Raw genomic sequence first — 144,179 nt, 5'->3', positions numbered from 1 at the left:
CTTCACCACCGCGCGGTCACCACGCCGTGTACGCGCGCCTCGGCATTAGGTCGAACACCTTCCGGGTGTGACCTGGCCGGCGCCGAGGCGGAGGGAGCGCAGCAGCTTCTGGACGGCGACGGCAACCTTCTCAGCGACGACGACCTTCTCGGCGATGCAGTGGAGCGCGCAGGCGAGGGGAACAACAAGGGGAGAGGGACGTCGATGACGGTGCCATGGTGGCGTGGAGGACATACCTGCGCCGGCGCGGAGAGAGGAGAGGCCGGCCTGGTGCTGCGTGCGGACAACGGCGACGGCGTGGTGCGGCGTGGCGCTGACGAGGGACGACGGCGACGGCGTGGACGACGGCGACGACGAGCACGCGGTACTCGGCGACGGCGACGGCGTGGTCTGCGCGCGTGTGAAGAATTTGGGGATTTGGGGGAAGTTGCCCGCGCGGCTAAGTGAAATGGAGGGGAACACCCTTTAGTACCGGTTGGTACCTTTCGTACCGGTTGGTGGTACCAACCGGTACTAAACGGTTTTTTTTGTTTTCTTTTTTCTTTTACTGTTTTCTTTTCTTTTGCTGTTTTTTTTTCTTTTACTGTTTTCTTCTTTCTTTTCTGTTTCTTTTTTCTTTTATTTTGTGTTTCTTTTCTTTTCTTTTCATTTTCTATTTCTTTTCATTTTCTATTTCTTTTCTTTTCATTTTCTATTTCTTTTCATTTTCTATTTCTTTTCTTTTCATTTTCGTTTCCCTTTCTTTTGTGTTTCTTTTCTTTTATATTTATTTTGTTTTATGTTTCTTCTTTCTTTTCTTTTCTATTTTTTTTCTTTTCTTTTGTGTTTCTTTTCTTTTCTTTTTATTTTCTATTTCTTTTCTTTTCTATTTGTTTTCTATTTCTTTTTCTTTTTTCGTTTGTTTTCTTTTCTATTTGTTTTCTATATCCTTTTTTATATTTCTTTTCTATATATTTTCTAATTCTTTTCTATATATTATCTATTTCTATTCTTTACTCCTGCCACGACGCCGTCCGCGCGGGAAACTTTCCCGCCACGTACGACGGAAAAAAGGCGGGAAAGAAAGGGCGGGAATAAAATTTTATTGCGAGTGAACTCGAATTAAAAGTACATAGCTTAACTGAAAATTAAAGATACATGGCCAAATTCTACTGTTGGAGTCATTCAGTCATACTCGTGCCTAGCCCTGTAGTAGTCGCCACTGTAGTCGTCGTAGTCGCCGTCATCATCGTCGGCGCATCGGGGTCGCGGTACTCGAACGTCGGCGGGTGAGCACGCGTGGGCTGGGACTGAGGGTAGCGCAGGCGGGGGCCACGGTAGGCCATGACGCCCTGGAGAGTCCGGCCGCGCCACCACAGCCGACGGCTGGCCTCGTTGAAGTTCGGAGGAGGCGGGCCGCCCTCCTCGTGCCTGGCAAGCGCCCTCTCACGCCGATTGATGAAGAAGCTTTCCCAAGTCGGGCTGTAGTCGGGATGCCACTGGGGATTCCTCCGCTGCTCTGGCGTGAGCTCGAAGTAGTAGTGGTTCGTGATAGCCATCTCGCGCGCCACACCTAGAGGGACTGGAGGGACCGGTACGCCTCCGACGCTTAGCAACCAGCCGGTCGGGACGCGGTAGCCCGGTGGGCAGGGGTAGTTCGAGGCGCAAAGCGCCTCCGCCTCCCGGGGGGTTAGAGATGCGATGGAAGCCATGTGAGAGAATGATGAGGTTTGCAGATATGAGTCTAGATGTGATATGTAAATGGTGGCCAAGCCTACATATATATAGTGAAAAAATGGCGGGAAGACAGAGGCGGGAACCGGTGGAAAGCGCGGGAAGAAAATAGGCGGGAAGACAGAGGCAAACCTTTAGTACCGGTTGGTGGGTGCAACCGGTACTAAAGCTGTCGGCAGGATAAGGACGCCCTGCTCGATGAGATAAAGTATGTAGCGCACGACGCCCTGGCGGTGGGATAAGGACGCGTGGGTAACCTTTAGTACCGGTTGGTGGGTGCAACCGGTACTAAAGCTGTCGGCTGGATAAGGACGCGTGGGTAACCTTTAGTACCGGTTGGGAAATCTCCCGTGGCGGAACTTGTCGAAGATGCCCTTGGTGCACACGCCCTATGGCATCTTCGGAAGTTCCGCCTCGGAAATTTTTTCCTGCAAGCCCGTGGAAGACTCCATCTCCTCTAACAATGTTGGGGAAAGGGTTGGGAAATCTCCCGTGGCGGAACTTCTCGAATATGCCCTTGGTGCACATGCCCTATATATGGCATATTCGGAAGTTCCGCCTCGGAAAAATTTCCCTGCAAGCCCGTGACTTAACTAGTAAAACAAGCCAGCCATCTCCATTGTTAATATCTTACATACAGTAACATCATTACACAAAAGTGATTTCCATATTGAGATACACAAGTTATGATCCCTATATGTAGCTAGCTAGTCTTCTAAGTTTTCTTCGCCCGTTTCCCTTTCTTCTTACTGCGACGCAACCATGGACAATCTTCATTGTTTAAGATGATGCTTGGGTCAATTTTTACCTTGAAGGGTGGAATATCGTCAAACTTATTATAATCTTCTGACATGTCTGTCTTGTCCTCTACTCCCACGATGTTTCTTTTTCCTGAAAGAACTATGTGCCGCTTTGGCTCATCGTATGATGTGTCCTCTTGCCTTTCTTTTCTTTTTTCGGTTTGCTAGACATATCCTTCACATAAAAAACCTGAGCCACTTCACTGGCTAGGACGAATGGTTCGGTGTCGTACCCTAGATTCTTGAAATCCACTGTAGTCATTCCGTCTTTGCGGGTCTACATACCCCATCTTTCAGGTTGAACCATTTGCACCGGAACAAAGGGACCTTGAAATTAGGTCCATAGTCAAGTTCCCATATCTCCTCTATGTACCCATAATATGTGACCTTGTTCCCATTGCCATCTTCTGCATCAAAGCGGACACCACTGTTTTGGTTGGTGCTCTTTTTGTCTTGGGCGAAAGTGTAAAATGTGTTCTCATTAATCTCGTACCCTTGAAAAGTCGATATAGTAGAAGATGGTTGCTTGGCCAACAAGTACAGCTGCTCGTCATCGGTGACATTCATGAGACGTGTTTGCAACCAACCGCCGAAAGTCTTCATGTGTTCTCCATCAATCCAATCTTCACGTTGCTCCGGGTATTTAGAGCGTAAGATCTCCTTGTGTTCCTCTTTGTACGGAGCCACCAAGATGGAATTATGTAGAACTGTGTAGTGTGCTTGAGTGAAAGAATGTCCGTCCATACACGTTGCTGATTTCTTTCCTAGCGTGCCTTTTCCACGCAGTCTCCCCTCATAGCGCGATTCAGGAACACCGATCGGCTTAAGGTCAGGAATAAAGTCAACACAAAACTCAATGACCTCCTCTGTTCCATAGCCCTTGGAGATGCTTCCTTACGGCCTAGCACGGTTATGAACGTACTTCTTTAAGACTCCCATGAATCTCTCAAAGGGGAACATGTTGTGTAGAAATACGGGACCGAGAACGCCAATCTCTTCGACCAGGTGAACTAGGAGATGTGTCATAATATTGAAGAAGGATGGTGGGAACACCAACTCGAAGCTGACTAGACATTGGACCACATCCTTCTGTAAATTTTGTAGAGTAAGTGGATTTATCACCTTCTGAGAAATTGCATTGAGGAACGCACATAGCTTCACAATGGGTACTCGAACATTTTCCGGCAGAAGCCCCCTCAATGCAACCGGAAGTAATTGTGTCATAATCACGTGGCAGTCATGAGACTTTAGGTTTTGAAACTTTTTCTCCGACATGTTTATTATTCCCTTTATATTCGACGAGAAGCCGAGACGGGACCTTGATGCTACTCGGGACTTCAAAAAGATCTCCTTCTCCTCTTTGGTAAGAGCGTAGGCTGGCGGGACCTTGATACTTCTGCGGATTCAGGTTGTTTCCTTCGTGGATACTTTGCTGGTCCTACCGTGCATCCGGTGTATCTTTTGTCTTCCCATACACGCCCAAGAAGTTTAGCAGGTTCACGCAAAGATTTTTCGTCACGTGCATCACGTCGATTGCAGAGTGAACCTCTAAGAATTTCCCGAGGGTAGCTCCCAAAATATCGACTTCTTCTTCCACATGGGTACGTGTCCGTCAACATCATGCGGAACAGATTGTCCGCCGGGACCCTTTCCAAAGATCACTTTTAAATCCTTGACCATATCATATATAACTTCCCCAGTAGGGCGGGTAGGCTTCGTTCGGTTATCTTCCTCTACTCCGTAATGCTTTCCTGTCTTTCTTTGGTGATGTTGTTTTGGAAGAAATCGACGATGCCCCAGGTACACATTCTTGGTTCACTTTTATTTACTGTCAGTCTCACCTAAACCGTGTGTGCATGCATTGTATCCCTTGTTTGACTGCCTTACTGAAATGTTACCAAGAGCAGGCCAATCATTGATGGTTACAAATAACAACGCTCGTAGGTTAAATTCCTTTTGTTCGTGCTCATCCCACACGGTACACCTTCGTCACGCCACAACTCTAAAAGTTCTTCAACCAATGGCCTCGGGTACACATCAATGTCGTTGCCGGGTTGCTTCGGGCCCTGGATGAGCAACGGCATCATAATGAACTTCCGCTTCATGCACAACCAAGGAGGAAGGTTATAGATACATAGAGTCACCGGCCGAGTGCTATGTTGGAGCTCTGCTCCCGAAAGGATTAAAGCCATACGTACTTAGACCAAATCTTAAGTTCCTTGTGTCATCTGAAAATGACTTGAACTCTCTGTCGATTTTTCTCCACTGCGACCCGTCAGCGGGGTGTCTCAGCATCACATCTTTCTTACGGTCCTCTTTGTGCCATCGCAACAACTTGGCATGCTCTTTGTTCTGGAACAAACATTTCAACCGTGGTATTATAGGAGCATACCACATCACCTTCGCAGGAACCCTCTTCCTGGGGGTGGACTCACCCTCAACATCGCCAGGGTCATCTCGCCGGATCTTATACCTCAATGCACTACATACCGGGCATGCATTCAAATTCTCGTACTCCCCGCGGTAGAGGATGCAGTCATTGATGCATGCATGTATCTTCTGCACCTCTAATCCTAGAGGGCAGATAACCTTCTTTGCTTCGTACGTGCTAGAGGGCAACACGTTCTCCCCTGGAAGCATCTTCTTTATTATTTTCAGCAACTTTTCAAATCCCTTGTCAGAAGTACCATTCTCTGCCTTCCACTGCAGCAATTCCAGCGTGGTACCCAGCTTTTTCTGACCATTTTCGCAATTTGGGTACAACAGTTTGTTGTGATCCTCTAACATTTTCTCCAACTTCAACCTCTCCTTTTCATTTCCGCAGTTCATCTTCGCATCAAGAATGGCCCGACCCAAATCGTCATCCGGGTCATCAAAAATCGGCTCATCGAAAATGGGCTCTTCTTCAGCTTCGTCTTCCTCCATTCTACTACCACCGTCTTCAGTGAATAAGGGATAGTTGTCACTATCCTCTTCTTCTTCGTTGTCTTCCAATATAACCCCTCTTTCTCCGTGCTTGGTCCAACAATTATAGCTGGGCATGAAACCGTTCTCCAGCAGGTGGACGTGAAGGGTCTTCGAGGTAGAGTAATCCTTCATATTCTTACAGGAACTACATGGACAATACATGAAACCATTCGACCGCATGTTTGCCTCAGCCACGTTGAGAAAATAATGCATGCCAGTAATGAACTCGGGATGGCACCGGTCACCGTACATCCATTGTCGACTCATCTGCATTTTATATGTATATAAAAAATCATTAAATACACAACATCATGGATATATGAGTGACCAACTTAATTAATATTCAAGTTCATCACATAAAACTAATTGTTTTTTATAAAAAAGAAGAGGGGCTCACCGAGGTGGTACCGTGCCGGCTAGGGGACGACGCTGGCGATCGACAGCGGTAAGGACGGGGATGATATTAATTAAAACCTACAAAACATACCATAATTTCAGCTCAAATTGCATATAAAAAAATAAAATCACTAACTTAGGCATTTCATCGAACACCTTGCTTGCACTACAAAAATAGTACGAGTTAAAACTACCAAAGAACTGAGCTAAATTAGGAACGCCGGAAGGAAGGATGATATTGCTAACCCTTGGATAGATGTATGCCGTTAATCTTGTTAAAATGGTGGAGAAAAATGAAGATTATTGGAGTGTGAGAGGTGCAAAATATTTGGAAATGTGAGAGGAGGAGAAGGAGGAATGAGATATGCAGGGGGTCGGGCGTGCGGCTGCGTACTGATATAGGGCACAGACCCTTTAGTACCGGTTCCTTACACGAACCGGTACTAAAGGTGCAACCCTGGCCCCACCACCGCCTGGAAACTGGGCTCAAACCCTTTAATACCGGTTCGTGTTACGAACCGGTATTAAAGGTCCATAACGAACCGGTATTGATGTCCAATGCACGGAACCGGTATTAATGCCGCCTTTAGTACCGGTTCGTAGATGGATGAGAGGTTTTCTACTAGTGGGCCACTTCACTCGACAACCGACTCATCTCTTTAGGAGCACATAGTATATCTGCTCTCCGAAAAACTCACCTGCTCGGCGAGGTGAAATCAGCAGCTAGCTTCAGGAGCCTTCGGTGCAATCCTGATGACCTCACTGACAACCTTTCCTCTATTGACTCGTGCATCTCCGGACGGTCGAATGCCGGATCTTTTTTTTTTTTGAACAAGGGTCATCGGGTGAGAACACCCGACACAAGCTGCTATTAATAATCTGGAGAAAAATTACAGATAAGTCCAAGAAAATTACAAAGAGGACCCTAAAGGAAACTAAGAAACGCAATCCAGTCCTCCAGCATCCTCCTCCAGATCAAGCTCCGGCCAGCAGACTGCAACTTTGCCGCCGGGGAACTAGCCACTTGGCGACGTAGCACAGGAAGAACCATTAGTGGAGCAAAGCAGCATCGGAGCGACAGCCCTACTGCCATTTGGTCCGACGCGCGAAGAACACATCGGAGAGGAGCTCCTGAACGAAACCGCCGCCGGCAACAATTGGCTCCCGCTACTCAACCACCACCACGGGGCTTGTTACAGCGAGAACAAGAGCCGTCGGCGAGGAGAATAGCATCAGCAGCAAAAGGGGGAAGAACAACTGCAAAGCATCTCCGGCCCCCTCACCTCCACGGCCGGCGAACCAAGAAGTTTACCTCCTTGCACGCCTCCCCCGCCACCATGGCCGGCCAAGGAAGCAAGGAGACAACCTTCTCCCCTGCTGAAGACTCCTAGGCGCTTTATCGAAGGGCAACGCCGCCAACAAGCTCCAGTCCAAGATCCTCCATGGATCTGGAGGGAGGATGTCGGCGACCAGCCGCCTGATGACGCGCCACATCACCAGGCCGGCAAACTGCCCCTGCCACCTCCAGATCAAGCTCTTGCCGGCATCTTCAATCAATCCCCCTCGCCACCAAGGCCGGCCAGGAGCAGGAGAAGAGGCGGCAAGAGGAGCTTGATGGAGACGACGAAGGCCTTATTACGGAGACTCGTCGAGGTGGAGGCGCCCTGATCTCCGACCGCCGGAGCAGCAAGAAGCACCACCAGCCACGGCTCGCACTGGATCTGGCCGAGAAACCAGGCTGCAGCTCCAAAACCTAACCGGCAAACTGCCGGGAACTACGCCTATCCTAGGCTAACTACTCCGGCGCCTCACCTCCGCCACCTCCGGCCGGCATCGCCGCCGGAGGGGCTCGGGATCGGGCCGGTCTTCTCAGAATCGCCTACGTTTACTGTAGCAGAGGGGGAGAGGAAGAGGGGGATAACCCTACCGCCAATCAACCTGACTTGTCCTCGCCCTCCACCATGGCCAAAGCTAGCCCTATGGCCGCCCTCCACAAGGTATACATACATAGCATACTTTTAATCATACTAGCAAAAAAGCCCGTGCGTTGCAACGGAAAAAAGTTCGAGAACCTCGATATCCTTTCTTAGTGAGAAACTCAAATTTATCAATAAACATTACCAAACTATTGCATCGATCCATAAAATAAGCACTGTTAATAAAAGAGCCTACATGAAAGTCAATTATGAATTAGTTCATTTAAGGATGGAACTCAAAACATATAACTTTGTTTAACGCAAAACACTTCATGGAAGATTGAATTGTTGTTTAAACAGTGCACAATGAAATGAAAACAACCGACAAAATATCACTTGAGCATCAGTTTATTACCAGGACCGCTCTTATATTCTGTTATGAGCTGAAGTGCTCGACTTTGTTTGCTGGCATGTGACCTTTTTGTTAGTATTCTTCGGGTTTGATCAAATACAATAACAGGATCAGTCTTGTTGCTTCTTGTGCGAACGCCTAGCTTCTTGCTCTGCATCTTCTGTGCCAGTGCACCCGGCTGCCGTGGCCTGAATGTTCAAAGGATTGGAGTTGCTGATAATCAGAGGAGAAAAAAGCTGTTGTTGTAACCTGAATGTTCAAAGGACAAGTGACAAAAATAACATAGACGCAACCGCTTGCCGCACAGAGCATAGACCACGGGCCCCACGGGCAAGGTCCGCCAGGACGTCTCACCCACTGTGCTAGTGCACCCGGCTGGCCAAGAAATACCTCAAAGAACTCGCACTTGCCTGCAGTGACGGAAGTGGAGTGTTGAAGTTTCCATTGGAGTTCTGGAGGACAAACCTCACGTCACAGCCTCATAGGTGCTCTTAGAAAGCTGCAGCCAAGCTTAGATCAAGCATAAACATTTGGTTAGTAGCAGCAACACCTAGCTTGCTATGCTCAATGAATTGATCGACTTGATTCATGCTATGTGATATGGATTGATCAATTACCAGAGAGGGCGTAGGGAATTTCCTTTTCTAGCTCGGTGCAGCCAACAAGATGTATACAGAAAGAGCTGCAATTTACGGACATGCACTGGGCCTGAAGTATACTGTGCGTGGACTGCACACGCGCATCTGGTGCGCGGTTCTTCATCTTGTCTTTCAGGAGGAGGTCGTCGAGTCCCGGTCTGGCGTACCTCCCGCCGCCGCAGGGGTCCGGTGCAGTTAAATCTGATTTTAAATCCATACATTTTAGTTCTTGAGTCACCTTTTGCATATGCTTCAGACGAAGCTCTTGTAGTAAGCTCCCGCCGCCAGGGACTACATGGTGGCTGCGCATGTTCGTTTTTGATCTTTGAATCAAAACCGGCTGCCCTCGTATGATAGAGTGCTAGCTAGATCGCTATAACTTAATGGGCCCAGGTTATTGATTCGGCCGATGCATCTCCCCTCTGGAGTCCCAATCTAGCGATCTCTATACATCATGGCAGACGGCTTCGCTTTTCAGTATGTTCGTCTTCACGAATCCGGCGTCGCAATGTCCAAGACTACCAGGCCAGTCCGTACCGCTAATCGAGCTTCACAATGGGGCGTAGTAGAGTAGATGGTGGCTAGGTCGTACTCAAATCCGGCGAACCAAATCGGCAAGCCAAAAATTCATCGCCGCATACTCCCATGGCGCAGAGGTGCTAGGAGGGTGCCAGCGTCGCCAAGCCCTGCACGCGTCCAGATCGGCGGAGTCACGTTGGAACCCTAGATGATCAACATATATATAGCTCTATAGTACGTTTATTTTCCATGAGGGACAGGGGACGGCAGACGAAAACGTGGTACCGACGAAACGGAACCGAGGCTCGCACTCGCTCGATGGCTGGACTCTGCGAGAGTTACGGATGACGAGAGTCCGCGTGGAGGCCCAGGACGCGGCGTTCCGAGGCCCACTTCGCACGACAGATTCTGAGCGGTCGCGAAACGTTATTTTGATGGCATTGGTGCATAATATGTGATTTAGTGGGAGAGTAAAACGGTACAAAAAATTGTTGGACGAAAATTTTGGCAGAAACCTTAGCTCCTTTATTATTAGGTATAGATTTATTATCCGGATCTGTGCAGTTAGCAATACTGGGTCGATGAGTTTGCTCTAATATATTAATACGTAATATCGATTTATTTGGTAGATATACTTTACTTTGTATGGACTGATTGGCTGTATATGTACCGAAACTATATTTTTCCAGAAAATGAAGGTCATATTTATATGTGCTATGTATTGTGTACTTGTGATCTGATCAGATCTGTGTAATGTATTAGAATCTATACCTAATAATAAAGGAGCTAAGGTTTCTGCCAAAATTTTCGTTCAACTTTTTTTAGACGATTTTACCCTCCCACCAAAATACATATAACATACAATGCCACCGGAAAGTTGAAAAAACGGTTCGATTCTTTGGTCGATCGGTATTCACGAGCATGTGCTTCCTCCGTTGCCCCGGCCTGCTCGCCTGGGCCAGGTAGGAGCACCCCTGGTAAGTAGAGGTAGAGTTTTCTATTATGGGCCGCGGACTTCATAAAATGTTGAATCATTGAAAAATTCTATGCTAATCACGTGCGGCCCGTTCTGAAGCTAGGACAACTATAGCTGAGTAACAGTTTTTACGTATACCTGCAATAGTCCCACCTCGATCTCTTATACGGATTTTCAGTGGTTTATATGCGTAGTGTCTAGGATTGTCAACAAGCTGAGTTGGAAAGCAATAAACAGCAGCACCATTTGGTCTAAGATCAGAAAGGATAAAGAAGGGGGATTTGCGCGCTGGCAATCTGGGGGATTGGAGGACTAATTTGGGAAAGCAACGCTGGCAATCTGATGGATTGGAGGACTAATTTGGGAAAGCAAACAAATACAGAACAGAGATGTTCGGGGAGATCAAGATCTAGGGATCGAACTTGGTAATGCACGACGGCCACCTTGGGTGTGCTCTCTGGAAGCGGAAGTTTGCGAGAGGAAGGATGGATTTGGGCGCGAAGCTCATCCAGTCTCGTGAGTGGCGGCGCGAGAGGAGGAAATGGAGCCGACGCCCCGTTGGCCATCGCGTGCGTAGGGCGATCTAGGCAACACGCTCCAACGCCGACGCCCTCCTTCGTCCGGAGGATGCGAATGCAGGATACCCGCTCGACGGAGAGGTACTCGACGACGCGCAGGTGCTGTAGCCGGCTCGGTATCCCCTGCTTCTTCAACTGGCATTGGAGGGGACGGAAGGCCAATCGATGCCACACACGGCCAGAATTGGTGTTGTTTGGGGAAAATGAGGCCAGCTTGGTGGGGATTTGTATCCCTGTTTCACGGCTCTGAGGTGTTGGGAAGAAGAAAAATTCCAGCCGATTCGTAGACTTGGGCCAGATTAGGCCGGTCTGGCTCGGAGTAGAGTAGGGCCATTTTTTTTCTTCCATTGTTTTGTACAAAGATAAATGGAATAAACAAACCGGTTTGAGGAAACAAGAAAAGGATAACTGTTTTAATTTTTTTTGCAAAAATTTGTGACAGATTGAAAAAGTTTTACAACATATCCAAAACAATATTATTAATTTATTTTTATCAATTAAGATATGAAAAAAGGGAAGATGGATTTATAAAACTCAGTAAAAGAAAATAGGGTCTGAAAATTTTAATATGGATTAGCAAAAACAGGTAAAAAAACATGCAATGTAATGATGGGATGATGTCATAATGATGTAAAAAATCACAACCAAGCCTAATTAGGGTATAAACCGAATTGTTATAGCAATATACTTATTAATGATTGTTCAAAATAATTAAGAAGCACAAAGTAAATGTATGATACATTCACACATTATAATTGCACCCAATATCATCTAACCCGGTGCTACCCACGAGGCATATTGTGATATAAAATTAATGTGACTTGTACAAATGTTTTTTACTAAATTTTAGAACCATTAGAAAAATATCATGTGTACTAACTGTAAATTTGTTTGAATTCATATATTTATAAAATTTAAGAATGAGGCACACCATCATTACCATCTTGCGCCATTACAAGTGGATGCATGGACCGGCTTGGAATGTTATTAGCTATGATTATGTAAATACGAGAAAATGTGATGGTGACAAAGAGAAGAAGTGTTAACACTGATGGTTCTTTTGTAGTGTTTGATCATTTGTTTCTTCCGATGCAACGCACAGGCTCTTTTGCTAGTAATTTACTTACGTTGTAGAAGTTGATTGGCTAGACCATTTGGTAGAAGTTGATCCATGGTTACATATATTGACATAACAGGGATACTATTTTGGAGACACTGTGTAAGCTAGGTCTGGTTGCCAAGAGCGAAGGCCTTCGAAACCTTCCTTTCCCTCTGATCCAAATTGCTTGTCGCAAATTCAATGAACCTAGACAGATTTCAAGCAACATTTTTGCCAAATCTGCGACCGATAATCTGGATCAAAGACAGCATAAATCTTCGTCCTTGATTTGTACAAAAACGTCTTGCTTGTCTTCTTCTAAGCGTGGCTGAGGATCTAGTTCTTGCAGTTGCATTTTTAGGTAAGTACACTAATCATTGACCTACATTGATTTGTTTCTAGATTTTCGTGTTTATATCTTCTCACGTTGATGATATTTGTGCAGTATTTTCTTGATGGTCAGGAATTATTCTTCACTAACAATGATTCCATATGAAGGAACTATGCATTCAAATGTAATTGATATCATACTATTATGTGTTTCTGGTAGAGATGGGCATATATCTGCTGGTATTATGGTTCTGCGGGTAAAAAAGTATGGAATATAAGCAATCAACATACTACTATTTTAAACAAAAACGTTTATGAAATATAAGTTGAACACAGACGGCAAAACAACACCCATAGTTTGCGATCAGCACGGTTTTCGGGACTAAGACGTGTGCGGAATGAGACCCCTTTGCGCACGGTGAAATAAACTGTGTGCGTTGTTGTGCGTGTTGTAGAGGCTCATCACCCACCCTTGCATAGTGACAGGGGTAAATCATGTGTGCCAGACCAATCTAGCCATGTGTGAAGGCATGCTGTGTACTAGTGTATAAGGAGTCGCGAGCTCTAACTTTATTCATAGTCAAAGTTAAGGTCCCTATAAAAATACGGATTTTTATGTGGTTCCTGAGTAACAAAGTACTATTAACTAAAGATAATTTGGTTAAACGGAATTGAAATGGATGTATGAAGTGTGTTTTTTGTGGAGAACAGGAAACCGTCGAACATCTTTTCATTAAATGTCCATTAGCTAAACTTCTTTGGCGTACGGTTAATTTCACGTTTGATCTTCCACCTCCAACCAATATTACAAATATGTTTGGAAATTGGTTAAATGAGATAGATAGACAATCTAAAACTTTCATCCGTGTTGGGATTTCGGCTTTATGTTGGTCTATTTGGAGGGCACGAAATGATCTTATCTTTAACAAAAAATAATCTTTTCACTACTTGCAGGTTATTCATATGATGGCTCCCTGGGTTCAGCTATGGGCTCTCCTATCGCCGAAGGGACTACGGGATGCCATGGTTTCTGGATGTACATGGCTCCAGACGGTCGCTCAGGATATCTTGTGCCAGGCTGGTTGGCGGCATACTAGGAGGCTACAATGATTTGTAGTTTTTTGATGTTCTTTTGGTTTCGCTGGTTGATTTTTGTATCAACTGTAGGCGATGATTGAGATGCGAATTATGTAAGACTTTTAAATACTGTTTTAATAAAAGGCCGTGTGCATCATCATGATGCAGAAGCCGGGGTTAAACACCCCATTTCGAAAAAAAAGTCAATTTATAGCAAAATCAGAAAAATTCTCCAGCAAAGGTCTGAACGACCCTTATTATTTTGAGTTCCTCAAACCACCACCTTCGAATAGGCACCCCAAAACATATGTTAACCCTAATTTTTCTCGACACACGCGGGATATAAAACCCACAACGAAAACTAGTGGGCCACTCGACCCACGCGGCCGGCCTACACCGCCTCCGTAGTCTGCATCTTCTGCCTCCCCCTCATCTTCACCGACTCTCGCATGCTCAATCCACTCTCCTCTCTAAATCCCTAACTCTAAGCCACTCCACCTCCATATATTGCAATTTTGTCGACTCACCTGTCAGGGGGAAGACCCCGGGTAGGGAAAAAGACTGAGAACAGCTGGCTCAAGGCCGGCTGGCCCGTGGCAACGGCCGGCTGAGGAGCAGCCGGCTGGAGCCGTGGCCGGCTGCCTTGGGAGCCGGCTGGTTCAAAGTCTACGTTGGTCTGGCCATGGCTGTCTGTGCTATGGCTGGGCCGGCTTCTATTTTGCCATATCCGGCTTGGTTTGTCTCTCCCCTGACCGGCTCGAAGCTAGTGAGCCTTGCAGGAGAAGGAACTGGAAAGGTGATCCGGCTGCTAAAGTCCACGATGATCTCATCCTCCGTAAAGTAAGGGGCACTATAGAGCAACAGTGCCTCCGCCGGACAAGCCATCATGGCTCGCGCCGCGCCGTACGGCTACAGGCCATCGATGGCGATAGAGATGCTTCCTCTCCATACCGCTGACTTCGGCAGGAGACAAGACGGGCCTCAACGCCTCAACGGCTCCTGACATCAGCACCTCGGGAAGGAGCGGGAAGCCGGAGCCGGCGCAGCCGGCCACTAGGTCATAGGGACTTCTTTGTATATTGCCAGCGTCTATATAAGCCGTGCTACCCCTCTCGTGCAGGGGGATGATACGTCTCCAACGTATCTATAATTTCTGATGTTCCATGCTTGTTTTATGACAATACCTACATGTTTTGTTTACACTTTATGATGATTTTATGCGTTTTCCGGAACTAACCTATTGATGAGATGCCGAAGTGTCAGTTCCTGTTTTCTGCTGTTTTTGGTTTCAGAAATCCCAGTAAGGAAATATTCTCGGAATTGGACGAAATCAACGCCCAAGATCTTAAAATCCCACGAAGCTTCCAGAACACCCGAGAGCCACCAGAGGAGGGCCCTGTGGGCCCCAGATGATAGGCTGGCGCGGCCAGGGGGTGGGCCGCGCCCCCCTACTGTGTCGTCGCCTCGTCGACCTTCCGACTCCGCCTCTTCGCCTATATAAATGTCCCTGACCTAAAACATCGATACGAAAAAGCCACAGCACGAGAAACCTTCCAGAGCCGCCGCCATCGCGAAGCCAAGATCTGGGGGACAGGAGTCTCTGTTCCGGCACGCTGCCGGGACGGGGAAGTGCCCCCGGAAGGCTTCTCCATCGACACCGCTGCCATCTCCACCGCCATCTTCATCAACGCTGCTGTCTCCCATGAGGAGGGAGTAGTTCTCCATCGAGGCTAAGGGGCTGTACCGGTAGCTATGTGGTTAATCTCTCTCCTATGTACTTCAATACAATGATCTCATGAGCTGCCTTACATGATTGAGATTCATATGAGTTTTGTATCACTATTAATCTATGTGCTACTCTAGTGATGTTATTAAAGTACTCTACTCCTCCTGCACGGTGTAATGGTGACAGTGTGTGCATCGTGTAGTACTTGGCGTAGGTTATGATTGTAATCTCTTGTAGATTATGAAGTTAATTATTGCTATGATAGTATTGATGTGATCTATGCCACTTCATAGTGTGATGGTGATAGTGTGCATGCTATGTTAGTACTTGGTGTAATTGCAATGATCTATCATGCACTCTAAGGTTATTTAAATATGAATATCGAATATTGTGGAGCTTGTTAACTCCGGCATTGAGGGTTCGTGTAATCCTACACAATTAGTGGTGTTCATCATCCAACAAGAGAGTGTAGAGTATAGCATTTATTTATTCTGTTATGTGATCAATGTTGAGAGTGTCCACTGATGTCTACGCCCCCCTCCTTTTCTTGTAGACAGTGTTGGGCCTCCAAGAGCAGAGGTTTGTAGAACAGCAGCAAGTTTTCCCTTAAGTGGATCACCCAAGGTTTATCGAACTCAGGGAGGAAGAGGTCAAAGATATCCCTCTCATGCAACCCTGCAACCACAAAGCAAGAAGTCTCTTGTGTCCCCAACACACCTAATAGGTGCACTAGTTCGGCGAAGAGATAGTGAAATACAGGTGGTATAAATAAGTTGTAGCAACGGCACCAGAAAAGTGCTTTGCCCAGGACGGTAAACAAGCAGTAGTAACGACGGTAATGTGATGAAAACGATAAACAAGCAGCGATAGCAGTATTTAGGAACAAGGCCTAGGGATTAGACTTTCACTAGTGGACACTCTCAACTTTGATCACATAACAGAATAGATAAATGCATACTCTACACTCTCTTGTTGGATGATGAACATCATTGCGTAGGATTACACAAACCCTCAATGCCGGAGTTAACAAGCTCCACAATTCAATGTTCATATTTAAATAACCTTAGAGTGCATGAAAGATCAACACGACTAAACCAAGTACTAACGTAGCATGCACACTGTCACCTTCACGCTACGAAAGGAGGCATAGATCACATCAATACCATCATAGCAATAGTTAACTTCATAATCTACAAGAGATCATAATCATAGCCTACGCCAAGTACTAACACGGATGCACACACTGTCACCATTACACCGTGCAGGAGGAATAAACTACTTTAATAACATAACTAGAGTAGCATGCAGATATATTGTGATACAAAACACATTGCAATCATAAAGAGATATAAATAAGCACTTCACTATGTCATTCATAACAGTGAATAAGTATTCTGTGAAATATAGCCTAAGAGACCCACACGGTGCACACACTGTCACCTTTACACACGTGGGACAAGGAGTCTCCGGAGATCACATAAGTAAAATTCACTTGACTAGCATAACGACATCTAGATTACAAGCATCATCATATGAATCTCAATCATGTAAAGCAGCTCATGAGATTATTGTATTGAAGTACATAGGAGAGAGATGAACCACATAGCTACCGGTACAGCCCCGAGCCTCGATGGAGAACTACTCCCTCCTCATGGGAGACAGCAGCGTTGATGGAGATGGCGGTGGTGTCGATGGAGGAGCCTTCCGGGGGCACTTCCCCGTCCCGGCGGCGTGCCGGAACAGAGACTCATGTCCCCCAGATCTTGGCTTCGCGGTGGCGGCGGCTCTGGAAGGTTTCTCGTACCGTGGCTTTTCCGTATCGAGGTTTTAGCTCGAGGGGGCTTAAATAGGCGAAGAGGCGGCGTCAGGAGGTCAACGAGGCGACGACACCATAGGGCCGCGCGGCCAGGGGGTGGGCCGCGCCGGCCTATCATCTGGGGCCCCTGTGGCCCCCCTCTGGCGGCTCTCGGGTGTTCTGGATGCTTCCGGGGATTCTAAGATCTTTGGCGTTGATTTCGTCCGATTCCGAGAATATTTCCTTACTAGGATTTCTGAAACCAAAAACAGCAGAAAACAGCAACTGGCCCTTCGGCATCTCGTCAATAGGTTAGTTCCAGAAAATGCACAAATATGACATAAAGTGTGCATAAAACATGTAGAAATCATCAATAATGTGGCATGGAACATAAGAAATTATCGATACGTCGGAGACGTATCAGCATCCCCAAGCTTAGTTTCTGCTCGTCCCGAGCAGGTAAACGATAACAAAGATAATTTCTGGAGTGACATGCCATCATAACCTTGATCATACTATTGTAAGCATATGTAATGAATGCAGCGATCAAAACAATGGTAATGACATGAGTAAACAAATGAATCATATAGCAAAGACTTTTCATGAATAGTACTTCAAGACAAGCATCAATAAGTCTTGCATAAGAGTTAACTCATAAAGCAATAATTCAAAGGAAAGGCATTGAAGCAACACAAAGGAAGATTAAGTTTCAGCGGTTGCTTTCAACTTATAACATGTATATCTCATGGATATTGTCAATGTAAAGTAATATAATAAGTGCAATATGCAAGTATGTAGGAATCAATGCACAGTTCACACAAGTGTTTGCTTCTTGAGATGGAGAGAAATAGGTGAACTGACTCAACATAAAAAGTAAAAGAAAGGTCCTTCAAAGAGGAAAGCATCGATTGCTATATTTGTGCTAGAGCTTTGGTTTTGAAAACAAGAAACAATTTTGTCAACGGTAGTAATAAAGCATATGTGTTATGTAAATTATATCTTACAAGTTGCAAGCCTCATGCATAGTATACTAATAGTGCCCGCACCTTGTCCTAATTAGCTTGGATTACCGGGATTATCACAATGCACATGTTTTAACCAAGTGTCACAAAGGGGTACCTCTATGCCGCCTGTACAAAGGTCTAAGGAGAAAGCTCGCATTGGATTTCTCGCTATTGATTATTCTCAACTTAGACATCCATACCGGGACAACATAGACAACAGATAATGGACTCCTCTTTTATGCATAAGCATGTAGCAACAATTAATTTTCTCATATGAGATTGAGGATATATGTCCAAAACTGAAACTTCCACCATGGATCATGGCTTTAGTTAGCGGCCCAATGTTCTTCTCTAACAATATGCATGCTCTAATCATAAGGTGGTAAATCTCCATTACTTCAGACAAGACGAACATGCATAGCAACTCACATGATATTCAACAAAGAGTAGTTGATGGCGTCCCCAGGAACATGGTTATCGCACAACGAGCAACTTAATAAGAGATAAAGTGCATAAGTACATATTCAATACCATAATAGTTTTTAGGCTATTTGTCCCATGAGCTATATATTGTAAAGGTAGAGAATAGAAATTTAAAGGTAGCACTCAAGCAATTTACTTTGGAATGGCGGAGAAATACCATGTAGTAGGTAGGTATGGTGGACACAAATGGCATAGTGGTTGGCTCAAGTATTTTGGATGCATGAGAAGTATTCCCTCTCGATACAAGGTTTAGGCTAGCAAGGCTGTTTGAAACAAACACAAGGATGAAGCGGTGCAGCAAAACTCACATAAAAGACATATTGAAAACATTATAAAACTCTACACCGTCTTCCTTGTTGTTCAAACTCAATACTAGAAATTATCTAGACCTTAGAGAGACCAAATATGCAAACCAAATTTTAGCATGCTCTATGTATTTCTTCATTAATGGGTGCAAAGTATATGATGCAAGAGCTTAAACATGAGCACAACAATTGCCAAGTATCACATTATCCAAGACATTTTAGCAATTACTACATGTATCATTTTCCAATTCCAACCATATAATAATTTAACGAAGAAGAAACTTCGCCATGAATATTAAAAGCTAAGAACACATGTGTTCATACGAACCAGCGGAGCGTGTCTCTCTCCCACACAAGCATTTATTCAAACAAAAAACAAAAACAAAAACAAACAGACGCTCCAAGTAAAGTACATAAGATGTGACCGAATAAAAATATAGTTTCAAGAGAAGGAACCTGATAATTTGTTGATGAAGAAGGGGATGCCCAAGGCATCCCCAAGCTTAGACGCTTGAGTCTTCTTGATATATGCAGGGGTGAACCACCGGGGCATCCCCAAGCTTAGATTTTTCACTCTTCTTGATCGTAGTATATCATCCTCCTCTCTTGACCCTTGAAAACTTCCTCCACACCAAACTCGAAACAAACTCATTAGAGGGTTAGTGCATAATCAAAAACTCACATGTTCAGAGGTGACACAATCATTCTTAACACTTCTGGACATTGCTCAAAGCTACTGGAAGTCAATGGAACAAAGAAACCCATCCCACATAGCAAAAGAAGCAATGCGAAATAAAAGGCATAATCTGTCAAAACAGAACAGTCTGTAAAGACGAATTTTATTGAGGCACCAGACTTGCTCAAATGAAAATACTCAAATTGAATTAAAGTTGCGTACATATCTGAGGATCACTCACGTAAATTGGCATAATTTTCGGAGTTACTTACAGAGAATTTGGCCCAGATTCGTGACAGCAAAGAAATCTGTTTCTGCGCAGTAATCCAAATCTAGTATGAACCTTACTATCAACGACTTTACTTGGCACAACAAAACACAAAACTAAGATAAGAAGAGGTTGCTACAGTAGTAAACAACTTCCAAGACTCAAATATAAAACAAAGTACTGTAGCAAAATAACACATGGGTTATCTCCCAAGAAGTTCTTTCTTTATAGCCATTAAGATGGGCTCAGCAGTTTTGATGATGCACTCGCAAGAAATAGTATTTGAAGCAAAAGAGAGCTTCAAGAGGCAAATTCAAAACACATTTAAGCCTAACATGCTTCCTATGCAGAGGAATCTTGTAAATAAACAAGTTCATGAAGAGCAAAGTAACAAGCATAGGAAGATAGAACAAGTGTAGCTTCAAAAATTACAGCACATAGAGAGGCATTTTAGTAACATGAAAATTTATACAACCATATTTTCCTCTCTCATAATAACTTTCAGTAGTATCATGAGCAAACTCAACAATATAACTATCACATAAAGCATTCTTATCATGAGTCTCATGCATAAAATTATTACTCTCCACATAAGCATAATCAATTTTATTAGTTGTAGTGGGAGCAAATTCAGCAAAGTAGCTATCATCAAATATAGGAGGCATATTGTAATCATAATCAAATTTATCCTCCATAACAGGTGGAACCAAAAGACTACTATCATTATAATCATCATAAATAGGAGGTAAAGTATCATCAAAGTAAATTTTCTCCTCAATGCTTGGGGGACTAAAAAGATCATGCTCATCAAAGCCAGCTTCCCCAAGCTTAGAATTTTCCATAGCATTAGCAACAATAGTGTTCAAAGCATTCATATTAATAACATTCCCATTAGCATGCATATAAAGTTCCATGGGTTTTTTAATTCTCTCTTCAAACACATCATGTCCTAATTCAAGATAAAGTTCATAAAGATCTCTCATATTTTTGTTGTTTTCCATTATGCCTTACTAGTGTAAACAAGAAACAAAAAGTTGCAATTGCAGGATCTAAAGGAAATAGCTTCGAGCACAAACACAATGGCGCCGAGAAAAATCTTTACACGGAACCGGAGTATGAGTGCCTTTTACCTTTTCTCCCCGGCAACGGCGCCAGAAAATAGCTTGATGTCTACGCCCCCCTCCTTTTCCTGTAGACAGTGTTGGGCCTCCAAGAGCAGAGGTTTGTAGAACAGCAGCAAGTTTTCCCTTAAGTGGATCACCCAAGGTTTATCGAACTCAGGGAGGAAGAGGTCAAAGATATCCCTCTCATGCAACCCTGCAACCACAAAGCAAGAAGTCTCTTGTGTCCCCAACACACCTAATAGGTGCACTAGTTCGGCGAAGAGATAGTGAAATACAGGTGGTATAAATAAGTTGTAGCAACGGCACCAGAAAAGTGCTTTGCCCAGGACGGTAAACAAGCAGTAGTAACGCAGCAGTAGTAACGCAGTAAAACAGTAAACAAGCAGCGATAGCAGTATTTAGGAACAAGGCCTAGGGATTAGACTTTCACTAGTGGACACTCTCAACTTTGATCACATAACAGAATAGATAAATGCATACTCTACACTCTCTTGTTGGATGATGAACATCATTGCGTAGGATTACACGAACCCTCAATGCCGTAGTTAACAAGCTCCACAATTCAATGTTCATATTTAAATAACCTTAGAGTGCATGAAAGATCAACACGACTAAACCAAGTACTAACGTAGCATGCACACTGTCACCTTCACGCTACGAAAGGAGGCATAGATCACATCAATACCATCATAGCAATAGTTAACTTCATAATCTACAAGAGATCATAATCATAGCCTACGCCAAGTACTAACACGGATGCACACACTGTCACCATTACACCGTGCAGGAGGAATAAACTACTTTAATAACATCACTAGAGTAGCATGCAGATATATTGTGATACAAAACACATTGCAATCATAAAGAGATATAAATAAGCACTTCACTATGCCATTCATAACAGTGAATAAGTATTCTGTGAAATATAGCCTAAGAGACCCACACGGTGCACATACTGTCACCTTTACACACGTGGGACAAGGAGTCTCCAGAGATCACATAAGTAAAATTCACTTGACTAGCACAACGACATCTAGATTACAAGCATCATCATATGAATCTCAATCATGTAAAGCAGCTCATGAGATTATTGTATTGAAGTACATAGGAGAGAGATGAACCACATAGCTACCGGTACAGCCCCGAGCCTCGATGGAGAACTACTCCCTCCTCATGGGAGACAGCAGCGTTGATGGAGATGGTGGTGGTGTCGATGGAGGAGCCTTCCGGGGGCACTTCCCCGTCCCGGCGGCGTGCCGGAACAGAGACTCCTGTCCCCCAGATCTTGGCTTCGCGATGGCGGCGGCTCTGGAAGGTTTCTCGTACCGTGGCTTTTCCGTATCGAGGTTTTAGGTCGAGGGGCTTAAATAGGCGAAGAGGCGGCGTCAGGAGGTCAACGAGGCGACGACACCATAGGGCCACGCGGCCAGGGGGTGGGCCACGTCGGCCTATCATCTGGGGCCCCTGTGGCCCCCCTCTGGCGGCTCTCGGGTGTTCTGGATGCTTCCGGGGATTCTAAGATCTTTGGCGTTGATTTCGTCCGATTCCGAGAATATTTCCTTACTAGGATTTCTGAAACCAAAAACAGCAGAAAACAGCAACTGGCCCTTCGGCATCTCGTCAATAGGTTAGTTCCAGAAAATGCACAAATATGACATAAAGTGTGCATAAAACATGTAGAAATCATCAATAATGTGGCATGGAACATAAGAAATTATTGATACGTCGGAGACGTATCATCCACTAGTGAAAGTATGATCCCTAGGCCTTGTTCCTAAATACTGCAATCATCGCTGCTTGTTTACTGTTTTACTGCATCTGTACTGCCTGCAATATTACCACCATCAACCACACGCCAGTTGTAGCATCAAGTTATTTTCTGGTGCCGTTACTGCTGCTCATATATTCATACCACCTGTATTTCACTATCTCTTCGCCGAACTAGTGCACCTATACATCTGACAAGTGTATTAGGTGTGTTGGGGACACAAGAGACTTCTTGCTTTGTGGTTGCAGGGTTTCTTGAGAGGGATATCTTTGACCTCTTCCTCCCTGAGTTCGATAAACCTTGGGTGATCCACTTAAGGGAAACTTGCTGCTGTTCTACAAACCTCTGCTCTTGGAGGCCCAACACTGTCTACAAGAATAGAAGCACCCGTAGACATCAGGGGACGATCGATCCATTAGCCATTCTAGTCTTAGCGCTACTCTGGGAGAGAGACCTTCGTCTACCTTAGCCTCCCCGAGCAGCCGGATACAGCTCAAGGAGCACCATTGTACTGTGATATTGCTTATACACTCATAACAGGAGTAGAGGTGTTACCTCCATAGGAGGGCCTCGAACCTGGGTACGTCGCCGTGTCGCTCGCGCCCATACCCGCATCCGGATACCGCCGTAGAACATACTAGGAACCACTCTCATTAGCCACCCTATGGCATATGCCGTGACGATACCACGACATTTGGCGCCCACCGTGGGGCCTTCAGCGTCTGCGGCCGCTGTCTTCATCCGGACGGGCGTCACCATCACCACCGGCGAGCGAGTCGCTTCAGGCTTGATCTGGAGATTCGGCTCCCTCGACTGCATCAGCGACAACGTTGGCTGCTTCGCCGACAGGCCCTTCCCTGCCGGCGGCAGCATCATCGCCTTCGGCGGCCACGACGTCTACATCGCCACCGTCGCACTGCCGCGCTACCCGCGGCAGGTGCTGCGCTGCGCAAGCCCTCCTCCTGGAGCCGGCGCCAGCGACAACTTCACCAACCCCTGCGTCGTGCAGGAGGTCATGACCACTGCGGAGGAGAACGTGGACAAAGCCACGCGAATCCGCGGCCCCGCCTTGGAGCGCACAGGCGCAGGCGGCGCATCCGGCTCGGGCCCAAAGGAGCCCCAGCCACCATCCCGGCTGGATGAAGTCCGGTCAAAGTTGAGCTCCCCGCTCATAGCAAGCACCGACCCCACCACCATCGAGGCGGATCTGGAGGCGCACCGCCAGCTCCTCCTCAGGCAGGCTGAAGAGTTGGCCGCTGCCAAGCGCCAGCTGGAAATCACCCGGCGCGAGTACGACCGCGCCCACGGCTTCACGCCAGGAGGCAACAACCCAAGCCGAGCTGGCCAGATTCGCCGGAGGGGAGGCGGCTTAGCCGCCGAGATCGACCGCGATGGCACGGAAGCGCCGGCTCCTTCCACGGAGCTGCCATTCTACAACACCCCCAACAAGAACATGCGCGCGGCCGAAGCCGCCGCAGAAGAGTTGAGCTGCCTCGAAGGCAAAGAGCTACACCGCTAGACGAGGCGGGTGGCTGAGCTGTGCCACGCCGCCGCCGTGCAGGCGAAGAACCCTAGGTAAGCCAACGCTCCCAGAGCTTCTCACGCTCATGGTGCCGCAGGCAACGACAGGGACGGCCCCAGGGACACGGCCGAGTCCTCCTCAGCAGCACCAAGCTGGCGCCAGGACTCCCGGCCCACCCACGCAAGTTCCAGCCGGACAAGCCGGCTGGGAAGCGGCAACAGCGGCCACAGCCGGCCTCCACCAAGCCGGAACCAGGATCAAGACTCCGGGCAGCCGGCGCAGAGATGTCTGTACCGGCCGGCTCCAGAGGCAAGCGGCGCTCGCCAGCTGATGTCTACGCCCCCTCCTTTTCCTGTAGACAGTGTTGGGCCTCCAAGAGCAGAGGTTTGTAGAACAGCAGCAAGTTTCCCTTAAGTGGATCACCCAAGGTTTATCGAACTCAGGGAGGAAGAGGTCAAAGATATCCCTCTCATGCAACCCTGCAACCACAAAGCAAGAAGTCTCTTGTGTCCCCAACACACCTAATAGGTGCACTAGTTCGGCGAAGAGATAGTGAAATACAGGTGGTATAAATAAGTAGTAGCAACGGCACCAGAAAAGTGCTTTGCCCAGGACAGTAAACAAGCAGTAGTAACGCAGCAGTAGTAACGCAGTAAAACAGTAAACAAGCAGCGATAGCAGTATTTAGGAACAAGGCCTAGGCATCATACTTTCACTAGTGGACACTCTCAACATTGATCACATAACAGAATAGATAAATGCATACTCTACACTCTCTTGTTGGATGATGAACACCACTAATTGCGTAGGATTACACGAACCCTCAATGCCGGAGTTAACAAGCTCCACAATATTCGATATTCATATTTAAATAACCTTAGAGTGCATGAAAGATCAACACGACTAAACCAAGTACTAACATAGCATGCACACTGTCACCTTCACGCTACGAAAGGAGGCATAGATCAAATCAATACCATCATAGCAATAGTTAACTTCATAATCTACAAGAGATCACAATCATAGCCTACGCCAAGTACTAACACGGATGCACACACTGTCACCATTACACCGTGCAGGAGGAATAAACTACTTTAATAACATCACTAGAGTAGCACATAGATAAATTCTGATACAAAACACATTGCAATCATAAAGAGATATAAATAAGCACTTCACTATGCCATTCATAACAGTGATTAAGTATTCTGTGAAATATAGCCTAAGAGACCCACACGGTGCACACACTGTCACCTTTACACACGTGGGACAAGGAGTCTCCGGAGATCACATAAGTAAAATTCACTTGACTAGCATAACGACATCTAGATTACAAGCATCATCATATGGATCTCAATCATGTAAGGCAGCTCATGAGAACATTGTATTGAAGTACATAGAGAGAGAGAGATGAACCACGTAGCTACCGGTACAGCCCCGAGCCTCGATGGAGAACTACTCCCTCCTCATGGGAGACAGCAGCGTTGATGAAGATGGCGGTGAAGATGGCAGCGGTGTCGATGGAGAAGCCTTTCGGGGGCACTTCCCCGTCCCGGCGGCGTGCCGGAACAGAGACTCCTGTCCCCCAGATCTTGGCTTCGCGATGGCGGCGGCTCTGGATGGTTTCTCGTACCGTGGCTTTTTGTATCGAGGTTTTAGGTCGAGGGGCTTTATATAGGCGAAGAGGCGGCGTCAGAAGGTCAATAGGGCGACGACACTATAGGGGGGCGCGGGCCCCCCTTGGCAGCGCCGGCCTAGGGTTTGGTGGGCCTGTGCCCCTCCTCTGGCGGTTCTCGGGTGTTCTGGATGCTTCCGGGGATTCTAAGATCTTCGGCGTTGATTTCGTCCGATTCCGAGAATATTTCCTTACTAGGATTTCTGAAACCAAAAACAGCAGAAAACAGCAACTGGCCCTTCGGCATCTCGTCAATAGGTTAGTTCCGGAAAACGCATAAATATGACATAAAATGTGCATATAACATGTAGAAATCATCAATAATGTGGCATGGAACATAAGAAATTATCGATACGTCGGAGACGTATCAGCATCCCCAAGCTTAGTTTCTGCTCGTCCCGAGCAGGTAAACGATAAACAAAGATAATTTCTGGAGTGACATGCCATCATAACCTTGATCATACTATTGTAAGCATATGTAATGAATGCAGCGATCAAAGCAATGGTAAATGACATGAGTAAACAAATGAATCATATAGCAAAGACTTTTCATGAATAGTATTTCAAGTAAAGCATCAATAAGTCTTGCATAAGAATTAACTCATAAAGCAATAATTCATAGTAGAGGTATTGAAGCAACACAAAGGAAGATTAAGTTTCAGCGGTTGCTTTCAACTTGTAACATGTATATCCCATGGATATTGTCAACATAGAGTAATATAACAAGTGCAATATGCAAGTATGTAGGAATCAATGCACAGTTCACACAAGTGTTTGCTTCTTAAGATGGAGAGAAATAGGTGAACTGACTCAACAATAAAAGTAAAAGAATGGCCCTTCAAAGAGGAAAGCATCGATTGCTATATTTGTGCTAGAGCTTTGGTTTTGAAAACATAAAGAGATCATAAAAGTAAAATTTTGAGAGGTGTTTGTTGTTGTCAACGAATGGTAGTGGGCACTCTAACCCCCTTGCCAGACAAACCTTCAAAGAGCGGCTCCCATTTTATTTTATTTTTGTGTGGCACTCCTTCCAACCTTTCTTTCACAAACCATGGCTAACCGAATCCTTCGGGTGCCTGCCAACAATCTCATACCATGAAGGAGTGCCTTTTTATTTTAGTTTTATTATGATGACACTCCTCCCCACCTTTGCTTTCTCAAGCCATGGCTAACCGAATCCTTCGGGTGCCGTCCAATCAATCACATACCATGGAGGAGTGTCTATTTTTATTAATTAATTTGGGACTGGGAATCCCATTGCCAGCTCTTTTTGCAAAATTATTGGATAAGCGGATGAAGCCACTAGTCCATTGGTGAAAGTTGCCCAACAAGATTGAAAGATAAACACCACATACTTCCTCATGAGCTATAAAACATTGACACAAATCAGAGGTAATAAATTTTGAATTGTTTAAAGGTAGCACTCAAGCAATTTACTTTGGAATGGCGGAGAAATACACTGTAGTAGGTAGGTATGGTGGACACAAATGGCATAGTGGTTGGCTCAAGGATTTTGGATGCATGAGAAGTATTCCCTCTCGATACAAGGTTTAGGCTAGCAAGGTTATTTGAAACAAACACAAGGATGAACCGGTGCAGCAAAACTCACATAAAAGACATATTGTAAACATTATAAGACTCTACACCGTCTTCCTTGTTGTTCAACCCAATACTAGAAATTATCTAGACTTTAGAGAGACCAAATATGCAAACCAAATTTTAGCAAGCTCTATGTACTTCTTCATTAATAGGTGCAAAGTATATGATGCAAGAGCTTAATCATGAGCACAACAATTGCCAAGTATTAAATTATTCAAGACATCATACCAATTACTACATGTAGCATTTTCTGTTTCCAGCCATATAACAATTAACGAAGCAGTTTCAACCTTCGCCATGAAAATTAAAAGCTAAGAACACATGTGTTCATATGAACGAGCGGAGCGTGTCTCTCTCCCACACAAGCATTTATTCAAACAAAAACAAAAACAAAAACATACAGACGCTCCAAGTAAAGTACATAAGATGTGACCGAATAAAAATATAGTTTCAAGAGAAGGAACCTGATAATTTATCGATGAAGAAGGGGATGCCTTGGGCATCCCCAAGCTTAGATGCTTGAGTCTTCTTGAAATATGCAGGGATGAACCACGGGGGCATCCCCAAGCTTAGAGCTTTCACTCTCCTTGATCATAGTATATCATCCTCCTCTCTTGACCCTTGAAAACTTCCTCCACACCAAACTCGAAACAAACTCATTAGAGGGTTAGTGCATAATCAAAAATTCACATGTTCAGAGGTGACACAATCATTCTTAACACTTCTGGACATTGCTCAAAGCTACTGGAAGTCAATGGAACAAAGAAATCCATCCCACATAGCAAAAGAGGCAATGCGAAATAAAAGGCAGAATCTGTCAAAACAGAACAGTCCGTAAAGACGAATTTTATTGGGGCACCAGACTTGCTGAAATGAAAATGCTCAAATTGAATGAAAGTTGCGTACATATCTGGCGATCACTCACGTAAATTGGCATAATTTTCTGAGTTACCTAAAGAGAATTTTTCCCAGATTCGTGACAGCAAAGAAATCTGTTTCTGCGCAGTAATCCAAATCTAGTATCAACCTTGCTATCAACGACTTTACTTGGCACAACAAAACACAAAACTAAGATAAGGAGAGGTTGCTACAGTAGTAAACAACTTCCAAGACACAAATATAAATCAAAGTACTGTAGCAAAATAACACATGGGTTATCTCCCAAGAAATTCTTTCTTTATAGCCATTAAGATGGGCTCAGCAGTTTTGATGATGCACTCGCAAGAAATAGTCTTTGAAGCAAAAGAGAGCTTCAAGAGGCAAATTCAAAACAAGTTTAAGTCTAACATGCTTCCTATGCATAGGAATCTTGTAAATAAACAAGTTATGTAGGCATAATGCAACAAGCATAGGAAAACTAGACAAGCTCAACTTCAAAATTTTAAGCATATAGAGAGGTGTTTTAGTAACATGACAATTTCTACAACCATATTTTCCTCTCTCATAATAACTTTCAGTAGCAACATGAGCAAACTCAACAATATAACTATCACATAAAGCATTCTTATCATGAGTCTCATGCATAAAATTATTACTCTCCACATAAGCATAATCAATTTTATTAGTTGTAGTGGGAGCAAATTCAACAAATTAGCTATCATTATTATTCTCATCATCAAATATAGGAGGCATATTGTATTCATAATCAAATTTATCCTCCATAACAGGTGGCAACAAAAGACTACTATCATTATAATCATCATAAATAGGAGGCAAAGTATCATCAAAGTAAATTTCCTCCTCAATGCTTGCGGGACTAAAAAGATCATGCTCATCAAAACCAGCTTCCCCAAGCTTAGAATTTTCCATAGCATTAGCAACAATAGTGTTCAAAGCATTCATATTAATAACATTTCCATTAGCATGCATATAAAGTTCCATGGGTTTTTTAATTCTCTCTTCAAACACATCATGTCCTAATTCATGATAAAGTTCATAAAGATCTCTCATATTTTTGTTGTTTTCCATTATGCCTAACTAGTGTAAACAAGAAACAAAAAGATGCAATTGCAGGATCTAAAGGAAATAGCTTTGAGCACAAACACAATGGCGCCAGAAAAGTACTGTTACCTGGAACCGGAGTATGAGTGCCTTTTACCTTTCCTCCCCGGAAACGGCGCCAGAAAAGTACTTGATGTCTATGCCCCCTCCTTTTCCTGTAGACAGTGTTGGGCCTCCAAGAGCAGAGGTTTGTAGAACAGCAGCAAGTTTCCCTTAAGTGGATCACCCAAGGTTTATCGAACTCAGGGAGGAAGAGGTCAAAGATATCCCTCTCATGCAACCCTGCAACCAGAAAGCAAGAAGTCTCTTGTGTCCCCAACACACCTAATAGGTGCACTAGTTCGGCGAAGAGATAGTGAAATACAGGTGGTATAAATAAGTAGTAGCAACGGCACCAGAAAAGTGCCTTGCCCAGGACAGTAAACAAGCAGTAGTAACGCAGCAGTAGTAACGCAGTAAAACAGTAAACAAGCAGCGATAGCAGTATTTAGGAACAAGGCCTAGGGATCATACTTTCACTAGTGGACACTCTCAACATTGATCACATAACAGAATAGATAAATGCATACTCTACACTCTCTTGTTGGATGATGAACACCACTAATTGCGTAGGATTACACGAACCCTCAATGCCGGAGTTAACAAGCTCCACAATATTCGATGTTCATATTTAAATAACCTTAGAGTGCATGAAACATCAACACGACTAAACCAAGTACTAACATAGCATGCACACTGTCACCTTCACGCTACGAAAGGAGGCATAGATCACATCAATACCATCATAGCAATAGTTAACTTCATAATCTACAAGAGATCACAATCATAGCCTACGCCAAGTACTAACACGGATGCACACACTGTCACCATTACACCGTGCAGGAGGAATAAACTACTTTAATAACATCACTAGAGTAGCACATAGATAAATTGTGATACAAAACACATTGCAATCATAAAGAGATATAAATAAGCACTTCACTATGCCATTCATAACAGTGAATAAGTATTCTGTGAAATATAGCCTAAGAGACCCACACGGTGCACACACTGTCACCTTTACACACGTGGGACAAGGAGTCTCCGGAGATCACATAAGTAAAATTCACTTGACTAGCATAACGACATCTAGATTACAAGCATCATCATATGGATCTCAATCATGTAAGGCAGCTCATGAGAACATTGTATTGAAGTACATAGAGAGAGAGAGATGAACCACATAGCTACCGGTACAGCCCCGAGCCTCGATGGAGAACTACTCCCTCCTCATGGGAGACAGCAGCGTTGATGAAGATGGCGGTGAAGATGGCAGCGGTGTCGATGGAGAAGCCTTCCGGGGGCACTTCCCCGTCCCGGCGGCGTGCCGGAACAGAGACTCCTGTCCCCCAGATCTTGGCTTCGCGATGGCGGCGGCTCTGGATGGTTTCTCGTACCGTGGCTTTTTCGTATCAAGGTTTTAGGTCGAGGGGCTTTATATAGGCGAAGAGGCGGCGTCAGAAGGTCAACAGGGCGATGACACTATAGGGGGCGCGGGCCCCCCCTTGGCCGCGCCGGCCTAGGGTTTGGTGGGCCTGTGCCCCTCCTCTGGCGGTTCTCGGGTGTTCTGGATGCTTCCGGGGATTCTAAGATCTTCGGCGTTGACTTCGTCCGATTCCGAGAATATTTCCTTACTAGGATTTCTGAAACCAAAAACAGCAGAAAACAGCAACTGGCCCTTCGGCATCTCGTCAATAGGTTAGTTCCGGAAAACGCATAAATATGACATAAAATGTGCATATAACATGTAGAAATCATCAATAATGTGGCATGGAACATAAGAAATTATCGATACGTCGGAGACGTATCACCAGCCGGCACGCTCCCGGCTGGGCCCGCGCGTCGAGCCGGTTGACGCCCAAGACCGCCTCGACCGGCTTGTGGAATCCCGCATCGCGGAAGAAGAGGGGCCAGCCGGCCCAAAGTGCTTCGGGCCCCGGATCTTAGGTGAGCTGACACGCGTACAGCACGCGACCGTTGGGAACCCCAAGTGGAAGGTGTGATGCGTACAGCAGTAAGTTTCCCTCAGTTAGAAACCAATGTTTATCGAACCAGTAGGAGTCAAGAAGCACGTTGAAGGTTGATGGCGGCGAGATGTAGTGCGGCGCAACACCAGGGATTCCAGCGCCAACGTGGAACCTGCACAACACAAACCAAGTACTTTGCCCCAACGAAACAGTGAGGTTGTCAATCTCACCGGCTTGCTGTAACAAAGGATTAGATGTATAGTGTGGATGATGATTGTTTGCAGAAAATAGTAGAACAATTGCAGTAGATTGTATTTCAGTTGTAAAGAATGGACCGGGGTCCACAGTTCACTAGTGGTGTCTCTCCCATAAGACAAATAGCATGTTGGGTGAACAAATTACAGTTGGGCAATTGACAAATAGAGAGGGCATGACCATGCACATACATGATATGATGAGTATTGTGAGATTTAATTGGGCATTACGACAAAGTACATAGACCGCTATCCAGCATGCATCTATGCCTAAAAAGTCCACCTTCAGGTTATCATCCGAACCCCTTCCAGTATTAAGTTGAAAACAACAGACAATTGCATTAAGTATGGTGTATAACGTAATCAATAACTACATCCTCGGACATAGCATCAATGTTTTATCCCTAGTGGCAACAGTACATCCATAACCTTAGAGGTTTCTGTCACTCCCCCAGATTCAAGGAGACATGAACCCACTATCGAGCATAAATACTCCCTCTTGGAGTTAAGAGTAAAAACTTGGCCAGAGCCTCTACTAATAACGGAGAGCATGCAAGATCATAAACAACACATAGGTAATAGATTGATAATCAACATAACATAGTATTCTCTATCCATCGGATCCCAACAAACACAACATATAACATTACAGATAGATGATCTTGATCATGTTCGGCAGCTCACAAGATCCGACAATGAAGCATAATGAGGAGAAGACAACCATCTAGCTACTGCTATGGACCCATAGTCCAGGGGTGAACTACTCACTCATCACTCCGGAGGCGACCATGGTGGTGTAGAGTCCTCCGGGAGATGAATCCCCTCTCCGGCAGGGTGCCGGAGGCGATCTCCTGAATCCCCCGAGATGGGATTGGCGGCGGCGGCGTCTCTGGAAGGTTTTCCGTATCGTGGCTCTCGGTACTGGGGGTTTCGCGACGAAGGCTATTTGTAGGCGGAAGGGCAGGTCAAGGGGCGTCACGAGGGGCCCAGGAGACAGGCCGGCGCGGCCAAGGACTGGGCCGCGCCGCCCTACCTCCTGGCCACCTCGTGGCCCCACTTCTTTGACTCTTCGGTCTTCTGGAAGCTTCGTGTGAAAATAGGCCCCTGGGCGTTGATTTTGTCCAATTCCGAGAATATTTCCTTACTAGGATTTCTGAAACCAAAAACAGTAGAAAACAAAGAATCGGCTCTTCGGCATCTTGTTAATAGGTTAGTTCCAGAAAATGCATAAATATGACATAAAGTATGCATAAAACATGTAGATATCATCAATAATGTGGCATGGAACATAAGAAATTATCGATACGTCGAAGACGTATCTGCATCCCCAAGCTTAGTTTCTGCTCGTCCCGAGCAGGTAAACGATAACAAAGATAATTTCTGGAGTGACATGCCATCACAACCTTGATCATACTATTGTAAGCATATGTAATGAATGCAGCGATCAAAACAATGTAAATGACATGAGTAAACAACTAAACCATATAGCAAAGACTTTTCATGAATAGTACTTCAAGACAAGCATCAATAAGTCTTGCATAAGAGTTAACTCATAAAGCAATAATTCAAAGTAGAGGTATTGAAGCAACACAAAGGAAGATGAAGTTTCAGTGGTTGCTTTCAACTTATAACATATATATCTCATGGATATTGTCAATGGAAAGTAATATAACAAGTGCAATATGCAAGTATGTAGGAATCAATGCACAGTTCACACAAGTGTTTGCTTCTTGAGGTGGAGAGAAATAGGTGAACTGACTCAACAATAAAAGTAGAAGAATGATCCTTCAAAGAGGAAAGCATTGATTGCTATATTTGTGCTAGAGCTTTGATTTTGAAAACATATAGAGATCATAAAAGTAAAATTTTGAGAGGTGTTTGTTGTTGTCAACGAATGGTAGTGGGCACTCTAACCCCCTTGCCAGACAAACCTTCAAAGAGCGGCTCCCATTTTATTTTTATTTTTGTGTGGCACTCCTTCCAACCTTTCTTTCACAAACCATGGCTAACCGAATCCTTCGGGTGCCTGCCAACAATCTCATACCATGAAGGAGTGCCTTTTTATTTTAGTTTTATTATGATGACACTCCTCCCCACCTTTTCTTTCTCAAGCCATGGCTAACCGAATCCTTCGGGTGCCGTCCAACAATCACATACCATGGAGGAGTGTCTATTTTTATTAATTAATTTGGGACTGGGAATCCCATTGCCAGCTCTTTTTGCAAAATTATTGGATAAGCGGATGAAGCCACTAGTCCATTGGTGAAACTTGCCCAACAAGATTGAAAGATAAACACCACATACTTCCTCATGAGCTATAAAACATTGACACAAATCAGAGGTAATAAATTTTGAATTGTTTAAAGGTAGCACTCAAGCAATTTACTTTGGAATGGCGGAGAAATACCATGTAGTAGGTAGGTATGGTGGACACAAATGGCATAGTGGTTGGCTCAAGTATTTTGGATGCATGAGAAGTATTCCCTCTCGATACAAGGTTTAGGCTAGCAAGACTATTTGAAACAAACACAAGGATGAAGCGGTGCAGCAAAACTCACATAAAAGACATATTGTAAACATTATAAGACTCTACACCGTCTTCCTTGTTGTTCAAACTCAATACTAGAAATTATCTAGACTTTAGAGAGACCAAATATGCAAACCAAATTTTTAGCAAGCTCTATGTATTTCTTCATTAATGGGTGCAAAGTATATGATGCAAGAGCTTAATCATGAGCACAACAATTGCCAAGTATCACATTATCCAAGACATTTTAGCAATTACTACATGTATCATTTTCCAATTCCAACCATATAACAATTTAACGAAGAAGAAACTTCGCCATGAATACTATGAGTAAAGCCTAAGGACATATTTGTCCATATGCAACAGCGGAGCGTGTCTCTCTCCCACACAATGAATGCTAGGATCCATTTTATTCAAACAAAACAAAAACAAAAACAAACCGACGCTCCAAGCAAAGCACATAAGATGTGATGGAATAAAAATATAGTTTCAGGGGAGGAACCTGATAATGTTGTCGATGAAGAAGGGGATGCCTTGGGCATCCCCAAGCTTATACGCTTGAGTCTTCTTGATATATGCAGGGGTGAACCACCGGGGCATCCCCAAGCTTAGAGCTTTCACTCTCCTTGATCATGTTGTATCATCTCCCTCTCTTGATCCCTGAAAACTTCCTCCACACCAAACTCAAAACAACTCATTAGAGGGTTAGTGCACAATCAAAATATACATGTTCAGAGGTGACATAATCATTCTTAACACTTCTGGACATTGCACAAAGCTACTGAAAGTCAATGGAATCGAAATATCCATCGAACATAGCAAAATAGGCAATGCGAAATAAAAGGGAGAATCTGTCAAAACAGAACAGTTCGTAATGACGAATTTTATTGAGGCACCAAACTTGCTCAAATGAAAATGCTCAAATTGAATGAAATTTGCGCACATATCTGAGGATCACTCACGTAAATTGGCATAATTTTCTGAGTTACCTACAGAGAATTTTGCCCAGATTCGTTACAGCAAAGAAATCTGTTTCTGCGCAGTAATCCAAATCTAGTATGAACCTTACTATCAACGACTTTACTTGGCACAACAAAGCACAAAACTAAGATAAGGAGAGGTTGCTACAGTAGTAAACAACTTCCAAGACACAAATATAAAATAAAGATACTGTAGTAAAAACATGGGTTGTCTCCCATAAGCGCTTTTCTTTAACACCTTTCAGCTAGGCGCAGAAAGTGTATATCAAGTATTATCAAGAGACGAAGTGTCAACATCATAATTTGTTCTAATAATAGAATCAAAAGGTAACTTCATTCTCTTTCTAGGGAAGTGTTTCATACCTTTCTTGAGAGGAAATTGATATTTAATATTACCTTCCTTCATATCAATGATAGCACCAACAGTTCGAAGAAAAGGTCTTCCCAATATGATGGGACAAGATGCATTGCATTCAATATCCAAGACAACAAAATCAACGGGGACAAGGTTATTGTTAACGGTAATGCGAACATTATCAACCTTCCCCAAAGGTTTCTTTGTAGAATGATCAGCAAGATTAACATCCAAATAACAATTTTTCAATGGTGGCAAGTCAAGCATATTATAGATTTTCTTAGGCATAACAGAAATACTTGCACCAAGATCACATAAAGCATTACAATCAAAGTCGTTGACCTTCATCTTAATGATGGGCTCCCAACCATCCTCGAGCTTCCTAGAAATAGAAGCTTCGCGTTCTAATTTCTCTTCTCTAGCTTTTATGAGAGCATTTGTAATATGTTTCGTGAAAGCCAAATTTATAGCACTAGCATTAGGACTCTTAGCAAGTTTTTGTAAGAACTTTATAACTTCAGAGATGTGGCAATCATCAAAATTTAAACCATTATAATCTAAAGCAATGGGATCATCATCCCCAATGTTGGAAAAAATTTCAGCAGATCACAAGCAGTTTCAGCAGTTTTAGCAGTTTCGGGTAGTTTTTCGCGCTTTGCATTTGAAGTGGAAACATTGCCAACACCAATTCTTTTACCATTATTAGTAGGAGGTGCAGCAAAATGTGTAGCATTAGCATTGCTAGTGGTGGTAATAGTCCAAACTTTAGCTATACTATCTTCTTTTTCATTTTCTTCTCTTTCCCACCTAGCACGCAATTCGGCCATCAATCTTATATTCTCATTAATTCTAACTTGGATGGCATTTGCTGTAGTGACAATTTTATGATTATGATTCTCATTAGGCATAACTTTCGATTTCAAAAGATCAACATCAGCAGCAAGACTATCGACTTTACAAGCAAGTATATCAATTTTCCCAAGCTTTTCTTCAACAGATTTATTAAAAGCAGTTTGTGTACTAATAAATTCTTTAAGCATGGCTTCAAGTCCAGGGGGTGAATTCCTATTGTTGTTGTAAGAATTCCCATAAAAATTACCATAGCTGTTGCCATTATTATAAGGATATGGCCTATAGTTGTTACTAGAATTGTTCCGGTAAGCATTGCTGTTGAAATTATTATTTTTAATGAAGTTTACATCAACATGTTCTTCTTGGGCAACCAATGAAGCTAACGGAACATTATTAGGATCAATATTTGTCCTATCATTCACAAGCATAGACATAATAGCATCAATCTTATCACTCAAGGAAGAGGTTTCTTCGACAGAATTTACCTTCTTACCTTGTGGAGCTCTTTCCGTGTGCCATTCAGAGTAATTAATCATCATATTATCAAGTAGCTTTGTTGCTTCACCAAGAGTGATGGACATAAAGGTACCTCCAGCAGCTGAATCCAATAGGTTCCGTGAAGAAAAATTCAGTCCTGCATAAAAGGTTTGGATGATCATCCAAGTAGTCAGTCCATGGGTTGGGCAATTTTTAACCAAAGATTTCATTCTTTCCCATGCTTATGCAACATGCTCAGTATCCAATTGTTTAAAATTCATTATGCTACTCCTTAAAGATATAATTTTAGCAGGGGGATAATATCTACCAATAAAAGCATCCTTGCATTTAGTCCATGAATCAATACTATTCTTAGGCAGAGATAGCAACCAATCTTTAGCTCTTCCTCTTAATGAGAAAGGGAACAATTTTAATTTTATTATGTCACCATCTACATCTTTATACTTTCGCATTTCACAAAGTTCAACAAAATTATTGAGATGGGCAGCAGCATCATCAGAACTAACACCAGAAAATTGCTCTCGCATAACAAGATTTAGTAAAGCAGGTTTAATTTTAAAGAATTCTGCTGTAGTAGCAGGTGGAGCAGTAGGTGTGCATAAGAAATCATTATTATTTGTGGTTGTGAAGTCACACAACTTAGTATTTTCAGGAGTACCCATTTTAGAAACAGTAAATAAAGCAAACTAGATAAAGTAAATGCAAGTAACTAATTTTTTTGGGTTTTTGATATAGAGTGCAAACAAGATAGCAAATAAAATAAAACTAGCAACTAATTTTTTTGTATTTTGATTTAGTGCAGCGAACAAAATAGTAAATAAAATAAAGCAAGACAAAAACAAAGTAAAGAGATTGCGATGTGGAGACTCCCCTTGCCGCGTGTCTTGATCTCCCCGGCAACGGCGCCAGAAATTTAGCTTGACACGCGTACAGCACGCGACCGTTGGGAACCCCAAGTGGAAGGTGTGATGCGTACAGCAGTAAGTTTCCCTCAGTTAGAAACCAAGGTTTATCGAACCAGTAGGAGTCAAGAAGCACGTTGAAGGTTGATGGCGGCGAGATATAGTGCGGCGCAACACCAGGAATTCCGGCGCCAACGTGGAACCTGCACAACACAAACCAAGTACTTTGCCCCAACGAAACAGTGAGGTTGTCAATCTCACCGGCTTGCTGTAACAAAGGATTAGATGTATAGTGTGGATGATGATTGTTTGCAGAAAACAGTAGAACAATTGCAGTAGATTGTATTTCAGATGTAAAGAATGGACCGGGGTCCACAGTTCACTAGTGGTGTCTCTCCCATAAGATAAATAGCATGTTGGGTGAACAAATTACAGTTGGGCAATTGACAAATAGAGAGGGCATGACCATGCACATACATGATATGATGAGTATTGTGAGATTTAATTGGGCATTACGACAAAGTACATAGACTGCTATCCAGCATGCATCTATGCCTAAAAAGTCCACCTTCAGGTTATCATCCGAACCCCTTCCAGTATTAAGTTGAAAACAACAGACAATTGCATTAAGTATGGTGCGTAATGTAATCAATAACTACATCCTCGGACATAGCATCAATGTTTTATCCCTAGTGGCAACAGTACATCCATAACCTTAGAGGTTTCTGTCACTCCCCCAGATTCACGGAGACATGAACCCACTATCGAGCATAAATACTCCCTCTTGGAGTTAAGAGTAAAAACTTGGCCAGAGCCTCTACTAATAACGGAGAGCATGCAAGATCATAAACAACACATAGGTAATAGATTGATAATCAACATAACATAGTATTCTCTATCCATCGGATCCCAACAAACACAACATATAGCATTACAGATAGATGATCTTGATCATGTTCGGCAGCTCACAAGATCCGACAATGAAGCATAATGAGGAGAACACAACCATCTAGCTAATGCTATGGACCCATAGTCCAGGGGTGAACTACTCACTCATCACTCCGGAGGCGACCATGGCGGTGTAGAGTCCTCCGGGAGATGAATCCCCTCTCCGGCAGGGTGCCGGAGGTGATCTCCTGAATCCCCCGAGATGGGATTGGCGGCGGCGGCGTCTCTGGAAGGTTTTCCGTATCGTGGCTCTCGGTACTGGGGGTTTCGCGACGAAGGCTATTTGTAGGCGGAAGGGCAGGTCAAGGGGCGTCACGAGGGGCCCAGGAGACAGGCCGGCGCGGCCAAGGGCTGGGCCACGCCGCCCTACCTCCTGGCCACCTCGTGGCCCCACTTCGTTGACTCTTCGGTCTTCTGGAAGCTTCGTGTGAAAATAGGCCCCTGGGCGTTGATTTCGTCCAATTCCGAGAATATTTCCTTACTAGGATTTCTGAAACCAAAAACAGTAGAAAACATCAACTGGCTCTTCGGCATCTTGTTAATAGGTTAGTTCCAGAAAATGCATAAATATGACATAAAGTATGTATAAAACATGTAGATATCATCAATAATGTGGCATGGAACATAAGAAATTATCGATACGTCGGAGACGTATCATGAGCCCATGATCGACGGCTTCGTGCTCCCCCGTGACACCCCCAAGTATGACGGCACCGCCAAACCGGAGGACTAGCTGCTGTACTTCTCCACCGTAGTCGGCATCGCCAGGGGCAACAAGCGCTAGGCGGTACGCTACTCCCCCTGATGCTGGTCGGCTCCGCCCGCATCTGGCTCAACAACCTGCCAGCCGACAGCATAAACGGCTGGCTGGACTTTGAGGAGGCCTTCGTCAGCAACTTCACCGGCACCTACCACCGGCCGGGTCGCCCCCAGCAGCTGGAAATGTGCAAGCAGGGTCCGGACAAGACGAATCGCGCGTACCTGACGCGCTGGTGCGAGATGCGCAACTCCTGCGAGGGTGTCCACGAGATCCAAGCCATCAGCTTCTTCATGGGCGGCTGCCGGCCCAACACTATGTTGTGGCACAAGCTACGCCGCAACGAGCCCAAGACCATGGCCTCCATCCTGGCCATCGCGGACAAGTATGCGCTGGCTGAGGAAGCCGGCAAGGCTCCGGCTGAAGCTTCGCCTGCTCCGTCCAGGCGGGACAACCACATGGCGGCCGAGAGCAAGCCGGCCGAGGGCGCCTATCATGGCAGCCGGCGGGACAACTACCGCGGCAAGCGGCACAGCGACCAGCTGGACCGCCGGTACGGTTCCGCCCATGTGGCAGCCGTGTCGGACCATACGGCGGCTGGCGGAAGCCGGCGCCAGAAGCAGGACCGGCCCTGGAAGCCGAATTTCACCTTTGAGCAAATGCTTGACGTGCCGTGCAAGTACCACAGCGGCAAGAACTCCTCCAACCACACCACCCGCGAGTGCCACTTCATGAAGCGGCTGACAAGCGGCAAACCGCTGCCCCCTCCACCCCCGCCTCCACCATCCGGCGGGCCGGGTGGCCAAGCCGGCGCAGAAAACGCCAACCTCGAGCACCATGAGGCTAACCAAGTGCAGCATGTCCGGTACCTGGCCGAGGATGCCACCTACATCATCTTCACCTCCGAGCCCGAGGACAAAACGAGCCAGCAGAACCGTTCCCTCGAGGTCAACGCGGTCATACCGCCGGTCCCCTAGTACCTAAACTGGTCAGAGCAGGCCATCACTAGGTCATAGGGACTTCTTTGTATATTGCCAGCGTCTATATAAGTTATGCTACCCCTCTCGTGCAAGGGGACGATCGATCATTTAGCCATTCTAGTCTTAGCGCTACTCTGGGAGAGACCTTCGTCTACCTTAGCCTCCCCGAGCAACCGGATACAACTCAAGGAGCACCATTGTACTGTGATATTGCTTATACACTCATAGCAGGAGTAGAGGTGTTACCTCCACAGGAGAGCCTCGAACCTAGGTACGTCGCCGTGTCGCTCGCGCCCATACCCGCATCCGGATACCGCCGTAGAACATACTAGGAACCACTCTCATTAGCCACCCTATGGCATATGCCGTGACGATACCACGACATCACCGCTCTCCGTCGTTGTCCCCATGTGGCCGCCGCTTTCGTTTTCTACCAGCGAGGATAGCGAGCCCCTCAACGGGGACTAAAACACAACCTCCGAGCATGACAATGTATAATTCATAAGGTTTCTACAATTTTATATATTTTTTCCAAATTATGCATATTCGATTTTATATAGGCACTATCTTTTAGGAATTTACGTGTGAATGTGGTATTCGGGGTTGGAAGATGACTATAAACATTGTGAGTCGAAAAATGGTTATTTTGAAAGATCTGAACTCAAAGATTGATGAGAAGAACCAGGTCGAAGAGAAGCTAGATCTAGCTCATGAGGCAACCCGAAAAATAGAGGAAGCGATGGATAAGATAAAAATAGAGATAAAGAAGATAAGAAGAGAATTGAAGAAGGATATATGAAAACAGAGTTTCATTTGGCAGATACTATCCATAATCACAAGATCAAGGTGGGTACAACTAGCTACACTGAAGGTGAAGAAGTTTAAAAGATATTCTCTCCAGAAAAGAATTTGCCTACCATATGATGTCGGTGCTATTGTTATTCTCATCTCACTACTAACGACAATATTAATATTATTTAGGTATATAAAGTTATTTCAATGTTGTATGGTTGTAGCCAACAAAAAAAATTATGGAGCAAATTTTTGTGAAGCTGATGGAGAAGACCATCCAGTGTCGTCGGTCTTCTCCATCGCTTCCACTGCAAAATTCAGTATCTCTCCACTCCCAAAGGAGTCAAAATAAAGGGGATCACCTGGACATCAAATCAATATCATCATTTTCTTACAAGTGCATGTGCATTTAAACTCAAATTTGAAGATACAATTTCGACAAAACAAAATTGTTACTAAACCTAGAGGTTGCGATGGCAGTCGTTTTATTTAGCTGATGCCTGTCGGTTCTACTTGACTGCTACACAGTAGATTAGAGGGACATGAATGGACCGGAATAGTAGTCTACAATTTCACTGCGCAGAGGCCTGCTGATACTCATCATGACAGGCTACGAAGGCCGCCTCAAATTTAGGCTACAATTTTGGAAACAATGAATTTCATCAACACTTAGCCATGTATTTATCTACAATACATGCTTTTTTGTATAATAACAAACAAAAATTATAGAAAACAAATAAAATCGTCAAGATATTTTTTAAAAACAAATTACATCTGAATGGGTTGTTTATAATGATATATATATATATATATATATATATATATATAGAGAGAGAGAGAGAGAGAGAGAGAGATTGTGATTCATCAACTGGTGAAGCCGAGTTACAAAATTGCACCCCAAGAAAGAAACCTAGCTACACCGAGCCGAGCCAAGCCAACAAAGAGAAACCAGTTACGTTGTTCAGCGGGAGGTGCTATACACCGATCGGGTCGGTGCCGATGGGGTGCTGCAAACCCCCCGACCCGGCAGTTCTGTAGTGGGCCGTGGCCCACCAGGTAAGTTCGTTTTTTTCTTCTTATTCTCCTTTTCTTTTCTGTTTACTTATTTTTATTATTTAAAAAGCAGAAATATTTTAAATCCGTTTACTTTAAAATCTTAAAGTTTTAATTTTTATTACTTTTTATAAAAAATATTTGTTTTCAAAAAATAAAAATTAGAAGTTTTTTCAAAATTTAAACAATTTTCAAATTTGAACATTTTTTGAGATTGAACATTTTTTAAATTTTAAATTTTCTTTAGTATTTGAACATTTTTCGAATATAAACATATTTTAAATTTAAACATTTTTGATATAAACATTTTTCAAATACGAATAATATTTTAACTTTGAACATTTTTTAGATTTTAACATTTTTTAGTTTGAACATTTTTTAGTTTAAATAATTTTAAAGTTTTCAAAATTGAACATTTTTTTAAATTTGCACGTTTTACGAATTTGAGAAAAAAGAAAAAAGGAAATATGAAAAAAACAGGAAAAAGAAATAAAAAAGAAAAGAGAAAGAATAAATTGAAAACGGAAAAAATACCGAAATGGGCCGGGCCCTATATACCCGATCAGGGGTGTGTGACATGCCGTACATTTTGATGAAAAAGAAAAAAGAGTCGTCTTGCACTGCTTCCGCCCCTGTCTCTGGAAGCATCCACGGTCGTCCAAAGCAATCTCGCCCCTGCTTCCCCACCGACACTACTCTGGAAGCTTCTCTCAATCCTCCGTCACCGTCGCCCGATCTAGCCCCCACAGGAATGCTCTAGAACACCATATCCTCGTGCACGACAATCTCTGCTCACCTATAAAATGCCAACGATCCAAACCCCGCCTCGCTCTGCCTGCAAACAACCTGCATAACGCACAGAAACACATACTGCAATCGCGCGCGCATCGATCGTTTGATCTTTCCACCTACACACCATTTGATTTTGCCTTTGGCACCCACGATCCAATGGCCGGCGTGGAGGAGACGATGAGGGCGGTCGAGGAGGAGGTGGACGAGACCATGAACGAGCCGGACGACGGTGAGCCCATGGATGACCTCGACGGCGATGACGAGGATGAGGCCGACTCCCCGGCGGCAATGAAGGTCGGGGAGGAGAAGGAGATCGGGACGCAGGGGCTCAAGAAGAAGCTCCTCAAGGAGGGCGAGGGCTGGGAACGGCCCGAGACCGGCGACGAGGTCGAAGGTACTGATTAGTGATTATACCCGCTGCATCTGATCTCTTTTTTCTCTGACGCAACAACAACAAAAATTCATCTGATCTCTTTCTCCGTCTCACTGAACAAACAAATCATCGAAACGGAAATAATAACCTGAATGTCCTACGCAGTGCACTACACGGGCACCCTCCTCGACGGCACGAAGTTCGACTCGAGCCGCGACCGCGGGACGCCGTTCAAGTTCAAGCTCGGCCAGGGGCAGGTCATCAAGGGATGGGATCAGGGCATCAAGACCATGAAGAAGGGCGAGAACGCCGTCCTCACCATCCCGCCCGACCTCGCCTACGGCCAGGCCGGCTCCCCGCCCAAGATCCCACCAAACGCCACGCTCCAGTTCGACGTCGAGCTCCTGTCGTGGGCCAGCGTCAAGGACATCTGCAAGGACGGCGGCATCTTCAAGAAGGTCCTGGTCGAGGGCCAGAAGTGGGAGAACCCCAAGGATCTCGACGAAGTTCTCGGTACGTGTCAGGCAGATGTTTGTGATTCTGGTTTCTAACATGGCAATCTCCCTGACTCCCGTTCGAATTTTGCTGCCAAATTTTACCAAAATTTCAGTTTCCTCTATCTAATCTGGCCTAAACTGAAATGTCTCACCGTAACTGAACCCACACGAGACCTTTCACACCATTCTTTAGTTGAACTGTAATTCAACTTGTTTAATTCCACGAAATAGTCAACTAACATGCGTCTCATCTGCTGCTCTGCCTTGTTTATTCAGTCAAGTACGAGGCGAGGCTTGAGGATGGAACGGTCGTGTCCAAATCCGATGCTGTTGAATTCGCTGTGAAAGATGGTTAGTCCCTAAGTTTACTGATCCTTTGCAATTGCATTGGAGGATTTTTCTCTGAAGTGCCTGTTCTCTGTCTGATGCACGTTTTTTCTTGACTATTTCAGGTTACTTCTGCCCGGCACTTTCCAAGGCTGTGAAGACTATGAAGAAGGGCGAGAAAGTCGTCCTCACTGTCAAGCCACAATGTGAGTGCCTGTTCCACATTCTCGAGTACGTTTGGGCACACAGTAAAAATTTAGCACTGGAGTCATTATGTATTTGATTGTGTGATGACGAACAGACGGCTTTGGCGAGCAAGGAAGACCAGCTTCTGAAGTCGAAGGCGCAGTGCCCCCAAATGCTACCCTGCACATAGATCTTGAGCTGGTGTCTTGGAAGACGGTGACGCTGATTGGCGACAATAAGAGGATCTTGAAGAAGGTGCTCAAGGACGGCGAAGGTTACGAGCGTCCCAACGATGGGGCAGTTGTCAGAGGTGTGTGAAAAATCGCTAAAATACTTGAGGTGCCTTGTGAGAAGTTAAAGTGTGTGAGAAAAGTTTACTGATCGCGTAGTACATCTCAATTGGCAGTGAGGCTGGTCGGCAAGTTGGAGGACGGCACTGTGTTCATCAAGAAGGGACATGAAGACGGTGAACCGTTTGAGTTCAAGACAGATGAGGAGCAGGTCATTGATGGCCTGGACAAAACAGTGATCACCATGAAGAAAGGAGAGGTCGCATTGGTGAAAATACCACCTGAACTTGCGTTTGGATCCACTGAAACGAAGGGTGAGCTCGCTGTGGTTCCTCCCAATTCAACCGTCTTCTATGAAGTGGAGCTGGTCTCATTTGAGAAGGTAACCGTGGTGGCTATCTAATTTCTTGTTTACCTGTCTGTCTATCTCAGCCTCTGCTATTGATCAGGTATTCATATACGTTCTTCTCTTTTTCTCAGGAGAAAGAATCTTGGGATTTGAAGAGCAACCCTGAGAAGATTGAAGCAGCTGCGAAGAAGAAAGAGGAAGGGAATGTATGGTTTAAAATGGGCAAGTATGCCAAGGCCTCCAAGAGATATGAGAAGGTAGGCAGCAGGCTTTTAACTGAAAGTCAGTGCATTTTGTCCAACATCCTGTTATTGGTGAATATATTATGGATTGATTTTCTGACATAGATTTTGTTTTCTTGTTCTTCTGAATAGGCTGCCAAGTACATTGAGTATGATAGCTCTTACAGCGAGGATGAGAAGAAGCAATCTAAAGCACTCAAGATCAGCATTAACTTGAACGATGCTGCGTGCAAGCTCAAACTGAAAGACTACAAAGAAGCAGTGAAACTCTGCACAAAGGTAACTATATTGCTCGGATATGGCATGTTGTGACGTTTCCATGGGTGGAATTACAGAGATCTAACCATGAGCCCTGAACAGGTTTTGGAACTGGAGAGCACAAACGTGAAGGCCTTATACAGAAGGGCGCAGGCGTACACCGCACTCGTTGATCTTGAACTGGCAGAGTTAGATATCAAGAAGGCACTGGAAATCGACCCAGACAACAGGTAGAGGCGCCTTCCATCTCCACTGTAGCTACCAAATTCCTTCAGCTGTCAGTAATATTATGTCGTCCAGAATGGTTACTGATTCCTGATGTTTTTTCCTTACCCCAGGGAGGTGAAGGTTGCGTACAAGGCCTTGAAGGATCGGATGAGGGAGTACAATAAGAGGGACGCAAAGTTCTACGGCAACATGTTCGCGAAATGGAGGAAGGTGGAAGATGCAGATAAGCTTCCCGCGAAGCAGGATGCACAGCCGATGGCAATTGACAGCACCGCTTGAGAGATCTCCCACCGTGAAGAGGCTACCTAGCATCATTGATTCGTAGCCTGTATGAGTGATATGGTAGTACAGCATTGTGTTCTGTCCTTCGTATTTGTTGCCATAGCTTTTGGCATGCAAGCTTCAGATGTTAGGTCGTTTGCTGCTGTCATTTAACGTTTCACCTATACAGCTTGTTTGCCAACCAAAAGGGAAGGGGAGTTGGAGAGTAGAGAGGATTGAATCGTTACATTGAGTGGTAGACATGAGATATGTTGCATTGCATTTTCAATCTTATGCTCCATACAGTTGTTTTTACGGGAAGGTCAGTCCGTCAGTTATAACCGAAATCCCTATAATTTAGAGGACAAAACTACGGACAAAAATAGATGATAATAAATTTAGTTCTTCAAACGGTGGCCGCCGTCAGATTGGAACCCAAACTCTTAATAAACAACTAAAATATCTCAAATAAGTTTGATCCAAAAGCATAACATAGCATCTTCCTCGGTCTCTTCTTCCACGACCTCTAAGGCGCCGACCTCTACTTCCTTTGTGTAGGCGTCGCCGTAACTATCACCGTCGCCCTTGAGTGTATGTAGAATTTAATTGGGACATGAATAAGAGCATATCTAACAGAGCCCGTAAAATCCTGCCAGAATCGGAACTTTTCCGGCGGATTTACGGGTTCGGGCCGAAACTGGCGCAGAACAGCACCCGAAAAAGTGGGCCGGTCCGAATTGGAAGTTCAGGGGCCCGAACAAATCGCCGCACGGCCCTATTAAAAGGGTTCGCCGAGGGGAGTTCGGGTCGCAAACCCTACTCCCCTCCGCCGTCTTATCTTCCTCCGCCGCCGCCAGTCTCCCGCTCCGACGAGCAATCCACGCGCAACCAGCCACCGCACCTCCAACCTTCGCCGCACGATGCCCTCCGGTGGAGGTGCTGGCAGCCCAGCTGCCGGATTGGGCGGCGGGGAGTCGCCGCCGCGTACGCCCGTATTCCGCACCGAGGAGCGGCGGAAATGGGTCCGCTCGGAGGGCGCGCGCAAGCGCAGCGCCCGCCGGTGGACCAACAGGGGGCTCACGCCCCCGGGGAAGCTCGCCAAGTACGCGCTAGGAGGCGAGGGGTCCTCCACCGGCGGTTCGCGACGCCTCCGTTGGTCTGAGTCGGAGGAGGAGGAGGAGGAGGAGGAGGAGGAAGAAGAGGAGGAGGAGGCGGAGCTGGCTGTCGTCGCGCATACGGCGGCGACGGTCGTGTCCGCCGAGGACTACGTCCACGACGACGAGGAGGAAGACGCGGTTGTCGCTCAGGTGGCGGCCGTGTCCGCCGCGGAGGCCCGTCGACGCTGGCGCCTCGATGAGGCCGACGCCGTCCGGCAGGTCCAGGAATACGAGGCGGCGCGCCGTGAAGAACGCGCCCGCCGCTTCCAGCAGGAGATCGTCGACCTCGATGACGACTAGGAGCTCCAAGCGTTCGCCGCCTCGCCTTCCACCGCCACCACCGCTGACGTCGCCGTCTGGCCGCTTTTTGGGCAAAATTAGATCGCCTGTTGCGGATATTAGTAAATTTAGGTTATTAGTTTGAATTATGTACTGTTTGGTGCTCAATCGGAGCAACAACTATCGTCTATTTGTGTTCATCGATGAATTCTCCCGCGAGATTTCTGATTACATGTTTTTAGTTCGTGTTTTACGGTTTCTGTTCTGCGCTACTGCCAAAAACGGACAAACTCTCGTTTTCGGGAGACTGAATCCTTCCTTTTCGGTTTGCGTTTTTTCGGGCTCTGCTAGAGATCAGGGTGGGCATTCGGTTTTAACCGAAATTTCGGTTCGATTTTTGCGGTTTGTGAACAAATTCGGTTTTCAAAAATGGTAACCGAAATTGTCATGAAAATTTAGGAAACCGAAGATTCGGTTAACCGATAAATTTGGTTCGGTTTTCGGTTAAAACCGAATGAACCTACTCACTTGAACAAATAGTAGGCATCACCGAAGAAAGCAAATAGTGATTGACATATCAACGCAAAAAGCATCAACTGCGCAAGAAATCGACAAATGAGCACCAATCGTGGAGGGATGCTATTTGGTAGGCTGCGTCACTCGTGGTACATGTACATCACTCGTGAGCGATTAAAAGGGGTAGCTAAGACTTCAAGCGATATGTTCTATTATGCAGGCTTCAAGCTATATTCAGAAAAAGCTAGTACATCAAAGACCGAAGTCATACATTGAATGAACAATTTTTGGAACATCAAACCGAATTGGGCTTCTATGGAATGATTGGTTTATGCACAAATTGATGGTAGGTTACTCAATTCGGTCAATTCGGTCTTGTTCGGTTGGTGGGGCTAAAAACCAAATTCTACCAAATTTAATTCGGTTAGTATAAATGAAAACCGAAAAAATAGTGGTTAATGGAAAAAACCGACATTTCGGTTAGTTCGGTTTCGGCTTCAGTTCGGTTTTCGGTTTCACGGTTTTTATGCCCACCCTGAGCTAGAGATGCTCTAACCCAAATCTAAGGCGTGAGTGGCCACTCGGGGACGAGTTGCGCCGGCTGCCACGGAAGAGGGAGAAGGTGTGGTCATTGCGGACGCCGACGGCGCCTTGGCCTTGTGTGTAGGTATTGATAGTCGATGTTGTCACGACCTTCTTCTCCGCCACCGAATGTGAGTGGCCTTGCATCACCACCGTCGGCTTCCATGACCGCGGACGCTCAATACTGGGGCAAGGGGTGGCTTGCCCACGGTTGAGGACTTTGCGGTCGAGGACTTGCCGATGGATTTGGTGGTTGCTACCGCCTCCCGCACCGCACTTGTATTGCCCAAACGCTTCTGTGGCACTGGAGGCGTTGCAGGAGTCAAATCGACCGGTGACACGTCGACCGGAAAACTCCGTGTCGTCCTAAAAACTCCGGCGTGCATGCGAGAACGAGATCCGATTCTCCAAAGATCAAGAACTTTGGGTGGTTGAAGGAGGAGATCAAGTGATTGTAGTTGCTCAGCTAGGAGAGGTGTTATTGAGCAAATCGAGCAGCTTGAGCTTGAAGAAGAGGAGTATTTATACACCTCCAGGAAATCGAGCCGTTGAAGAAACTTGGGGCCGGATTATCCGCCCTGGCCGGATTATCCGGGTTCCAGTCAATAATCTTCCCTTCTCGGTGCTAGAGTGGCGGTCGGGCCGGATCGTAATGAAGCAGAAGAAGGAGGTGATATGGAGCCTTGCGATGGAGATGATGGCATGTGGTGTAGGTTCTTAGAAGCCGGTGATGTTGTGCAGAGCACGCAGTTGGGAACCCCCAAGAGGAAGGTATGATGAGCACAGCAGCAGTTTTCCCTCAGTAAGAAACCAAGATTTATTCGACCAGTAAAAGAAAGAAATCACTTCTGAAGATGTTGCTAGCTGACTTTGGTAGAGCACACTACCTGTGTCAGCAACAACGTGGAACCTGCACACAATACAGTCAAAATACTTTGCCCCAACTTACAGTGAGGTTATCAGTCTCACAGGTTTTGGTGAAAACAATGGATTAGACGTATAGTGTGGGAAGAGATGTTTGTTTGCAACGAATAAAGAGAACAATACCTGCAGTAGATGAATTTATCAGTGTAAAATAAAAGAACCAGGGTTCACAGTTCACTAGAGGTGTCTCTCCATAAAGATAAATAACATGCTGAGTAAAAAAATTACAGTTGGACAATTGACACAATAAAGACGATATATGACAAGATGATTACTATGAGATTCATTTGGGCATTACAACAAGATTCATAGACCGTAATTTAACTGCATCTATGACTAATAATCCACCTTCAGGTTAGCATCCGCACCCCTTTCATTATTAAGTTGCAAGCAATAGATTATTTCTTTAAGTAAAGTGTTTAAAGTAAACAATTGAACTATCCTTGGATAAAATATTGTTGTTTTCTTTCTAGTAGCAACAACACATCTACAACCTTAGAGGTTATTATCACTCTCCCAGATTACTAGAGGCATGAACCCACTATCGAGCATAAATACTCTCTCTTGGAGTCACAAGCATATACTTGGCCAGAGCATCTACTAGCAATGAAGAGCATGCAATTTCACAAATAACATATAAACAAATATATAATCAACTCAACCATAGTATTAAATATTCATCGGATCACGGCAAACACAGCATGTAGCATTACATAAAGATGATCTTAATCATGATAGGTAGCTCGCAAGATCTAAACATGAAGCATAATGAGGAGACACTACTAGGAAAAGGCCTAGCGGTAAGATGGGTGTTAGTGGCGCACCAGGAGGGCAGTGCGCCACTACTACTTAGCAGTGGCGCACCGGAAAGTGGTGGGCCACTATTAAAAATGTAGTAGTGGCGCACCTCTCCTGTGGTGCGCCACCACTAAGTTTGACCATGGGTTTGACCCAGCCTTATACATAGCAATGGCACACCGTGCAGAGGTGCGCCACAACTATTTTTGTAGCAGTGGCGCACCTCTACATGGTGCGCCATTGCTATGTAAAGGGGATGATGGACATGTTTGGGTATCACTTAGTGCCCAAATATTTCCACACCCCCCGTGGATCGCCTTTTCGAGTTTGGAAAAAAATAAAAGAAATAGATAAAAAATTCAAAAAATAAAATCCTTTGAAATTCCCATGTATTATGTAATCTAGCTTTCATAAAAATTTGAAAAAATATATTTTAATATATTATGCAAAATGGCGTCATCTTTCGGTAAAACGGGTTTTCTGGTTGCATACGACCTCCGATGAAAAACTTTTTTATATCAAAATCGATCTACGCGAAATTTCCTATTCGAATTCAACGGCAAGCCGTTTGGAGAAAAAATGGATTCGTCAAATTCAAAACAGAAACAGGAATTTTTCCAGGTTTTAGATTTTGGGCAAAAAATAGAAAAAAATAGCGGTGGCGCACCCATGCCTTGGTGCGCCACTGCTAAGCTTCCCGCCCACGAGATACAAAATGGGATTCAAAATGGGAGGAGCCGGCCACTTACCCCCTCCTCCCTCCTCCTCCACACATTCTCCTGCTCTCATTCTCCTCTCCTCCTCCTGCTCTCCTCTCCTCTCCTCCTTTCACTCCGGCGACCTCCTCCTCTCCTCTCCTCCTTTCGCTCCGGCGACCTCCTCCACTATGTCGAACTCCGTTGACCTTACTTTCCAGCGAGCTCCTCCACTATGGTGACCTCCGGTGACCTTACTCTCCGACGACCCTACGACAACCCTCCGACGACCCTCCGGCGACCCTCTAGCCTCCATTACCTCTGGCCTTCGTCCTCTTGTTCATCCTCTCCAACATCCTCCATCTCCTCACCTCTCTTCACCTCTCCTCACCTCTCCTACCTCTCTCATCCATCCTTACCGGCGGCTAGGCTAAGAAAAATGAGAATGAACATTGCACAAATAATTCTAGCAACAAGAACGAGAAAAACTAACGAGCCAAAAAAATTCGAAACAAAATGTGCCAGATCCAGATCCAGATCCAGATCTAAAAATTTCAAATTTTAGTAGTGGCGCACCTTGTTTCTGTCCAGTGGCGCACCTCAGACGTTTAGGAGTGGCGCACCATGAAGCTAGTAGTGGCGCACTACCTGGTGCGCCACTGCTAAGCCAAATAGCAATGGCGCACCACTAGTGCGCCACTGCTAATTGTTAGCAGTGGCGTGATAACAGTGGCGCACCACTAGTGCGCCACTGATGGCAAAAACAGGTGCGCCACTGATTGCCTGTTTTCTAGAAGTGACAAGGCAACCATCTAGCCAAGGATGGAGCTAGGGGTGCCAGCTAGGGCTATGGCCCCCCTATGCTGCAAAATTTTCTGAAAGAGCCCCTAAAATATTGCCCCTGCAGCCCCCTCCAAGCAATCTTATGTTCTATTGGCCCCCTCTAAATATTTTTCCTGGCTCCTTCCCTGCATCTAGCTACTGCTATGAACCCATAGTACAGAGATGAACTACTCACGCATCACTTCAGAGGCGGGCAAGGTGATGAAGAGGTCTCCGGTGATGATCTCCCTTTCCGGCAGGGTGTCGGGAAGAGCTTCAGAACCCTCCCGAGCTAGGGTCAACGATGGCGGCGGCGATGGAACTTTTCATTTATGGAGGCTCGGGTATTTAGGTTTTTCCCGATCAGATGAATTTATAAGCGGAAGGACGAGGTCGATGGACGCCCGAGGGGCCCACACCACCCCAAGGCGCGAACAGGGGTGGCCTGCGCCTAGGCATGGTGTGGTTGTGTAATATCTCAGGTTTAGAGGCTACAAAATGAGAGAACACCAAAGTGTGCATTGCATTCATGCATAGAAAATCCAGGAAATTTTCGCGCTTTCAAATAAAAATTACCACAGTAACTGAAGTTTCACTTGACTTGCTGGAAATGAAGTAGATCATCAAGTCAAGTGCTATAAACTTCACTGTGATCTTTGCTAAAACCCTGTTTTGGGTAGAGATGATTTGATCTATGGGCTAGATCAAATAGAATTAGTTTTACAACAAACCACACCTTAAGTAAGGTTCAACTACAAGATCTTATAAGGGATCTCAACATGACATTCCTTACAACAACACATGAATAATTATTCAACTATAAATTAAAAGAACACAATTAATTGAGAAACTATTCTTTACTTATCTGTTCCATGTCTTTTACTAAATAGATATTCCTACCATGAGTCACATGGTATATCTTTTCAACTACAATACTATAATCCAAGCCAAGGACATTCATATTCATTCTTTATCAATTCTTGACTATTCCATCTTGGTCATTCAAACTATTTTCATTAAACCTTAGAAAAAGGAGAAAACCATTCATATGCTTATATTATCAATTGGGTAGAACCTAGTTTAATATTCAGCCCTATCTATGTGAGGTAAACCATTGATATTAATTAATGCTAGAAGAGGTACAATTCAAGTATTAAACCCTAATTGACCTAGCTAATACTTGATAGTAAGTAAGAACCTCTTTTACTAGTGATCCAAGAGAGAGACAAGTGTTGTGATCATTACAACTTGCTAATGATCATAAACCCTAGAAAAACCCTATCTATCCAAGAGAGCTCAAGTTAGGAGGTGTACCCAAGTGTATGGACTAATACTTGATCTTGGAGAGAGAACCACAATTCATCAATGAATTGTTATGAGGCCAATACTTTGATCATTACAAATTGGGTGATGATCATAAACCCTAAGAATCTAAGTGAGTGTGATGAGAGAAGTACTAGAGAAGAGAGTCTAGTGAGGAATGAGTGGATCATGTCTAAAACATGATCATATCTGGTAAATTGAGATGATAAGTTAAACCTATATATGTGATCCATAGATCTCATTCTTCTCATGAAATAATAAATCTATCAATAGTAGTTAATCCAGACCAATACTCATGCCTTGTGTAGTATTGATATGGTACTTAAACCTGGTTTATCCTAACACTTGAGACAAACCCAGCATTGCCTTGATACATAACTGCTAGCCAAGTGAGGAGGATAACCCTAGCCACTAAAACATGATCAAAGCTTATACCATATCTTAATCCTAATTGTGTATCACATTGGTGATCATAACTAAAACCCTAGGCCTTATTTGAATTTCAATCCAAGTATCACTTTGGGTCATAAGTAGAACCCTGCCATGCCTCATGCCTGTTTAATACTTCAAATAGTGAAGTATTCCCAAAATCATAAACCTTGTCATATGGAATCAATCTACATAAAATGATAGGCCCTAACATGTGTATCATGGATCCCCAATTAGAAATCAAGCCATAGATACTTAAGGCCAAATATCATTTGGTGAGTAAAGTGAAACCAATATCCAAATCATCTTCTTAAACCTTAAGAACTATAATTCACATAAAATCATGAACCAATCCCATTTCCTTTACCATTTACTAAACCCTAGCTATAATTAAAATATGTAAACAATCCATATTACTAAGTACTAGTAAAATCTAATCATGAGTTTATCATGCAGAGGTTATAAATTTTCAAACCATTGGAATATATTTGATTTCTAAATTTAAAAGCAATTGAGATGAACCCTAAAATAATATCTATTTGAATCTTAACTTGTACCTCATCAGAACAAAAATTAATCAATAATAAATGGTTGTTTAAAAACCAAACAAGACAGTGAGTATCATTATCAAATGGTTTTGATGTTCAAATAATTTGAAACCTGCAAAAAAACTGAATTCAAATTTGAATTCAAACAAGAAAATAAAAAAACAAAATTCAAAACAGAAATTTAAAAGAGAAAAGAGAGGGAAGGCCTTACCTTGCTGGACAGCCGAAGCAGGCCAACGTAGCCCAGAACCAGCCCAGCCAGCGAACGAAGTCAGCCCAACACCACTGTACCGTTTCGGTTGCGTCAAAGATCGTGCGAAGCGAGACGCCTCTTTCTTCTTCTTCCCCGGCATCGACAGCGCGGCATCGCCAGTAGACATCGATCTCGTCGTCGATAAGCTTGCCCAGACGCGGCAGAAGGTTCCAGAACTTCACCCTAATCGTTTCGCGTCCGAGCCTATCCACGGGCGAAAAGATCTTCGCCAAATCAAAACTTCCAGAGACCGCCACCTCTCCACCATTGCCGTCGTCGTGTCGAGGCCTCAGAACTCCCCTCGGTCTATAAATACACCAGGAGCTTCGCACTGAAACCCTAGTTCCTCGCCACCCCTCTATTCCCTCTCTAATCTACCCAGATGCTCGCAATCATCCGCAGCACCTCGCCGGAGTTGAGCACAAAGTCGACGGTGGAGGTCATCCTGGAGCTCAAGAGGTGGTCGAGGAGGTGTGCCTCGACTTCGTCGTTCTACAGATCAAGCCGAGCATCCAGGGGAGGTCTGAGCGTGGTCAATTTCATCATTTCCTTCCGCAGCAGATCGCCGGGAATGGTGAATTCCTCACCGTCTCCGTTGACAATCACTGGAGCCGATCGCACCTTGAGCTTCAAGGTGAGCTTGCGCATCTGTAGAGCCTACTCTCGCATCCTAGAAGCGTCTGTAGCTCCATTTAGCCACCTCGCCAGAGAGCACCGCCGTGGGTCATAGTTTCCGATGAAGTTCCGGCGACCAATAGCCTATTCCACCACCACCATCGTATTCCTCGTCTTCTTCTCGTTCGATTGATACCCACCTCGCATCCAGGGGTACCTTGTAGCGGCGGCGCCGTCCTCAGCAGACCGTCGGCGGTTAAACGCCGGTGAGGTCCAACCCGCGGTCAAGATTGACCAGTCCTTGCCGCGTGGCTACTGAGGTGGACACAGACCCCACATGTCTGTCTCTGTGGGTAGAAACAAACCGGTACGTTTAGTATTTGTTAGCTATTTCAAATTCCAGAATATTACTGAAACTTTGCAAAATTATATAAAATTCGTTTCAACTCAGAAAAATATGAATAATATATCAAAATTCTCACAAAAATAAACTCTATTCGAATAAAACATAAAACAAAAAATGTGTGTCAAAATAAAAATTCACTTATTTTTAACTTTATTAATTATGTCATTTCATGTGTTTTAAAATCTAATTTGAATTCAATAAATAGTTAAGTTATAAAAATTAAATTTTAACTATTCAGTAACTAAGTAAAATGTTAGGATTAATTTTATTTACCATAATTGCATCCACTTAAATATTAGTGGTTATTCATAAACCCTAATTTGCAAACTATCATTTACTATTTTCTTTAAATAAAGCAAGAAAAATACTAAAGGTTAATACTGTATTATTTTGATAATTCAAAATTCATTTACTTAAACATTTTTAGTTAACAAGTTAAATATTCTAAAACCTAATAACAATTGTTAAACCCTGATTTCTAAATTAAATCTAAATAGGAGTTACCCTAATTATTAATTCTTGTGAAAATTAATAAAATGCTAAAACCATTATTAATTTTGTTTCAAAGTAATTAGTGACCACATCTCTATTACCAATTATCATTTCAAGAGTTGTACCATAATTAGAAATCCTAGTTCTAATATAAGTAAGACCTTGAACTCATTATTTTATGTGATCATTCCACATTAAACTCAACTCTAAAACCCTAGTTATGTGTCACATGTAATAATGTGAGATTTACTTAATATATAGAACCCGAATAAGCAACAATTGAATGCATTCTTATGATCCACTGGCATAAACCAAGTCACATGAGATTATCATTTCATGTCCCTATTCTTAATTAAAACCTATATGATTCACTAGTGTCACTTAGGAGCCAACCCTAGCTTGTTAATATATTAGCACCACTGATTATCATACTTAGTACCATACCATTAGAATCAACCTAAACAATCAAACCTTAGTAGAACCATAATGATGAACCCTAGTACCAACCTTGTGTAGCAATTCACAACACATGCTCCTATTCAACTAAACCTTATTAAAGAAGTAATAAACCATCTAGTTTAGAAGTAATTAGAGATTACTTAGTAAAGCAATTGTGAAACCATAGAAACCCTAATAGCTAATTTATAGAACCATCTTGATAACCATCCTTTGATATGATGCTTAGAAGAAACCATAGCAATAAACCTACCAATACTTGTGATATAGAAACCCATTCCAAGTTAAAAACCAACCAGTTCCTATTAGTGAAACTAAATGAACCCAATAGTAAACCCTAGAGTTACATAGCTCCTATGTACAGTAGTTCATATTCTTATTTAACCTGTTCTTCAAAATTTATTCTTTTGAAGCACAAATGTCAATCAAACTATAGAAGCCCATAGTTCTTATGTGAAATACTTACTATTTCTTAATTAACATGTTCTTCAAAAGTTATTCTTTTGAAGTATAATATAAGTAATCATCAACCATGTCCTATAGAACTTAAAATTGACAATTGTTCTTCACATATGATTCCACTACTATTCTTTATGTGTATGATTGTTATGATGTCTTATATCACTTGGATATGATGCTAATATAACCACACCCTAATAAGAACCTTGTTTGAGAACCATTCTAAAAGTGCAACCAACCCTAAAGAAATCTTTACAACTCATACATCCTAAATCATCAAGGTTAGGCTACGCTCGAGACGATTGCATCTCATACTATCCATTATAGCATCTTTGCTAGTTCTTTAAACATTGTCCTTACCGGACGATGATGGTATTTCAGAATTTGGAGTTATCACGTATCGAAGCTTTTGACTGCATAATCTTGCAGTCAAGAAAGGCAAGTTCATCGCTTGCTCATGTCATTTGATTATTTTTATCGAACTATACGCAAATTACTATACTTATCACTCTTGCATTAAAAAGCAAAGTATTATTTTACAATTATGAATATGACTATGTGGTGGGCAATGGAACCATGGTATGTGTTTATGGTGGAGGTTCCATTGCATGGGTACTACTCATCTAGGACTAAGTACCAATGCCGTCCAGTGATTCTAGCGCCGTACATATCGCGTTATCCATAAGATCTACAATGGCTCTGGGGAAGTCAGCTGTATCTTTTCCCTCCTGCACGCCAACGGACTTGATAGAGCCTGGCGGGGTGCTGGAGGCACTGCCGTAGGTTGGGATGGCCTTTTAAATCCCCATCCGTATGCATGAGAGGCTCTACCGTCTATGATGGATTGTCCAAAGTATACCGTGGGTAAAGCCGTATGATCGGGAGATGTCTACCGGGGGTGTACGGGTGGACAAAAGGGTGGGTTTGCAGGGTCGCGGAGAAGGCAGTGATTGGCTTGGTTCTTATACCTGGCCCCATACCAAGGAAGTGTGGACAAGGCTCGCGACTTGGTTGGCAACAAGGATAAGTTCTCTTATGGAGTAAAGTAACGCACCTCTGTAGAGGGTATCAAAATTGTGACTGTCACTCCCTCTTCCGAGAAGGGAACTGCGAACGCGGCAGGAAATGAACTCCACGAAGTTCTGTTCAACCTATGAAGACTGACGGGCATAGTTTTCAGAATAAAATAAACCTTTTGAAGAAATGTCTATGAAAACTTGCATTGGCCTATGACTTTCTGGTCTATGGCTGTAGCTAGTGCATGATACACCTATTTCCTAATATGAACTTGTTGAGTACGCTCGTACTCATTCCTTCCCATTTGAACCCCCTTCTTAGATCAAGGCATCTAAGGAGAAACTACCGTGGAACTCGAAGACAAAGGAGTCCACTGCAACAAGATGAAGAATCTAATCAAAGAAGTCAATGGAGTCAACTTCTGCATCAGTTAGAGTGGAAAACTTAGACTAGTAATAGAAGGGAACATTTTCCCTAATCCTAGCACCTAAGTAGCTAGATGTCTATAGCAAACCAAGTAGCTCTTAAGCTTGATCTAGCGATAAGTTAGACTACAAGTCGTTCTTCTGGAGCTTTATTTGAAGTTTTACCTCATTGTAAAGTAGGAGGCTGTGTTGATCTTATGTAAACAGTTCATGTGTACTTCTATAGACATACCTTGGACTCGCATATGTTTCTGTTGTACCACTCTGAGGGATGTAATATGAGTGGAACGGTGTTTCACTTGTGTTATGTCAACGACTTGTGTACTACACCATGCAGTGGTACGCTGGATCACCGCAGCTGGTATCAGAGCAAATGCTTTGACCCTAGGATTAAAACCCTTTAAAGGAGACCTATAGGTTTGGTAGTGTCTATAGGAAGTGTCTTAGCTAAGTCAACTATGCTAAACCAACTATTCTTTTGACTTGAGATGGGTATTCACTTGAGAATAATCCTGACACACTTGAGTCAATCTTTCTTATCTATATTTCTTAAATGAAGTTAATTAGTTATGTTGCTTCATTCCAAATTAATAGAACACCATTTGGAGCTTAAGATAATGGGTGGTAGTAGACCACAGATGGTATACAATACATGGTAGTCCAAAGAGAGGATACAACCACAAGGAAGATATCCTATTGCAAGAAGTATACCAATGCAAGTTATGGTTAAGTAAGAGTCATTTAAAATGTCAAATGACTGATGTTAAGTAATGTAGATAAGTAATATGAGGTAGTATATACCTATGATGAGTCAATCATAGGAGGTAAGGAAGAGTGATAGGAGTCATATAAATCTACTTTTCATGGTAGAGTTGGTAATCATATATGATTCACTTGAGAATCATGATGTGAGGAAGTAGAACATCATAAGTAAGTTAACAGAAGTATGATGAGGAGTAGGATTTAAGGAATAGTTCGAAAGCTTAGGCCTTAAAATCCTAATAACTGTACCAAGTATGTTAGAACCATAGTCCTTAATTTAAAGAAGGCTTATTTAGAGCATAACACATAGAGAAATCCTAGAGTAATAGGTGGTATATTCTAAACAATCATGTGTTTATAGTAGCCATGTTATAGTTTCGAGAGATCATGTGAGGTTACTTTTCAATTGAATTGAAGTTAAGTTAGCACTTTCCAAGGAAATTAGGTCAACCACAACTATTCTGGACCAATTTGCTCAAGTTTATTCGATTACAAGTGAGCAATCGAGGTAAATATTGAGACAAATAGTAGGAATCCATATATATATGTGCTAAGTAGCACAACCTAAATCTATCTTATGTGGTGTTATATATTGCACATCTACGCCTGATGTTTAGGGATGTCTTACCCAACTATTATATTCAGGCATATAAGGATGTGTATTATAAGCATAAAAGCTGGATTTTCTTGGATTTTCTTGGATTTTCATTGATTGACTAGATCCATACATGAAGTTTGACCTTGAAATGCAAATGCATGTTGCAATATCAAGCTCTTACTTGATGGTATAGATCTAGAGGGTAAAGGTATTAGTGTGAGGAAGTGACGAATTATGTAGATTTTGGAAGACAAGATAAAGTTTCGCTGGAAGAAAAAGTCAAATTGTGGGAAGTAACCACCATAATCTGAAGGAAGGACCAATCAAAACTCACTTCTATCCTTAATCAAGGAGTACTTCAACATGGAAGTACCATGAAAGTGAGAAAAATAGTGAATATGGAGCAGTAGAAGTGGAGTCATATTCACTATGGAAGAAGGGATTGCAAGTAGAGTCACTTACGATACTATCTTCATAGTATCAACGAGTGATTATCTTGTAAAACAAACCCTAGAAGAAGGAAAATAGACAAGGGAAGTCGCAGCTGGTATAATAAGACCGCAGCTGATATAGGATAATCATGAAGGGAAAGTATGTGAAGTGAGGTATATCTTAACTAAAACTATAAAAGTAGCCACAGCTGGTAGGTAGATGTTGACTAGAACCATATATAGTCCACCACTGGTATCAGATAAGCCACCTTTGGTGCTAATTAATCTGCAGCTGGTACCAGATAGTCCGCAGCTTGGATATTCTTTCACTCTAAAGGAAAGAGGGATTCCGCAGCTAGTATCCCGTAGTTGGTAAATATTTAGTTGGAGGATTCACAATGGATATCCACAATTGTGTGGATACACCACAAAGCTTTCTTCGTGAGACTCTAGAAAAGTACAAACTATAAGCTAGACCAAGACTAATCTTCTAACCTTGGAGTTTAATGATTTGAAGAAAGGAATTTTGAAGATCATTAGTAAACTCCAAGGGGGAGAGGAAGGCTGAAGGAGAAGTATTAAGATATTATTTGTAGTGTGATAGATGGAGAAAAAGGTCTGAACTGAAAGGAAGTCCGATCTTATTTTTATAAGGTTGTTGGGAAGTACCCATATCAAAGTACTCTCAGGAGGTTGTCAGACCAGAAGCCGAGGTTCATATCTCGAGGAAGTAAGGGCTAGACCTTAACTTGAGTGGGTAATTGTAATTACTCGAAACCAAGAGAACTTAAGTAAGCCTTAGATAATGAAGTTGGAGGAAGAAGATATCGGAGGAAAATCAAAGCCTAAGAAAATAAAAGACTGAAGGGTTTGACCATACCAAAACTAATGATTACTAGAAAGATTCCTTTCATGGAACCTAAAGAAACCAAAAGGAAGATAACTAGTATAAACTAGAAGCCATGATTGGATGGACTAAATGAGTCTAATCCATTCGTAGGACTAAACCACCAGGACCATGCCTATTTTAACTACCTTACCAAGTACCATTATTATAGTTATGGTAGTAAGGGAAAACGATACCTTACTTTAAACAAATCCTTTAGACTTAAGGTTTGGGCACCGCAGCTGGATTACCGCAGCTGGTGGAACCAAGCTTTGAGTACCCAAATAGGAAGATGTCAACACAACCATTAGTAAAGTCCATTAACACAATAAGATGTCCCAATCCAAGAATCTTTGGAGAGCAAGACTATAAGCTTAGAATATTGGGAGAAAACATAGAATAAAAGAAAGTATCAGTGCCAGACATCAGAAGACTTACGGAAGGATCTGGACAAGGGATATATCCAACTATATCTAGTGTGCTCACCATGGAGTTGAAGGATGGTGATCTGTTCAAGTCGTTTCAACATTCTGAAACCTGAGAGCGTTCGAACTTCGGGGCGAAGTTCAGTTTAAGGGGGAGAGGCTGTAATATCCCAAGTTTAGAGGCTACAAAATGAGAGAACACCAAAGTGTGCATTGCATTCATGCATAGAAAATCCGGGGAATTTTCGCGCTTTCAAATAAAACTTACCACAGTAACTGAAGTTTCACTTGACTTGCTGGAAATGAAGTAGATCATCAAGTCAAGCGCTATAAAATTCACTGTGATCTTTGCTAAAACCTTGTTTTGGGTAGAGATGATTTGATCTATGGGCTAGATCAAATAGAATTAGTTTTACAACAAACCACACCTTAAGTAAGGTTCAACTACAAGATCTTATAAGGGATCTCAACATGACATTCCTTACAACAACACATGAATAATTATTCAACTATAAATCAAAAGAACACAATTAATTGAGAAACTATTCTTTACTTATCTGTTCCATGTCTTTTACTAAATAGATATTCCTACCATGAGTCACATGGTATATCTTTTCAACTACAATACTAGAATCCAAGCCAAGGACATTCATATTCCTTCTTTATCAATTCTTGATTATTCCATCTTGGTCATTCAAACTATTTTCATTAAACCTTAGAAAAAGGAGAAAACCATTCATATGCTTATATTATCAATTGGGTAGAACCTAGTTTAATATTCAACCCTATCTATGTGAGGTAAACAATTGATATTAATTAATGCTAGAAGAGGTACATATCAAGTATTAAACCCTAATTGACCTAGCTAATACTTGATAGTAAGTAAGAACCTCTTTTACTAGTGATCCAAGAGAGAGACAAGTGTTGTGATCATTACAACTTGGTAATGATCATAAACCCTAGAAAAACCCTATCTATCCAAGAGAGATCAAGTTAAGAGGTGTACCCAAGTGTATGGACTAATACTTGATCTTGGAGAGAGAACCATAATTCATCAATGAATTGTTATGAGGCCAATACTTTGATCATTACAAATTGGGTGATCATCATAAACCCTAAGAATCTAAGTGACTGTGATGAGAGAAGTACTAGAGAAGAGAGTCTAGTGAGGAATGAGTGGATCATGTATAATACATGATCATATCTGGTAAATTGAGATGATAAGTTAAACCTATATATGTGATCCATAGATCTCATTCTTCTCATGAAATAATAAATCTATCAATAGTAGTTAATCCAGACCAATACTCATGCCTTGTGTAGTATTGATATGGTACTTAAACCTGGTTTATCCTAACACTTGAGACAAACCCAGCATTGCCTTGATGCATAACTGCTAGCCAAGTGAGGAGGATAACCCTAGCCACTAAAACATGATCAAAGCTTATACCATATCTTAATCCTAGTTGTGTATCACATTGGTGATCATAACTAAAACCCTAGGCCTTATTTGAATTTCAATCCAAGTATCACTTTGGATCATAAGTAGAACTGTGGGGCCCCGAACTAGCTGTCTGAAACACCCGTTATGCATACACATTCACGATCCCATGATCAGTGTGTGTCGTGAAAGCATAACCGAACTGGTATCAAATACATCATCCATTACATTACCGAATAAAAATATTACAACATGTCACATGACCAATACTTACATAAGAGCCGCAATGGCAGGATATCAACAATCACACAGCGGAAATACTTCAGATGAAAGCGTTCGTATGGCCCAAGTTATGCCATAACCCTACAGGAAACTGACTGGGAAGACGTTCCTAGCTCGCATAGACGTCGTCAACTTCTTCTTCATCTGTCGAACTCCACCAAGTCTGGCCAAGTAAATAGCCAGGGACAAAGCCATGAGTACATTATGAATTGTACTCGCAAACCACCTTAGAGAGAAGTAAAGGATATGCAATTTGGTAGTAGCAAGGAACAAGCACTATACTAGGGCGACAAGGAGCGAGAGGTGGTTCCTCTCAAGAGTATGACATATCTGTATCTTTGTTGAAAAACTTTTTGTAAACCATTTTGTTTGCAGACTAATAGGTACGGGTGACCCAATTTCCTTTCCGGCCATCTCAAATGGCCGTCAAAACCTTTCCAAATTTCCACCGTACCTCTCAGGTACATTTTCCACCAGTCCCACTGGCATCACTTTCCCAAAACAATAGTTGAGAAAACGCTTTTGTAAAACAAAACTCTTCAGGCTAAGCAACAACCTTCCCGACCGTCCATAACACGGACACGGCTATTCGAATAGTTTTCACTCTGCAGAGGTTGTACACTTTCCCCACAAGATCCGGATACTTATCGTGTGGGCATCATCCCTGCATAACAACATATGCCACGACAAGTACCCGATCGTAGTTTTTCGCCTGCTCGCCTTAGCCCAAGACATGCCGCCTAGAGTTGTACCTCCCAACACCAGAGTCCGAGGGGACGTTTACCCAGGAGTAGCAAATTCCCCGACCAGCTCGACCCTCCGGAATGCCGTGACCAACTGCGGGGCATTATTCAATGGGAGCTCATAGGTTATACCCCTGCCATCGATACGCAATGGAAAGGCGTTCCCAGTTTTGGGAAGGCCATGGTCGATAGGTGTCCATGTTTGGACTACCCCTTACATTTGCAGGACTCAAACTAAGGCGAGACAAACTACTACGCTACGCCCCGTGCACACTTTGGGGTAATGTGGTTGTACTGTCTTTCAATCCGGGTGAGTACTTAGGCGCTAAAGTTTTCGAAAACACTTTCTTTTCTCCACTTTCCTCCAGCAAATTTTCTTTCCATAAAACATCTTTCCTTTCATAAACCCACACTTGGGCAGGGCTACCCCATTCCAAGTTTTTCGAAAACTCCTTTTCAGGAAAACATTTTCATAATCATTTTTCCAGGGCTCCCAACCTATAGTCCAATTTTCCTTCGAAAAATGGCGACAAGAATGACAAGGTGATAAGCACCATATCACTAATAAAGAGGTGGTCAGTAGGTAACAATGAGGGTTGCACCCTAAGGGTGGATTTATAAAACTCCGGGTGGTGCTAACCACCGACATAATAAATAAAAGACATGCACTTTATAAAATCTGCAATAATGCAAGAGAAAGATATATAGGATCAGAGATGCATCAAGAGGTGGCTTGCCTTTGTTGGCTATATGTCCCTGGACTTCATCTTCATGAATCATCAACTCTTTCTTCTTCTTCTTCTTCTTCTTCTTCGAAATCCTCACCAAGATCCTCTCCTTCTCTGATAGCGTTCGCATTCTAACGTCGCAAAAGAAAAGGGAGAACAATCAACACATAGCCATATCATCAAACCACACAATCAACACACAACATCAAACCACTAAATCATAGAAACTGAACATATCAATAATTAGCACCTAGGGACAATTGGTTATTTTGCCAAAAATGCTCTACCTCACAACAAATCATAATCTACACAAGCAAGGGGGGCCTAATGACTTTCGAAAACCACCAGTAGGGTCTGGTGCCAAAGTTTATCACAAATCATTTTAAACAAAAACAACCCAATTTTCCTATGGTAAAATAAGCACTAGGATCAATTTAATGAGCCACTCCAGAATAATGCACACAAAATTTTGGTAAACTCACAGGGAGTAAAGCGTGACATTATAAAGCTACAGAATTTGGATTCACTAAATTTGGGTTTATAAAATAATAGTTATGATTTTTATAAAACCAGAAATGACTTAGGGATCAAATAAATGGCCTAAATCTTTCTGTGGCTCAAAAAATACATGCAGCATACCTACAGGAAGCTATTAACATGCTGAACACACATGCACTGGAATTATTCAAAAATAAGTTTTTAATATTTTAAAACATTTTAATAAGTCAGAAACTAGAGCAATCCATTTTTAAAGAACCCAAACATTAAAGCATAACAAATCAGTAACAAGTATACCAACAGATAGGTATTGAAAAATGTGATCCATCAAAATTGGTTTGGCACTTTTCGGAGCTACAAAATAATTACCACAATTTATATACTTAAAAGGTACTCTGTTTTGGAAATAAAATTCCCAGAAATTAAAGACAGCTCATAAAAATAATCCCCTTGATCGTGGATAAGTCTAGCATGATATATAACCCTGGAACTTGGTTTGGTTGCAAAATACCTTTTATTTTCCAAATTAAAAATCACACAAAGCCCTACTGGTCAGATCTAACTTTCTAAGAAGCACAACATCCAGGAACCTTCTGCGAGGGTGTGATATACCAAAATGAAGCTACTAGAGAGTACTATCCAACAAAATTGAGTCTACTGCAAAAAGGTACACATAACTCCCACAAACTAATTTATACCCAAACGGTAACATTTCAGAAACTAAAATATCGTTAAATATATGTAGCATAAAATCCCATGAATGCAACTGTTTATGGTTAAAATTTTGTTTATAATCCGTAATAAATTATTGTCTGGTAATTTTGACATCTGAGGAATATTTAGTGAATTAAAAGCTACAGAACAAATTTTAGATATCACACACAGTAAAAGAAAAAGGAAGGGATTTTGGGCCGAAACACTGGCTCGGCCAGATCTGGCCCAAACCTTCTGCTGGCACGCGGGAGCGGGGAGGGTTTCAAAACGGCCCGAACGGGACCCGCAGGCCTGCTGCCATGCATGCGGGCGGGCATGCAACCGTCGGGTGGCGATCCAACGGGCCACGATCGTTTCTTCCGTGACGACGGAAGAACGGCGGCGCGGCCGTGTCTGGCGACGCAGGGAATCGAGGAAGGAAGCGGGCTCACCCTGGGAGGTCTGGGTGCTGGAGGCGTGACGAGGACGTGGAGGAGAACTACGGGGACCCTGGCTTGGGCGGCTCGGCGCGCGGTAAAACGCCGAACGACGATGCGGACGCCGACCTGGTCCGCCGGTGCTGCGCGAACGCGACGATGACGACGTCTGCATGCAGGGGTCGCGGGGGTGACGGACTGCGATGTGGGGAAGGAAGAGGGGCTCGAGGTGGCTTCCCCAGGTGCCTTCGCCAAGCAGGCGAAGTTCCAGGGCGTGGACGGGAACGGCGAGAACTCCGCGGCCGGTGCGGGCAGCCTGCGTCCACGGAGGCGTTCCGGCGCGTTTCTAACAATACCAAGGGCAGGGTTAGGTCTAGGAAGGTACGCATCAAGGATCTGAGAAAGGAAAAAGGTTGGAGAGGGGCCGGGTGACGGCGACGACGTGCTCGCTGGCATGCAGAGCGATGGATGACGCGGTGCGATCACGTACGTCTCAGTGATGGAAAAAAAGAACAGGACTTTACCGCAGGCTTGAGGAAGGTGGGGAGGTCCCGCAGCTGCTTGTCTCGGTCGTTTCCACGAGCCAACGATCTCCCAGGTGACGGCGACATGAGCAGCGTCGAGGACGGTCCGTGTTGTGGCCGTGGTGCTCACAGACGTGGCTCGCTGGTGGTCATGGAAGATAGCAAGCGCGGTTTAGGTGTGCACAAAGAAGGGAGGCATAGAGATACAGAGAGCGAGAGAAGAGAGGTGACGACTGACGACTGCGACGAGCACAACCACACATGCAGCATGGCCGGCCCAGCTCGACCTCTACTCCGGTGAGAAGGAGCATATAAGGGCTCCGTCTCGGCTACCTCTGAGGGCTCAGAGAGGAGAGTGGGGTGCTTCCAGGTTTTGGAGGGGCTCGGCCCGCTCAAATAGTCAGGGAGAGGGAGAAAATGAATGGGAACGTGTCGCTCGTCCTGGTGACGTGGTCACCACGGACAGGCGGTTCGGGGCGGCGTGCGTGGCCATGAAGAAAGGGACAAGGAGAGGGTCAGGGGCTGCGTCGGGGATTCACAGGGAGCAGGAGGGGGCCAGAGATGAGGGGACGCGTCGGGGGAGGCCTAGTCGGTTCAGGAATAGCGGTTACGCTGCACGCACGCCAGGTGTTCGACGTACTGTCGGCTCACAGAGCGCGGTCGATCGCGGCCAGCAGGAAGAGGACAACGATTTGGGAGCATGCTGGGTCGACCAGGGACAGGTAGGGGAGGGTTGTTATTTTAAAAGGGATCATGTGATAAATAATTTGGATCACTACCTATGGCTATGGAAATTTTTGAAAAGAGATTTATTTAAAAAGTATTTTGAAAATATTGAGAGTAGCTAGGTAGTACAAGAATTTCGAAATGCTCTACTTGCATTACCAGGCAAGGTAGGTTTTCTCACATTTTAAAATAAGCAAGAAATGGTACAAGTACCATAACATGCATTCTGCCCAAAAAATAAGATAAAACCAAGAATATAATTATGTAGAAATTATTTTTGGGTGGAAAATAAGGTGATATAGAATACCACACACATTTCCTATTTTAAAATGAGAAAACGATTTGAAAAGCTTTGATAAAACTAGAAGTAGCTTTGAAGTGAGAAATAGAGATGGATCTTAAAATAAGATTTTGGGTCCAACAATTTCGGGAAAATATTTTCTCAAGGGTAGATGATTACTACATAATGTAGCACTCATATCCACTCTTGGTTTTGTAAAGATTAAACTTGAATTTTTAAGAAAAACCAAAAGACTAGAGTGGGAGAAGGGATCTAGAGTTTAAACACTGGATAGGGTATAAGATCCAGATGAAAATATGGGTTGCCAAGATAGAATGAGACATGCAAGACGTTGGAGTTGTAGAGGAGGTTGCATAGATGAGATCCATGCCTTTAGTTCACCTATATCAGTTGTGGGTGCCTAAGAAACGACTTGCCAAAGTTTGAATATTTTAAGCCTACAAAACCTCTTATTGGCTTGACTTCAAAACCAACAATGATAAGTGGGTAGTTGATTGATCTGGTCAAGGGCATTGGTAGGGTTAGGAAGTGAACATGACAGCGTAGGACTAGGGCTAGGTGTATTGTCTCAGATGGCAAAGGATAGATATAGCTAGAATCTCCAGAATTCAATGTGATAACAATTTTAGGAATAGACAAATTTGGAGCTATGCCAATGGTTGATGTCAAGGGTGCAAGAGAAGGATATAATAAGGAGTAAATGAGTCTCAAGACTTGAGTAAAGGATGGAGTGAGATGGAGCACATCACAGAGATGATTTCAGGATAGGTGCATTCCTCGTTCCACAAATGGAAGAGTTTTATTTGGTGAGTCGCTAGATGTTTTACCCTTACATGGGTTTTACTTTGAGGTAGCTTAAGACAATCTTATAGCAATCATATCAACATGATTCATCTAAGCAAATAGCGCAAGGTAATTCACCTAACAAGCAGATCAACACCAATCATCTCAACAAACTATTTAGAAAAGTTTTTGTTCCCCCAGATTTTTGCACTCTGGACACTTAAACAAGGTTGCAAAAGTTGGGGTGTTACAAGAACCCTGCCATGCCTCATGCCTATTTAATACTTCAAATAGTGAAGTATTCCCAAAATTATAAACCTTGTCATATGGAATCAATCTACAAAATGATAGGCCCTAACATGTGTATCATGGATCCCCAATTAGAAATCAAGCCATAGATACTTAAGGCAAAATATCATTTGGTGAGTAAAGTGAAACCAATACCCAAATCATCTTCTTCAACCTTAAGAACTATCATTCACATAAAATCATGAACCAATCACATTTCCTTTACCATTTACTAAACCCTAGCTATAATTAAAATATGTAAACAATCCATATTACTAAGTACTAGTAAAACCTAATCATGAGTTTATTATGCAGAGGTTATAAATTTTCAAACCATTGGAATATATTTGATTTCTAAATTTAAAAGCAATTGAGATGAACCCTAAAATAATATCTATTTGAATCTTAACTTGTACCTCATAAGAACAAAAATTAATCAATTATAAATGGTTGTTTAAAAACCAAACAAGACAGTGAGTATCATTATCAAATGGTTTTGATGTTCAAATAATTTAAAACCTGCAAAAAAACTGAATTCAAATTTGAATTCAAACAAGAAAATAGAAAACAAAATTCAAAACAGAATTTAAAAGAGAAAAGAGAGGGAAGGCCTTACCTTGCTGGACAGCCGAAGCAGGCCAACGTAGCCCAGAACCAGCCCAGCCCGCGAACGAAGTCAGCCCAACACCACCGTACCATTTCGGTTGCGTCAAAGATCGTGCGAAGCGAGACGCCTCTTTCTTCTTCTTCCCCGGCGTCGACAGCGCGGCATCGCCAGTAGACGTCGATCTCGTCGTCGATAAGCTTGCCCGGACGCGGCAGAAGGTTCCAGAACTTCACCCTAATCGTTTCGCGTCCGAGCCTATCCACGTGCGAAAAGATGTTCGCCAAATCAAAACTTCCAGAGACCACCACCTCTCCACCATTGCCGTCGTCGTGTCGAGGCCTCAGAACTCCCCTCGGTCTATAAATACACCAGGAGATTCGCACTGAAACCCTAGTTCCTCGCCACCCCTCTATTCCCTCTCTAATCTACCCAGATGCTCGCAATCATCCGCAGCACCTCGCCGGAGTTGAGCATGAAGTCGACGGTGGAGGTCACCATGAATTCAAGAGGTGGTCGAGGAGGTGCGCCTCGCCTCTACAGATCAAGCCAAGCATCCAGGGGAGGTCTGAGCGTGGTCAATTTCATCATTTCCTTCCGCAACAGATCACCGGGAATGGCAAATTCCTCGCTGTCTCCATCGACAATCGCCGGAGCCGATCGCACCTTGAGCTTCAAGGTGAGCTTGCGCATCTGTAGAGCCTACTCTCGCATCCTAGAAGCGTCTGTAGCTCCATTTAGCCACCTCACCGGAGAGCACCGCCGCGGGTCATAGTTTCTGATGAAGTTCTGGCGACCAATAGCCTATTCCACCACCACCATCGTATTCCTCGTCTTCTTCTCGTTTGATTGATACCCACCTCGCATCCAGGGGTGCCTTGTAGCGGCGGCGCCGTCCTCAGCAGACCGTCGGCGGTTAAATGCCGGTGAGGTCAAACCCGCGGTCAAGATTGACCAGTCCTTGTCGCGTGTCTGCTGAGGTGGACACAGACCCCACATGTCTGTCTCTGTGGGTAGAAACAAACCGGTACATTTAGTATTTGTTAGCTATTTCAAATTCCAGAATATTACTGAAACTTTACAAAATTATATAAAATTCGTTTCAACTCAGAAAAATATGAATAATATATCAAAATGCTCACAAAAATAAACTCTATTCAAATAAAATATAAAACAAAAATGTGTGTCAAAATAAAAATTAACTTATTTTTAACTTTATTAATTATGTCATTTCATGTGTTTTAAAATCTAATTTGAATTCAATAAATAGTTAAGTTATAAAAATTAAATTTTAACTATTCAGTAACTAAGTAAAATGTTAGGATTAATTTTATTTACCATAATTGCATCCACTTAAATATTAGTGGTTATTCATAAACCCTAATTTGCAAACTATCATGTACTATTTTCTTTAAATAAAGCAAGAGAAAATACTAAAGGTTAATATTACTTTGATAATTCAAAATTCATTTACTTAAACATTTTTAGTTAACAAGTTAAATATTCTAAAACCTAATAACAATTGTTAAACCCTGATTTCTAAATTAAATCTAAATAGGAGTTACCCTAATTATTAATTCTTGTGAAAATTAATAAAATGCTAAAACCATTATTAATTTTGTTTCAAAGTAATTAGTGACCACATCTCTATTACCAATTATTATTTCAAGAGTTGTACCATAATGAGAAATCCTAGTTCTAATATAAGTAAGACCTTGAACTCATTATTTTATGTGATCATTCCACATTAAACTCAACTCTAAAACCCTAGTTATGTGTCACATGTAATCATGTGAGATTTACTTAACATATAGAACCCTAATAAGCAACAATTGAATGCATGCTTATGATCCACTAGCATAAACCAAGTCACATGAGATTATCATTTCATGTCCCTATTCTTAATTAAAACCTATATGATTCACTAGTGTCACTTAGGAGCCAACCCTAGCTTGTTAATATATTAGCACCACTGATTATCATACTTAGTACCATACCCTTAGAATCAACCTAAACAATCAAACCTTAGTAGAACCATAATGATGAACCCTAGTACCAACCTTGTGTAGCAATTCACAACATGCTCCTATTCAACTAAACCCTATTAAAGAAGTAATAAACCATCTAGTTTAGAAGTAATTAGAGATTACTTAGTAAAGCAATTGTGAAACCATAGTAAACCCTAATAGATAATTTATAGAACCATCTTGATAACCATCCTTTGATATGATGCTTAGAAGAAACCATAGCAATAAACCTACCAATACTTGTTATATAGAAACCCATTCCAAGTTAAAAACCAACCAGTTCCTATTAGTGAAACTAAATGAACCCAATAGTAAACCCTAGAGTTACATAGCTCCTATGTATAGTAGTTCAGACTCTTATTTAACCTGTTCTTCAAAAGCTATTCTTTTGAAGCACAAATGTCAATCAAACTATAGAAGCCCATAGTTCTTATGTGAAATACTTACTATTTCTTAATTAACATGTTCTTCAAAAGTTACTCTTTTGAAGTATAATATAAGTAATCATCAACCATGTCCTATAGAACTTAAAATTGACAACTGTTCTTCACATATGATTCCACTATTATTCTTTATGTGTATGATTGTTATGATGTCTTATATAACTTGGATATGATGCTAATATAACCACACCCTAATAAGAACCTTGTTTGAGAACCATTCTAAAAGTGCAACCAACCCTAAAGAAATCTTTACAACTCATACATCCTAAATCATCAAGGTTAGGCTACGCTCGAGACGATTGCATCTCATACTATCCATTATAGCATCTTTGCCAGTTCTTTAAACATTGTCCTTACCGGACGATGATGGTATTTCATAATTTGGAGTTATCACGTATCGAAGCTTTTGACTGCATAATCTTGCAGTCAAGAAAGGCAAGTTCATCGCTTGCTCATGTCATTTGATTATTTTTATCAAACTATATGCAAATTACTATATTTATCACTCTTGCATTAAAAAGCAAAGTATTATTTTACAATTATGAATATGACTATGTGGTGGGCAATGGAACCATGGTATGTGTTTATGGTGGAGGTTCCATTGCATGGGTACTACTCATCTAGGACTAAGTACCAATGCCGTCCAGTGATTCTAGCGCCGTACATATCGCGTTATCCATAAGATCTACAATGGCTCTGGGAAGTCAGCTGTATCTTTTCCCTCCTGCACGCCAACGGACTTGATAGAGCCTGGCGGGGTGCTGGAGGCACTGCCGTAGGTTGGGATGGCCTTTTAAATCCCCATCCGTGTGGATGAGAGGCTCTACCGTCTATGATGGATTGTCCAAAGTACACCGTGGGTAAAGCCGTATGATCGGGAGATGTCTACCGGGGGTGTACGGGTGGACAAAAGGGTGGGTTTGCAGGGTCGCGGGGAAGGAAGTGATTGGCTTGGTTCTTATACCTAGCCCCATACCAAGGAAGTGTGGACAAGGCTCGCGACTTGGTTGGCAACTAGGATAAGTTCTCTTATGGGGTAAAGTAACGCACCTCTGTAGAGGGTATCAAAATTGTGACTGTCACTCCCTCTTCCGAGAAGGGAACTGCGAACGCGGCAGGAAAGGAACTCCACGAAGTTCTGTTCAACCTGTGAAGACTGATGGGCGTAGTTTTCAGAATAAAATAAACCTTTTGAAGAAATGTTTATGAAAACTTGCATTGGCCTATGACTTTCTGGTCTATGGCTGTAGCTAGTGCATGATACACCTATTTCCTAATATGAACTTGCTGAGTACGCTCGTACTCATTCCCTCCCATTTGAACCCCCTTCTTAGATCAAGGCATCGAAGGAGAAACTACCGTGGAACTCGAAGACAAAGGAGTCCACTGCAACAAGATGAAGAATCTAATCAAAGGAGTCAATGGAGTCAACTTCTGCATCAGTTAGAGTGGAAAACTTAGACTAGTAATAGAAGGGAACATTTTCCCTAATCCTAGCACCTAAGTAGCTAGATGTCTATAGTAAGCCAAGTAGCTCTTAAGCTTGATCTAGCGATAAGTTAGACTACAAGTCGTTCTTCTGGAGCTTTATTTGAAGTTTTACCTCACTGTAAAGTAGGAGGCTTTGTTGATCTTATGTAAACAGTTCGTGTGTACTTCTATAGACATACCTTGGACTCGCATATGTTTCTGTTGTACCACTCTGAGGGATGTAATATGAGTGGAACGGTGTTTCACTTGTGTTATGTCAACGACTTGTGTACTACACCATGCAGTGGTACGCTGGGTCACCGCAGCTGGTATCAGAGCAAATGCTTTGACCCTAGGATTAAAACCCTTTAAAGGAGACCTATAGGTTTGGTAGTGTCTATAGGAAGTGTCTTAGCTAAGTCAACTATGCTAAACCAACTATTCTTTTGACTTGAGATGGGTATTCACTTGAGAATAATCCTGACACACTTGAGTCAATCTTTCTTATCTATATTTCTTAAATGAAGTTAATTAGTTATCTTGCTTCATTCCAAATTAATAGAACACCATTTGGAGCTTAAGATAATGGGTGATAGTAGACCACAGATGGTATACAATACATGGTAGTCCAAAGAGAGGATACAACCACAAGGAAGATATCCTATTGCAAGAAGTATACCAATGCAAGTTATGGTTAAGTAAGAGTCATTTAAAATGTCAAATGACTGATGTTAAGTAATGTAGATAAGTAATATGAGGTAGTATATACCTATGACGAGTCAATCATAGGAGGTAAGGAAGAGTGATAGGAGTCATATAAGTCTACTTTTCATGGTAGAGTTGGTAATCATATATGATTCACTTGAGAATCATGATGTGAGGAAGTAGAACATCATAAGTAAGTTAACAGAAGTATGATGAGGAGTAGGATTTAAGGAATAGTTCGAAAGCTTAGGCCTTAAAATCCTAATAACTGTACCAAGTATGTTAGAACCATAGTCCTTAATTTAAAGAAGGCTTATTTAGAGCATAACACATAGAGAAATCCTAGAGTAATAGGTAGTATATTATAAACAATCATGTGTTTAGAGTAGCCATGTTATAGTTTTGAGAGATCATGTGAGGTTACTTTTCAATTGAATTGAAGTTAAGTTAGCACTTCCCAAGGAAATTAGGTCAACCACAACTATTCTGGACCAATTTTCTCAAGTTTATTCGATTACAAGTGAGCAATCGAGGTAAATATTGAGACAAATAGTAGGAATCCATATATATGTGCTAAGTAGCACAACCTAAATCTATCTTATGTGGTGTTATATATTGCACATCTACGCCTGATGTTTAGGGATGTCTTACCCAACTATTATATTCAGGCATATAAGGATGTGTATTATAAGCATAAAAGCTGGATTTTCTTGGATTTTCTTGGATTTTCATTGATTGACTAGATCCATACATGAAGTTTGACCTTGAAATGCAAATGCATGTTGCAATATCAAGCTCTTACTTGATGGTATAGGTCTAGAGGGTAAAGGTATTAGTGTGAGGAAGTGACGAATTATGTAGATTTTGGAAGACAAGATAAAGTTTCGCTGGAAGAAAAAGTCAAATTGTGGGAAGTAACCACCATAATCTGAAGGAAGGACCAATCAAAACTCACTTCTATCCTTAATCAAGGAGTACTTCAACATGGAAGTACCATGAAAGTGAGAAAAATAGTGAATATGGAGCAGTAGAAGTGGAGTCATATTCACTATGGAAGAAGGGATTGCAAGTAGAGTCACTTACGATACTATCTTCATAGTATCAACGAGTGATTATCTTGCAAAACAAACCCTACAAGAAGGAAAATAGACAAGGGAAGTCGCAGCTGGTATAATAAGACCGCAGCTGATATAAGATAATCATGAAGGGAAAGTATGTGAAGTGAGGTATATCTTAACTAAAACTATAAAAGTAGCCACAGCTGGTAGGTAGATGTTGACTAGAACCATATATAGTCCACCACTGGTATCAAATAAGCCACCTTTGGTGCTAATTAATCTGCAGCTGGTACCAGATAGTCCGCAGCTTGGATATTCTTTCACTCTAAAGGAAAGAGGGATTCCGCAGCTGGTATCCCGTAGTTGGTAAATGTTTAGTTGGAGGATTCACAATGGATATCCACAATTGTGTGGATACACCACAAAGCTTTCTTCGTGAGACTCTAGAAAAGTACAAACTATAAGCTAGACCAAGACTAATCTTCTAACCTTGGAGTTTAATGATTTGAAGAAAGGAATTTTGTAGATCATTAGTAAACTCCAAGGGGGAGAGGAAGGCTGAAGGAGAAGTATTAAGATATTATTTGTAGTGTGGTAGATGGAGAAAAAGGTCTGAACTGAAAGGAAGTCCGATCTTATTTTTATAAGGTTGTTGGGAAGTACCCATATAAAAGTACTCTCAGGAGGTTGTCAGACCAGAAGCCGAGGTTCATATCTCGAGGAAGTAAGGGTTAGACCTTAACTTGAGTGGGTAATTGTAATTACTCGAAACCAAGAGAACTTAAGTAAGCCTTAGATAACGAAGTTGGAGGAAGAAGATATCGGAGGAAAATCAAAGCCTAAGAAAACCAAAGACCGAAGGGTTTGACCATACAAAACTAATGATTACTAGAAAGATTCCTTTCATGGAACCTAAAGAAACCAAAAGGAAGATAACTAGTATAAACTAGAAGCCATGATTGGATGGACTAAATGAGTCTAATCCATTCGTAGGACCAAACCACCAGGACCATGCCTATTTTAACTACCTTACCAAGTACCATTATTATAGTTATGGTAGTAAGGGAAAACGATACCTTACTTTAAACAAATCCTTTAGACTTAAGGTTTGGGCACCGCAGCCGGTGGAACCAAGCTTTGAGTACCCAAATAGGAAGATGTCAACACAACCATTAGTAAAGTCCATTAACACAATAAGATGTCCCAATCCAAGAATCTTTGGGGAGCAAGACTATAAGCTTAGAATATTGGGGGAAAACATAGAATAAAAGAAAGTATCAGTGCCAGACATCAGAAGACTTATGGAAGGATCTGGACAAGGGATATATCCAACTATATCTAGTGTGATCACCATGGAGTTGAAGGATGGTGATCTGTTCAAGTCGTTTCAACATTCCGAAACCTGAGAGCGTTCGAACTTCGGGGCGAAGTTCAATTTAAGGGGGAGATGCTGTAATATCCTAGGTTTAGAGGCTACAAAATGAGAAAACACCAAAGTGTGCATTGCATTCATGCATAGAAAATCTGGGGAATTTTCGCGCTTTCAAATAAAACTTACCACAGTAACTGAAGTTTCACTTGACTTGCTGGAAATGAAGTAGATCATCAAGTCAAGCGCTATAAACTTCACTGTTATCTTTGCTAAAACCCTGTTTTGGGTAGAGATGATTTGATCTATGGGCTAGATCAAATAGAATTAGTTTCACAAAAAACCACACCTTAAGTAAGGTTCAACTTCAAGATCTTATAAGGAATCTCAACATGACATTCCTTACAACAACACATGAATAATTATTCAACTATAAATCAAAAGAACACAATTAATTGAGAAACTATTCTTTACTTATCTGTTCCATGTATTTTACTAATAGATATTCCTACCATGAGTCACATGGTATACCTTTTCAACTACAATACTAGAATCCAAGCCAAGGACATTCATATTCCTTCTTTATCAATTCTTGACTATTCCATCTTGTTCATTCAAACTATTTTCATTAAACCTTAGAAAAAGGAGAAAACCATTCATAATCTTATATTATCAATTGGGTAGAACCTAGTTTAATATTCAACCCTATCTATGTGAGGTAAACCATTGATATTAATTAATGCTAGAAGAGGTACAATTCAAGTATTAAACCCTAATTGACCTAGCTAATACTTGATAGTAAGTAAGAACCTCTTTTACTAGTGATCCAAGAGAGAGACAAGTGTTGTGATCATTACAACTTGCTAATGATCATAAACCCTAGAAAAACCCTATCTATCCAAGAGAGCTCAAGTTAAGAGGTGTACCCAAGTGTATGGACTAATACTTGATCTTGGAGAGAGAACCATAATTCATCAATGAATTGTCATGAGGCCAATACTTTGATCATTACAAATTGGGTGATCATCATAAACCCTAAGAATCTAAGTGACTGTGATGAGAGAAGTACTAGAGAAGAGAGTCTAGTGAGGAATGAGTGGATCATGTCTAATACATGATCATATCTGGTAAATTGAGATGATAAGTTAAACCTACATATGTGATCCATAGATCTCATTCTTCTCATGAAATAATAAATCTATCAATAGTAGTTAATCCAGACCAATACTCATGCCTTGTGTAGTATTGATATGGTACTTAAACCTGGTTTATCCTAACACTTGAGACAAACCCAGCATTTCCTTTATACATAACTGCTAGCCAAGTGAGGAGGATAACCCTAGCCACTAAAACATGATCAAAGCTTATACCATATCTTAATCCTAGTTGTGTATCACATTGGTGATCATAACTAAAACCCGAGGCCTTATTTGTATTTCAATCCAAGTATCACTTTGGATCATAAGTAGAACCCTGCCATGCCTCATGCCTATTTAATACTTCAAATAGTGAAGTATTCCCAAAATCATAAACCTTGTCATATGGAATCAATCTACATAAAATGATAGGCCCTAACCTGTGTATCATGGATCCCCAATTAGAAATCAAGCCATAGATACTTAAGGCCAAATATCATTTGGTGAGTAAAGTGAAACCAATATTCAAATCATCTTCTTAAACCTTAAGAACTATCATTCACATAAAATCATGAACCAATCCCATTTCCTTTACCATTTACTAAACCCTAGCTATAATTAAAATATGTAAAAAATCCATATTACTAAGTACTAGTAAAACCTAATCATGAGTTTATCATGCAGAGGTTATAAATTTTCAAACCATTGGAATATATTTGATTTCTAAATTTAAAAGCAATTGAGATGAACCCTAAAATAATATCTATTTGAATCTTAACTTGTACCTCATAAGAACAAAAATTAGTCAATTATAAATGGTTGTTTAAAAACCAAACAAGACAGTGAGTATCATTATCAAATGGTTTTGATGTTCAAATAATTTAAAACCTGCAAAAAAACCTGAATTCAAATTTGAATTCAAACAAGAAAATAGAAAACAAAATTCAAAACAGAAATTTAAAAGAGAAAAGAGAGGGAAGGCCTTACCTTGCTGGACAGCCGAAGCAGGCCAACGTAGCCCAGAACCAGCCCAGCCTGCGAACGAAGTCAGCCCAACACCACCGTACCGTTTTGGTTGCGTCAAAGATCGTGCGAAGCGAGACGCCTCTTTCTTCTTCTTCCCCGGCGTCGACAGCGCGGCATCGCCAGTAGACGTCGATCTCATCGTCGATAAGCTTGCCCGGACGCGGCAGAAGGTTCCAGAACTTCACCCTAATCGTTTCATGTCTGAGCCTATCCACGGGCGAAAAGATCTTCGCCAAATCAAAACTTCCAGAGACCGCCACCTCTCCACCATTGCCGTCATCGTGTTGATACGTCCAAAACGTATCTACTTTCCTGAACACTTTTGCTATTGTTTTGCCTCTAATTTGTGTATTTTGGATACAACTAACATGGACTAACGCTGTTTTCAGCAGAATTGCTCTGGTGTCTCGTTTTTGTGCAGAAATTCAACTTTCAGGAAAATCCCCGGAATTAATGTCAAAGGGCCTATTTTCCCAGAAGATTCACGGAGCCAGAAGGGCAGGCCTGGGGGAGGCCCAGGCCCCCCACACCATAGGCCGGCGCGGCCTGGGGGAGGGGGGCGCCGCCCTAGCGTGAGGCCGCCTCGGCCAGCCTCTGACGCCCCCCTCTGGACTATTTAAGGGTTTCGATCTAAAAACGCGAGACGGGAAGTCGAAGTCACCAGAAACCATCCTGAACGCCGCCACCATCGCGAAACTCCATCTCGGGACCAGAAACTCCGTTCTGGCACTCCACCGGGATGGGGAATTGGAGGAGATCATCGCCATCATCACCACCGACGCCTCTCCATCGACCAGCCATGTTTCCCCCATCCATGTGTGAGTAATTCCCCCGCTGTAGGCTGAAGGGGATGGTAGGGATTGGATGAGATTGGTCATGTAATAGCATAAGATTGTTAGGGCATAGTGCCTAGTGTCCGTAATTGGTACTTTGATGATATTGTTGCAACTTCTTATGCTTAATGCTTGTCACTAGGGCCCGAGTGCCATGATCTCAGATCTGAACATGTTATTGTTTCATGATGATATTCATTGTTTTATGATCTTACCTGCAAGTTGTATACACATGTCGCTGTCCGGAACCCGAGGCCCCAAAGTGACAGAAATTAGGACAACCGGAGGGGAAGGCGGTGATGTAAGGATCACATGTGTTCACGAAGTGTTAATGCTTTGCTCCGGTGCTCTATTAAAAGGAGTACCTTAATTTCCAGTAGATTCCCTAGAGGCCCGGCTGCCACCGGCTGGTAGGACAAAAGATGTTGTGCAAGTTTCTCATTGCGATCACGTACGACTAAATATGGAACACATGCCTATGGATTGTTTAGTACTTGGATACTGTTTTATCACTATCTGCAAATGCCCTACTTTGATTGTTACATGAGTTTCTCTCATCCATGCAACGCTCGTTCATCCATCCCTGTGCCTACAGTATTTTAATCCTGCTGCTGATATTTCACTACTGCTACTGCTATAAAACTGTTACTACTGATAAACTCTTGCGAGCAAGTCTGTTTCCAGGTGCAGCTGAATTGACAACTCCGCTGTTAAGGCTTTCAAGTATTCTTTGGCTCTCCTTGTGTCGAATCAATAAATTGGGTATTACTTCCCGCGAAGACTTTTGCGATCCCCTATACTTGTGGGTCATCACGTGTCGAGGCCTCAGAACTCCCCTCGGTCTATAAATACACCAGGAGCTTCGCACTGAAAACCTAGTTTCTCGCCACCCCTCTATTCCCTCTCTAATCTACCCAGATGCTCGCAATCATCCGCAGCACCTCGCCGGAGTTGAGCACGAAGTCGACGATGGAGGTCACCCTGGAGCTCAAGAGGTGGTCGAGGAGGTGCGCCTCGACTTCGTCGTTCTACAGATCAATCCGAGCATCCAGGGGAGGTCTGAGCGTGGTTGATGTCTACGTTCCCCCTCCTTTCCTGTAGACAGTGTTGGGCCTCCAAGAGCAGAGGTTTGTAGAACAGCAGCAAGTTTTCCCTTAAGTGGATACCCAAGGTTTATCGAACTCAGGGAGGAAGAGGTCAAAGATATCCCTCTCATGCAACCCTGCAACCACAAAGCAAGAAGTCTCTTGTGTCCCCAACACACCTAATAGGTGCACTAGTTCGGCGAAGAGATAGTGAAATACAGGTGGTATAAATAAGCAGTAGCGATGCCAGAAAATAGCTTGCTGGCGTGTAGTTGATGGTGGTAGTATTGCAGCAGTAGTAACACAGTAAAACAGTAAACAAGCAGCGATAGCAGTATTTAGGAACAAGGCCTAGGGATTACACTTTCACTAGTGGACACTCTCAACATTGATCACATAACAGAATAGATAAATGCATACTCTACACTTTTGTTGGATGATGAACACATTGCGTAGGATTACACGAACCCTCAATGCCGGAGTTAACAAGCTCCACAATAATGCTCATATTTTAGTAACCTTTAGTGTAAGATAGATCAACAGATTAAACCAAGTACTAGCATAGCATGCACACTGTTACCTTCATGCATATGTAGGAGGAATAGATCACATCAATATTATCATAGCAATAGTTAACTTCACAATCTACAAGAGATCATGATCATAGCATAAACCAAGTACTAACACGGTGCACACACTGTCGCCCTTACACACGTGCAGGAGGAATAGAACTACTTTAATAACATCACTAGAGTAGCACATAGATGAATTGTGATACAAAACTCATATGAATCTCAATCATGTAAAGCAGCTCATGAGATTATTGTATTGAGGTACATGGGAGAGAGATGAACCACATAGCTACAGCGAAGCCCTCAGCCTCAGGGGTGAATTACTCCCTCCTCATCATGGGGGCAGCGATGGCGGTGAAGATGGCGGTGAAGACGGCGGTGGAGATGGCTCCGGGGGCAATTCCCCGTCCGGCAGGGTGCCGGAACAGAGAGTTCTGTCCCCCGAATTGGAGTTTCGCGATGGCGGCGGCGCCCCTGGAGTCTTTCTGGAGTTTCGTCAATTGGTATCAGGGTTTTCGATCCAGGGGCTTTATATAGGCGAAGAGGCGGCGCAGGAGGGTCGAAGGGGCGACGACACCATAGGGCGGCGCGGCCAGGGCCTGGGCCGCGCCGGCCTATGGTCTGGGGGCCCAGTGCCCCCTCCGGTCCTTCCCGGGTGTTACGGATGCTTCCGGTGAAAATAGGAACTTGGGCGTTGATTTCGTCCGATTCCGAGAATATTTCGTTACTAGGATTTCTGAAACCAAAAACAGCAGAAAATGAACGGCACTTGACATCTTGTTAATAGGTTAGTTCCAGAAAATGCACGAATATGACATAAAGTGTGCATAAAACATGTAGATAACATCAATAATGTGGCATGGAACATAAGAAATTATCGATACGTCGGAGACGTATCAGCATCCCCAAGCTTAGTTCTGCTCGTCCCGAGCAGGTAAAACGGTAACACAGATAATTTCTGGAGTGACACGCCATCATAACCTTGATCATACTATTTGTAAAGCATATGTAGTGAATGCAGCGATCAAAACAATGTATATGACATGAGTAAACAAGTGAATCATAAAGCAAAGACTTTTCATGAATAGCACTTCAAGACAAGCATCAATAAGTCTTGCATAAGAGTTAACTCATAAAGCAATAATTCAAAGTAAAAGCATTGAAGCAACACAAAAGAAGATTAAGTTTCAGCGGTTGCTTTCAACTTGTAACATGTATATCTCATGGATATTGTCAACATAGAGTAATATAATAAGTGCAATATGCAAATATGTAGGAATCAATGCACAGTTCACACAAGTGTTTGCTTCTTGAGGTGGAGAGAAATGGGTGAACTGACTCAACATTAAAAGTAAAAGAATGGTCCTCCATAGAGGAAAAGCATCGATTGCTATATTTGTGCTAGAGCTTTGATTTTGAAAACATGAAACAATTTTGTCAACGGTAGTAATAAAGCATATGTATCATGTAAATTATATCTTACAAGCTGCAAGCCTCATGCATAATGTACTAATAGTGCCCGCACCTTGTCCTAATTAGCTTGGACTACCGGATCATCACAATGCACATGTTTTGACCAAGTGTCACAAAGGGGTACCTCTATGCCGCCTGTACAAAGGTCTAAGGAGAAAGCTCGCATTGGATTTCTCGCTATTGATTATTCTTCAACTTAGACATCCATACCGGGACAACATAGACAACAGATAATGGACTCCTCTTTTATGCATAAGCATGTAACAACAATTAATAATTTTCTCATTTGAGATTGAGGATATATGTCCAAAACTGAAACTTCCACCATGGATCATGGCTTTAGTTAGCGGCCCAATGTTCTTCTCTAACAATATGCATGCTTAACCATAAGGTGGTAGATCGCTCTTACTTCAGACAAGACGAACATGCATAGCAACTCACATGAAATTCAACAAAGAATAGTTGATGGCGTCCCCAGTGAACATGGTTATCGCACAACAAGCAACTTAATAAGAGATAAAGTGCATAAGTACATATTCAATACCACAATAGTTTTTAAGCTATTTGTCCCATGAGCTATATATTGCAAAGGTGATGATGGAATTTTAAAGGTAGCACTCAAGCAATTTACTTTGGAATGGCGGAAAATACCATGTAGTAGGTAGGTATGGTGGACACAAATGGCATAGTGGTTGGCTCAAGTATTTTGGATGCATGAGAAGTATTCCCTCTTGATACAAGGTTTAGGCTAGCAAGGTTGTTTGAAGCAAACACAAGTATAAACCGGTACAGAAAAACTCGCATAAAAGACATATTACAAGCATTATAAGACTATACATCGTCTTCCTTGTTGTTCAAACACCTCACTAGAAAATATCTAGACTCTAGAGAAACCACTCATGCAAACCAAATTTTAACAAGCTCTATGTATTTCTTCACTAATAGGTGCAAAGTATATGATGCAAGAGCTTAAACATGAGCACAACAATTGCCAAGTATCACATTACCCAAGACATTATAGCAATTACTACATGTAGCATTTTCCAATTCCAACCATATAACAATTAACGAAGCAGTTTCAACCTTCGTTATGAATATTATGAGCTAAGAACACATGTGTTCATACGAACCAGCGGAGCGTGTCTCTCTCCCACACAAGCATTTATTCAAACAAAAACAAGAACAAGAAACATACAGACGCTCCAAGTAAAGCACATAAGATGTGACCGAATAAAAATATAGTTTCAAGAGAAGGAACCTGATAATTTGTCGATGAAGAAGGGGATGCCTTGGGCATCCCCAAGCTTAGACGCTTGAGTCTTCTTGAAATATGCAGGGATGAACCACCGGGGCATCCCCAAGCTTAGACTTTTCACTCTTCTTGATCGTAGTATATCATCCTCCTCTCTTGACCCTTGAAAACTTCCTTCACACCAAACTTCTCATAAACTTCATTAGAGGGGTTAGTACATAATCAAAAACTCACATGTTCAGAGGTGACACAATCATTCTTAATACTTCTGGACATTGCTCAAAGCTACTGGAAGGTAATGGAACAAAGAAATCCACCCAACACAGCGAAAGAAGCAATGCGAAATAAAAGGCAGAATCTGTCAAAACAGAACAGTCCGTAAAGACGAATTTCTAATAAATACTTCCGTTGCTCAGATCAGAAAACTCAAAACTAATGAAAGTTGCGTACATATCTGAGGAACACGCACGTAAATTGGCATATTTTTCTGATTTTTCTACAGAGAGAAAATCCCAGATTCGTGACAGATAGAAATCTGTTTCTGTGCTGAAATCCAAATCTAGTATCAACCTTCGATTAGAGGCTTCACTTGGCACAACAAAACACAAAACTAAGATAAGGAGAGGTTGCTACAGTAGTAAAAAACTTCCAAAACACAAATATAAAACCAAGTACTGTAGCAAAATAACACATGGGTTATCTCCCAAGAAGTTCTTTCTTTATAGCCATTAAGATGGGCTCAGCAGTTTTAATAATCCATTCGCGGGAAATAGTATTTGAAGCAAAAGAGAGCTTCAAGAGGCAAATTCAAAACAAATTTAAGTCTAACATGCTTCCTATGAAGAGGAATCTTGTACACAAATGAATTCATGAAGAGCAAAGTGACAAGCATAAGAGGATAAAACACGAGTAACTTCAAGATTCTCAACATAAAGAGGGGAAACTTAATATTATTAAGATGCATACGACCATATTTCCCTCTCTCATAATAACTTTCAGTAGCATCATTGATGAAATCCACAATATACCCATCATTTAAAACATTCTTATCATGGTTCATATGCATAGAAGTATCATTAAATTTGGCATAAGAAGAGTTATTCTCATTAATAGTAATTGGAGCAAGATTATTATCAAGAATTTGAACATGGTAAACAAGTTGCCTATTAAGGGAATTGTTTTTGGTAATCCAATCATGACTATGACAAGTTTCATAAGGATAGTTAGAACCTATATCATAGCATTCTTTATAATAATCATTAGAGATCGGAGGCATAGTGTCATCATAAGAAATAGAATAGTTATCCTTCACAATCAGTTTATCTGTGTCCACACCATTATTGTTATTAGAAGGAGATGTATCAAGAACATAATGACCAGTAGCTAAAGGATTTGCAAACACCTCTTCCCCAAGCTTAGAGCTTTCTATATCATTATGGGAGGAAGCATGGATAGCACTGACACTACGGCAATCATTATCATCATCATTTTCAGAATTAATTTCCCAGAGATTTGCAATATCAAAAGTAGTGTGCTCATTCAAATCATGATTGCTAATGTATGTAAAGGGCATAGGAAGATCATCATATTCAGATTCATTATCACAATAATCATTAGGAGCAACATACTTACGGTTACCTATTGTTATCTCATATACGCGGGGATATGCTGGTACCTCTTTCTTTTTATTCCCCTTATTCTTCTTCTTCTTCTTCGTTCCCTTCTTCTTCTTCTCGTTCCCTTCTTCAGGAGTGAGAGGCTTGAAGGGTGGCTTGTCCGCATAACCTGATTTACTTTCAGAAACAATAGAAGAAACTTGGGAGGATCCCTCCTTTTCATTAATTAGTTGAAAACACACAGCGGTCCTATCATATTTTGGCAAGGTGTCATCTTCTAAAATATTTTGTATGTAAGTATTTGTATGGCTATTATCAATGCAATAAGAAAAACACCCATGCAGGACATCATCAATATCAAGATCACTCATATGTAACAAAGAGATTTTTCTCGACAATTCTTCACACCCCAAAAATAGAGTAAGTTCATCATGTTGATTAGGAGTAATTTCATCATCACAATACAAATTTGCAGCACTCATTGGGTTCAAATTATCATTGGAGGAGCATTGAAAATTAAAATGACCCACTTCATGGCAAACTTCACAAATAAAAGGATAGAGGGCACAAACTTTTTTACCAAGATCATCTAGAGCCCTAAGCCATTTCCTAGTTTTTTCATTAATATGATGGATGCAATATTCATCTTTGACTTGATTAATTCCACAAGGTCTATGCATTCCACAAAAATTAACATGCTTATAAGAAATAGCATTTTCAGGAGTTTGAGCATGCTTATTGCAATAATTAACAACAATTTCATTCTTCATGCAAGCCTCTTTAAAAGGTTCATGATACTTATCAAAATTATTTTTAGGCAATTCAAAATGAGAAGCAAAGGCTTTATAAAGATTTGCAGCAACTTGAGAGTCAAGACCATAAGTAGCACTCATATTTCGAAATTTATCGGTATCCATAAAAGCTTCAATGCATTCATAATCATAATTTATACCTGACTCTTTACCTTTGTCGTTCTCCCATCCTTCAGCGTTGTCCTCAATCCGATCAAGAAGATCCCACCTAGCTTCAACCTCCTTGCTTGTGAAAGATCCCTCCGAACACGCGTCCAGATAGTCCTTGTGTTGTCCTGAAAGTCTCGCATAAAAATTGTTAACAATAACATTACGGGGGAGCTCATGAATGGGACATTTGAGCATTAGAGATTTCAATCTCCCCCACGCTTGAGAAATACTCTCTCCATCACGAGGATAAAAGTTATAAATATAATTCCTATCAATATGCACTTCATGCGGAGGATAAAATTTAGAATAAAAGAGAGATGCAATTTCCTCCCAACCAAGAGAATGTCTATTCTCCAACAATTTATACCAATGCGCCGCTTTACCAGACAGCGAAACGGAGAATAGCTTCTTCTTCACTTCATCCATAGAGATACCTGCACACTTGAATAACCCGTATAATTCGTGCAAAAACAGTAAATGATCTCTAGGATGGACAGTTCCATCCCCTTTATAGTGATTGTCCATAACACGTTCAATAATTTTCATAGGTATTTTATACGGAATACTTTCAGCAGGTGGATTCAAAATATCAGGAGCATCATTAGAGGTATCGCATATGGGAGATAAAGCATTATCAGAACAAATTTTCTCCCCTAAAGATGGGAAGCTAAAAAGACCACAAAAACTAGCTTCCCCAAGCTTAGACTTCTTCATAGCATTAGCAGTAATTGCATTCATACTAATAACATCGCTACTAGCATGCAAATAAGGTTCCATAGGTTTTTTAATTTTCGCATCAAACAATTCTAAATCAGGAAAAAGATTAAAAAGCTCACCAATTTTTTTGTTGTTTTCCATTATGCCTAACTAGTGTAAACAAGAAACAAAAAGTTGCAATTGCAGGATCTAAAGGAAATAGCTTCGAGTACTTACAATGGCGGAAAATAGCTTGGTAGCCGAGGTCCGGAGTGTGAGTACCTTTTACCTTTCCTCCCCGGCAACGGCGCCAGAAAAATAGCTTGATGTCTACGTTCCCCCTCCTTTCCTGTAGACAGTGTTGGGCCTCCAAGAGCAGAGGTTTGTAGAACAGCAGCAAGTTTTCCCTTAAGTGGATACCCAAGGTTTATCGAACTCAGGGAGGAAGAGGTCAAAGATATCCCTCTCATGCAACCCTGCAACCACAAAGCAAGAAGTCTCTTGTGTCCCCAACACACCTAATAGGTGCACTAGTTCGGCGAAGAGATAGTGAAATACAGGTGGTATAAATAAGCAGTAGCGATGCCAGGAAATAGCTTGCTGGCGTGTAGTTGATGGTGGTAGTATTGCAGCAGTAGTAACACAGTAAAACAGTAAACAAGCAGCGATAGCAGTATTTAGGAACAAGGCCTAGGGATTACACTTTCACTAGTGGACACTCTCAACATTGATCACATAACAGAATAGATAAATGCATACTCTACACTTTTGTTGGATGATGAACACATTGCGTAGGATTACACGAACCCTCAATGCCGGAGTTAACAAGCTCCACAATAATGCTCATATTTTAGTAACCTTTAGTGTAAGATAGATCAACAGATTAAACCAAGTACTAGCATAGCATGCACACTGTTACCTTCATGCATATGTAGGAGGAATAGATCACATCAATATTATCATAGCAATAGTTAACTTCACAATCTACAAGAGATCATGATCATAGCATAAACCAAGTACTAACACGGTGCACACACTGTCGCCCTTACACACGTGCAGGAGGAATAGAACTACTTTAATAACATCACTAGAGTAGCACATAGATGAATTGTGATACAAAACTCATATGAATCTCAATCATGTAAAGCAGCTCATGAGATTATTGTATTGAGGTACATGGGAGAGAGATGAACCACATAGCTACAGCGAAGCCCTCAGCCTCAGGGGTGAATTACTCCCTCCTCATCATGGGGGCAGCGATGGCGGTGAAGATGGCGGTGAAGACGGCGGTGGAGATGGCTCCGGGGGCAATTCCCCGTCCGGCAGGGTGCCGGAACAGAGAGTTCTGTCCCCCGAATTGGAGTTTCGCGATGGCGGCGGCGCCCCTAGAGTCTTTCTGGAGTTTCGTCAATTGGTATCAGGGTTTTCGATCCAGGGGCTTTATATAGGCGAAGAGGCGGCGCAGGAGGGTCGAAGGGGCGACGACACCATAGGGCGGCGCGGCCAGGGCCTGGGCCGCGCCGGCCTATGGTCTGGGGGCCCAGTGCCCCCCCTCTGGTCCTTCCCGGGTGTTCTGGATGCTTCCGGTGAAAATAGGAACTTGGGCGTTGATTTCGTCCGATTCCGAGAATATTTCGTTACTAGGATTTCTGAAACCAAAAACAGCAGAAAACAGAACGCACTTCGGCATCTTGTTAATAGGTTAGTTCCAGAAAATGCACGAATATGACATAAAGTGTGCATAAAACATGTAGATAACATCAATAATGTGGCATGGAACATAAGAAATTATCGATACGTCGGAGACGTATCAGTGGTCAATTTCATCATTTCCTTCCGCAGCAGATCGCCGGGAATGGTGAATTCCTCGCCGTCTCCGTCGACAATCGCCGGAGCCGATCGCACCTTGAGCTTCAAGGTGAGCTTGCACATCTGTAGAGCCTACTCTCGCATCCTAGAAGCGTCTGTAGCTCCATTTAGCCACCTCGCCGGAGAGCACTACCGCGGGTCATAGTTTCCGATGAAGTTCCGGTGACCAATAGCCTATTCCACCACCACCATCGTATTCCTCGTCTTCTTCTCGTTCGATTGATACCCACCTCGCATCCAGGGGTGCCTTGTAGCGGCGGCGCCGTCCTCAGCAGACCGTCGGCGGTTAAACGCCGGTGAGGTCAAACCCGCGGTCAAGATTGACCAGTCCTTGCCGCGTGGCTGCTGAGGTGGACACAGACCCCACATGTCTGTCTCTGTGGGTAGAAACAAACCGGTACATTTAGTATTTGTTAGCTATTTCAAATTCCAGAATATTACTGAAACTTTGCAAAATTATATAAAATTCATTTCAACTCAGAAAAATATGAATAATATATCAAAATGCTCACAAAAATAAACTATATTCAAATAAAATATAAAACAAAAATGTGTGTCAAAATAAAAATTCACTTATTTTTAATTTTATTAATTATGTCATTTCATGTGTTTTAAAATCTAATTTGAATTCAATAAATAGTTAAGTTATAAAAATTAAATTTTAACTATTCAGTAACTAAGTAAAATGTTAGGATTAATTTTATTTACCATAATTGCATCCACTTAAATATTAGTGGTTATTCATAAACCCTAATTTGCAAACTATCATTTACTATTTTCTTTAAATAAAGCAAGAAAAATACTAAAGGTTAATATTATTTTGATAATTCAAAATTCATTTACTTAAACATTTTTAGTTAACAAGTTAAATATTCTAAAACCTAATAACAATTGTTAAACCCTGATTTCTAAATTAAATCTAAATAGGAGTTACCCTAATTATTAATTCTTGTGAAAATTAATAAAATGCTAAAACCATTATTAATTTCGTTTCAAAGTAATTAGTGACCACATCTCTATTACCAATTATCATTTCAAGAGTTGTACCATAATTAGAAATGCTAGTTCTAATATAAGTAAGACCTTGAACTCATTATTTTATATGATCATTCCACATTAAACTCAACTCCAAAACCCTAGTTATGTGTCACATGTAATCATGTGAGATTTACTTAACATATAGAACCCTAATAAGCAAAAATTGAATGCATGCTTATGATCCACTAGCATAAACCAAGTCACATGAGATTATCATTTCATGTCCCTATTCTTAATTAAAACCTATATGATTCACTAGTGTCACTTAGGAGCCAACCCTAGCTTGTTAATATATTAGCACCACTGATTATCATACTTAGTACCATACCCTTAGAATCAACCTAAACAATCAAACCTTAGTAGAACCATAATGATGAACCCTAGTACCAACCTTGTGTAGCAATTCACAACACATGCTCCTATTCAACTAAACCCTATTAAAGAAGTAATAAACCATCTAGTTTAGAAGTAATTAGAGATTACTTAGTAAAGCAATTGTGAAACCATAGTAAACCCTAATAGCTAATTTATATAACCATCTTGATAACCATCCTTTGATATGATGCTTAGAAGAAACCATAGCAATAAACCCACCAATACTTGTTATATAGAAACCCATTCCAAGTTAAAAACCAACCAGTTCCTATTAGTGAAACTAAATGAACCCAATAGTAAACCCTAGAGTTACATAGCTCCTATGTACAGTAGTTCATATTCTTATTTAACCTGTTCTTCAAAAGTTATTCTTTTGAAGCACAAATGTCAATCAAACTATAGAAGCCCATAGTTCTTATGTGAAATACTTACTATTTCTTAATTAACATGTTCTTCAAAAGTTATTCTTTTGAAGTATAATATAAGTAATCATCAACCATGTCCTATAGAACTTAAAATTGACAACTGTTCTTCACATATGATTCCACTACTATTCTTTATGTGTATGATTGTTATGATGTCTTATATCACTTGGATATGATGCTAATATAACCACACCCTAATAAGAACCTTGTTTGAGAACCATTCTAAAAGTGCAACTAACCCTAAAGAAATCTTTACAACTCATACATCCTAAATCATCAAGGTTAGGCTACGCTCGAGATGATTGCATCTCATACTATCCATTATAGCATCTTTGCAAGTTCTTTAAACATTGTCCTTACCGGACGATGATGGTATTTCGGAATTTGGAGTTATCACGTATCGAAGCTTTTGACTGCATAATCTTGCAGTCAAGAAAGGCAAGTTCATCGCTTGCTCATGTCATTTGATTATTTTTATCAAACTATATGCAAATTACTATACTTATCACTCTTGCATTAAAAAGCAGAGTATTATTTTACAATTATGAATATGACTATGTGGTGGGCAATGGAACCATGGTATGTGTTTATGGTGGAGGTTCCATTGCATGGGTACTACTCATCTAGGACTAAGTACCAATGCCGTCCAGAGATTCTAGCGTCGTACCTATCGCGTTATCCATAAGATCTACAATGGCTCTGGGGAAGTCAGCTGTATCTTTTCCCTCCTGCACGCCAACGGACTTGATAGAGCCTAGCGGGGTGCTGGAGGCACTGCCGTAGGTTGGGATGGTCTTTTAAATCCCCATCCGTGTGGATGATAGGCTCTACCGCCTATGATGGATTGTCCAAAGTACACCGTGGGTAAAGCCGTATGATCGGGAGATGTCTACCGGGGGTGTACGGGTGGACAAAAGAGTGGGTTTGCAGGGTCGCGGAGAAGGCAGTGATTGGCTTGGTTCTTATACCTGGCCCCATACCAAGGAAGTGTGGACAAGGCTCGCGACTTGGTTGGCAACAAGGATAAGTTCTCTTATGGGGTAAAGTAACGCACCTCTGCAGAGGGTATCAAAATTGTGACTATCACTCCCTGTTCCGGGAAGGGAACTGCGAACGCGGCAGGAAAGGAACTCCACGAAGTTCTGCTCAACCTATGAAGACTGACGGGCATAGTTTTCAGAATAAAATAAACTTTTTGAAGAAATGTTTATGAAAACTTGCATTGGCCTATGACTTTCTGGTCTATGGCTGTAGCTAGTGCATGATACACATATTTCCTAATATGAACTTGCTGAGTACTCTCGTACTCATTCCCTCTCATTTGAACCCCCTTCTTAGATCAAGGCATCGAAGGAGAAACTATCGTGGAACTCGAAGACAAAGGAGTCCACTGCAACAAGATGAATAATCTAATCAAAGGAGTCAATGGAGTCAACTTCTGCATCAGTTAGAGTGAAAAACTTAGACTAGTAATAGAAGGGAACATTTTCCCTAATCCTAGCACCTAAGTAGCTAGAGGTCTATAGCAAGCCAAGTAGCTCTTAAGCTTGATTTAGCGATAAGTTAGACTACAAGTCGTTCTTCTGGAGCTTTATTTGAAGTTTTACCTCACTGTAAAGTAGGAATCTGTGTTGATCTTATGTAAACAGTTCGTGTGTACTTCTATAGACATACCTTGGACTCGCATATGTTTCTGTTGTACCACTCTGAGAGATGTAATATGAGTGGAACGGTGTTTCACTTGTGTTATGTCAACGACTTGTGTACTACACCATGCAGTGGTACGCTGGGTCACCGCATGCTGCCTCCTGGCACTTCTCCGTCTCTTCTCTGAACTCCGTTAAAATAGGAACTTCGGCTTTCGTTTCATCCAATTTTGAGAATTCTTGTACAACTTTTCTGAAATATAAAAACAGCAGAAAACAGAAACTGGCACTGTGGCATCTTGTCAATAGGTTAGTTCCAGAAAATGCACAAAAGTGTCACGAAGTGTAAACAAAACATATAGAAATTGGTGTAAAACAAGCATGTAGTATAAAAAATTATAGATATGTTTGCAACGTATCAGCCGGCGACCGGCGACTTCCTGTCCGCGAAGGGGTTGCATCTGTACCAGCCCATCGAGGGATGCAGTGGTGGTGGTGTGCCACCGGCGACATTGGGGTCGTCTTCAACATCGGAGTCTGGAGGACTAGTTTATAATTTTATTTTCTTGCTGGACCTAGCTGTAAGTCCGAGACTTTAATATACCACTTGCTTTTTTCCCGCAAAAAACACTAGACCATAGATTGTGACACGTTCCGTAGCTTTTGGTGTTACTGTGGAATACAACTTTAAGGGCCCTCTTGGGATAACGTTTCTAATACGGGCAGAGCCGGATGATACGGAGCATGCAGTAGTTTTCGTGTGGTCTGGGTAGGTCTGTAATATTTACCTCCGTTTTTACTAAAATACAGAGAACCAACCGGGACCTTATAATCAGTTTGTCCCGTCTATTTTAGTATTTGATATGGTTTTATCTGTTTGGTGTGCTTGTTCACCGTGCATGATGGTCGGTGTTGGTAATGGTGGTGGTGTGATGGTTAGGCGCGGGGGGGGGGGGGGGGGGATTATCTGCATTCCTCCCCTGAAGGAATCGAGGCTATCTCCTCTTCACTCCATTCCGAGTGTAGTGGAAACAATAGGAACCTGTTTGTTGGTTCGGGTAGCATCGGCGTGTTGACGTCGCATCTCTTCTCGAAGTCACTGCTATGTGATATGTGAGTCATGCAGCTTGGTGGTGGGACAGGTTCAGAGGGCACAGTGGTGGTAGGCCACCATCTCGCTTCGCGATTGACGACTTCACTCTCTCGAGAGTTGTGTCACTAGTAGAAAATATGGCTTCCATCTAGAGCTTTTGTACCGGTTTCCTTACGAACCGGTACTAAAGGGTGCATTAATACCGATTTCACTGCCCAGGACGCCAGTAACCTTTAGTACCGGTTCGTGCGGGACCTTTATTACCGGTTGGTGTCACGAACCGGTGCTAAAGGGTTGGTGTCAGACCTTTAGTACCGGTTCGTGTCACGAACTAGTACTAAAGGTTTTCCTGCTCCCCACGCACCTCCACACCCCCCTCCCTTGGATCGCCTTTTTTTTGCTTTATAAAATACAAAAGAAAATGATAGAAAATTCAAAAAATAAAATGTTTTCAGAATGTTATGCAACCTACTATTCGGTGAAATTAAGAAATTTGAATTTCAACTTTTTTTGCATAAAAAGTTTAGAAAAAGGTAAAATAGCATTAACTTTTGCATACGACGTAGGCAAAAAGCATATAATATATCAAAATTATCGTCGCGGCCCCGACACTGACTTCGTTGTCATGGCTCGCGGAGTGGAGGTGGCGCCGCGCTGCACGCCGGTAGCCCCGACACAGGAGTCATCGTCACGCCTGGTGAGTGGTGTGGATGGCGCCGTGCTGCGCCGGCATAGACGTCTTGGCATGCGTGGTGGTGATGGTGCCACGCTGCGCCTCGACAGCCTCGTCAAGGATGGTGTCATCACTTATGGCGGAAATGGCGCCGCGCTGCACGCCAGCAGCCTCGTCAAGGTAGTCTTCATCGCGGATCGTGGACACCGTGGAGATGGCGCCGCGCTGCATGACGGCAGCCTCGTCAAGGTCAGCGTTGTCCTCGCCATGGCGGATGGCGCCGGACTATATACCGGCAGCCCCGACGTCGTTGTCTGTGGCATGGTGTAGAGTTGAAGATGGCGTCGCGCTGAACGCCGACATCCTCGTCAAGGTCACCGTCGTCGCGGCTTGTGGATGGTGAAGATGGCGCCGCTCTGCACGCTGGCAGCCTCCTCGCGGACATCTTCGTCGCGGCTTGTGGTGCTGTTGATGGCGCCACGCTGCACACCGGCAGCCTCGTCACGGACACCGTCGTCGCGGCTTGTGGTGGTGTTGATGGCGCCGTGCTACACGCCGGCAGCCTCGTCACGGACGTCATCGTCGCAGCTCGTGGTGGTGTTGATGGCGTCGCGCTACACACCGGCAGCCTCGTCGCGGGCGTCGTCGTCGCGGCTTGTGGGTGTGTTGATGGCGCCGCGCTGCAGCCGGCAGCCTCGTCGCTGTGGTGGATGGTTTACCCGGTTAGCCAATTTTTAGATTCTCAAAATTCCAAATGGAAATATGAAAAGGAACATTTTAGTTTTCGCCACAAATTTAGGATTTTATATTTTTTATTTTTATAAAGATTGGTAAATTTTTAGATTTACATATTTTCAAGTTTTAGATTTTGCAAAAAAATAAAATTTAAAATATATTTAAAAAGTAAAAAATAATTAAAAATTTAATGTTTATTTATTTATTCAATATTATTTTTACATCTTTACTTTTGTTTATTAAAATAATCATGTGGAATTCAAACAATAAAGAAGTGTGATATCGTGACCAACATGCTATTAGGATTGATATGATACTACTATCAATAACATGCGCGCGAAGCACTTGAAAGTGAGATGGGAAGGAACTCGAAAGTTAAGCGTGCTAGTGGTAGAGTAGTGAGAGGATGGGTGACCGAGCGCGAAGTTTGACCACGAGTAAGTAATTTGACTAGGGATAAGTGTAGTTAGAGACTAAACTTGTCAAAAAACTAAAATATTAGAAATTCTGAAGAAAAAAATAGATAAAAAGAGGAAGTGGAAAATAATTCGAAAAAATAGATAAAAGGAGGAAGTAAAAAATAGATAAAAAAAATTTGATATAAAAAATGGTACCGGTACCCTTTAATACCGGTTCATGTTACAAACCGGTACCAAAGGTCTTCAGCCCCGTGGGCTCATCCGTACCCACTGTAGTCCCGAATCTTAAGAACCGGTACTAAAGGGGGAGGCTTTAGTCCCGAATCTTTAGTACCGGTTCTAAAACCGGTACTAAAGGCCCTTTAGAACTGGTACTAAAGGGGGGTTTATATACTAGTGTGTACTGTTTCTATTTTAACGGTCTGTTTGTGCCTCATTTTTTCACATTTAAACTCTTGTACAACTGTGGTTGCTTTTTTTTGTGCAAAGGTGGAAGGCCAGTTTTCAGAGAGTGGTATATTATAGCCATTCAGATCTCTTGGCTGAAATAATGCAAATGAATATTCCACCAACTTCTTTACATGTGTTATGTTCGGATATTAGGCAATGCTTCCTTTTCCCTTCTATATATACGAGCCCATTTTCACACGAGCAGGCAGCACATATTACGTACACCCCCTCACTTGTCGATCTGATCTTTTCTCTTATATAACTTCTTGGTTCTCACATTTTAGTCGTATTACTTATGCACTGGATGTTCAATGAACACCAGAGATGACAAGATCAAGGCCTAAAGTACTTCAGAATATGAGCCATCGGGATAGAAACAGAGTACTTTCGGCATGTACGACTTACGTAGGGTGTAACATAGACTACTGTCTTGAACTCTCTTTCGGTTGTCCAGCATAAGACAACCCTCCGATCGATGCCGACCATGCCCCATTCAGAGTCTTTGATTAGTCTAAGTCCCAGTCGACTATATCTGGAATATTGGTGTGGGTAGATGTCTTGATGCGCATGGAAGATCTTCTCGACGCACTGTGTGATCTTGTCCAGCCATCTTGGGCGCTAAGCCTATTCATCAGCAGGCTAGCCGCCGACGGTGATCGCAAAGAGCAAACAACAGTTGCATTGATTTTTCGAATGAAACGGTGACAATGATCAGGTCTTGGAACTAGAGTGCACAAATGGCATGGCTCTATATAGAATAGCACATGCTTATACCGAACTCGTTAATTTTGAATTCACAGAGTTAGATAGCACTAGAACTCGACCCAAACAACAGTTCCACTCTAGTTCTACAAAGTTCCGCGGCAGCCAGCTGTTACACTGCGCCGTAACGAATCGTGACTGATCCCTCGTGTTTCTCTTTTCCCAGGGAGGTGGTGGTTGCGTGCAAGTCGTTGACGGACAAACTGAGGGTACAACGAGAAGGAATCTAAGTTCTTTGCAGGCTGGACACGGTTGAGAAGTCTCAGGAAGCAGGATGCACAGCTAATGGCCATCGACACTCCAGCTTGAGGGATCTTTTTTTTAGAAGCATGCAGGAAAACTGCATGTTAAATATATAAGAAGAAAGAAGCTAAGAAAGGCAATGTCTTACAGGGGCATCAAGCCAGAAAGCGGACAGGAGAAATAATAAAAAGGAAAACAACCTACATAACTAAGAAGGCGACCAACAGATAGATGCCTATGTCAGCAGGGGTGTAAAACAGCCGGCACTTGCGACTGCCCAGAGATTTGCTTCTTCCTTGATCTGGGCAATGAAGGTTTGAATCGGCGTAGATAAGTTCTCGAAGACTCTACCGTTTCTTTCCCTCCATATCATCCAGGTGGTGAGCATCACAAGTGAATCCAAGCGGCTTTTATTTGCTCTTGGAATGTTCGATTTCGCAGATTCCCACCATGAACTGAGAGGCTTATCCATGGAAGGCACTACCTGATGAAATCCAGTCCAGTTTAGGATTGCTCCCCATATAATATTTACGACCGCACAACCAATAAAAAGATGTTCAACACTCTCTGCGACAGAATTGCAGGAAACACAATGTTCAATATTAGGCAGCTCGCGTTTTGCAAGTCTGCCCGCTGTCCACACCCTTCCTTTCATGAATAACCAGACACCAATTTTCCAACGAAGGGGGCCCATGGTTTCCAAATTCCCTCAGCCACACTAATTGAAACTTTTGCTTGGAAATGACCTTGATAGACGGATTTTGAAGTAAAAGTTTCTTTAGGATCCCACGCCCATGACCAAGAGTCTTCCTCTTCTGTATGTATGGGGACAGTATTAACCTTCTCCCAGATTGCCAAAACTTGATGAAATATCTGTATTGTAATGGGCTTCTTGATGTCATCGATCCAATTTCCGTTAGGATCCCACGACACGCCAGCTTGAGAGATTTGCCATGGCACAGGCTAACTCGCACAGTAGCATGTATCAGTGATACGATATAATACCGGTGATTTGTCCTTTGTATTTGTAGATTTAGCTTTTGGCGTACATGCTTCAGATGACTAATCATTTGTTGGGTCATGTGGTGCTTTGATTTTATTAGTGTTTCGCCTACACAGTTTGTTTCCCATCCAAAGGGAAAGAGGTGGTGGATTAGAGACGATGAGATCGGTACATGGACTAGACATTTTGTAGACATGAGATGTTTCATTGCATTCTTAATCTTATGTTTTTTCGCTCCTAATGCCATCAACTGCGGAGCCGGTTAACCAGTGCTCTGTGGTCAGTCCATAAGTTGGATTGCTATGCTACAGATAATTGAATGGGAACTGTGTTAAGACTACTCCATAGATTGTGATATGTTTCCGTGGATTACCATATTTTCTTATACTATCACATTACCCGTGCGTTTCTACGGAGGCGATAAGATTGACGGAAAACTCATCATGTAACACAAAGAGGTAGGCTTCAATGTCGTGGTCGACGTTGATCTCATGCTGGTCGGCCATGTTGATGGTGACCTCATGCGCTCATGCATCCATCCATAGCTTTGGTGACGTCATGGACACAGATGACGGTCTCTCAAGCAATTAAATCCGAGAGTACGGCTTACTATCTACTCTAGTATGGGGTAATTAGCGGTTTGCTTTATCCCAATTATGAAGCTAGTAAATTACCTTCAACAACCTAAAACTAAAGTTTGGCTACGTTGCATACTTGGTAGCAAGAGCTCGACGACCTTTGTTTGGAAGCACAAGCACTCAAGTGCCGAGAAAAATGATTATCGAAAAGAAGGCTAGCTTGAATGAAATAAAAAATGCTTCGATACCACACATCAGTACATTTATTAATATATTGTACATTAAGACACGTTGGTAGCCAAATCTTGAAATAACATTAATTTATTCTTTTTGAAGAAAGGTGTGAAACATTGGAGTGGGGTGGGGTGGGTGTGTGTGTGTGTGGGAGGGGGGGGGGGGGTGGGGAGGGGTGCTTTTGCTTGATTCAAGAGAGTTATGCATTGATTCATTGTTTTCGAAGGGAAGTGTAAAGCATGGGACCTCCTTCTCATGTAAGGTGAGGCCGGATGAAGATCCAACGTATCAATATGGGGGAGAGGAGCGAGAGAGTTTCCAGCAATATTCTTTACATATATGCAGGATGACACAAAAATTTGTGACATCGTAGCAGCGCACAGATATTCAACTAGTAAAATACTAATAGCCAGATATGTGTTCATACCAAGACACACGTCGGTCGAATTTAATCGACGTGGAGGAAGGCTTGCTTATGCATGTTCTTAGGCAGGTGGACGCATCTACTTCTTTAATACTACAATGAAACAAGTCTTAGGTAGCGTGCCACATCTGCCTATCGTTGTCGTTCTATTATCAACAGTTACACATACAGTGCAGTTCTCTGAAATAGCTATCGTTGTATATATCACTGCAAAAGATCCATACATACATATATAGTTGTTGTGATCTACTGGGTTTTATGTTGGCATTAGGTACAAACATAAATGTGTAGTTTCCACGCTCAAAGTATTACTGCTACAGATTTCATTGTATGATTCTTTGTTATAGCCGATTATCCCATCAGCTCATGTCAAAATTTTATTCATGTTTGCATCGTATAGACTGAGCTTTTGTTTTTCAAATCAGGACATTGTTAACGATATGACCCATCAACGGGCGCGGCATGTCGTCGCGTCTACCTTACTAGTCAATTTATTAGGACTAGGAAATATGCCCATGCGTTGCTACGGGTTTCTCACATTACATTGCATAAAAAAAAAATATTATATTGGATAAAAATTATGAGTACTATATCTGCAAAAAAGAGAGCTACTATTCATGTAATCAACTATTATTATACGGAGTATTTAATTTATAAAAACCTATCACGTAGCTCAATGCATTAATACATTACCGTTAATTTATAATTCTCATATCCATACACAAAACATTGTAGGAAATATGTATTGTGGAATATGATTGTACGGATTATTTTGGTATAAAAAAACATTCCATTTAATGCATCGGACTGGGATCTATTTTTAGGTTTTTTTTTTCTAACACAGTTCTACCGCAGTTCTAAAGAGCAATAGCATCACTGAGATTGGAAGATTAGATTTTTTCCACAAAACAGGGCACAATAGTACTATGGCTAGTTGCCCAGAAGGTTCAAACTTCAGAGATTCAATACCCAAATTGGAAGGATTGAAGCCGGTGCTTCCCACGAGAATAGCTCTGTGCCCTATACAAAGGAAACAAAATCTAGCCAATTCTCAAGCAAAATATTTTTGCTACTTCTCATGCGCTACAACTTAGCGACCTACAAGGAATAAGTTTTACGACACCAACAGCTTAATTTTCTGGAACAAAGAGCCTGGATCTACAAGATTTCAATCTTCAGTTGAAACAATTTCAGCAACCGTACAGTGAGAACGAAGGAACAGAGCCTCAGTGCCTCACCGCTTGCCCAGACCGCGTCCATGGCAGTGCAGCACTGCGGCCCAGCCAAATTTCTTATCCAGAAGGGACGCATCTGCCGCCGTCCTCCAATACCTGAATCCCTCAATCCTATTCCCTGACGTGTTCATCCTTCTCCATCCACAACTCTGGCCAATTTCACCCGCCGGGGAGATTGGACTGGGCGAGGCTGGTGAGGTGGGGATGGGACGCGGCGGGCGAGATTGGCTGTGGGACGGTGGTTGCGACGAGGTAACGGACGGACGGAGGGGATCGTACCTGTGCCACCCCATCGAGTAAAGCTTCAGCGTCGCGGGTGGGGATGGGGGCAGTAGGCGGCAATGAGGCTGGTGCAGCAGGGGGCTCGTTGTTTTCGCTTCGCTTCGCCGAAGCAGCTCGCCATAAGCCGCCGCCACCAGCCTGGGGCGTTCCCTAGGCCACACCCGACCGCAATCCCGTCCGCAGCCTCTGCCACCAATGGCTGATCTGGAGGCTCGAAGGGGAGGGGGTGGGGAGGGGGCGCACCGAGGAGTTCTAGAATTTGTACTGACGCGAGGAAGGTAGTCCCTCAAAGAAGCGCGGGTAGAGGTTCGTGGGGGCGCACTGGGGAAGCAAGGGGCAACACGATGCGATGGGTGGCCGGCGGGCTGGTGAGGAGGCGATGGAAGGGAGAGAAATCAGCGACGATAATCCACGGACTGTTCGGTCTGAAACTGTTGACCGTTTTTTAACTAAAGCGGTGACACTTCATATAATTTTCACGAAAAATGGGGGCAATAAAAAACGGACGAACAAGAAATCTTATTTTCTTTATTATTAGGTATAGATTGAAGGTAGTAATACTAAGAGCATCTCGTTTGGGGGACGGCGGACAAGAAATGGAGAAAAACGCTTTCCACTTGCGTCCCCAAAGCTAAATAGCGCCTCATTTTGTGTTCGACATCTACCAAAGCTAAAAATGCTTTCTAATAAAGAGTCTCTACCAGGAATGCCGGATCCAAAAACAGCGTCCGGACGCATTCATGCAGCTCCTAGTCCCCACATGTAATTTTCTTTTTTCACATTTTCTCTCACCTATTTTTCCACATGGGATGGTCCCCTCTATTAAAATACATGCATCCGGACGCTATTTGAGGGACACGGCTAGAAAGAGCCTCTTTTTATACAGAACTTTAGTTTTTTTCGTTCAACGCTGTCTCCAAACACGTCCCAAATTATCGTGCCGGACATTTTTTGAGGGACACGGAGATGCTCTAAGTTGTAGGGCGTGGAGTTTTGGCTGCCGGGTCTAGATTGACATGTTAGTTGGACCACTAATAGGTGCGCCAAGATTGCAAATTCAGTGAAAAACGAAAGCTTTTGTACCAGAGGATACAGTTCTCCTGTGACATACGATCTGATGCAGGTCCCACCACAAAAAGGCAATTTCGACAAAAATAACCCTACAACGAAACAAATTCATAAATTGAACTCTCAGCGAAACAATTTCACAAAAGTAACCTCTTTTTGCCGCGCCTGTCTGCAGGGCGGCACACACCATCGTGCCACGCCATAGAGAAAAGCGTCACACACGCCGCCACGCTGGCAGCGTGGGTCCCAGCTGCGTTGGTGTCACGCCATGCTGTGGGGCGCTGCACAGTGGCGTGCAGCGACGTGGACAGGGGCGCTGCACGTATTTTGCTAGCTGTTTCACGCCTGGTGCTGCTCACTGCGGCGTAAGCTTCACTTCATTCACGAGAGCTAGCTCTTCAAGGCCGCGGCTGGGTTAGAAGACCACAGCAAATCTGCTGGAGCTAGCTAGATATCAGCGCAAAGGTAGTGTTCGACGTGATTTGTACCCGGCAAACGGAAATTAGTTAGGGCTCCTTTGATTCAAAGGATTTGCATAGGAATTGTATAGGATTTGGTTCCTATGGTAAAATTTTCTATACATGTTGTGTGATTCATAGGACCATATGCCATAGGAAAAATTCCTATAGGAATCTTGTAGTGTAATTTCTATAGGAAAAAACCATTAGCTCATACCTCATGAAAAATTCCTTTGCTACAATCAAACAAACTTCATCTTTCTATAGGATTCAAGTAGACATGCCATTCCAATCCTATGCATTTCCTATTCATATGCTTTTCCTATCCTTTAAATCAAAGGAGTCCTTAAAAGTGTAAGAGCATGTCTAAGGCCCCGTATAACCCGCCCACCCCGTAAAATTCCGACGGGATACGGGGCAGGCGCGATTTGGGGCATCTAGCAGGCCCCGTATTCGGGCCGGCCCATTTCGGCGGAATACGGGGCCCAAGAAATCGGCCCCGTCGCCCCGTACTTATACTGGGCGCAGGTGCGAGTGAGGGGTTAACCCCTCACTCGCAACCCTAGCTCCGCCGTGCGCCGCCGCCTCCGTACTTAGCTCCGGCGAGCAATTCCTCACTCCCCCGCGCCGCATTCCACCCCAGATCCGGCATGGACGCCCGCCGCCGCAGTACCGCCTCGCCGACGAGCGGATCGAAGCGATCCCGCTCGCCGGACAACGTGGAGGATGCGTGGCGGCGCCAATGCAAGAGATCCGCCGCCGGGAGCCGGCGTGCGGCCTGCAGGTACGCCGACGCCGCGTACGTCCCGCCGAAGCTCGTTGACTTCGCGGCGGGCGGGCGCTGGTACAACCAGGATCCGCCGATGAAGCCGATGAGCGGGCCCAAGTTCGACGAGTGGCGCGCCGACTGGGAGCGCCGCCGCTGGGCGAAGGAGGCTTGGAGCAGCGGGAGCACCAACGCTGGAGGAGCTCCGCTCGCCGGCGAGGAGGAGGAGGCCCCCGACTTGTTGAAGGCGCTACGACAGTTCCTCAAGGGCGACGCCAAGAGGAAGAGGGCGGAGGAGGAAGAGGTGGCGGCGGCCATCACCGCCGCGAAGGAGGCGGAGTTGCGGGAGGCGGAGGCGGAGGCGGACTTGTACCTAGTCGACCTCCCCGAGTACGATCGCGCATTTTGGATGTAGAATCGTTGATCCGTATGTATGATCGCTTCGGGATGAGGAGGGCGCCGACACGCCTCTCTTGCTGTCGTCAGCTGCCGCTGCCGCCACGCCACGCCTCGTGTTGACGGGCGTCGCCGGCTCCTCCTTCACCACGTGTTTGGGGACGCTGTAGGGCGCCGAGCGGTACGACGAGGACGGCGTCGATCGGGCCGGTCCTGAGGAAGAAGAGTTCGAGGAGGAAGAGTACGTCGTCCTCCTCGGCTGCCATTGCGGCGGTCCTCCTCGAGGAGACGGTGGCGGTGACGGCGGCGTCTCCAACCTTGGAGCACCGTTGCGGATGTCGCGGATGATGTTGTCGAGGGTGTGCCCCGGAACGCCGCAGAACAAGGCGCGACCATCCTTGTTCCAGCTGTTGGGCCCGCCAACGAGACCGGCGGTGTTGTACATCTCGATGTCGTACTTGGCCTTGAAGTACATCGCCCACCACTCGTCGTTGTCGTTGGCCGCCCATGTCGGATCCGCCCATTCTTTTGCGGTGAGTTGAGCCCACCGGCCTTGATGCCGTCCCTCCATTGGTCCGTGCCCGGCTTCGGCGGCGGCGGGCTCTTAAAGTTTTTATTCGGGTCAATTCGTTTATAGCAAATGATCGGCGCCGTTTTCTAAACTGAACCCGTTAATTAACGGTTATTTTACAGTACTTATACGGATATTATGTGTATTTATACGGTGGTATTGCGCAACTAAAATGCATTTCCAGCACACTTGAATAAGTGATTTCCGTTTGCCGGGTACAAAATCACGTTGAACAGTACCTTTGCGCTGAACTCTATCTAGCTCCAGCAGGTTTGCTGTGGTCGATCCGTGGCATCGTGCACCCAGCCGTGGCCTTCAAGAGTTAGCTCCGGTGAATGAACTGAACCATAAGCCGGGAGCAGTTAGCAGCACCAGGCGTGGAACAACAAAATATGTGTAACGCCCCTGTCCTCGGCGTTGCAAGCCACTGTGCAGCGCCCCATTGCAGGGCGTGACACCATCGTAGCTGGGACCCACGCTGCCAGCGTGGCGGCGTGTGTGACGCCTTTCTCTGTGGCGTGGCACAATAGTGTGTGGCGCCCTGAAGACAGGCGCGGCAAAAAGAGGTTAGTTTTGTGAAATTGTTTTGTTGAGAGTTTAATTTTCGAATTTGTTTTGTTGTAGGGTTATTTTTGTCGAAATTGCCCCACAAAAACGTGCGAGCACGGGCGCACTGCAGCGGAGAGGACGGTCATTGGGGTAACCGTGAAGTCTGCACCCGTGATACATGAACGCGTGTTTCGTACAACCGGTGACACGTATCTTGCGGATCTCAAGAATTTATTTCGCCCCAAGCAGAGGGTGGAGGAGACTTCCATTTTCTGCTCCCCGACGAACAACACCTCTATTTGAAGGGCAATTTTCTGCTCCTCGACCAATCAACACCTCCGATTTTTCTTTCAGTCATTTGCTAACGCTATGTTAAAATGTTCTATATTCTAGAAATATAAGCACGGTCTTCAAGCTGAAACTTTCACGATTTTGGTATATCAATATGCGGTTAAAAATGAATTGTTTCCATTAGGGGTATTTATTAACAATCTAACATGTTTACACACCAGTAGGCAAAGAAAGAGGAGTATGAATATAAGTTTTTAAGAACACTATGTAATCATGGTTTCCAATCCATTAGTTCTACACACTCAGTCACATGTATCTTTTTTTTGTCATGCAACGTGACTAAAAGGCTTGACAAAATCCTAAGAATTGGGCTCCTTTGATTCATTGGATTGTATAGTAATTGTATAGGATTTGAATCCTATGAAAATATTCCTACACATCTTGTTTGATTGATAGGAACATATCATATAGGAAAAAATCCTACAGGAATCTTGGAATGTAAATTATATGAAAAATATTAGGCCATATCTCATGAAAACTTTCTTTGCTACAATAAAAAAACACTTCATCTTCCCATAACATTCAAGTATATGCATGGCATCCTAATCGTATGCTTTTCCAATCCTTATGAATTTTCTAGAAAAAAGTTCAAAACAAACCTTCAACTCATAGGCAGAAGTTAAATGAAACCCTCAACTCTCAATCCTCGAAATTTGCAGTCTGGACTTATCAATTCCAGCCTATTGTGAACCCTGGACCTGTTTGGCACATGAGGAAGTTACAATCCCAACCGGGATCATAGGCCGCTCTCATTGACGAATAGACCCCACTTGTAAGAACATTCTTCCCCATCTGTGTAAATTGATCCCCTCCTGCTCGCTGACATCTTACCACAAAAACCTACTCGCTATTATTCTAATCGGCTCAGGCGAGCACGTCATCCGATGCCGCATACTCCTCACCCGAACTGATCCAGATTCTCCATTTCAGTTCGGTGTGCAACAATCCAATTAACATACTCCCTCCGTTTCTGAATATAAGCCATATAGTTTTTCGAGAAAAAAATCTAGAATATAGGGCTTTAGTGCGACACACCACTTGTATGGAAATTTGTTTTAGTGATTTAATTATATTTTCTTATCTTATGCAAAGTCCTCTATTTCTCACGTCAAATGCATAGGGGTAATCCCGTCCAAAGCTGGTGTAACTTTTCTCAATATGTGTTCTTTAATTTTCGTGTCAAAAACTATATGGTTTATATTTAGGAAGGAATGAAGTATTAGATAGACATGCGTATGTGCAGTGCTTGCTCTCCTTGGTGTGGTCTGCTTGCACGTACAGAGAAGGCAGCGAGTGGCCTTCCTGCACGTAGTACAACGCTAGATAGCGGCATCGATCGCATTGGTTCCTTGCAGCTGACGCGGGATCCGCATCTGCACATATCACAGCTGGAGCAGCAGTTCCCCATAAAGAGCCGGTCACCGGAGCCTCAGCGCACATCAACAAGTCGCATGTCTTGGCAAACGCGGGCCGTGCGGGGAACCGAGAACTCGCTGTGCCATGCTTGTGGCGCTCGCCAACTCCAGGCTCCGGGCCAACCGCAAGCCCCCGCGACACCGACGCACATTAGTGCATCTCTAACTGTGGCCAAATGGACGAGCTGGACCGTCCGTTTTGAGTCGTTTGGGTGGCCGCGCAGACATTTGGATAGCGTCCCGCGTCCGCATGTCTGTTTAGGTCGCACGCTGCGTCCAACGCGTGGACACAACGCAAATGTCAGAAAAGCAAAAAAAAAAAACGTAAATCCGAATGAAATTTCATCAAGCATATGCCCTTTTTTGGGCAAATTTGTACATAGCCCTATTTTAGGCAAATAAACTAACAAAAGAAACTCTCTATATGGGCTTTAAAATTTAAAAAACAAATCTAAAAACCCTCTACTAGGGTTTGGTCGAGGACGCGGCGGCCGCCGGTGCGCCGCCTAGTCCCTGTGGGCATCGTCGGCTTCGGCGTCGACGACGTCCCCGGGCGGCGAGGCACTGTTGTGGCGGAGTGCGGATCCGAAGCCGCCTGCCGCTGCTCCGCCGCCGCAACCCGGAGTTGCGCCTCCTCCTTGAGGCGCTGCTCCCTCTCTTGCCAGGCGCCTAGCCTACTGCCGCCTGGCCTCCTGGCGATGTTGCTCCTCGCGGCGGAGCCTAGCCTCCTCCTCCCGCCGCGCCGCGCAGGCCTGGTCGTATAGGGCCCAGGCCTCGGCGTCCTCGACCTCCTGCCGGGCCGCCTCCTCCATTGTGGAGGTGTGAATGATCGCTTGGAGTTGCGGCCATTTCGCTTCCTCCTCCGCCGCCGATATTATCAGCGCGGCGCGGAGGTCAGGGTCCTCTTTAGAGGACTCCGGCTTGGGCTGCAGCGGCGGCGCCGGGTGCGGCAATGCCGCGCCGCCGTGGGCGGCCTCTCCGATGTGGAGACTGCCGCTGTTTCCTTTGGCCCGCATCGCCGGCGGAGGGCGGCGGCTGCTGCTGGCCTCCGAGTCGTTGGCTCTGACAGCGAACCGTCGCTTGGGGCCATGGCGGCGGTTCGCGTCTCGGAGAGTGGGGAGTGGACTGGAGGGCCACATCCCCCAGTCCACAGTTAATAACCCGCCGCGGTCACCGACTGGTGGGCCCAAGGGAGACGAGCAGGCGAGCATTCGGACGCGGCCGGACGCCGCATGCCATCCGCGGCCACGCAAACCTGGCTCAAATTAGCTAGGTTTGCGTCCTTCCGAACGGCGCGGTCATCCATATTTGCGGTGCGTGGCCACGTTGGGCCGCGTTTTTATCCGATTAGACCCATCCGAACGCGCGGGCGCGGGATGGGTTGTTGGAGATACCCTTACGTCCTCACGCTCAGGCAGATCTACGCCGCCATGTCGGCCGCCTGGAGCAATTGCCTGGTCTCATCGAGGAGCCGGAGGATCTGTGACTGCGGACGGAGAATGGGAATGGAGCAGAGGCCGGTCTCCAGCCCGACCGCGGCCACGACGACGCCCATGTTGGTCACGTCAGTCAGTCGCACACGGCTAACTGTAAACTGTCAAGATTAGTTTGGACTTTTTCCTTTTCAGGTTTGATTTGCCATGTCAGCGAAATCCCAACTGAACCAGATCTAGTGTTTAAAATAGACCGGGATTGACAGACTCAGAGTGTCAATTTTAGCAATTGGGAGTGGAGGGTTTCATTTAGCTTTTGCTTGTAAATTTAAGGTTTGTTCTGGACTTTTTCCAATTTTCTATTCTATGAATCTAACGAGCAGACGATGGTGTTCACAAAGAACAAAAATGTTATCACCCGTGATGGGTGGATACTAAGGATGAAACATATCAATGAATTCAGCAGACAACAAAACTAATTTGTAACAATACCGTTAACATGATTGTTTATTTTTAGCAGATGCAGCTCTTCATACGGTCCTAGAAAACTAGGCTTTGAATGACGTGTTAAACAGGTTACGCAAATAACAATCTAGCCGTAGATTTAGATTAACTATCACAATAACTAGGATGGTGTGGATTGCCCGTGACGCTTCTAATATAGCCTCACATATTGATTTTAGTGTAAAAACAGAATGTTAGATAATAAATCATAGATTTTCAACATCAGAATTTGAACATAACACAACATGATTCAACAACCGCAAATTTTGAGTTGGAATCAATATAAATGAATATTCCACCAACCTTCGTCTGCGCCATGTGTAGGAATTGCTTCCTTTTTTTCCTCCCTACATATACGCATATAATCCATTGCTTCATTAGTCCACTCAACTTTGCTCTCGTAGCCTTTTCGCTGTGAAGATTTAGTATATGACAGGAGAAGTACAATATAAGTATATGGCAGTGGATGTACAACAAAGGCTAGAAATAATTAGAGCACAACCGAATCACATACCTGAGAATGTGAGCCATTGGGATAGAATCAAAGTACTCTTGGCGCCTATGACCTGCATCTCCCGAGACTGTCACTATTACCTTGTCCGATGTTTTGGCTGTTTTTCAAACAACGGCTTTCTCATCGCCGGCGGCCCTAAGCCACTAGTGATGCTGAAGTAGCATGTGTTACAGAAAAGGTTGACAGTCTTTGGTAAATTGGTAGAACCATAAGTCTCTATGCGCATGTGCTTCTGCGCCTTCAACATGTGTCTCACAAGGTCCATTTATCATCAAGATACTGCTCACAAATATCCCGCCATGCGCAGACGATGGTGTTCACAAAGAGGCCAAGCAGTTCAGAGTCACTAGGTGTACTAATGCTATTCGGCTGCGTAAGTAGGTGAGTGGTTACTTTCCCCTGGTTTATATGACCATTTCGTTTGTTAGCAGATGGAAAACTGGACCTTTGGTCCTTAACACACATGAAACGGGTCCTTGACGTACCGATGATTCGGAAATCCTTTTGTGCAGCTAAGTTTAGAGCAAATTATTTTCCAATGGTGTTCTCTTAGGCTCAGAAATCGAGGTCATTCTCGCTGGTTGGTGGCGGGCAGGCGGCAGTAAAGAATTATACTTGGGATGACCATTAGATCCCATTTAACATTGAGTCCGACAAGAAAAATCTGTAATACATTTTCTGAGAGAGACATACTAGTAATATTTTCCGCATTAGCATCATTACAGGCGGACATACCAGCATACATATAAATATTCTGGGTGCTAAGGTATAGGGACGAAACATGTGTGCGTCAATATGACTCCCGGCTCACTGGAGCTTTTTATTTTGAATATTCGAAACTCTGTTTTATAATTTTAAATATTTTATAAACAAAGATGTACATATAGGCAATTGTAAAATCCTATGCGTGCTTTGTTTGCTCAGTCCGGTTCTATCTACTTCCTACTTCTTCAGCAAGCTTTCTTTGTTGTTAAATGTCTACTACTGGTAATAAAATAGATATATACATTTTCTTCAAAAAAAATAGACATAGACAATTCAGCAACCTTAATTTTTGACCTGAACTCTCAATGCAACTGAATATTCCACCAACCTCCCAATGCGTCATGCCTAGGCTGTGCTTTGTTCCCCCTCTACATATACCACCCCATTTTCAGCAGAACTCGTTCATTGAACTTTGTTATCATGGTTTTTTCGCTCCAGTATTTGGTATTACACATCCCAATGAAAGTACGGTAAACGCCAAAGGTGCTAGGAGCAAAACCGAAACAACTACGTGAGAATGGGAGCCATCGGGATAGAGCAGAAGTACTCTCAGCATGTATCGTCTGCAAATCGCACGAGTGCCAGGATTACCTTGTCTGCTGCCTGTGCAACCTTTGGGTGACGGACTTTCTGATCGTTTGCGGCTTTGCTCCATTCACAATGTTTTATTAGAGAGTTTTCAGACAAAAGTCATTAACAAGCATTAGCAAGATCCACCTCAACAGTATGATGGTGTTTATGCTCAGTTGACCCATTTTTTGATGAGAATTAGGAAATAATAAATCATGATGAGTAATTCTCACTTTTTAAAAGAAACTGGGCTTTTTCATATTCACCACCCAAGCAGTTTGCATGTTAACAATTTTGCAGCCAAATTTGCTTCAACAAGTTGTTGGAAGTTAAGAAAAACTTGAATAACTTCAAAACATCTTTTGACAAAGTAGATCCAAATAAATTTACTATAATCATTAAGGAAGATTATATAGTATTGGTGTTTTCCAACAAAAGCAGGAGCAAGATCCATACATCAGATAATACAATTCAGCTACCTTAAACTTTGACTTCTACTCAATGCAAATGAATATCCCACCAACCTGCTAATGTGTCATGCGTATAGGTAGTGCTTCGTTGTCCCCTCTACATATACCACCCCAATTTTTAGCTGCACTCGTTCATTGAATTGAATTTTGTTATCGTAGCTTTTTCGCTCCAGTATTTGGTATTACCCCTGGCAATGAATGTACAGTGAACACCTGATGTGCTGGGAGCAAAACTGAAACAACCATGTGAGAATATGAGCCATCGGGATAGAATAGAAGTACTCTCGGCGTGTACCGTCTGCACAACGTGTAATTTTTCTGAGACTTATAAATATTATTTTTATTTTTTAAACAGCAAAAGCACTGGTGCCCAGGAGCCAAAAAAAAAAATTCTCCATCCCTTTTTTTGCCCATATTTCCTGGCTACCTCTACAAGATTACGTCAAAATACCACCGCATAAATGACCAGGCCCCGCTGGAAATCTACCACGATTTCTCTCCCCCTCTCCCACTCGATCGGTGGAAAATAGCAGTGTCGCCGTCCTAACCCAAATCCCGCCCGCCTTGTTCCTCCCCTCCGGCGCCGGCTGGCCTGGAACTGGCCACTGCCGTTCGTCTCTCCTCCGCCCATGTATCCTCCTCCTTCCCGCAACCTGCCTCCTCCTTCCACCTCAACTTCGACCGGTAGCGTGATCGCCTTGCTCCTCCGACCTAACGGCCCTGCCCGCGCGACCCATCATGTCCGTCTGCTGCATCCCTTAGGGCATCTCCAACCGCGCGACCCAAACCGCGCCCGCGCGTCCGTTTGGGTCGAGCCGGACAAAAACGCGGCCCAACGCGGGGACGCACCGCAAAAGCGGACGGCCGCGGAGTCCGGAACGACGCAAACCCGGCCGGGTTTGCGTGGCCGCGGATGGCACGCGGCGTCCTCGCGTGTCCGCCTCGTCCGCGTGACTGGCCCACCTGTCGGTGCCCCAGTCCTATTAAATGTGGACTGGGGAAGGGGACTGTCCCTATCCAGTCCCCACTCTCTCCACTCCGGCCGCACGCGCGAGCTCGAAGCTTCCGCGCCGCCATGGCCCCGAAGCGCGAGTTCCAGCCGTCCGCCAACGACCACGAGGCCGGCAGCAGCCGGCCAGTCGCGCCGGCGCCGTTCGCCATGGGCCCGCCGGCGACGCCCGCGCGACCGGATCTACGTCACCGTAGCGGTGGCGTAGATGTTCTGGGACGCCGGCGTCCCAATGCCGTGGGGGGACGTGCACCTCCCCCACGGCTGGCACCTGAGCCCAGATCGGGTTCCGGTGCCGCCCACCCCGATGTCCGGCCGCGCCCGCGTCGCGGAGATCCGGAGCGCCGCGCGCAGCTGCCGGCGGACCTCCGACGAGACCCCGCTTACGGCGACGCAAGTCCCAGCGGGACTTGTGGTTCGAGGTGGAGCACGATGCGCGCCGGCACACGTGCTTCACCTCCGCGACGGCGCGGCCTCGCGCGCAGCCACGCACACCTGCTAGGCGGGCTGGCCGCCGCCCCGGCGGCCTCTACATCGGCGAGCAGCCCCGGGCCCCGCACCAGCCCTAGGCCCGGGCGGCGGAGGAGGACGACCGGAGCTGCGAGCGGCGCTCGCGGCCTCCCGCGAGCGGAGCGATCTCGACGAGCTGGCCAAATGGCCGCACCTCGCCGAGACGCTGCGCGCCTCCGCGGCTGGAGGAGGCGGCCAGGAAGGCCCGGGGAGGACGCCCGAGCGGAGGCGTGGGCCTTCCTCGAGCCGGCGCGCCGTCGGGAGGAGGCAATGCGTCGGGCGGCGCTCCAGAGGAGGAGGAGCGCTGGCCGCGCGCTGGCGGAGGAGGAGCGCCTGGCCACGCTCCGGCTACAGGCGGAGCTGCAGGCCGCAGCGGAGGAGCAGCTCCGCGGTGAGTCCGCGCGGAGGGCACGGCTGCGCAGGCCGGCGAGCCCGCCGAACCCAGACTCGATCCGCCTGGGAAAGGGCGCAGTGGTCGCCCTGGCCGGAGTCCCCGGTGCCCTTCGGCGTTTCGAGCCGGAACAGCGCGTCGCCGCCGGGGGGCGTCGTCGTCATCGACGCCGACGACGATGAGTACTACTGGGGGTAGTACTGCCGGCGGCCACCGCGTGCTCGCAAACCCTGGCTAGGGTTTTTATTTAGTTTAAAGTCATATATGGCTTTCTTTTGTGTAAAATTTGCCCAAAATAGGGCTAAGTTTAATGACCAACTAGTTTAAATTTATGTTTTGTTGTTTTCCTTTTTTATTTTTATTTTTGTTTTATTTTATTACAAATGCGCTGCGTCCGCGCGTTGGGCGCAGCGCACGACCCAAACGGACACGCGGACGCGGGCCGCTGTCCGGGTATCCGCTTGGCCACCCAAACGGCCCAAAACGAACGGCCCAGCGCGTCCGTTTAGGTCAGCCGGTTGGAGATGCCCTTACCCCGCTATCCCCATCGACCTGCTCGCGTCATCCATCGACCGGCGCGTCTGACCAGAGAGCAGCAACTACGAAGACTGGAGATCAGTCGCAATATATCCTCCGATTTGTGATGATAGCTAATTGTGCCATGACAAAATACATACGATTAGATATTTTTCATGTTCCTTTTTTTTCTAAATTATTTGTCTTGGTGATCTAGTTGTTCAGAGATTTTTCAGTTTCGTGTTTATCTGTAACGTTGGTGTATGAGTAATCTAAATCTATGACGGAAATGCACCATGTTAGTTAAGAAGTTTGTGTATGTATGGCATCTTGCATTGTCCTATAAACTAAATCTGTGATTCATTTTACAATGATATATTATCTACTTGTACACTGACCATTTCATTAAATTAGATTAGTTAAAATAAAAGGTCATGTACATGTACTATATTTTGGATGAACTTATAATGTAATCTGTTGTGCGTTCGCATTGACCTTTTACTACTCACTCCGATCCATATTAGTTGCCACTAATATAGATGTATCTAGACATATTTTAGTTATAGATACATCCATATTAGTGGCAAGTAATATGAATCAGAGGGAGTAGCTAATTAGCTTCATATATGTTTGCATGCAAAGCAACTAATCAACTACATATATACACGTAATTGGCCGATTTATGCATCAGTGAAATACAATACATCTGGCCATTAACATTATATATGAACGTACTCTTAGCATCCGAGGGCATTCTAGACTTTTCACCATAGAAGCCGATAGGCCACGGCTAGTTTGCCAAATGGTTCCACTGCTTACAACAACTTTTCAGCACAACAACTCCAACAAATGCTTATTTAAAAGATACAGCCTAACCAAACACCCCTTAATTATTTCCCGGTTGAACCAGTGAGGTATATATATAATACAAAAGAAATCAAAACTTTAGATATTATATTTTCTGATGATATATATTTCATGTTATATAAATTATATTATATACATATACAACTAACGATCTAGTACTACCAGGCTAAGTAGTTTTGTTTATTTATTCTTAATTTTCAGCAACAGATTTTAACAGAGCATCAGAAACCCCAAACTTCAACTTCGAGCTCATATCAATACAAAGTAATATTCCACCAACCTTCATATGCGTCACATGTGTAGGCAGTGCTTCCTTTCCTGTCCACATATACCACCCAATTTCATCCGAGGAGGCATCCAATTGCCATACTCATCCACTATCTAAATAGGAGCAACCCACTAAGTTGAATTCTCTTAACATGCAAGATAGCCACCTCATCAAGCATCTTTGAGCAATCATAGCCTGCCACCTAAGCATACCTGCCACATAATCATTTATCATGTATTTCACAAGTTAATTTAAAGAGAGAGTCATATACGTTTGAGTTTTCCAAGCGACGCTTGAAATTATGGGCGATCTGGTACCCTTTACTTCTTACCGATGGCTGGGCTTCATCTCCCTTTTCCACATTTAACAATATGTTTTCTCTCTCCTCACCTCTTATTTAAACTTTCCTGGTCGTCATCAATTTTATTCTCTACTTCATGCCGATGGTTCGTTCAGCTTCATCTCCCTTTTCCACATTTAACAACCTGTTTTTCATCTTTTCACCTGTTATTTAACATTTCCTGATCCCATCAATTTTAATCTCCTCTTTCGCAGCTTTGCGATGAGAAGAAATACAGAAGATCGCATCACAACAAGGATTGAGCTAGCGCCGCCATCGGAGGAAGGTAACCGGAAGATTCACTGATCCAGGCCATCATGACAAGGGGAGTTTGTCCGGCCTTGCTGATGCGAGCTTATTCTTTCTTGGAAAGCAAAGAACGTTCAGATCGGCTGTATTATTTCTTCCTCTGCAGCTACCGTGTCCTCAGTCTCCAGATCGATCTACTAAAAAAAGACATCGATGTGTGGTGGATTTGGCCTTCGCGAGGAAAAGGAAGAACGAAAATGCTTCACGTACGATAAAATGCTTACGATTTCTGTACGAACAGACTCAGGGAGGGGACTTCCCGTGTCCGGCCCACCTGCTGACAGACGCTGTATGAGTCTGTTCGTACCAAACTATCGTACAATTTGATCGTACGTATAGCACTGCTCAAGGAAGAAACACGCAGAGAGCAGCGTTCAGGTTGAGAACTTTTTTTTACGTGCATGTAGGGGTCCTACCTTAAGGCATAGTATCCATTGATTTAATACGCAATTCCATAGTTCTTATTTCTTATAACTCTCCTAATTTATTTCTTTAGTTTTGTATGAAACTTTTTGCCCTTCCAGCCAGCGATACGGGTCATGATAATATCATTGATGTGTGTATCCCAGATTGCCTTGATACTGTCCACACATAATCTTTCTTTTATTTTTTTTAGATAAAGGGTGCTTATATTTCATGTTTCTTACGGTATAGTTTAATTTTGATTTTTTGTATTTAATATTTATGCAAACGTTGATATCTATTTTCCACAATTTCATGTTTTAAATATAATTTGATATATAAAATATCTTTTGTCATACATTTCCGCAGCAACGCGCGGAGAATTATCTAGTATGTTAAAAATGTGAGCCATCAAGATAGAACCGTAGTGCTCTCAATGTCTATGACCGACAACTGTGTTTCATGTAGGTTAGGATGTGCCAAAGCTACAAAAGTAGTATCCTCAAAAGTGAAGTTGTAGCTTGGTGAGGAGGTCACTTCTCCAGAAGAAAAAGGCAAGAAAGAGAATGTAAAGAGAGGGGGGAAAGGAGGCAAGAAAGATGGTCCTTTGTACTTTGATAAATTCATCAATAATTGTTGGATTTAGCTGTACAAAAAATTGAGCTAGATAGGAGGCAAGCCACGGCTTCCGTGTCAAGCAGGCGAAGGGCGGAGTTGAGCCGACAATCGGGTACTTCCGGAGATAGTCACAGAGCAGCTCGAAACAGAGCAAGATCTCGGCTACAAAATATACCTGAGGCTGACAGAGAGAATCTAGTTCAAAACCTCGACATGCCTTTTATGTCAATCGACACGAGGGGGAATATTATTCCCAAAACACCAGAAGCTGGATACATGGCGACGCAAGCTTTCATCCTCGCATCCAGGCCACCTCCTGGAGATCCAAGAGAGGCGTTGTATAACATGGCCATGACAGGAGTTGGAGCCATGGGAACAGCATTTGCAACCACACCTCCTGAAGGATCTGCAAGGCAAAATAGTCCTCGACCTACTACAGTAGTGCAGGATCCCGCGAGAATGAGTGGGCCAAGAGATGCAGCTACACATGCAAGGGTGGATAGAGCGCGACAGGACAGAAGGGAATGTCGGCATTCACCAGAAGCTGATGAAGAAGATATATGTGGACTCCCGTGTTTTACGAGACGAGTCCGAAAAACTCGGGTCCCGTCAGGATTTAAGCTGCCCGATAATTTCAAAAAATTCGATGGCTTACAAGACCCTGAGGACTGGCTAGTTGATTATCTCGAGACGGTGAAGCTGATAGGTGGAACCAGGAAAACAGCCATGCAGAGCATCCAAGTACACCTGAGTGGAGCCGCACGATCATGGATAAAGAAGTTGCCTGAAGGATCTATCGACAACTGGGAAAGCTTGGAGGATATATTCGTGAAAAATTTCCGATCCACGTGCAAGAAGCCATCATCATAGGAGGAGTTAAGGGCTTGCAGACAGAAGTACGACGAATCAATGAGAAAGTATATCCAGAGGTGGAACATAATCAAAAATTCGGCAGAAAACATATCTGACGAGAGAGCAATAGATGCGTTTGTTGCTGGTATTAGAAGGAGAGACTTTGTCGAGGATTTGGGAAGGACCAACCCAAAGACAATATCAGCGTTGATGGAGATAGCGAATCGGTGGGCAGATGGAGAAGATGTTGTTCACAACAAAAGGCATAGGTCGCCTGAGGAGGATCGCAGCCGAAACTTTCAAAATAGGCGATGATTTCCTCGACAGTTTTCAAATTACGATGCTCCTGGTCAAATATCGGCTGGGTTTCGAGAAAATAGCAGTGGAAACAATCGAGATGATTATCAGAAAAGTGGTGAGCAGCGTAGCGACTACAAGGACGGATCCCGTCCCAACAGACAAAATAGCAGTCCAAGGTTCCAAAGGCCATATATATATATATCCCGAAGATATGATGAACGGACCATGCCAAATGCACTTTTATCTCGACAACAATGGGAAGAGGCAATCAGGACACCTACAGAAGGACTGTCGAACTTTCCAGGCATTGAATAGATATGCAGGGCACGCTAACGCGCAGGCAGCACAGAGAAACCCTCAAGGGCCAAGGAGTGAGATCCACCTTCCACCGCCTCCCGTGACTACGGATGCAAATCGACAACATCTGCAGATAGCGGCGGCTCCAAACCCACCTACTTATATCGACACCAATGGCGCGGTCTCGATGATTCAGAAAGCTAGGCCATCTAACAGGGCTCAGAAAATAATCTCACGTCAAGTGTTCATGACAGAGAAGATGCATCCACCAACAATTGAGTACCTAAATTGGTCGGGACAGGACATTGGCTTCATAATAGCGGACCACCTGCAGCAAGTTCCTCGACCAGGGCAATCATCACTTATTTTACCAGCGGTGATTGTAGGATTCGACGTTTCTCGAGTATTCATAGATGGAGGCAGCAATCTAAACCTTATGTATGCAGACACATTAAGGAAGATGAACATATCCCTGGCGAAATTAAAACCAACTGACACACGTTTCCATGGTATCACACCAGACAAGCCAAGTTATCCGCTGGGGAAGATCAATCTCGACGTTCAGTTTGGAACCCGAGAAAACTACAGGATATCGTCCAACAACGTCAAAAAAGCAAAGTACGCGACATCGCTCCTCAGTATTAGTCGATGAGGATGAATAACTATCCAATTTGTAGATACCGTATCTCTTGTGAGCCTCTAAGCCTTCACCACGACCATGCCGGCTGCCGGCACCGAGAGAAACTTCAAGGAAATCCTCCAGCTTTGGGACCCATACCACCTCAGATCTAGCCCGTGAACCAAATTCATCATCATTCACTCCGCACGACCAAATCCAGAGACAAGAACAACAGAAGAAGCAACATCGCTAGATCTGATTTATTTTTAACTGGCAGACACAAAACACACCTAAAAAGCAACAACCCTACAGAACAGCAAACTAAACTAGCTTCAAGGCCCCCTACCGCTCACTTCTAGCCACCGTAGCATGGGAGGGGAAGGGGCTAGAGAGAGGCGGGCATCAAGGGTTCTAGAGGGGAGAGCGAGACGGCACTAGGTATGACATGGATGAGACAAGAACTCTTCGAATCCCACTACCAGACTCGAACAACGCCTGGTAGATGACCACTCTATCACATTCAGGATTGAGCATTTACGAGAAAAAAAGTTCTGTAATCAAATTTATGAGAGAGATATAACTATTTTTTCCTCATTAGCATACATATATGGCAACTACACTTAAATCATTCTAAGTATTAATAACTTCTTTTCGATATATCATGTTTGCTATTTTATAAGAGCGTCTCCAACATCCTTTGCATATTGTATTCCTAACAAACGGTTGTATGAAGAGGCGAGAGAGGTTATAGAGATCAACACAAGTTTTTTTTGCTTTTGTAACCTCCGTATAAGTTGGATTGCAAAAATTAATAGGGAGGAAATCTACACTATGCCGCACATGTTGGTGGGACATTTTCCCCTCTTTTTTCCACATATCTTCTTCCTCCCATGATCAGGAGCGCCCCTATGGAGATGGTGACAGGAAAGGACACTAGGAGCTCCCCGGGCATGCGGACAAAGGCATTGAGACATGTGGCCGGAGAACCGCTGGCCGTGAGCACGCGGGGTGGCGCTGGTCGACGCCGTGCTCCAACGTGTGTGGAGGATAGGGGGATTGGGTGGGGCGGAGGCGGAGGCGGAGGCGAGGGGACGCTTGGCAGGGTGGCGCTGGTCATTCTACGCTCCACTGCACACGAGTCGGTGGTGTCGGCCTCCCTCGGCATGAATCAGACAACAGCAGGTCGTGAGGGGACAAAGCTCTATCTCCTTCCACATCGGCATGAGACGGCGGGAAATGGAGGGTTGGGGCTGTGGGGATGGTGGTACGGGGGGGGGGGGGGTAGTGTGGGAGACGGCGGGACAGTGGCCGAAAGTTGGAGCTCATGCGGTGAAATTTCCTCATGCGAGCGGTTTGGCCCTCTTGTGTGATATACAAAGTTCCTCTAGACATTGCAAATATACCAAGTGGAGGCACAATTATACCAAGAATTCTATGATTGTGTGGGGGTACCACTTGCACAAGCTAGGTTGTTGGAGCAACGTTTTTGAACCAAATTACTATATTTTCAGTGTTTAGCAATTCTAGTCAAATACACAAAGGTTGTTGGAGATTCTCTAAGGAGGAAAACATAGTCTAAGGGCACACCCCAGCGGCCCGATGCATTCCGGACCCCAAATGTGTCCATTTTGGTTCATTTGTGTTGGAGCGCAGACACTAAATCGGTCGCACTGCGCCTCTTGTCCGTTTGGGTCGAGGCATGTCCTGCGGCCCATCGCATTTTTTTTTGGTAAATTTCATTGATAGGAAACATAATTTAGATAGGTAAAGAAGCCTAAGAACATTGAAAATAAGGGGCCCAAAGTCATGCTCATCGTTGTCGTCATGTGTGAAGTCTAGGTTCTCCGACATAGCACACGGTCAGTTGGGTGTCACCGTCGGCAAATGGTTGACCGGCGGCAGAGTAGGAGAGACAGACGAGGCAATTGTTGCCTTCTGCTCCTAGGGCCTATTGGGCGCGCATGAAGGGAGTGTATACGCCATCGGAGGAGGAGGGGGTAAGGCTCGGTTCACTACTCCCACGACAATCGTGACGCGGAAGGGGGGGTGCGTGTGAGGCCTCCATGGCAACCCTGGGGGCATCCTCCTCGGACAGACCTTTCGACATGACCGCCGCGACATAACGGGGCGGAGCTTGTGGCAGCGGAGGCGGATACTCCTGTGAGGCCTTAATGGAGAGATCAACGCTTCCTCCTCATCCATGTCTTCCGGCATGAAGGGGAGCTGGTCCACCATGCCCTCCTCCATGGCCTTCTCCACGAGGTAGGCAAGGTAACCAACGAAGTCTTCGATGTCGTCCCGTTCTTCTTCTTCTTCCTCTTCTTCTTCCTCTTGTTCTTCGTCTCCTTCTTCTCCTTCTCCTTCTTCTTCTTCCTCTTCTTCCTCTTCTTCTTCATCTTCTTCTTCCTCTTCTTCTTCCTCTTCTTTGTCTTCTCCTTCTACTCCTTCTTCTCCTTCTGCTGCTACTGCTTCTTCTTCTTCTTCTTCTTCTTCTTCTTCTCTGTATTCTTCTTCTTCTTTTTCTCCGTCTTCTTCTTCTTCTTCTTCCTTCTTCTTCCCCTCCTGCTCCTCCTGCTTCTTCTTCTTCTTCTTAAAAGGAGAAAATATTTAATTTAGTGTTTTAAACAGTAAAATAAAGTGCCAAAAGTAGCTAATGGAAAGGAGAACAACACGTTGTAAAGGTGTAGAAACTGCAGTTTGCTAAAGTGTTCTTGGGGAATCTTAGATTCACCTCTAGTGTTTGGAGTGTTAGAGATGGTCGCTGAGTTTCATTCTTTGGATAGTAAGTATGTGTTTATGTTGTAACGGTGTTCGTCTTGTCTTCTGTAAATTAACTAAGGATTGTATTTTTCTCAATTAATGAATGAGGCAATTCCTTTGCCTTCGTTTCAACATGAAATAAAATGCCTGCACCAAAGTGCCGCTAATCATAGTATGTGGGGTAGTGACACCACACCCCAATAAATTGAATGCAAATGGATATCTCACTAAGTCACTAGCCTACTTCTGGTTCTGTGTAGGTGATGCTTTGGTTTCCCTCCTACATATACGACCCTATTTTCGTCTGAGAAGGAAGCAGAGCACAAACTCCATCTCTTCACTCCTCATTGAATTTTGCTGTCATAGCTTTTTTGGTTCGGTACTTGATATTTTTATCATGAATGTACAGTACTCACGGAGATGAAGGAATCAAAGCCGGAACAAAGTATGTGAGAATATGAGCCATCGGGATAGAATAGGAGTACTCTTGGCATGTATCATATGCACCACGTGAGCGTGCCAGGAGTTCCTCGTTCACGGCTTGGGCAGCCCCTCAGGTGTTGGCTTTCTCATTGCTCGCGGCCTTGTGCCATTAACAATGTTTAATTAGCCACTACCAAGGTGAAAGTTGATGTTTATTGATGGGTTGGTAGGAATTAAATCCTTCATGTGCATCTTCTTGACATCCTGTATAACCTGCCTCGCTAACGCCATTTATCAGCTGGATAATGCTTAGGGAGTTTCAGCAGAGTCACAGACAACGGCGGTGTTCACATAGTTGATGTGCCACGGAAGTCATTTGTTCATTTAGTCTAACAGCTCTCGAAATGAACAGTCGATACAAGAAGCTAAGAGTAGATACACAGTATCATGCCAAGTTTCCTTCTTTTGCACTTTAACGATGAATCTATTTCCTTTGGATATCTCCTGCTACCTCTACGATGAGAATGTCACGCTGCTTGAAATACTGATGGAGGTTCTCCTAAAGATTGATAGCATTCGAAGGGCTTACCTTTGGGCAACGTGTGACAAAGTCTCGGGAGGAAAATGCAAGGTCAATTGGGATCTCGTTTGCAAGTCGAAGAATAAGGGAGGCTTTGGTATACTTAACATCCACAAGTTTGCATCCGCACTACGTTTGAGGTGGCTTTGGTTGGAATGGACGGATAACTCCAAGCCGTGGAGAGGGCTTGGAAACCCTTGCAATGCAAGTGATAGAGAGCTTTTTGCAGCGGCTACAAAGGTTACCATGGCAACGGTGACAAGGCCCTCTTTTGGGATTCTTCTTGGCTCGACGGGCGACGGCCAAAAGATATCGCACCTCTCATATACAACATATCCAAAAATAAGAGCTCCACCGTTCGAAAGGCCCTACAAGACAACTTTTGGACCTCCCAAATCAACTTGCAAAATGGTCTCACCATTGAGAATATCACCCAATTCGCCGACCTTTGGGAAAAGATCTCAACCATCCACTTCAACGATGACCAACATGATACAATCACTTGGAAGCTAACTACTCATGGGTGCTACTCCTCGAGCTCGGCTTACAATATGCAATTTGAGGGCCTCACAAATTCCACCATGCCGGCCATGGTTTGGAAACCTTGGGCTACCCCAAAATGCAAGATCTTCACTTGGCTTGTGCTTCAAAATAGAGTGTGGACGGCGGATAGGCTTGAACGCCGGGGGTGGCAAAATTGTGGAAATTGCAAGCTTTGCAACCAAGTCCAAGAATCCGCGGCTCACCTTCTTTTCACGTGCCGCTTCACTAAAAGAGTTTGGTTAAACATCAAGGAGTGGCTTGGACTCATCGATGTCCACCCGGAGAGGTGGCACGAGGCTCCAACCGTTCATGAGTGGTGGAGGTGCTTTGTGCAAAAGGATGGGCAATCCAAGAAGGCGATGTCTTCGCTCGCCATGCTCGTGTCTTGGGAGATATGGAAAGAGAGAAATGCGCGTGTCTTCCGGAACCATCACTCCACCGTGGACATGGTGACCACAAGGATAAAAACTGAAACGACACTTTGGGGCTATGCCGGATGATAACCCACAAGTATAGGGGATCGCAGCAGTCTTCGCGGGTAGTAAAACCCAATTTATTGATTCGACACAAGGGGAGACAAAGAATACTTGAAAGCCTTAGCAGCGGAGTTGTCAATTCAGCTGCACCTGGAAACAGACTTGCTCGCAAGAGTTTATCAGTAGTAACAGTTTTATAGCAGTAGCAGTAGTGAAATAACAGCAGCAGAGTAACAGAGACAGCAGTAGTAATTATAGTAAACAGCAGGATTAAAATACTGTAGGCACGGGGACGGATAACGGGCGTTGCATGGATGAGAGAAACTCATGTAACAATCAAAGCAGGGTATTTGCAGATAATAATAAAACGGTGTCCAAGTACAAAGCAATCAATAGGCATGTGTTCCATATATAGTCGTACGTGCTCGCAATGAGAAACTTGCACAACATCTTTTGTCCTACCAGCCGGTGGCAGCCGGGCCTCAAGGGAATCTGCTGGATATTAAGGTACTCCTTTTAATAGAGTACCGGAGCAAAGCATTAACACTCCGTGAACACATATGATCCTCACATCACTACCATCCCCTCCGGTTGTCCCGATTTCTGTCACTTCGGGGCCATTGGTTCCGGACAGCGACATGTGTATACAACTTGCAGGTAAGATCATAAAACAATGAATATCATGATGAAACAATAACATGTTCAGATCTGAGATCATGGCACTCGGGCCCTAGTGACAAGCATTAAGCATAACAAGTTGCAACAATATCATCAAAGTACCAATTACGGACACTAGGCACTATGCCCTAACAATCTTATACTATTACATGACCAATCTCATCCAATTCCTACCATCCCCTTCAGCCTACAGCGGGGGAATTACTCACACATGGATGGGGGAAACATTGCTGGTCGATGGAGAGGCGTCGGTGGTGATGATGGCGATGATCTCCTCCAATTCCCCGTCCCAGCGGAGTGCCAGAACGGAGACTTCTGGCCCCCGCGACGGAGTTTTGCGATGTGGCGGCGTTCTGGAGGGTTTCTGGCGACTTCGACTTCTTGGTCGCGATTTTTAGATCGAACCCCTTAAGTAGTCCAGAGGAGGGCGTCGGAGGCCAGCCGAGGGGGCCACACGCTAGGGCCGCGCCGCCCTAGGGTGTGGGCCCCTCGGGCCTCCACCTGACTTGCCCTTCTGGCTCCGTGAGTCTTCTGGAAAAATAGGACCCTTCGCATAAATTCCGAGGTTTTTCCTGAAAGTTGGATTTCTGCACAAAAACGAGACATCAGAACAGTTCTGCTGAAAACAGCGTTAGTCCGTGTTAGTTGTATCCAAAATACACAAATTAGAGGCAAAACAATAGCAAAAGTGTTCGGGAAAGTAGATAAGTTTTGGACGTATCAACTCCCCCAAGCTTAGCTTATTGCTTGTCCTCAAGCAATTCAATTAACAACTGACGCGATAAAAGAACTTTCACGAACACATTTGTTCATATGATGCAAATATTCTCATGCTATGGCTAACACTTAGGCAGTTCATAATAAGATACATGCAAATAAGATCATCTAATAGCTATGTCAATCATGGAAAGGTACCAACAATTAATAATAAGCATCATGAATCATGTCTATAAGCAGGATTGTAATGTTAATAAAAGAGTATGATAAAGTGGTATCTCGCTTGCCCATATTTGATCAGCAAAACATAAATGCTCAGGCACCTCTGAAGTTCATAGAAAGACTAGAAATAGTGATTGTCAAAGATAAAAGCATCAAAGTTATACCGCAATCAATCATATTTTGAGACAAGCATATTGTACTAAGAATGACAGTTGTGCTCTCAAGATAGTGCTCAAAGAAAGGATGGAGACACAACATAAAAGTAAAAGATTGACCCTTCGCGGAGGGAAGCAGGGATAAACATGCGCTAGAGCTTTTCATTTTTAAAACAGGAGTAAAATTATTTTGAGAGGTGTTTGTTGTTGTCAACGAATGGTAATGGGTACACCAACTACCTCGCCAACCGGACTTTCAAGAGCGGCTCCCATGAAGGACGTTATCTCTACCAGCAAGGTAGATCATCCCTCTTCTCTTTTATTTACACATGTATTTTAGTTTTATTATGGGCGACACTCCCCCCAACCTTTGCTTACACAAGCCATGGCTAACCGAATCCTCGGGTGCCTTCCATCAATCACATACCATGGAGGAGTGTCTATTTGCAAAATTAAGTTGCTTACTGATGAATCAGAGCAAAACATGTGAAGAGAATTATTAATGAAGTTTGATTAATCGGGACTGGGAACCCCATTGCCAGCTCTTTTTGCAAAATTATTGGATAAGCGGATGTGCCACTAGTCCATAATGAAAGTCCGTCAAAAGTAAATGAAAAGATTGAAAGTTAAACACCACATACTTCCTCATGAGCTATGAAACATTAACACAAATTGAGAAGCATTTTGAAGGTTTAAAGGTAGCGCATGAGAATTTACTTGGAATGGTTTGAAATGCCATGCATATGTATTTATGGTGGACACTTTGGAACAATTTGGTTTTCAGGAGTTTGGAAGCACGAGCAGCGTTCCCGCTCAGTACAAGTGAAGGCTAGCAATAGACTAGGGAGCGACAAATCAAGAGAGCAGTAAATGTTATAATCACGCTTGCGGCAAAATAGATTAACGGAGGCATAAAAGTGATACAAGAACTCTGAAGCAATGTAGATCATAGAGGCTTAATTGACTTTTGTTCAGTCATATGCATGCGTGAGCATGTGCCAAGTCGATACAAATGAATTATTCAGAGGAGGATACCACAATGTCATACCTACTTATGAATAAAACAATGCAAGCAAACATCCATGACATGCTACTCATATTAATAAATTGGAGCAAAACATGAGAGATCATGAACTACTAGACTTTCTTAAATGACATATACCTCACATGAACCAACTAAGCATGCTCACATGGATGAGTATATGTACAAAAATGAAAACAAATAGAGTTCATACCAGCCTCTCACCACAATCCAATTGTCGTAGATCGTTATTATTGTCTTTCACTTGTGTAGCTTGGATAATATGAAATGAAAACCACGCTCCAGCCACCGAAGACCATTGAACTCATAATGAACTTTACAAACCAAAGAAGAACAGCAAATATTTTTGGTGTTTTCGAATTGGAAACAAGAACAAAAGGAAACAAGCAAACAAAGCAAAATATTTTTGGATTTTCTTATAACAATCCAACGATAGCAAATAAAGCAAAATAAATGCAAGAAACCAAAACAAACAAATGGTGAAGAGAAACAACAGAAATTTTTTTGGTCTTTTTGTGTTTTAGGAAAGAAACAAAGAAAAAACAAGAAATGGCAAACTAGAAAAGTCACATAAACACAAAGCAGCAGAAATTCGTCAAACTTGATAGCAGTACAGTACTCAATTTTTAAGAAATTCTTCCACTGCTCAAATCGAAAAGTGTTCAACTAATGAAAGTTAGATAACAACCTGGGGAACATGCACAAAAATTGGCTTCGCAAAATATCTTTCTGGCTATTTTTGAGAATTTTTTCGGTAATAGTCCAGAATCTGTTTTCAGACAACACTTCCCCAAATATCATCTCCCTCTCATTAGAAAACCACTCAAACAAACTAAACAAGTATATACAAGTATCCAGCAACCATAATATGCAAAGAATGAGTGATGCCGGTATACCTCCCCCCAAGCTTAGGCTTTTGGCCTAAGTGGAGTTCAACCCCAGCGAGGGTCGCTGTTCCACACCGGTGGATCATACATGGCATAGTCATAGTGAGATCCCTGTGCAGAAGAAAAGCATGGAAGCTCCACATGCCCAAAATGTTGATGCGAAGAACTTGCTGCATCGGATGACGAGTCAAGGTGTTCCTCGGCCTCCTCCGTGTTGTCTCTTGCATGATGGCCTCCTCCCTCTATGTGTGCATTCAGTGCACCTTCTGTGACTGACCAATCCTCCCTGGAATCAAGGCTAAATAGAACAGGCGCAGGAAATCTTACTAGTTTTTCAGTTTTCCTAGTTGTTCTCCAAGTCTTCTTGTAAAATGTTATCTTGTAAGACAGGTTACTCAAGTTAGATGAATCATAAACAAATTCATGTTTAATCATGAAAACTATGTCAAGTTTTTCTATGGAAAGTTGAATATCAAGATGGTGAGGTTCTACTCCATGCAAAGCTAGTAAACGAGAGGCGATGAGACCTCCACAAATTCCGCCCTTCTCACGGTTAGTAGAAAGTCTATAAGCTATCAATGCCCCCAAATTATAAGCCCTATTGCTTTGCAGTGCAGCAGCTAGGAAAGCTAAATCCTGGATAGATAATTTACTACCATTCTTCCTAGCGAGAACGCATTTAGTAATGAAATAAGCAAAGTAGCGTATAGCTGGGAGTTGAATGCTAGTGATTTTACCACCATCCTCTGAGAAACTCCTTCCATGACAAATCATCTCGAAGAGGCTTAAGAGCTCTCGCGGCGATCCCTTTATCTTCTCGCATGATCCCCATTGCGGTACTCTAATTGCTGTACAAAAATCATCGAATGGCAAGTTGACAGTTTTATTATAAATCTTGTACTAAACCATGGGGTTAGATTGCGACCAATTGAACTTTAAATCCTGCACAACACACATAGTCAATTTTGCATATTGGCATGGTTCTCCGTCAACAAAATCATTCAACCCTGCACGAGAAATTAGATTCTGAACATCTTCCAAGATTCCTGCACTTCTCATGAAATCTGTGCACGGGTAGTAAGAAGAGTATACTCCCTCTTCGCGGTTCACTCTCATGACTTGTTGCACCTCCAATTCTTTTTGGTTTAGTTGATGTCTATTCCACTCCATTTTCTGAAATTTTCAACAAACATTATAAAATTTGATTTGGTGACATATAATTGAGGAAAACTACTATAGGAACTTGCTAGAGTACTAATCATGCATCCAAACTAGTTTCTACAACTTAGAACAAACATGCAAGCTCACTAAACATGTTACCTACAGCAGCAAAATATTCAAGATATACTCAACCAAACAAAATTCTACTTGGATAATCGGAGGAGTCACATACCAGAGAGCAAATGTGCCAAATTTCAGACAGAAATCTGGGCTGAGCAAAGAGATCGAGAAATCCTGAACTCTTGAGCAAAAACGCGAGTGAGAGAAAGCTGGTGTTGATTTTTTCGGGAGAGAGAAGAGTGTGGGAGGAAGAGATGCTGAAGTGGGGTAAAGGGGGACCCACACACCAGGGTGGCGCGCCCCCTTGCTGGCCGCGCCGGCCTGTGGGGTGCCTCCCTGGGGTGCCCCACTGGTCATCCCCAGGTGCTCCCAGGTGTATTTTCGAAAAATAGGACCAACGGTATAATTTTTGTGAATTTTTGAAAACTTTGAAAAATGCACATTTCTGGGCATTAAGTTTATTATTAATGGCCAGGAATTTTTTTGAAATCTCTAATTAACTAAGGAACTTTACAAAACAAAAGTGCTACAGCAAGTAAAGCAAGTAGAGGAAGAAAGAGATGTTGTTTACCTCCTCTATGCATATAAAAAGTATTTGTTAACAAGGTTGATCAAGTCTTGCCACCAAATAAATTTTACATAGCATAAGAAGAAATAAACCTCAAATCAATCATGTTACCTTGAATTGTATTGATATGGATCCAATCATAAGACTTTGATATCCTTCTTTAGGCTCATATATAGGACAATCAATAGTCCCCACTTTGATAGTTCTCACATTAGAAATAGTATTGACTCCACATACTTTATCAACCCTCTTGGGGAAATAGACGGTATGCTCCTTATCATCAACATTGAAAGTAACCTTTCCTTTATTGCAATCAATAACAGCCCCTGCGGTGTTAAGAAAAGGTCTCCCAAGAATAATAGACATATTATCATCTTTCGGCATTTCCAACACAACAAAATCAGTTAATATAAGGCAGTTATTAGTAACTTGAACAGGAACATCCTCACATATACCAACAGGAATAGCAGTAGATTTATCAGCCATTTGCAAAGATATATCAGTAGGTATCAACTTGTCTAAATAAAGTCTCTTGTAAAGAGAAAAAGGCATAACACTAACACCGGCTCCCAAGTCACATAGAGCAGTTTTAACATAATTATTCTTAATAGAACAAGGAATAGTAGGTATACCTGGGTTGCCCAACTTCTTTGGAACTTTGCCATTAAAAGAGTAATTAGCAAGCATAGTGGAAATTTCCTCATTGGGGATTTTCCTTTTGTTAGTAACAATATCTTTCATATACTTTGAATAAGGAGGCAATTTAATAGCATCAGTCAAAGGGATTTGCAAGAATAAAGGTTTCATCCAATCACAAAATTTATTATAGTGTTCTTCTTCCTTTGATTAGTTTCTTAGCAGGAAAAGGCATTTGCTTTTGCACCCAAGGTTCTCTTTCATTACCATGTTTCTTAGCAATAAAATCTTCTTTAGTATACTTTTTATTTTTAGCATGCTTTTCAGGTTCATCTTCAACCTCTTCTTTATCAGAAGCATCATTCTTATCATTATCATTATCATTATCACGTTCATTACCACTTTCGGTTTCAGCATCAGAAATAGAAATACTATTAGGATCATTAACAGGTTCAGAGGATTCTACAACATTTTTATGTTTCTTCTTCTTTTTCTTAGAAGGAGCACTAGGTTCAATACGTTGAGAATCTTATTCAATTCTTTTGGGATGCCCTTCAGGATATAGAGGATCCTAGGTAGAGACACCACATCTAGTTGTTACTTCATAAGCATGTTTCTCTTTAGAATTATTTTTTAATAAGTCATTTTGCACTTTAGTGAGTTGATCAATTTGAGTTTGAACCATTTGAAAATGTTTAACAAGCATCTTAACATCATTGGAGGTTCTCTCCACAATATCATGCAAATTGCTAATAGCTTGAGAATTTTCCATTAGATGATTCTCTACTCTCATATTAAAATTTTCTTGCTTAACAATATAATTATCAAACTCATCTAAGTATTGCGCAGGAGGTTTTGCATACGGAATATCTTCCCTAGTAAAGCATTGAAGAGAGTTTACCTCAATCATGGATGAAGGGGGAATTATCTCACATATATCTTCTATGGGAGGTAGATTCTTCACATCTTCGGATTTAATACCTTTCTCCTTGAGAGACTTCTTGGCTTCCCTCATATCTTCATCATTCAATTTAATTAAACCCCTCTTCTTCAGTATTGGCGTTGGAGTTGGTTCTGGTGTAGTCCAATCATCATGATTCCGGCCTATTTTAGCCAATAATTCTTCAGCTTCGTCTGGAGTTCTTTTCCTGAAAACACAACCAGCACAACTATCCAAATATGCCCTAGACTCAATGGTTAGTCCACTATAAAATATATCAAGTAGATCATTCTTTTCTAAATCATGTCCAGGTCGAGCTCTGATAAGAGAACAAAATCTTGCCCAAGCCTCAGGCAATTTCTCTTCATCTCCCTGGTCAAATCTATAAATTTTATGTAAAGAAATATGTTGAGCACTAGCAGGAAAGTATTTTCGAAAGAAAACATCACGCAAATCAGTTGGACTTTTAATAGAACCAGGAGGCAAATTATTATACCAAGTTTTAGCATCATCCTTTAATGAGAAAGGAAAAAATTTAGTGACAAAGTAAGTACGCATCTTGACATCAACAGAAAACAAGCTACTCGTAGAAGAAAGTTCAATCATGTGTTCTGATGCGTGTGGTTGACACGTCCGTTGGGAACCCCAAGAGGAAGGTGTGATGCGCACAGCGGCAAGTTTCCCTCAGTAAGAAACCAAGGTTTAATCGAACCAGTAGGAGTCAAGAAGCACGTTGAAGGTTGATGGCGGAGGGATGTAGTGCGGCGCAACACCAGAGATTCCGGCGCCAACGTGGAACCTGCACAACACAACCAAAGTACTTTGCCCCAACGAAACAGTGAGGTTGTCAATCTCACCGGCTTGCTGTAACAAAGGATTAACCGTATTGTGTGGAAGATGATTGTTTGCGAGAAAACGATAGAACAAGTATTGCAGTAGATTGTATTTCAGTATAGAGAATTGGACCGGGGTCCACAGTTCACTAGAGGTGTCTCTCCCATAAGATAAACAGCATGTTGGGTGAACAAATTACAGTTGGGCAATTGACAAATAAAGAGGGCATGACCATGCACATACATATTATGATGAGTATATTGAGATTTAATTGGGCATTACGACAAAGTACATAGACCGCCATCCAGCATGCATCTATGCCTAAAAAGTCCACCTTCAGGTTATCATCCGAACCCCCTCCAGTATTAAGTTGCTAACAACAGACAATTGCATTAAGTATTGCGCGTAATGTAACTAGTAACTACATCCTTGAACATAGCACTAATGTTTTATCCCTAGTGGCAACAGCACATCCACAACCTTAGAACTTTCTGTCACACTTTGTCCCAGGATATCAATGGAGGCATGAACCCACTATCGAGCATAAATACTCCCTCTTGGAGTTACAAGCATCTACTTGGCCAGAGCATCTACTAGTAACGGAGAGCATGCAAGATCATAAACAACACATAGACATAACTTTGATAATCAACATAACAAGTATTCTCTATTCATCGGATCCCAACAAACGCAACATATAGAATTACAGATAGATGATCTTGATCATGTTAGGCAGCTCACAAGATCCGACAATGAAGCACAATGGGGAGAAGACAACCATCTAGCTACTGCTATGGACCCATAGTCCAGGGGCAGACTACTCACACATCACTCCGGAGGCGACCATGGCGGCGTAGAGTCCTCCGGGAGATGATTCCCCTCTCCGGCAGGGTGCCGGAGGCGATCTCCTGGATCCCCCGAGTTGGGATCGGCGGCGGCGGCGTCTCTGGAAGGTTTTCCGTATCGTGGCTCTCGGTACTGGGGGTTTCGGAACGGAGGCTTTAAGTAGGCGGAAGGGCAGGTCAGGAGGCGGCACGAGGGCCCCACACCACAGGGCCGCGCGACCAAGGGGGGGGCGCGCCGCCCTAGGGTCTGGGCACCTCGTGGCCCCACTTCGTCTCCTCTTCGGACTTCTGGAAGCTTCGTGGCAAAATAGGACCCTGGGCGTTGTTTTCGTCCAATTCCGAGAATATTTCGTTACTAGGATTTCTGAAACCAAAAACAGCAGAAAACAGCAACTGGCACTTCGGCATCTTGTTAATAGGTTAGTTCCGGAAAATGCACGAATATGACATAAAGTGTGCATAAAACATGTAGATAACATCAATAATGTGGCATGGAACATAAGAAATTATCGATACGTCGGAGACGTATCAGCATCCCCAAGCTTAGTTCTGCTCGTCCCGAGCAGGTAAAACGATAAATACGTATAATTTCTGGGGTGACATGCCATCATAACCTTGATCATACTATTTGTAAAGCATATGTAGTGAATGCAGCGATCAAAACAATGTATATGACATGAGTAAACAAGTGAATCATATAGCAAAGACTTTTCATGAATAGCACTTCAAGACAAGCATCAATAAGTCTTGCATAAGAGTTAACTCATAAAGCAATAATTCAAAGTAAAAGCATTGAAGCAACACAAAGGAAGATTAAGTTTCAGCGGTTGCTTTCAACTTGTAACATGTATATCTCATGGATATTGTCAACATAGAGTAATATAATAAGTGCAATAAGCAAGTATGTAGGAATCAATGCACAGTTCACACAAGTGTTTGCTTCTTGAGGTGGAGAGAAATAGGTGAACTGACTCAACATTGAAAGTAAAAGAATTGTCCTCCATAGAGGAAAAGCATCGATTGCTATATTTGTGCTAGAGCTTTGATTTTGAAAACATGAAACAATTTTGTCAACGGTAGTAATAAAGCATATGTATCATGTAAATTATATCTTACAAGTTGCAAGCCTCATGCATAGTGTACTAATAGTGCCCGCACCTTGTCCTAATTAGCTTGGACTACCGGATCATCGCAATGCACATGTTTTAACCAAGTGTCACAAAGGGGTACCTCTATGCCGCCTGTACAAAGGTCTAAGGAGAAAGCTCGCATTGGATTTCTCGCTATTGATTATTCTCAACTTAGACATCCATACCGGGATAACATAGACAACAGATAATGGACTCCTCTTTTATGCATAAGCATGTAACAACAATTAATAATTTTCTCATATGAGATTGAGGATATATGTCCAAAACTGAAACTTCCACCATGGATCATGGCTTTAGTTAGCGGCCCAATGTTCTTCTCTAACAATATGCATGCTTAACCATAAGGTGGTAGATCGCTCTTACTTCAGACAAGACGAACATGCATAGCAACTCACATGAAATTCAACAAAGAGTAGTTGATGGCGTCCCCAGTAAACATGGTTATCGCACAACAAGCAACTTAATAAAAGATAAAGTGCATAATTACATATTCAATACCACAATAGTTTTTAAGCTATTTGTCCCATGAGCTATATATTGCAAAGGTGAATGATGGAATTTTAAAGGTAGCACTCAAGCAATTTACTTTGGAATGGCGGAAAATACCATGTAGTAGGTAGGTATGGTGGACACAAATGGCATAGTGGTTGGCTCAAGTATTTTGGATGCATGAGAAGTATTCCCTCTCGATACAAGGTTTAGGCTAGCAAGGCTTATTTGAAACAAACACAAGGATGAACCGGTGCAGCAAAACTCACATAAAAGACATATTGAAAACATTATAAGACTCTACACCGTCTTCCTTGTTGTTCAAACTCAATACTAGATATTATCTAGACTTTAGAGAGACCAAATATGCAAACCAAATTTTAGCATGCTCTATGTATTTCTTCATTAATGGGTGCAAAGCATATGATGCAAGAGCTTAAACATGAGCACAACAATTGCCAAGTATCACATTACCCAAGACATTATAGCAATTTACTACATGTATCATTTTCCAATTCCAACCATATAACAATTTAACGAAGGAGAAACTTCGCCATGAATACTATGAGTAGAAACTAAGGACATACTTGTCCATATGCTACAGCGGAGCGTGTCTCTCTCCCACAAAGTGAATGCTAGGATCCATTTTATTCAAACAAAACAAAAAACAAAAACAAACCGACGCTCCAAGCAAAGCACATAAGATGTGATGGAATAAAAATATAGTTTCAGGGGAGGAACCTGATAATGTTGTCGATGAAGAAGGGGATGCCTTGGGCATCCCCAAGCTTAGACGCTTGAGTCTTCTTGATATATGCAGGGGTGAACCACCGGGGCATCCCCAAGCTTAGAGCTTTCACTCTCCTTGATCATGTTGCATCATACTCCTCTCTTGATCCTTGAAAACTTCCTCCACACCAAACTTAGAACAACTCATTAGAGGGTTAGCGACAATAAAAATTAACATATTCAGAGGTGACACAATCATTCTTAACACTTCTGGACATTGCATAAAGCTACTGGACATTAATGGATCAAAGAAATTCATCCAACATAGCAAAAGAGGCAATGCGAAATAAAAGGCAGAATCTGTCAAAACAGAACAGTTCGTATTGACGAATTTTATCGAAGCACCAGACTTGCTCAAATGAAAATGCTCAAATTGAATGAAAGTCGCGTACATATCTGAGGATCACTCACGTAAATTGGCATAATTTTCTGAGTTACCTACAGGGAAAACAGCCCAGATTCGTGACAGCAAAGAAATCTGTTTCTGTGCAGTAATCCAAATCTAGTATGAACTTTTCTATCAACGACTTTACTTGGCACAATAAAACACTAAACTAAGATAAGGAGAGGTTGCTACAGTAGTAAACAACTTCCAAGACACAAAATAAAAACAAAGTGCTGTAGGTAAAAACATGGGTTGTCTCCCATAAGCGCTTTTCTTTAACGCCTTTCAGCTAGGCGCAGAAAGTGTGTATCAAGTATTATCAAGAGATGAAGTGTCAACATCATAATTTGTTCTAATAATAGAATCAAAAGGTAACTTCATTCTCTTTCTAGGGAAGTGTTCCATACCTTTCTTGAGAGGAAATTGATATTTTATATTACCTTCCTTCATATCAATGATAGCACCAACAGTTCGAAGAAAAGGTCTTCCCAATATAATGGGACAAGATGCATTGCATTCAATATCCAAGACAACAAAATCAACGGGGACAAGGTTATTGTTAACGGTAATGCAAACATTATCAACTTTCCCCAAAGGTTTCTTTGTAGAATGATCAGCAAGATTAACATCCAAATAACAATTTTTCAGCGGTGGCAAGTCAAGCATATTATAAATTTTCTTAGGCATAACAGAAATACTTGCACCAAGATCACATAAAGCATTACAATCAAAATCTTTAACCTTCATCTTAATGATGGGCTCCCAACCATCCTCTAGCTTTCTAGGAATAGAGGCTTCGCGCTCTAGTTTCTCTTCTCTAGCTTTTATGAGAGCATTTGTAATATGTTGTGCGAAAGCCAAATTTATAGCACTAGCATTAGGACTTTTAGCAAGTTTTTGCAAGAACTTTATAACTTCAGAGATGTGGCAATCATCAAAATTCAAACCATTATAATCTAAAGCAATGGGATCATCATCCCCAATGTTGGAAAAAATTTCAGCAGTTTTATCACGGCGAGTTTCAATGATTTTAGCGAGTTTGAGGCGGTTTCTCGCGCTTTGCATTAGAAGTGGAAACATTGCTAACACCAATTCTTTTATTATTAATAGTAGGAGGTGCAGCAACATGTGTAGCATTAGCATTACAAGTGGTGGTAATAGTCCAAACTTTAGCTACATTCTTCTCTTTAGCTAGTTTTTCATTTTCTTCTCTATCCCACCTAGCACGCAATTCAGCCATTAATCTTATATTCTCATTAATTCTAACTTGGATGGCATTTGCTGTAGTAGTAATTTTGTTATGATGATTTTCATTAGGCAAAACTTTCGATTTCAAAAGATCAACATCAGCGGCAAGACTATCGACTTTAGAAGCAAGTATATCAATTTTCCCAAGCTTTTCTTCAACAGATTTATTAAAAGCAGTTTGTGTACTAATAAATTCTTTAAGCATACCTTCAAGTCCAGGGGGTGAACTCCTATTATTGTTATAAGAATTCCCATAAGAATTACCATAGCCTTTGCCATTATTATAAGGATATGGCCTATAGTTGTTACTACAATTGTTCCGGTAAGCATTGTTGTTGAAATTATTATTTTTAATGAAGTTTACATCAACATGTTCTTCTTGTGCAACCAATGAAGCTAACGGAACATTATTAGGATCAATATTAGTCCTATCATTCACAAGCATAGACATAATAGCATCAATCTTATCACTCAAGGAAGAGGTTTCTTTGACAAAATTTACCTTCTTACCTTGTGGAGCTCTTTCCGTGTGCCATTCAGAGTAGTTGATCATCATATTATCAAGAAGCTTTGTTGCTTCACCAAGAGTGATGGACATAAAGGTACCTCCAGCAGCTGAATCCAATAAATTCCGCGAAGAAAAATTTAGTCCTGCATAGAAGGTTTGGATGATCATCCAAGTAGTCAGTCCATGGATTGGGCAATTTTTAACCAGAGATTTCATTCTTTCCCAAGCTTGAGCAACATGTTCAGTATCTAATTGTTTAAAATTCATTATGCTACTCCTCAAAGATATAATTTTAGCAGGGGGATAATATCTACCAATAAAAGCATCCTTGCATTTAGTCCATGAATCAATACTATTCTTAGGCAGAGATAGCAACCAATCTTTAGCTCTTCCTCTTAATGAGAAAGGGAACAATTTTAATTTTATAATGTCACCATCTACATCTTAATATTTTTGCATTTCACATAGTTCAACAAAATTATTAAGATGGGCAGCAGCATCATCAGAACTAACACCAGAAAATTGCTCTCGCATAACAAGATTCAGTAAAGCAGGTTTAATTTCAAAGAATTCTGCTGTAGTAGCAGGTGGAGCAATAGGTGTGCATAAGAAATCATTATTATTTGTGGTTGTGAAGTCACACAACTTAGTATTTTCAGGATTGGCCATTTTAGCAACAGTAAATAAAGCAAACTAGATAAAGTAAATGCAAGTAACTAATTTTTTTTGTGTTTTTGATATAGCAAACAAGATAGCAAATAAAATAAAACTAGCAACTAATTTTTTTGTATTTTGATTTAGTGCAGCAAACAAAGTAGTAAATAAAACTAAGCAAGACAAAAACAAAGTAAAGAGATTGGGAAGTGGAGACTCCCCTTGCAGCGTGTCTTGATCTCCCGACAACGGCGCCGAGAAATTTGCTTGATGCGTGTGGTTGACACGTCCGTTGGGAACCCCAAGAGGAAGGTGTGATGCGCACAGCGGCAAGTTTCCCTCAGTAAGAAACCAAGGTTTAATCGAACCAGTAGGAGTCAAGAAGCACGTTGAAGGTTGATGGCGGCAGGATGTAGTGCGGCGCAACATCAGAGATTCCGGCGCCAACGTGGAACCTGCACAACACAACCAAAGTACTTTGCCCCAACGAAACAGTGAGGTTGTCAATCTCACCGGCTTGCTGTAACAAAGGATTAACCGTATTGTGTGGAAGATGATTGTTTGCAGAAAACAGTAGAACAAGTATTGCAGTAGATTGTATTTCAGTATAGAGAATTGGACCGGGGTCCACAGTTCACTAGAGGTTTCTCTCCCATAAGATAAACAGCATGTTGGGTGAACAAATTACAGTTGGGCAATTGACAAATAAAGAGGGCATGACCATGCACATACATATTATGATGAGCATAGTGAGATTTAATTGGATATTACGACAAAGTACATAGACCGCCATCCAGCATGCATCTATGCCTAAAAAGTCCACCTTCAGGTTATCATCCAAACCCCCTCCAGTATTAAGTTGCTAACAACAGACAATTGCATTAAGTATTGCGCGTAATGTAACTAGTAACTACATCCTTGAACATAGCACTAATGTTTTATCCCTAGTGGCAACAGCACATCCACAACCTTAGAACTTTCTGTCACGTCCCCGAGATATCAATGGAGGCATGAACCCACTATCGAGCATAAATACTCCCTCTTGGAGTTACAAGCATCTACTTGGCCAGAGCATCTACTAGTAACGGAGAGCATGCAAGATCATAAACAACACATAGACATAACTTTGATAATCAACATAACAAGTATTCTCTATTCATCGGATCCCAACAAACGCAACATATAGAATTACAGATAGATGATCTTGATCATGTTAGGCAGCTCACAAGATCCGACAATGAAGCACAATGGGGAGAAGACAACCATCTAGCTACTGCTATGGACCCATAGTCCAGGGGTAGACTACTCACACATCACTCCGGAGGTGACCATGGCGGCGTAGAGTCCTCCGGGAGATGATTCCCCTCTCCGGCAGGGTGCCGGAGGCGATCTCCTGGATCCCCCGAGATGGGATCGGCGGCGGCGGCGTCTCTGGAAGGTTTTCCGTATCGTGGATCTCGGTACTGGGGGTTTCGCAACGGAGGCTTTAAGTAGGCGGAAGGGCAGGTCAGGAGGCGGCACGAGGGCCCCACACCACAGGGCCGCGCGGCCAAGGGGGGGCCGCGCCGCCCTAGGGTCTGGGCACCTCGTGGCCCCACTTCGTCTCCTCTTCGGACTTCTGGAAGCTTCGTGGCAAAATAGGACCCTGGGCGTTGATTTCGTCCAATTCCGAGAATATTTTGTTACTAGGATTTCTGAAACCAAAAACAGCAGAAAAACAAGAATCGGCACTTCGGCATCTTGTTAATAGGTTAGTTCCAGAAAATGCACGAATATGACATAAAGTGTGCATAAAACATGTAGATAACATCAATAATGTGGCATGGAACATAAGAAATTATCGATACGTCGGAGATGTATCATGTTCTACAGCACTTTTTTTTTCAGTACCACAAAAGGGTGCTTTCTCTACAATAGCTATATGAGATAGATCGAGGGAAAAATCATAATCTTTATCCTTAATGCATATAGGAGATGTGGCAAATTTAGGATCAGGAATAACTTATGTCTAACAGTATATTGTGTGAGAAACTTTTTAATTTTTCTTGCATCAGCAGTAGCATTGCATCTATTAATAAAATCATCATTAAGCTCTACATAATCTTCATCAGGATCATCACTAGAATAATCAAGTTCAGGTGAATTAACAGGTGTAGGAGCATTAGGAGTTTCAGTATTTTCAATTTGTCTAGACCTAGCAATTGTAGCATCTAGAAAAGATCCCAATGAACCACTATCATCAAGCACAGCAGAAACATTTTCAATATTATGAGAGTTTTCAGATTCAGCAGAAGTACCAGCAAGTGAAGCTTGCGGCGGTGAAACAAGTTGACTTGTCACAGATGGTGAATCAAGAGTAGCAGAGGTACTCAGAGTTGTACCTTTTCTTGTAGTGGATGGTAATATGGCGACTTTAGGATCGCGAGGTTTACCCATGATGGAGAATTTGTAGCGAACAATATCAATTCAAGTGAACTTCCAAATAAAGCTATGCTCCCCGGCAACGGCGCCAGAAAACGGTCTTGATAACCCACAAGTATAGGGGATCGCAGCAGTCTTCGCGGGTAGTAAAACCCAATTTATTGATTCGACACAAGGGGAGACAAAGAATACTTGAAAGCCTTAGCAGCGGAGTTGTCAATTCAGCTGCACCTGGAAACAGACTTGCTCGCAAGAGTTTATCAGTAGTAACAGTTTTATAGCAGTAGCAGTAGTGAAATATCAGCAGCAGAGTAACAGAGACAGCAGTAGTAATTATAGTAAACAGCAGGATTAAAATACTGTAGGCACGGGGACGGATAACGGTCGTTGCATGGATGAGAGAAACTCATGTAACAATCAAAGCAGGGCATTTGCAGATAATAATAAAACGGTGTCCAAGTACAAAGCAATCAATAGGCATGTGTTCCATATATAGTCGTACGTGCTCGCAATGAGAAACTTGCACAACATCTTTTGTCCTACCAGCCGGTGGCAGCCGGGCCTCAAGGGAATCTACTGGACATTAAGGTACTCCTTTTAATAGAGTACCGGAGCAAAGCATTAACACTCCGTGAACACTTGTGATCCTCACATCACTACCATCCCCTCCGGTTGTTCCGATTTCTGTCACTTCGGGGCCATTGGTTCCGGACAGCGACATGTGTATACAACTTGCAGGTAAGATCATAAAACAATGAATATCATGATGAAACAATAACATGTTCAGATCTGAGATCATGGCACTTGGGCCCTAGTGACAAGCATTAAGCATAACAAGTTGCAACAATATCATCAAAGTACCAATTACGGACACTAGGCACTATGCCCTAACAATCTTATACTATTACATGACCAATCTCATCCAATCCCTACCATCCCCTTCAGCCTACAGCGGGGGAATTACTCACACATGGATGGGGGAAACATTGCTGGTCGATGGAGAGGCGTCGGTGGTGATGATGGCGATGATCTCCTCCAATTCCACGTCCCAGCGGAGTGCCAGAACGGAGACTTCTGGACCCGCGACGGAGTTTCGCGATGTGGCGGCGTTCTGGAGGGTTTCTGGCGACTTCGACTTCTTGGTCGCGATTTTTAGATCGAACCCCTTAAGTAGTCCAGAGGAGGGCGTCGGAGGCCAGCCGAGGGGGCCACATGCTAGGGCCGCGCCGCCCTAGGGTGTGGGGCCCTCAGGCCTCCACCTGACTTGCCCTTCTGGCTTCGTGAGTCTTCTGAAAAAATAGGACCCTTCGCATAAATTCCGAGGATTTTCCTGAAAGTTGGATTTCTGCACAAAAACGAGACACCAGAACAGTTCTGCTGAAAACAGCGTTAGTTCGTGTTAGTTGTATCCAAAATACACAAATTAGAGTCAAAACAATAGCAAAAGTGTTCGGGAAAGTAGATACGTTTTGGACGTATCACCGGAGCGAAAGCGTTGGGTAATGTAATGCCGCGAGAGTAATGCTTTTAGTTTGGGTCTTGGCCTCGGCCTTGACCATGCTTGGTCTGTAACTCTCTTAAAAACTTCTTCTCTATCAATGAAATGGCAAATCTTTTGCCTCGTTTCAAAAAAAAAAAGAATGTCACTCTACTCAATTTTGATGCTCTGGTCGAGACTCATTCAGAGCAGCCACGCAAGTACGCAAGCGCCACTGACTAACCATGCATAGACATCCAGCAACGATGGCTAGGGGTAGGATAAAAGCACGCACACACGTGGAGTATAGGTGGTAATGAGTATGGACAAAAGACCTTGTTATTTGCTCCATCAATCGGTTTGTGATGTCGATTGTGTGCTTTAAAACACAAAGCAGTGGTGCATCTTAAGAGGTAGCCAGATCAGACTGAGTAGTTTTATTTGTTCTTAATTTTAACAATAGATTTTTAACATAACAAAACATGATTCGGCTACCGCAAACTTTGAGGTGATACCAATACTACTAAATATTCCACCAACCTTCACATGTGTAGGCAGTGCTTCCTTTTCTCTTTACATATACAACACAATTTCATCCGAGAAGACAGCACATACTCCATTGCCTCATTCTTGCACTGAACTTTGCTATCACAGCCTTTGCTGCAACATTTTAGTATTAAAAATATAAGTATATGTCAATAGATTTACAATAAACACTGCAATTGATTAGAGCACAACTGAAGCACATACCTTGAGAATGTGAGACATCGGCATAGAATCAAAGTACTCTCGACATCGATGACCAACACCTCGTGAAAGTGACACCATTTCCTTGTTTGATCTTTTGCACGTCTTTGACATCACCGCTTTATCATCGCTGGCAGCCCTGAGCCATCCACGATGTTTAAGTAGAATGTGATTCCAGGCATGTGAACCATCTTTGGTAAATTGGTAGAAATAGTTCAGACAAAGCGCAAATGACCAGGTTGATAAAGAGCCGAGACTATTCACGACCACTAGATGTACTAATGCTATTATGCAATTTGTTCGGTGGTTACTTTCCGTTCATTCATACGACCATTTTGTTTCTTAGTAGATGGACAACTGAAATGAGCAGTAGACTATATATGGCACTCTTGTTAATTGAGAACTCCTTTTGCTGGTAGTCTCCTAACCTGGGAGAGGTTATAGTTGGCAGGTTGGTGATGAGCTGACTGCATTCAGCATTGAGTCCGATAAGGTAAAATATGTAATGTACTAATTCAATTGGTAGTTCTAGACACGCCGTGGATAACCCTCGTATATCCTTCTTCTGATGTACCCATTCAAAAATGTTGTTTTCACTAGCACCTCATCCTGGCTCGAGTCCAGAAAGCGTCGCTTTCCAAGTGCAGCGCCTAGGCTTGACTCCTTCATCGCTTTCTCTTCACATAAGACGTGTTTAGTAGCCTGCATTGTGGTAGCTAGATTGCATGAGAAAAGAAAAATGTTTTTTTCATTGGCAACCAAAACACGGAGGGGTAGTGAGAGGCTGCACGCACACTGCTTAAACCATCCGCGGGGCAGGCCACAGAGCAACGCGAGAATTGGCCGTTTCTAGCCAGCCAAATGGGTGCGAGCAATGAGGGAGGGAATATTCACCTTCTTTTCAGTGCAGATTGCATGGCTCTCTCACGTGGCATCCAGGAAGCTGCCACAATCAAACTCCCGCATAGCATGGCTCCTCAAACCCCCACCTACCATCGTGCATTTTACCAAACAACTTGACAACAATGTCTTTTGCATCGTTTTGCCTCAGCCAGGCTCATAAAGAGAAGAAATCCTCTCCTCGCTCCACCAAACACAAAGGTCTCGTTACAAATTCCAAAACATAGTGGTTTGCAACATTAACCACTACCGTTTTCAATAATAATTAGCAACAAATCTAATATTAGCCTAACCTGAAAAATCTCTTTACAACATATTATAGTCAATAATTACCACCATTCAACAACAAAAAACATATCAAAATTAACAACTACCATTTTCAACAATAATTAGCAACAAATCCAACATTAATAAAATCTTAAAAAGCTCTTTAAACATATTATATGTTTATTTAAAACAAAAGTTATCACCATTTCAACAAAAAAGACAATGACCACCAACACCGAAAATATCCATATGAAATCTCTTTATAGTTGGTTCGGAATTTTTCTACGACAAAAAAACCGAGCCCTTTCAACAATAATCTTCATTGTTTTCAATAAAAAACCATTCCAACACTAAAAAATCCCTTATAGGGATATCTTTGGAGTAGATTGCTCAATTGTTTACAATGAAAATTCCCAACCCATTTAGAAACCATAGTAAAAAAATAACATTAAAAGTATTCAAGTACAAATAAAATATGCAACTTACATGAGGCACGGCTTTCTGGGGCATCATTGTCGACGGCTTGCAGCTCTGTCGGTGGGAGGTAGCCGACAACTTAAATAAGTAGCGTAGATGCCCTAGGCGCGCTGAGCTGGTGGCAGGTTAGAAGGGGAGAAGATTCCTAGCTGCAGTAGAACGGATGAGATAGCGGTGCTCGTGCAAATTAAGAAGAGATTCTTAGAGGGGAAATACTAGGGCTTGGTCATTACCGTGTTGAAAGTGTCGTGGCTTGTATCTCCCGCATCATGCCTATCTCTTGCATCCTTCTTTTTTCTTTTACAACTATAATTATCATTGTTTCCACAAAAAATACAATAATGATTCCAACATCGAAAAATAACCATATGAAATTTAAATTTCACACGACAAAAAAAACCCAACACTTTCAACAATAATCTCATGATTTCAATAAAAAACAACAACCATTCCAACACCAAATAAACAACATTAAAAAATCTTCGAGTGAATACAATCTGCAAGTTACATACAACGGCTTTCTCTGTTTACCAACATTGCACCGTGCGCCACTTTTGATGGCTTGCAACTCCACCGGTGGGAGGCGGCTGAGGACTTGAAGCATCAATGTACATGCCCTAGGTGGGATGAGCCGACAACGGGTGAGATGGGGAGAAGATTCCTAGATGCAGCGGAACGGAGGAGATAGCCGTGCTCGTGCGAAGAAGAGGTCGTGCAACTGCCGCTAGAGATTGGAGAGATCGGGATGGTCTTGTCTTGCTCATCCCGCCCTCCTCATCAATTTGTATTCTCCTCTTCACTCTTCCATTTCAATTCACTGGAATGACACGAAGGGGAAGATTTGTGGTAATGGGGGTAGACTACTAAGAGGCTAGCGGATCGCTTCATGCGCGAATGGGGAGGTTTCTCGGGTATAAAGCAACACGGGAAGGGTTGGCAAGGCAGAACGCACAACGTCTTGATCGGGACAAGTAGTGCATGCCTGAAGAGGAGTAAACGGTCAAGCTGTGGGTCCAGGATCGGCTAATTTTTTTTAGTTTAGTTTCTGTAAGTCCAAATCCCAAACGCGCCATGCACGGTTCAGATGATATTGCTTCGTCTTAGTAGCTTATGGGCAGAGGGAACGGCATGTTGCGAGCGGCCGTGAGGGTGTGCCCCGGCCATTCAGTAACGCCTTGCTTCACGACATCGACTTATTCCTCGAGCTCATCTAGTGGTGCTTTTAGTCTCCACTGCTTCTTCCTCTATAGCATCCAATGGTGCCTATGCGTGTCCGTCTCCACAACTGAAATTTCCTTGCCTGGGGATCGATGCAAGGCCACCT

At 43.3% G+C, this 144,179-nt stretch overlaps 1 protein-coding gene across 1 annotated transcript; it reads left to right on the top strand.

The window, feature by feature from the left end:
• Positions 1 to 43,090: 43,090 nt before the first annotated feature.
• LOC127334278 (peptidyl-prolyl cis-trans isomerase FKBP62) lies at positions 43,091 to 46,363 on the top strand. The gene is made up of 10 exons (XM_051360696.2): positions 43,091 to 43,457; positions 43,602 to 43,949; positions 44,210 to 44,284; positions 44,386 to 44,466; positions 44,562 to 44,756; positions 44,853 to 45,118; positions 45,217 to 45,342; positions 45,460 to 45,606; positions 45,688 to 45,815; positions 45,924 to 46,363. The coding sequence occupies exons 1-10, from the start codon at positions 43,220 to 43,222 to the stop codon at positions 46,090 to 46,092; spliced, it is 1,773 nt and encodes a 590-aa protein (XP_051216656.1). The 5' UTR covers positions 43,091 to 43,219; the 3' UTR covers positions 46,093 to 46,363.
• Positions 46,364 to 144,179: the final 97,816 nt, after the last annotated feature.

Source organism: Lolium perenne, chromosome 2 (assembly GCF_019359855.2).
Source record: "Lolium perenne isolate Kyuss_39 chromosome 2, Kyuss_2.0, whole genome shotgun sequence".
In the NCBI taxonomy this organism is placed as follows: domain Eukaryota; kingdom Viridiplantae; phylum Streptophyta; class Magnoliopsida; order Poales; family Poaceae; genus Lolium; species Lolium perenne.
The sequence above is the reverse complement of the archived record's forward strand: the minus strand, read 5'-3'. Positions and strand labels throughout refer to the sequence as shown.

Coding starts and splice junctions, on each gene's coding strand:
- LOC127334278 (XM_051360696.2), top strand. CDS start 43,220: ATGGCCGGCGTGGAGGAGACGATGAGGGCGGTCGAGGAGGAGGTGGAC. Junction 43,950..44,209: donor GGATCTCGACGAAGTTCTCG/GTACGTGTCAGG, acceptor TTGTTTATTCAG/TCAAGTACGAGGCGAGGCTT. Junction 45,816..45,923: donor GAAATCGACCCAGACAACAG/GTAGAGGCGCCT, acceptor TCCTTACCCCAG/GGAGGTGAAGGTTGCGTACA.